The sequence below is a fragment of the Archocentrus centrarchus genome, chromosome 3 (assembly GCF_007364275.1).
Source record: "Archocentrus centrarchus isolate MPI-CPG fArcCen1 chromosome 3, fArcCen1, whole genome shotgun sequence".
NCBI classification, from domain to species: Eukaryota; Metazoa; Chordata; class Actinopteri; order Cichliformes; family Cichlidae; genus Archocentrus; species Archocentrus centrarchus.
Genome location: NC_044348.1, coordinates 23,254,030 through 23,394,615, shown reverse-complemented (window position 1 = coordinate 23,394,615; position 140,586 = coordinate 23,254,030). Strand labels below are relative to the sequence as shown.

Sequence of the window (140,586 nt, the reverse complement as noted above, 5' to 3'; positions counted from 1 at the left end):
CAAAGAGCAGAGATGAGATTCTGAGGCGACCAAGGCAGAAGCCTTCAGCCACATGGCTATGCCTAGAAATTCTGTCCATAAAAATTATGAACAGAATCGGTGACAAAGGGAAGCCCTGGCAAAGTCCAACACCCACAGGAAATGACTCATTGCCAGCTATATGGACCAAGCTCTTGCTGTTGTACATGGCCTGAATGGCCCGCAACAACAGACCAGACAGCCCATGTTCCCGTAGGACCTCTCACAGGATACCCCGAGGGACACGGTCGAATGCCTTCTCCATGTCTACAAAGCACATGTAGACTGGATGGGCAAACTCCCACGCACACTCAAATATCCTCGAGAGGGTAAAGAACTGGTCCAGCGTTCCACGACCAGGATGAAAACCGCATTGTTCCTTGTTATGGCAGCAGATCCAGTATCTGTGTCATTCCTTAAGCACTATTGGAAAAGTAAAGGACGCGTGCAACCGTGAATTTAACCGAAAAATCTTTATCAAGAAAAAAGGCAAATACAATATCACTTGCTACAATTTCCTTTTCTGTCTTTCATCAAACCACGGCATACACGGTCAAAAACTGTGTTGCTCCGTGCTTATGCGATCCTTCTATCGTCTCTGTGTTTCTCTAGCGTAACATGGTGCTCTACCGGAAGTAAGCCTTTTCAAAATAAAAAACCAAATTTCACAATAAAGCTAACCTAACCTGATATTAACTTTACTTACTGAAAGTGACCAAAATTAAAGACAAAAAAATTGGACAAAATATATAATCTGTTCCTTACTTATGGCTCTAACATACCGGCCCCTAATTGATTAGGCAGGATGCGTAACAATTACAACTCAAAAAGAGCCATATAACTATCACGTAACATAAATTATTCAACTTAAATCAAATCTATCATGGTCTTTGACCTTGAGTCCATCAGCAGTCTCTTCTTGACTCATTCTGCTTCCTGTAACAAACAAAGTTTATTAGTAGGTCTATCTAACAGACTAGACTTGGTTTGAACTTGAACTCGTCGCACAACTCCTCTAGAGTCTGGGAAAGTCCTTTGGATTCTTCCAGTCACCCAAGATCTCCAGGCAACAGAAGGTATTCCTGTGTCCACCTTGACCAAAACAAGTCAGCCATGTATTGTGTCTGTCTCCATCTTCGACGTGAGTACACATCATTGCTGTCAAACACGCCTGGGGGAAGGATCGACTGCTTCTTTAATAACAGAAGATGATTTGGGGTCAAAACCTCCAGGTCATTTGGATCATCTGATGCAGCAGTCAAAGGACGATCACTTATGATTGCTTCAACTTCGCATAACAGTGTGTGAAGGCCATCATCGTCTAATATCTGCTGCCTCAAAACTGAGTTCAACACCTTCCTGACAGTACGAATCTGCCTTTCCCATATTCCACCTTGATGGGAGGCAGTTGGCGTGTTAAAGATCCATGTGATACTCCTTTGCATCAGATCTTCTCTTATTTTGGTGTGGTCAAGCTCTGACAGGGCTTCTCTGAGCTCCTTTTCAGCACCAATGAAATTAGTGCCATTGTCTGAGCGCAAAGTAGAAACTTGACCTCTTCTACATATAAACCTTCTGATGGTATTTATGCATGACGAGGTATCCAAAGAGTGTGCCACCTCTATGTGGACTGCTCTCAATGCAAGGCATGTAAACAGCACACCATAGCGCTTCGCTAAGCCACGCCCCCTTTCACACTGAATGGTCCGAAATAGTCTACTCCCACATGGGTGAATGGAGGCTTGTCTGGGAGTACACGTTCTTCCAATAGGTCTGCCATTTTTTGGACTGCAGGCTTTGCATGTAATTTCCTGCAGGTGATGCATTTCGATATCACTGTGCAGGCAGCTCTGTTCAATCCTGGTATCCAGTATCGTTGCCTGACTTTTGCAATCAACTGGTTTCTTCCACAGTGACCATTCTGACGATGAGCCTGTTGCAGAATCAGTCTGGCAATGTGATGTTCTTTGTGCAGCAAAGTTGGACACCTGGCTTCCTCCGGCATGGCTGATTTGTTCAATCGCCCTCCTACCTTGATGATTCCATCTTGCAAAAAAGGATCTAATCTGCAAAGTGGATTGGATCTTTTTAATTGGGAATCTTTCCCTTGGAGTGAAGCCAGCTCCACTGGATACATCACTTCTTGACTGTGGCGTAGTAACACAACTTCTGCATCTTCCAAATCCTGCACAGACAAAGGTTTCCCCTTTACTGACTCTTTCAGCCTCCTCATTTCTTCTTGCACTTTCAGGCTCTGTTTTAATGGTCCTGTCTCTGTCAGTGTAACAACCTTCTCACATTCCTTTCTCCTCTCCACAAGGTAGTGAAGCAGGTCTTTCACACGTAGTATCCATGCCACAGCTTTCTTCAATCTATGCCAGTCAGAATAGTATTCCACCAGCTTTCTCATGGGTGTAACTTCAGTCAGGTTCATGAGCCTGACTATAGCTATTTTTCTGATCTCACTATCCCCCTCCATGATGCTTGGTATGTCAGGTCTTTTGGGCCACTCAGACTCCTCTTCACAAAGGAACTGTGGACCACAAATCCAGTTGTGGTTCTGGATGAGAGTTGTGAATGTTGTGCCACGTGAAGCTATATCTGCTGGATTAAGCAAACTGTTCACGTGTCTCCACTGAGATGGTGAAGTAGCTTCCCTGATGAATGCAACCTGGTTGGCCACAAAGGTCTTGAATTGGGAGGCGTCATTCTCTATGTACTTAAGTACAGTCAGGCTGTCTGTCCAAAAAACAGACTCTCCAAGGGGGGTCTCCAACTCCCGTTTTAACAGTCTATCCACCTTCACTGCTATGACTGCAGCAGTCAGCTCCATTCTGGGAACTGTTATTTTCTTCAGAGGGCAACTCTGGATTTAGCCATGAGCAATGCGCAGCTCCTCCATCCATCTTCATTGATCAGCAAAATGTATGAAGCGGTGCCATAGCCAACATCACTTGCATCTGAGAAATGATGTATCTCCGCTTTGGCTGTGGGACAAAAATCATCTGGTTTGATACATCTCTTTATTTGGAAGCTGGACAGTTCTTGAAGTTCTGAAACCCACTGCATCCATCTTTGCAAATCCCTTTCTTCAACATCCTCATCCCAGCTCAATCTTCTTTGACACAGCTCTCTCAAAATTAGCTTGGCTGGAAGAATACATGGTGCAACTAAGCCCAGAGGATCGTAGATGGAGTTAACAACTGAGAGTATTCCTCTCCTTGTGGCAGGTTTTCTTGGCACGTTCACTTCAAACTGGAAAGTATCAGACTCTGTGCGCCAGTGTACTCCTAGCGCTCTTTCCATAGGCAGAGTGTCTTTGTTCAAGTCTAAGTCCTTCATCTCTGCAGCTCTTTCGTTCTCAGGATTACAGGATAGGACTTTTCTGCTGTTACTGACCCATTTTGTCAGTAACAGCCACCTTGCAAGCACAAGGCCTTCAGAGTCTGAGAAAGTGCTATGGCCTGCTCTTCCGACACCACAGCTGTCAAACAGTCATCCATGTAAAACTTTCTCATGATCGTTTTCACTGCCTCAGCTGTTGTCTCATCCACTTTATCTTCTGCTGTCTTTCTCAAGGCAAAACAAGCGCAGCTTGGAGATGAAGTGGCTCCAAAAATGTGTACAGTCATTCTGTACTCCTCCAGTTATCCATTTAAGTCTCCATAGAAAACGCAGGAAATCAGAATCTCTTGAGGGTACCCTGACCTGGTAAAACATTGCCTCTATATCGGCCATCAATGCAACCTTCTCTTCTCTAAACCTTGTCAACACTCCAACCAAGGTATATGTGAGGTCTTGGCCCTGGAGTAACTGGTTGTTCAGTGAAACTCCCTGATATGATGCAGCACAATCAAAAACAACTCGAATTTTCTTCTTTTTTGGATGATACACCCCGTGATGCGGGATGTACCACATTTCTCCTTCGCTGCACTGAGCATCCGCAGGCACCTTTTCAGCATAGCCCCTTGCTATGATGTTGTGCATGAAAGACTTGTAGTCCGCATGAAACTCAGGGTTCTTCATGAGCTTCTTCTTGAGATTGAGGGCTCTCTGCTCTGCTAGACTGCGATTATTGGGCATCTTCAGATTCTTGCTCTTAAATGGGACACCTATACAGTAATGTCCATCAATAAACCGACAAGACTGTTCCACCTCTTTCATGAACTGCAGATCTTCTTGTGACATCTCTGACTTGTCTTCACAGCTACGCTCCGTAAAGTCAGAATTATATTGCTGTGTCAGCAATTCCTCAATACTTGCCACTGATATCCTATTGGCTGTCAGACTCAGTAACTCTTTTGCACTGTGCTGCATGCCATCTTCCCCCTTTACGGGACCATTGACAATCCATCCAATTGCTGTTTTTACTGCGTATGGACCATCTCCTTGACTGTTGATGACTTTCCATGGTTCTATCACCTTGTGAGCATTAGCACCGATCAACAGGCCAATCTCTGCATTGATACTTGGAATGTGCACCTCGTCCAGATACGTCCACCTCTGAAGGTCCGCCTGATCAGGAATATTCTCCCTTTTTACAGGAATTTCAGGCTGTGTGAACACTGAAGGTAAGCCAATGTATCTTTCCTCCTCAAAGCCACTGACTTCCATGTCTGACAAGATGTGACTATGGACAAGCTTCTCCTGTCCCATAGTACGGAGTAATATCTCTGTCCTTCTGCCTCTTAAGTTCAATGTTCTCATGACCTTCTTGGTACAAAAGGTTGCCGAACTGCCAGGGTCAATGAAGGCATATGTCTCCATAATCTGCGTACCTTTCTTGGACTTGATCTTTACAGGAACAATGGCCAATACTCCCCCTTTGCTTCCGGCCCCAGTGAACCCACATGTCTCCTCTCCTACAGCACCAGTGGTCTGAGTTTCAGATGTTCTCCCTTGGTCATCTTTGGGTGATGCCTTTTCATCCCTTTGCACATGTAGGATGCTTGGATGTTTTCTTGAGCACAGCTGACATGTCAGTCTTCTTGAGCAGTCTTTACTCAAATGACCTTGAACAAGGCATCCAAAACACAAACCTTTGGATTTCAAATATTCAATCTTATCCTTGTGTGCTTGCTTCTGGAACCTTTCACAGTTGTCAAAAGTGTGATTCTTGTCACAGTACAGACAGTTATTCTGTGACACCTTGCCATTGTCACTCTTGGTGATTTGGTTTGACTGCAAAGATCTCTGTTTGTCTGTGTCAACACTTGTAGCAAAACTATTGCTTCTTGTGGTGACTTCCCTTGACTTCCTTACAAAACTGCACTTTTCTCTTTGTCTCATAGATGGACTGACTTCCTGGACGTCACCAAACAAAGGATCTAAGATGATCTTTGCTTGTCTTTCAATGTAATCTACCAAGTCTGCAAACCTTGCTCTTCTTCCTTTGCTCTCTTGCATTTCAAAAGCCACACTACGCCATCTCTCCCTCATCTTATACAGCAATTTGGACAGAATGGCTCTCATATTCGTTGGATTATCCATCTCCTCCATATAGTCAAGGTCTTGCATCGTGTTTCTGCAGCCAATCAGGAAAAGAGCATAAGCGTTTAAGCCCTTAACATCATCATCTGTCCTTATCTGTGGCCATTTTAAAGCCTTTTCAATGTAAGCCATGGCTATTTTCAAATTATTGCCATATTGCTTATGAAGCAGTTGCCTGGCTTCCCTGTAACCTTTCTCTGCAGGCATGTGTTCGCAGCTTCTCACCAGATCTTGTGGCTCTCCGCGCATGTACTGCTCCAGAAAAAAGAGTTTCTTTCTCATTTTGTGTCTTACTGTCAATAGCATTGTCAAAGGCTCTGAGAAAAGATCGATATGTGAGGGGATCACCTGAGAACACAGGAATGTCTCTCTTGGGCAGCTGAGACAGGCTTTGCTGCTTAACCAACATTTCAGTGATCAGATTTTGCTGATGCATCACTTCGAAAATCCTGTCACCTGTTGATGTGGGCCCCTGAGGATTTGCAGGTGAGGCTCCATCTTCATGATCCTGGTAACACGAATATGCATGAGGCGAACGCTTCACGTTACTGGCAGACACGTCAGGAATCCGAGGATCTTCCTTCTCTTCATCAGCGGTCACTGGATTGTAGACTGTATGTACAGGTTGGGCTCCTGTGACACTTGACAAGGTTTCAGCATCACAAGGTTCAAGGTTACTTTATTGTCATATATATGTAAACATGAAAACATATAATGAAATTTTGCGTTCCAGAACACCCATCCAAGAAATACAAAAAACAGAAGCAAACAGGGGGGGCAGGTGTCCTGAGGTCATGCAGCTGACTCGCAGTGCTACCTTTAGCAGAACAGAAAGAGATACACTGGAATAGGTAGGTTCAAAAAAATCATCTTGTACTGTATTCATTATAAACACCATACGAGGTTCCAAAAAACACCTCAGCAGAAGCATATTTGCACATTTAAAGCCAGGATAGCAATATGGTGGGTAAGGTCAGGTCAGGAGGGGATGCAGACGGAGACGAGAGGGTGGGGGCATTGTGGAGCCCAGATGCCAGCTCCTAGCCAAAACAGTTCGCTGATAGTGATGGAAATTCATCAGCGGCCGTGGTACACCAGATCCAGCTTCACAAATCACAGAGAGGGCTGAGGGGGGAGGGTGACCGTCACACATAGCCCTGGAGAGATATGATTGCCAGCCCAAGGCCAGCTAGGGAGCCGAATTCCTGATAATGCAGATGTTGTTTTGGAACAGGCTGCTTGTTTTTTACCAACAGCCTTCAGTCTCACTGGGGAACCCATTCAGTAATCCAATATTCCAAATTCATTAGTTACCATCCTCACCATGCAGAACCGAACCTTATCTCCAGGTCGAACCCCTCTCGCCTGCAAGCAAGTTCTCAGCTGGACTACCCATCCGCTTTACGGCTCAGGTCCACCAGGCTTTGAGTCTGAGTTTGTATGGCCCTGCACAGCCCATCCACCTGGGTCGGCAGCCTCTGCAGATGTCGAACTGCTGCCCAGATTTTCTTAATTTCCCGGTAAATCAGGTATCCTCCGAGCCAAAACAGAAAAGATACCGCTACCAAATAGCCGAATATGTAGACGTCTTCCACGTCTTTGGCCTCGAGGGCTGAGGAGCACACAGGTCTCCACAAGCTCCAAGAATCGATGACGTATCCAACCGGGTCTGTTCCACTCGGACATGCAGGCTCCCCTTTCCCCGATCTCATAGTGGAAAAAAAATTTGATCAATGGTGTTTAGGGTCCAGCTTGCCAGATCCATATTGCTCTCAATCTTATTCTTATTCGGACAGTGTGTAAGAGACGCTCTCACAGCAAGCAGCAAGCGGAGAGATAGGGAGGGCAGGGAGAGAGATAGATGCGACCATCTCTGTCAAGAGCAGGAAGAGATCACAGGGTGTATTTGCGGTCGCCAGCCTGGGTTTCACATGTTCATTCATTGTATCACAGGAATTTCCATAGCTCTGAAACACCTTGAGTTTGGCTGTAGAGGCTGCTACTGCAGCTTCTATCTCTAGCTCCTCCAACTCAGCTCTTAATTTTGCTTCCTGGAGCTTTCTTCTTTTTCAGCGATTCTGCTTGTGCCAGAAGAGCTGCTATTTTTGCCTCCTCTTTCATGCGTGCCACTGAACTAGTGCTTGACACAACTGAAGGACTCCCAGTGCTGGAACCAGACTTGCTCTTATTTCTTTGGCGACCAGGACCGGCTACCACAGAAACATTGTCATGAGGAGTAACCTCATCTTCATTCTGGCCACTTCTTTTATGTTCTTGAATCCACCTTTTAGTCCCAAGCAAAAATTGTTCAATCACTGCTACCTTTGGCTCATACCAGTTACACTGATCTGCATTAGCTTCATCTTCTGGTAACATCTGCAGTACATCGCTATTTAGCAGTATGAACTCTTCGTGCAGCTTATTAAAAACTTTGCAGTGTTTCCGATTCCAATTTATCGACATGCTCATCATTATTTTTCATGATGTCTATTTCCTTCATCTTAGCTGTAATCTGCGCCATTTTCGCTCTTCTTTGGCCGATAAGCCTGTGGAGTTTCTCTTCAAGTGCCTTTTGTGTGTACTTTGGCTCCCTCTTTTGGTCATCCACCTGTGGTGCGTCTGCTGCTGCATCAGGCAATCGCTCATCTTCCATGCTTAAACTTAACAATGCCCCACAATTATTCCAAACAAACTTTCCAAAATCCACACAAAGCTTCTGTGCTCCATAAACTTGAAAAATTTTCTTCAGCAACTTTGCTTAATAGCTTCTGAACTTGTCGACCACTTTTATGCAATCTGAATGGGAGCTTCCTCCATTAGCATAGCTAGCTTCGTGATAAACATGTTACCAGGACAGCTACTTACAGCACACTGACAGTCTTGAGAATGGCTCAGAACCTTTCCTCTTGTCCGTTTCCTTCTTTCAGCTGAATGTCCTTTCTTTCCGTTCGGAGCAGGGTTATAATAGTTTTGGATTTTACATTATAGTTTAGTTTTAGTTAGTTTTTACTTTTTTTCTCTAATTCAGTTAGTTTTAATTAGTTTTCAGAGTGGTTTTGCTCGTTTTTATTAGTTTTTATTTTGGTTTTATGCTTAGTTTTAGTTAGTTTCAGTATTAGTTTTAGTATTTTCATACTTAATCAGGTACCCTTTAAAGATACCCTTTAAAGAAATATATTCAGCAACCAACTGTTCACAGACAGCAGAACTACATGCTAAATGTGTGTAATATTAAGGACACACATGAACATCAACGGGGAGAAACTGCTAACAATATGAACTCCAAAACTCGATAAATTCTACAATAAACTCCCAATAAAGTTCAGCCTCAGGGCAGCAGATTAATAACAGCTACATGTGGTGTTTGACAAAAACAAACTCCTTGAAGGAGTCAAAGCTCAAATCCAGCTGCATCCTGATGTTCTCTCCACCTGATGCTGCTTCTGTTTTGGAGCTACTTGGTTAGATGCTCGCTGATTAGACTTGCAGGGTCTTTGCGGCCTCTGTAGCCTACGGAAGTGTCCGACCTCATGTCCGCATTTATGCATGTATAGCTGGATTGCGTGTGTTAATTACCTTGTGGTTGTGTGCTGGGGGTTTTTTGGTCCTTGCTCTTTGTGCTCAGTTTTTAGGGTGCAAACATATTTGTCCCTGTTTTTTCACTTTCTTCATTTCTTCACGTCCATTCCCATAGTTTCAGCAGCTCCCTCCAGGAATTTGCTGACATTTGTGAGTCCTTATATTGATGCTTTGATTATTAGTCCTGGTTGTTATTATCTGACTGATAAAGTAGCCGGAAACGCACAAGGACTAAACACAACGTTGTGGCTGCGTTGACCCGACGAGTAGTCACGTTTCTCTGGTGGTGCAGGCCGGGTTGCCTTGTAGGATGAGAGCGGTTTCCGTAGCTGCCTTGTGTGCGCTTCTCAGGTCTACTTTGATGTTGGTGTTTTTTTTCCTGACTAAGAAGTGTTCCGTACATCATCCACAACATCATCCACAACAAGACACTCGCTGCTATCTGTGCTATCATAGTAAAAAAAAAAAAAAAAAACACCACATGGGACTCTCTGAGGAGCAGCGCGGTGTGCGCACGCACGCACATGCGCACACATTTGCCCGACGGCGTTCCGAGCTTAAACTCGGAGAGAGGAAAAAAATGATTTCATATCAATCCACAAGACTTTTGAAAAAATAACAATATCTATAATTTCAGTTAGTTTTAGTTAGTTTTGTAAACTCACAATTCAGTTTTAGTTAGTTGTCGTTTCTTCCTTTTAATTTTAGTTTTTATTTATTTCAGTTAACGACAATGTTTTTTCAATTTCAGTTTTCGTTATTTCGTTCGTTTTCGTTAACTATAATAACCCTGGTTCGGAGAAGTTTTCGACTAATGTTATGGCAGCAGATCCAGTATCTGTGTCATTCCTTAAGCACTCTTGGAAAACTAAAAGACGCGTGCAACCGTGAATTTAACCGAAAAATCTTTATCAAGAAAAAAGGCAAATACAAAAGGTTTTGATCCAATATTACTTGCTACAATTTCCTTTTCTTTCTTTCAACAAACCACGGCATACACGGTCAAAAACTGTGTTGCTCCGTGCTTATGCGATCCTTCTATCGTCTCTGTGTTTCTCTAGCGTAACATGGTGCTCTACCGGAAGTAAGCCTTTTCAAAATAAAAAACCGAATTTCACAATAAAGCTAACCTAACCTGATATTAACTTTACTTAATGAAAGTGACCAAAATTAAAGACAAAAAAATTGGACAAAATATATAATCTAAATGTTCCTTACTTATGGCTCTAACACCTCTTGAATCCGAGGTTCGACTAACGGATGGACCCTTCTTTCCAGCACCCTGGCATAGACCTTACCGGGGAGGCTGAGGGGTGTGATCCCCCCAAAATTACCCTCTGGTCTCCCTTCTTAAAGATGGAGACCACCACCCCAGTCTGCCAATCCAGTGGCACTGTCCCAGATCTCCACATACACTACATTGCCAAAAGTATTTGCTTGTCTGCCTTCACAGGCATATAAATTTGAGTGACATAGGGTTTAATGTTGGCCCACCGTTTGCAGCTATAACAGCTTCAACTCTTCTGGGAAGGCTTTCCACAAGGTTTAGGAGTGTGTTATGGAATTTTTTTTTTTTTTTTTACCATTCAGAAGTGAATTTGTGAAGTCAGACTGAGAGCGACCCATTCGTTCACAAATGTTTGTAGAAGCAGTCTGCATGCCTAGGTGCTTGGTTTTATACACCTGTGGCTGTGGAAGTGATTGGAAGACCTGAATTTAATTATTTGAATTGGTGAATGAATCTATAAAGCTGTTTCCAAGATTCTTAAATAGTCAGTGACAGATCAGCTTTGCAGGATTGAGCCTTTTCATGGACCTTCATTTTTTTTTCCTGTTTCCACCATTTCAATTGGATTGAGATCCAGACTGTTGAGCTGATATGCTTTTCCTGAAGGTCTTTAGCACTCTTTGCTCTGTGGTAAGATGTATTGTCCTAAAAAATGACTTTGCCATCACCTAACCTAATTTCTATTGATGAAATGAGAAAATGTCCAAAGTTTGAGTGTACCCCTGTGCAGTTACTGTTGAGGAAATTACTGCAGTCTCCCCTGGAGACTTTCATTTCACATGCAATCCTATATCATAAATGAGTTGGGAAATGTACTTGTTTGCATCAGGCATTCATCATTATGTTGTACTGGTACTGCACAAGACAAAATTTGCACAAGGCAATTGCACAAGACAAAATTTCTAGCATCATCTGAATCATCTCCTTGGCAAATGCAGATTTGTGTTTCATGATTGAACATCACTTTGATCCAATCATCCACAGTCCATGACTGCATCTCTTTAGGCCATTATAAGCTTTCTTTTCTTTTGTTTAGGTGTTAGTGCTGGTTTTAATTTGGCTTTTCTGTGTGTAAATCTCTTTACATTTAGGCCATGTCTTACAGTTCTGTCTCAAGAATTGACTCCTCTTTCTGCCCATTTAAATTTTTAAATAATCTGTTGTGCACTTTCTAATTTCAACGCATATTGCTTGGGCTTTCTGTTCTGTTCTGCTTTGATGTCTCGTATTCACCTGTGTATTTTTCCTTTTATACCGTTTTGGTATAACATTTTTACCAAGTTTTCCACCATTTTCACATTTCTTCTTCTCTGGAAAAGATGTACGTATAAGAGGAGGCTCTGGGTGGAGCTGTTTTAGGCCAACCAAATGGACTGGTTGTTGTGACAATATGCAAGAGAATGGTGCTTATATAGTTTAGTATATATTCTAGTATATACTAAATTTTTGTACATTTTTTGTAAATTTTTGTAAATTAAGCTGTTTCTGTTCCTTTTGAACTTTTGTCCACAGGTAAACTGAGATTTTGTCTCACAACATCTAAAGTTGAAATTAAATATATATATATATATATATATATATATATATATATATATATATATATATATATATATATATATATATATATATATATATATATATATATACAAACAACACCCTTACAACACCCTTGGTCACAAATTTGCCCAAACAACCTGGAGAGGACAAAGAAGAAAAAAAACTGATGAGTGCTACACACATGAATCAACTTTGCACGAAATTAGCACTCCTACACAAAATAAATTACACAAATACATTTACACACACTTTTTTAACCACATGATGTACAATTAGATTCCTGTGGCTATAATATCTCTTTATCTAACAAAATCTGTGCATCATACAGTGCTGTGAAAAAAGTATTTGCTCCCTTCCTGGTTCCTTGTGTTTTTGCATATTTGTCACACTTACATGTTTCAGATCATCAAACAAATTTTATTGTTAGACAAAGATAACCCATGTAAATACAATACAGTTATTAAATGGAAATTTCTTTATCAAAGGGGGAAAGAAAACTATCCAGACCTTCCTCGCCCTGCAATTGGTTTTTAATAACGCGTCGTGCCACCCTTGGCAGCAAGAACTCATGCATTTTGTCAATGAGTGACAATGATACTGTAACTGACAATGAGTCTTTCACATTGCTGTGGAGGAATTTTGGCCCACTCTTCTTTGCAGAATTGTTTGAATTCAGCTGCATTGCAGGGTTTTCAAGCATGAATGGACTGTTTAAGGTCGTGCCAGGGCACCTAAATCAGATTTAAGTCTGGACTTTGACTAGGTCACTCCAAACCTTTATTTATTTTTTTAATCATTCAGAGTTGGACTTACCAGTTATACACTTGGGTTATGTACCAGTTTCATGGTACATAACCCAAGTGTGCTTGAATTTCAGGGCACAAACAGATGGCTGCAGATTCTCCTTCTGGATTTTCAGGTTGACGGCGGAATTCACGATTCCATCAATTATGGCAAGTCGTCCAGGTCCTGAAGCAGCCAAGCAGCCCCAGACTATCATACTACCCCCATAATGTTTAATTGTTGGTATGATGTTCTTTTTATGAAATGCTGTTTTATGCCAGATGTAACAAGATGCAAACCTTCCAAAAAGTTCAACTTTTGTCTCTTTGGTCCACAAAATAGTTTCCCAAAAGGCTTAATTTACAGCAAATAAATCTATTATTTTTTTGCCACAAAGTTAAAAGAAAAAAATAATAATGAACTTCTAAATATGGTGAGTCTATGATTTTTTGTGAAAGGTTGTGCACATCTTTATACCTGAGTCTGGGGTGACCTTGTGGTCTTTTGCCATCAACTCGACCATATGTCACATCTTTTGGAATTTGCCAACCTTCCACATGACAGACATGTCAATGTTAGTGACCTTGTCCTTCACACAGCCAGAAAAAGGAATTAAGTCTGAATTCCTGGGGGGGGCATTTATGGTCCATACTTCACTAATGTATTGCAAAATTGTGTTTGTGAAGAAGTCCACAATATCCAGGGGAGTTCTAATAATCGGTAGCGGAGGTGGTCCCTAGACTTCCTGACCTACGTTTTTTTTAATAGTTTTTATAGTTGTAGTTAAATTGCATGTGCAAAAAAAAAAAAAAGCTGACAAATAAGGACCTGGATTTCTCTCATGCCTCCTATAAGCCTCCTATAAGGGTCTTACTACACAGGAGGTCCAGATATTATCTGGACCTCCTGTGTAGTAAGACCCTTATAGGAGGCATGAGAGGAGCAGCTCATCATTACTGAGGAGATCTGGAATATTTCAAAACAGCATTGTTGACAGTACACAAGTTTGTTTTATACCACCTCTGGTTTTGAAAGGCTCTGATGAGTTACTGGCTGAGATAATTACACAGTACGTGTTTCTCAGGAAAGACTGTTTCAAGCTGAGGAGGATAGGAGATCAGCCAACTTTCTCAAGCATCTCGAATAGTACAGGCCTTTCTAAGGTGATGACTGATTTGAAGTTACACTGAGACCCAGGATTAGTGAGGACAGCAACAGTCTCTGGTTGTTCTAGTTCAACATGTGCCAGTTCTTTTTCATCAATCAACAAGTACATTCCTTTGTACTTGTTGCAGTCAAATTTGTCCCCTTTGTTGTTTTTTTGATACATTGATGGTATTGGAGTTACAAATCTCTTGGGGGGACTGAATGTTAAGACCAGTGGTGTTTTACTATGTCATGGATTAGCTGCTACATAGGCAACAAGGAAGCAGATACTGGGCGACCCATTTCCCAGCAGTCAACCTTCCTGGACTTTGAACTGGTACAGCTGGTGCTGGGTTACCTTCTGAAGTTGCTGAGTCACATAATCTGTATAAATGGACACATTTTATAACACTGTAAAACCAAATATAACTTGAAACAGATCAGAAATTAGTTTGATTTTTCACTTTGCATTGTCAGGTTTTGTTATTTCAGACAAAAATGGAGATGCAAGAACAAAACTGGCTGTTTTTTAACTTCAAACACTGGATTCCTCTGGTTCTTGCAGCACTTGGAGTGCCCAATGAAACACAAAGGAAATATCACACTTCTAGGAGAATTTGAACCTTTGCCGCAGACACAGTTATAATCTGCTAGCACAAAAATACACTGGTATATGAACTCAGTAACCCTGAGAACAAGAACTTATGACCAAGTTTCAGACACATACAAGGGGGAGGGGGCTGACTGAGTGAATTTTCAGCAAAAAAAAATCAGTCTTGCTGAGATGAAGAAAATATTCAGCAAAACAAAACAAAACAAAAAACAATATGTGAGAAAGTAAGCATATTTATTGTAGTGCAACATTTGACAGATTTGCAGAAACTTGAGACAACATAATTGATTGAAAGTCCAGAAAAGTCCTCTATCTCATAACTCTTTATAGGATACTGAAATACTTGGAAAAGTATTCGACCCTAGAGTGTTAATGGAGCATATTACATGAATTTTTTTACTTGTGTGACTTTTTTCAAAATTTGTCATTTTTATGCTGCAGTGAAGTTACCATATATATTTCCTGGCCATCTTAGGGTAAACATTTTTTCCCAAAACTCTGTGCATAAAAAATATAGGAAAACCATACATAAACTTAAGGCAACATGTATTTATGAACATTTTTCTTGATTGACACTGAGGACTCAAAAGAAAAGAGTTCATTTTTGAGTTGATATTGAGCCCGCTTTGCAGGAAAACAGTAACAGTGACATGTAGAGCTAGTGAAATCAAAAAATATTGAGGTAGAATTTGTAAATACAAGAAGTAAAAAGAAAAAAATAGCATTAAAACTATTGGTGGCACTTTTTTTTCTTATGTGTAATTCAGTCAAAGCTAAATAAATCACAAATGTTGAATTACTAAATCAATTTAAGCAGTAATAAGACTCCCAGTAACATAAACACCAATATATGCAGTTTAATTATAATACCAATTACCATAAGGTCATAATAAATCATTATGTAACTCTGTACATTGGTGCTAGTCTTGGCCAGGACTCTCTTGTAAAAGAGATTTTAAATCTCAGTGGCATTTTCCTGGTAAAATAAAGGTTAAATAAAAAAATATGGCGCCACCATTTCTATGTTACAAATTGGTCAGATGCAAAAATGTCACCATCTGTCAAGTTCAAACACAAATGTCCTTTTTGTGCTAATTTTAGATAGATAGTATTTAAGGAACAGGTCTTCTTTTTGTTGATCTTCCAGCCTCTAGATGGCGATAATAATAAATAATCCGCCTGTTCCCGGATCACGTGACTTCCATCAAAACAAACCTCGCGAGCCAGATTACAATGGTAAGAGGTCAGTGAGTGAAACTTTTAAAGGCATTGGAAAATTTAGAAATCACGCAGCTGGTTTTATGATGAACACTGCATTGAAGCACTGGAAAGAGGCGGCCACGCTCATTTTAGCTGCAGGACACGTGCGTGGCGCGGACCGTTTATCGTTAACGGCATCGCCGGCAGGGGAAAGCAGCTGTGGACGGTCACATCTGCCCCACAAGACCCTCTTTGATTACGACGTTTTGCTTCTTAAAAGAAGCGGTAAAAGTGGATTCATGCCCAATGCCTATGTGTTTCCTGGGGGTATGATGGACGTGTCGGACTTCTCCAGTGAGTGGCTGGACATTTTCAAATCTTTCACCAGCTCCCCCAATTTTGGGTTGAGAAGTGTCAAACAGCCTCTGGAGACCAGACCCCCCATCTTTGCTACAGACCGACTGAAACTGGGCTCTCCCATCCCGGGAGAGGTCGCCCTCCGGATCTGCGCGGTGAGGGAAACGTTTGAGGAATCTGGTGTGCTGCTAGTTGCGTCTAAAATAAAGGAGAACAAATTGTTAAAAAGCATACAGGAGTTTGGTTGCATTGAGCATTACGAAGTGAATGATCTGTGCAGCAGTGAGCTCACCAAGTGGAGGGTTCTGGTAAACCAGAATCCCTCCAACTTCATCAGGATGTGCAGAGAGCTACAGGTGCTGCCTAACATCTGGGCTTTACACGAGTGGAGCAACTGGCTGACTCCCGCAGGCCGATATGGGACGACGAGGTTTGACACAGCTTTCTTCATCTGCTGCTTGCAGGAGATCCCGTATACACTACAAGATGAGAAGGAAATCGAGTGTTTTCAGGTGATTATATCCAGCCAGGTTAATTTGTAATATTTATGGAGAACATAGGTGTAGATTTCACATAAAACACACATATGACATATAATTTCTATTTACCAATTCATCCTAAAAGGGCACCAGCTATATAATCCAACAGTATCCCAGCTAAAACCCGAAAGAACCATAGATGGTAAAACACGGGTCATAGCACTGCCCTGCAAATGGTCTCACCGAATATTAAAAAGCACTGCAATAATCTCATATGGATACACAGCCAACAAGAGATGGGACTGCTAGGAATATATATTACTGCAGCGGGTTAAACTAAAGGAGTGAGTGAAACAAATAAAAATATAGGAAGTTAGTTTTTCCTCACAAGACACACTTGCAGGTATTATCCATGGGCCATGCAATGCCAGGGGATGAACTAAAGCAAAGAAATGGTGGATATGAAACAAGAATAGGACTGCAAGAAGCAATATTAAGGCCCTTAAGTGATCACTGTAAGACAGATGATTGGGGAAAAAAAGATAATCACAGCAAGTGATTAAATATTTATGACATGCAGCAAAACAAAACAGTTTAAATAAGCACAGATTGAAAATGTAATGGATATAAAAAAGTGTATAATCTCACAAAACTCACAGTGTGAGGCTAGCATCTTCTCTGCCCTCCTGCAAATGAGAATTAATAATACCTCACACCCCTAACTTCTTTATACAGCTCCTCTACCAATCAGTGAAAACCTCCAGGTGCCACTGGTTACATGTGTATGTGTCAGCATGAATAATTCAAAAATTTGGTTCTTGCAGTAGAAATTTTGCAGAAAATTTGGCTGCACACTAGCTGAAGCTGGTAAATAACTCTAGCTCTTGTTGGTGTCTTTATACCAACTGACCCATTTAATATCAAATTAAAGGTAAACTCACAGTGTTGCAGTTCTAACCCCCTCCTGTGTGTTTTAGTGGTCCAGACCCTCAGAGGTCCTGCAGAGCTACCAGGCACGAGAATTGTGGATTCCACCTCCACAGTTCTATGAGCTCAGCCGCATGTGCCGCTTCCCTTTACTGAATGACCTCCACAACTTCGCCAGCCAGCGTGCCACAGAGGGTTGTGAGCGGTGGTTGCCTGTTGTCGTATCAAAAGATAAACACCACATGTCGGTGCTGCCAGGTACCAATTTTATACTTGAACATTATAGAGTCATTGATTTATGCCTAATTCTAATAGATTAATTCTTGTTTTTATTTGTGTTCTCTTGGACTGTTTACTCATTCCAGGTGATAAAGTTTATCCAGTGGATACTTCAGGAGAGTCAGAGGTTGCAAAAAATACAGGCTCTCAGTCAAAGGATCCTCAGAATGCCCCCCCCCTGCACCGCATGGTGATGTCAGATCCGTACACTATAAGTCTGCAAATCACAATCACTCCAAAGTACAACCATGTGCTCCCTGTTGTGCAACCAGCAGTGTCCTGTGACTCAGAAAGTCAGCTTTGACAAGCCCTATAGCTCCTTCTGCTCCTGTGCATGTAAAATTTAAAAAAAGAGGCAAATTTACTGTGAAATCTTTTATATTAAACAGTTTTATTGGCAGCAGCAGTCTGCTGTACTGCTTATATTGCTTTAGATTGTTTTCTTTTGTTTGGTTTGTTTGTTTTTGACAAACTTTGATCTGTTATCCTTCATCTGACTGTATTCTTGATTATGTCACAGTCATTACCATAGAGATGCGTGTATGGGCTTGTAAGATGTGTCTGCCAGCACCAGATGAGCATTTTAATTATTTGTCAGTTCCATCACTGTATATTTTACTATGTTAATTTTAATAATAAGTAATAAGAAATTACTTACTGCTTTGAGTGTTAATGTTGTTCAGATGGTCTTGTTTAGGATAAATTCCTAATAGATTATGCTAGAAGACAAACACGAATAAAGGACATTCAGTCTGCAACTCAAGGCAAACTTTGCAAGACCTGATAGACAGCTCATTTAAATATTGGGAGTTAGTCTGTTTTTACAGTACAGCAGGAAAGAAAAGTAGTTTCAGAATTTTAATATGCATTTTAAATATTAGATCACAATTATGGTTATCATCAGCATAAGATAAGAAATTTTGTTGTGAAAAACCTGCAGTTAATTAACTAATTAACTAGTATGTTAAGAAAATGTGAAGCACTTACAACAACCCAAACCACTTGAAGATCAGCTGCAAATGTAGCAAGTTAGGATTTTTAATTGTGTATAGACCTTCTGCCTACACAGACATACATAGATTAAGAGCTCAGTTACCCCTGAGAAATGTGGCAGTCGGGTTGTTTTTGTTCTTGAGCAGGTCAAAGGGATTTGATCAATGGTTCTTATTATAAAATACACTATATTACCAAAAATATTCACTCATCTGCCTTCACATGCATATGAACTTGAGTGACATCCCATTCTTAATTCATATCATTTAATATGATGTTGGCCCACCCTTTGCAGTTATAACAGCTTCAACTCTTCTGGGACGCCTTTGCACCAGGTTTAGGAGTGTGTTTATGGGAATTTTTGACCATTCTGTCACAGTGCCATCCTGGCATTTACTGAGCTTCTGAGAGCGACCCATTCTTCCACAAATGTTTGTAGAACATTTACTGAACAGTTTGCATGCCTAGGTGCTTGTTTGTTTTTTCACATCTGTGGCCAGGGAAGTGGATGATTTGGGTGGATGAGTGAATACTTTTCGCTCATCGTGTAGATTGATGACAACAGTAAGTTTAACAAAAATTTTAATGAAATCTGTCAAACCTGATGAATTTAAATAACCATCTAAGTCTGATACAAACTTTCATTTAAAAAGTAGTCACTATATTGTGACCAGGTTTAGCTTATAACTACAGAAACAGGCTGACTAAACATATTCACTTAAATGACTTGTGTTGTGAGGATAATAATCTGTTAACAGTCATATTGTTGGGATTGAACAAAAAAGGTTTAGGATAAGGTTAGGGTGAGTCTGCTGGAAAATCTAATGAAAAAATGTGTGTGTGTGTGTGTGTGTGTGGGGGGCCTTCCCTGTTTTTAGGAGTGGTGAAAGCTCTGTGGGTGTTTTCCCTGCTCAGTGCAGTGTCCTTCATGGTAAATTAATGCCTTATAAGATATTTTGTGTGAAATGGGTCATACAGGATGTCAGCAATTTCTAAATAAATTTATTATTAAACAGATATATTTATTCATTATTCATTTAAACCTTTCACTAATGCTGTCTTAACTTGCCTTTATGCAGTTTGTTCTGATTTGTGTTTGTGATGTGCAAAATCAATGAGCTAAACTAAACAGTGACTATGAAATCAATTGGAGAGGCAACAACAAGACAACCAGAAAAAAAGGGAGTAATTATTCGTGTGGCCACAGATCAATGCTCTCTCCTTATCCTTACTGATTGATTGTTAGTGTCCTTGTCACTACTGTCAGTATGAAACAGTACCTGAAGCACATTCCGGTTGTACAGGTAGTCCAGCTTCTCCAGGATGACATATCCATGTGCTGTCTGAATGAGATTTGTTTTAACTGAATGAAACTCTTTATATGACAAACTTTATTCTCCATGAAACATAAGCTTCCAAAGATATTTGTTTTTAACTTTCCCGTGTAGACTTAACTGCATGTTTGGCATAACAACAAACTTTTTACAGGTAAGAGTAGCCATCAGTTAAAATTACTCCTAATGTTCCAGTATGTTTTGTGCCAGAGCCCCCATTTTAGAAAAAAAAAGTGCAACTCAGAGGTATGCTTTAGCTAATTCACGCAGATATTTCCTGGAAATCTGAAAATGGAAAAAGAGTGTGTTTATCATCACCCCAGAAAGCTGAAAATGAAACATTTTAAAAAGTGTATGTTTGCCCAAATACAGGGGGTGGCTTAACTTACCCAAAGCTTCCTCTTTTAGGATTAGGATCCCCCCCCCCCATAACTGTTCATCTTTTTGGTATCATCTCTCGGAAACACTCTATCTGTCACACGTTAGATGTGACAGATAGAGGAGTGAACTGCTGAGATAACCAGACCTAGTGGGAAGAGGCTGAACTAGCACAAAAGATAGATCTAAATATGCGGTCACAATGTCTCCTGGTTTTATCAGGAAAGTACCTTAATGTCACTTTGATGTGACTGAGACATGTCTCCCAGAAAAAATGAAGACACACTGTAACCAGTCAGCAGCCCTCGGTCTGTTTTTCATCTTTCTGACATATTTTACCTGTCAGCATGATAAAAGATGCAGAACTTCTGTCCCCTTTTGCCCTCCCCTGTCCTCGCACCTCGTCTCTTTCTGCTTCAGAGTGCTGTGTGTGTAGGATGGTGGTGGCAGAAAGCGGGTGAGTCGAAATAACAGTGCTCAACCTTCTGTGCTGTTTGCAGAGTATGTTAAGGGTTTCTATGGCAACTCATAGCCTTGGAAACCCACCATCTAAGTCCAGATGAAGTGATGATGCAGTGGTCTGTGTCTGCCAAGTGTATAGCTCACCTATTCATGAACGAGTCTGGTTCCTGTGTTTGTTTCCAAATGAGGGAATGAAGCAAATAAATGGTTTTGGTGTACACAAATTAAAATACAATACCTCCAAATGGCTGTTGACAAAATCGATTTACTCACCTGTAAAGGTGAGTAATAAATTTGATGCTGTGGCTATTTTCAGAAACATCTTGCATAACAGAATTTTTTTTTTTTTAAAGCAATTTTAAAGGATGCACGAAACAGTCTCTAAGTTGCATGTTGCACAAAAGCTCCTCTTCCTCTGGAAGAGAGTGGGACAAATGTTAAAATGCAGCATTTGAGGAGGCTTGATCTCATTCTCCACTTAAATCTCCTCCCTTTCTTCCTCATGTTTAATTAATCACTTTTATATTTTTAGATTTCTGGATGACAATGTAAGTCTGCCATGAGTTTCAAGAGATTCGAGGTGCATGACTCACTGTTAGAAGAGCTCAGTGCCTCTGTGAAATGACAGCAAAGATAAACAAGATGTCAGAAAACCTACTGTGAATGTGAATGTGAGCAGAGCGTGCCACTGATTTTCACACATCAAAGTCCTGCCAAAAAAAAAATGCTCTCAGCTCTGTTGTTAGAAGATGAGTTATCTTGCATTTCATCTCCTTTGTTGTACTGCATTCTATTTATGTTTCTCCACAGGATTCCTACATTGAGAGGTGGAAAAGAGAGAAAAAAAAAGAAATACAATGGACAAAACCGAAAAAGGGCTGTGCATGATTAACTTCTAATGTTCCAAATGATTGCTACCTTAATCTGAAACTTGAATAGCTTTACAAGCTTTTTTTTATATATATGAAATATTTCTCCTCTTCCTGTTCTAAGTAACGGAATTGAACCTCTGCTTGGAACAGGAGGGTGGATGTAATTACATTTGATTATGTGAGATGACTACATTCGGCCTACAGTGGGCTCCAAATGCCGGGAGTCTACTTACCATATACAGGACCTCCTTAACAGTGAAGGAGGTGATCATTAGGGGCCTATCAAAGCTCATGTGATGTGCAGCTGTTTAGGTGTCAGCAATTAAACAGATTTTCAGTAGAATTTGCATCAAACTGCTATTTTACTTATTTTTAAAGTCATGGTAACAAGGTAAAATTAGTGAGAGGGCTTCATAGTAGTGCTGGGCAACTGGGATATGAACTTTTTTATCCTGAGGTCACATTGTTCTATCCTTTGCACCATATTAGGATCTGGTGAAAAGAGATAGTAATAAGTCCTTATTTATAAAATTACATAAGATTATTTGGTTATGGTATTTAGCTGTAGATAAATCATGTCAGTTTGAGCTAATTGCTTATTAACCTAATTGTAGTTTCATGATTCTTACAATTCTGAGTAGGTTTGAGAGGAATCTATAATGCAAAGTTTATCACAATGTTTTTGCTTGTGAGAGTTATTGATACGACTATAAATACTTATCTTTAATTATCAGTTTTAGATAAACTGTCTCTTTTTGGCACTCTAAATGGAACCCACTGCTAATTTGACTTACCAGAGTCATTACTTTCATGACTGCTGGTTGCTGCACTTATTGAATGAATAAGAGTATAATAAATGTAAGTTAACCAACTTGCAATGAAGATGAGGAAACTCACAGGGTGAACATGGTGGCCTGCTGGGGGAAAGAAAATCAAAGATCCACATCAATGAACTGGCATATTTTTTAAAATGAATAATAATGATAATACACACACACACACACAGACACCAAAATGCAGTGAATTTATGCATAAATCCCAGCTTTCTTTTTCACTTACAAAGACATTGTGGCTTATTTTCTTGCAGTGCATCAAGTATCACAGAACTGGAGTCTCTTGGCACCATCTTTATGGAAAATGTATCCTGATAGTTTCAAAGTGCAAGTTACTGTGATTCCCAGGCCAAATGTTGACAAACTTTTCACAAACTTTATTATATTTAGATGCATTTAAAAAAACTTTTTTTATTCCTATAAATGTTTGCACATAAATTTCTGACCAAATGCACGTCTGCTATCATATTAAATGCAGAGATAGAAAAAGAATACAAAACGTGTATTTGTGTTCTGACAACTCAATTTTTTTTTTGGTCAGACTTTTTTGTAGACATAATAAAGTGGAAGATGTGCATAGTATTATTTTATGAAATTTAGGAAGGTTTTATAAGTACTAAATTCAGTCAGATGTGTTATATGACCTACCATCATCTCGTTATGTTAAGATTATTGCTTCAAACATTACTAAAACATGTGATTAACATAACTTGAAAATATTTCTGGAACAACACCCACGTCTGTTCTGCAAATTAATAATTAATTTGAATCTATATTCATTCTGGGCTAAGGAAAACTGTTCTTGCACACACCAACCCCTAACTAACAACCACATGCATGGAAACTTTAACTCTGGCTGCCTCCAGTTTATCTGGGTGCTAGTTCAGAAATACCTTTAAAGACTCTTAAACATAAACCCATTATGGAATTAAAGCATAGTCTCCTTTCCATTTAAATTAAGCACTATTTTAAACCTAAGGTGGTTAAGTCTGAGATTATTCCCTTCTTAAAATATATCTGTGTACATTTGATGTATAGATCCTTAGCTTAACAGTGATTACAAACTAGGCCTGGTTTTTATTTATCTCAAAAACAGGTACACAAAGCCTCACACAACAGAAAGTGATTTTACATGCATGTCTGGTCATTGTTTGTGAAGCATGTACTAAACTACAAGCACGTTTCAAGTGTGTTTCAGAGTTTTATTATAATAAATATACTTGATTGTATGTACATTATCTGACACAGCAGTATATACAAACTTTCTATTCATGTTGCAATGTACATTCAACACTGCAAGAAAACCCTGAACAGGAACAGGCTTGCAGTGAATGGGTGAATTATTAAAAAACTGTGAACATCTCTTAGGTCCAAAGGCTTGCATGAAGCACATTGTGATTTGATGCAGTAAAGTAAGATGCAGGCCTATTACAATCTGGCTATACAGATTATTATGACGCATTAAAACTGTGCTGACAGGAGTGTAGAAGAGTGCAGATTTGATAACACCCAACCAGTGTAGTTGCAGGCGCAGAGATTAACTGTGCTAGCTACCACTATAGTTTCAATAAGACATGACATTTTTTTCTGAGTAGATGGTCCCCTGTTCATTTGAACGCATCTAACTTTCCTGAATTAAAAGCGTCAATCCATAGAACATCATGAGGAATCGTTAACTGTAGGCTACATTTCTGCTTGAGCTTTTCCACTAATCCACTTGGATTATGTGTTGTTTATATCATCCTGATGGCCAGACTCTGTCACGTAATTTTCTGACTTTCCCCCCTCTTCCAAAAATAAATGACCCACTGTCCCTCCCCAAAAAATACTTTTTGTCCCTCACTTCCATTATTTTCACACTGGCTATATTTTTCTAGTACATTTTATCCTATCTAGTGCAACTTCTGACCTCCGCCAAATACAAATCCAAGAAAGCTTAATAACTTTTTTTGTGTCCACATTTTTTTTCAAGCCCCCCCCCAAAAAAAACCTCTCTCTCTCTCTCACTCTCGTGGGCCTGCAGAGTCTTCCCCACGGTGACGCTCCCTGGGCAGCTTCACAGGATGTCCATCAGGGTGGGCTGTTGGTTTGAAAGTTCAGGACATATTGACGACCAAATACCCTAGAACCAAAGCGACAATAACGATGCCAAAGAATCCAATCACAGCGCAGATTGACGCAAATCCAGCATCCCTGTTGCCTCCACCACCTTCTTCTTCTTTGGGCTCCTCTTCGCAGATCGAGATGACACCCACGGAGGAGTTCCCTACACTCATGTTGGACTTGAGCTCAGCCCCTGCCTCCTGCTTCGCCTCTACGGCCCACGGCGCCACCTGCACCTTCATCTCCATCTCCTCCATCATCTGGCTCACCTGGGTGATCTCGGCCTGCAAGTCTCTGAGATCTGCCGTGTCGATGTTGCTGTCTGCCTCGTACTTCATATTCTGTACGCTCATGGCCCGGGCCGCCACGGTAGTGGTGCTGCCGGTCATCCCCGTTTGAATGAGGTGTCTTGTCGGTACCTTGAGGGGGAAAGCCTGTCCTATCTCTAAGGATCTTTTCATGTCCACCTCCAGGAGCTCCATGCAGCTAGAGAACAGCACCCATAGGCGTTCGTACTCGGCCCGGTCCTCTTTGCTGATGGTCTTATCTTTGAGCAGAGAAGTCAGTTTAGTCCTGTTGGCCACCGCCAGCTCCTGGGCCTTTTTGCGGGTCTTCTTCAGCTCCTCTCGCAGGTTCTGCGAGTCCGAAGTGCTCCCAAGAGCGATGACCAAATGCCTGTAGCAGGCGGTCACTTTGTTTAGAGCGTCCAGCATTGTTTTGCACTCCTCTTTTCCCATGACTGATGTAAAATCAATCTATATCCTTCTTATAAAATATGAAGAAAAAAAAAAACTGGAAATAGCGAACTTATTGTAACGATGCTTTAGCCTGTTCAGTTTCCACGGGAGCACACCAGCCGCTCTACAAACCCACTCAACGCACTAGTGAGAGAAAATTCCTCTCTCTCCATGCTCCTTCCTGTCCAAGCAGATACAGAGTGGCTTAGAAATTAATGCGTCCGTAGACTAAAAGGCTTTAGATTACCTTTTGCGGTTTCCCACACTAGATTGAACGGCTCCGGAGCCCGTCTCCTGCAGGACGGATGCGAATGTGAAACAACCCAACCACCTTTTCACGAAATTGTGATCCAGATTCAGCCACAGGTGTCACAACATCCGCCTTGCGTAGAGAACGCTGCGCCTTTCTCTACAGCAGCTTAAAATAAATGTTCAAAGAAAATGCGCTGCCGGACAAGTTAGGTTCGCCTTTCCGCGTCCACGAGAAGGAGCAAAGCGAGCCATTGTTTTTTGGCTTGTTTTATCTGCATGAGGAGCTGTCCACTTCAGCACCCGATCGATGATTTTTAAATACCAGTAAGCGCCTTCACAAGTCACATGTGCACGCACAACAGATCTATTCAACGACAGGCAGAGGGAGGCTGGGAAGCAAAACAGCTTCAATCCTATTGGTTTTTTTCACACAGGCGTTTGGTTTGCATTCTTCAGGCCATTGGCTGCTCTGTTCCTGGTGTGGGCAGAACTGCGATGTCTATCAGCGGGGAAGTCAAATCACAAACACTTTAACTCTAACAATGCCATTTGTCATCAGGATTCATGTTTATAGTCAGCTACATTCAAAGAGACAACTGAAAACTGATGACTCAAGAGATGAATTTAAATAATCCTTTAAACAATTTAATATTATTTATATAATTTGTACCTAAGTTCAGACATTTAAAACATTTTATCATTTATATCATATTATAGGTCAACCCTAACCTTTTACTTTTCTTTTCTTGCTCTTCATTCTAGGTGGAATTATTGTATCAGTGCTGCCTGAAACTTCATCTTCATTGCTGGAGTCTAGCCTAGAGAGCTTTCAGGAATCACTGTCCCCTTGTCTCGCTTCTGTTACCATAAAATAATCTCACTTTCCTGCAGGAGAATATATGGCTTTGATGTCAAAATAGAAATTATTTTGCCATGAATATCAACATGCATTCTAGTTGGAAATACATTTTAATCAGTAGCTGCATACTGATAAACCTACCGTAATCTAGCAATGTATACTTGACAGCCACTATATTAGGTACACCTATTCAACTACTTAAGGCAAATAACTAATCAGTCAATCATGTGGCAACAACTCAGTGGATTTAGTCATGTAGACACGACTTTCTGAAGTTCAAACTGAACATCAGAATGGAGAACAAAGGTGATTTAAGTGACTTTGAATGTGATATGGTTGTTAGAGCCAGATGGGCTGGTTTGAATACTTAAGAAACTGATGATCTACTGGGATTTTTCCCCATACAGTCATCTCTAGGGTTTATAGAGATTGGTCCAAAAATGAGAACATATCCAGTGAGTGGCAGTTCTCTGAGTGAAAATGTGTTCTTGATGTCCAAGGTTAGAAAAGAATTGTCAAGGCCAGTGGACTACTGACTATGTGAAGTATGGAAGGAGTGAGGGCCCAAATGCAGGACACGTGGAAGCAGGCAAGGTAAACTGAAAGCAAGTCTTTATTAGACTGGTCACGGGTAAATCAAACCCAAACACACAGTCCAAAATGGAACTAAAAGACTACTGAAATATGACACTAGAAAATTCACTGAGAACTTAAAATTTCAGAAACAAAAACACAAAGAAACTCTCTGGGGCTGGAAATCATTGGAATGAGGGGAAACAGGAACATAAGCAGAAGATCCAACATAGAACAAGGGGAGACTGAGACAATATATATACACAGAGAGATTATTAGGAAAGTGGAGAAAGCTGGAGAAACACACAGCTAAACTACATCACAAAGAACGAGAAAAGGAGGCAAAACCAAAAGCAACATACAATGAACATAAACTGGAGAACAGGAGTGTAATTACTAAACATGGAAAAACACACATGAGGAGGGAACACTGAGGGAGGAAATAATCTAAGGCAATGGGGAGCTAGGAATAAACTAAGAACACTAAGAGAAAACATGTGAAACAATATAAACATTAAATGAATCAAGAATCCTAAAGGATAATAAAATAAACAAAACATTAAAAGACCAACAAACTCAAAACACTGGGTGAACTCATACCCATGACCATGACAAGAATGGCCAGAGTGCTTTGAGCTGTTATAACCAAGGTATGCAGAAGAGCATCTTTTAATGCACATGTTGAACCTTGAAGCAGATGGGCTACAGCAGCAGAAGACCACACCAGGAGCCACTCCTGTCAGCTGACAACAGGAACAGGAAACTGAGGCTACAGTTTGTATGGGCTCCCCAAAACAGGAAAACAGAAAAATGGAAAACCGCTGGTTGGTCTGCTACAACATTCAGAATTTAGCATAAAACAACATGAAAGCATGGATCCATCCTGCCTTGTGTCAGTAATTCAAGCTCTTGATAGTGGTGTAATAATGTGTGGGATATTTTTGGCACACTTTGGGTCCCTTACTACCAGTTGAGCATTGCTTAATCACCATGGCCTACCTGAGTATTGTTGCTGACCATGTCCATCCCTTTATGACCACAGTGTATCCATCTTCTGATGGCTGCTTCCTGCAGGATTGCAGGCCACGTCACAAAGCTCAAATCATCTCAGTTTTTTGGTCTTGTTTTGTTTTTTAAACATGACAATGAGTTCACTGTACTGACCCATGACTAGGAAGGTGTACCTAGTGAATTGGCTGGTGAGTGTATATTGGGTGGTACATTTCAAAAGTTGCTGAAAAACACCACAAACAATATTGGACTACCTTTTACTCAATGTATTAAAAAGTACAAATAATTAATTAATTTATATTATTGTAATATTGAAAATAACTGATTTAATAAATGTGGTTAACATGTCCTGCACCACCAACAGTCATAACTATCTATGATCAGGCTGACGGAACACTGACAGCTAACCCGAACAAACCCAGATACCAAAAGATTTTTCATAGGTGCTAACCTTCGGCCATTCCATCAGGCCATAAAACCACTGACAAAAGGTGTAAGAGACTTTGTATCTCCTGGTGTGTTGTTCTGCCTGTTTTTGGAGTGATGTGATGATGACATACAGGTTTGCAGAAACACTATTCACTGTTTCTCTCATGTGACTACTTGCCATTTTTTTCTGTTTCATAAGTGTGGTAAAAGTGGGTAATTTGTGGGTTGTCACCACAGCTGCCTGCACACTGGGAGGAGGCCTGCTGTTGCACACAGTATTGGATGGATAATGTGTTGTTTAGTTGGCTCCTGCTGTGTTTAGAGATGAGACGCACATAAGGCTGAGTGGTATTTGCCTGCTTTGCTCTTTTTGCATTATTCAAGTGGATGGGGCCTAATGATCCAGTGACTATAGTGTACAGCTAATGGACTGGAGTGCAGAGGATGCCTGAGGAAGTGAGTGTGAGGCTCACTGTTTGCATCACATAAGATGACATCTGCTGTGGCATGGGGAATTTATTTCTTCTGTTCAATGTATTCCCAGTTTGAACTTTATGCATGCCCCTCATATTTGATAAATTATAAAGTAACTGTGCACCAACATCTATATATCCATATTTTGAGATTGCAATGTGTGACTCTGCTGTAAACTGAGCTGGTTAATATATTTGAACTGCTGGTGGCCATACCAGCAATGTCTGACTAATAACAAATATCTTGGTTGAGTCAGATGATTTTGGCAAATGGATCTTCTTTCATTTCATGAATGTTTCCATGGCTACCTCTCACCTCTTGCCACTCTTCAGCTATTTTTCTACAGGGTATTTAATTGCTGACATTGCTCTAAGTTGTCAGCATTCACTTTAGCATTTAGAGATACAGAGCATTTATTAAGGCATTACGTTTTATATAGAACAAACAAATAACCCAATTTCCTAGAAACAAATGAATTTGTTTTTTTTGTTTTTTTTTTCAGTTCACACATTTTCATCAGCTTATATCAATCTTGAATTTAAAGTATGAACAATCAATCAAAATACAGAAATTCATTCAATTCGTGTGGAAAAACCAAGACCATATAAATTCCTTAACTTGAAAATTTATACCTGGGCAAATTTAGACCTTTGCCTTTACAAATAACTGTTAATGTTCTAAAGTAAGTCAGAACTGCAGGATTAGAAAATTGGGCAATGTCTCTGTTTGTCTACCTGTCCGTCTCCTGTAATAAGATTGCTGATAAGCTGTTGTGTTAGATTCAAGTGATGAGTCAGACATGCTGTGGTCTGATTGCTCTCAGTGTCAACACATGATGGAAAACTCAATTTTTGATTTCCTGTGCAGAGGCTCTCTGCGGTATACACAGAAGAGTAACAAGATATGGAGGCTCATCAGATGTTAGTTGTTGCTTTTACACAGAGTGTTGAGGAAACAAACAAATCCCCCCAAATCTCTGTTTTCAATTTCATTTTTATAACAAATGCAGTATCATTACATCATTAGCTCATTTACATTGATATATCTCCAAAGAGGAAAAAATGCATTCTGATAGTCTTCGTGTTTTATTACAACACGGGACTTTTATCTTTGCCTAGAAGAGCTACAGTCATGTGAAAAAGAAAGTTCTCACAGAACATTATGCAATCCAGTGAAAAATTAAGCACACGTATGATTCAATAACTTGTAGAACCAGTTTTCCCATTAATAACTTGAATTGTTTTCTGTGTGACTTTATTAACCTCTCACACCATTGTGGATGAATTTTGAAACATTCTTCTTTACAGCGTTGCTTCAGTTCATTGAAGTTCGTAGGCATTCCCTCATGCGCAGCTCTCTTAAGATCCCTCCACAGCATTTCAGTCAGGTTGAGATCTGGATTTGTACTGGGTCATTGCAGCACTTTGATTCTTTTCTTTTTCCACCACTCTGTTGTAGATTTACTGGTTTACTTTGGATCATTGTCCTGTTGGATTCCCCAATTTCAAAAAGCTTTACCTGTCAGACTGATGGCCTTTGGCTCTAGAACATTTGGGGATACAGAGGAGTTGATGGTTGACTCAAAGACTGCAAAGTGCCCAGGTCCTATGGCTTCAAAATAAGCTCAAATCATCAACTCTTCACCACCAGCTGACAGCTGGTATGAGGTGTTTGTGCTGATACGTTGTGGTTGGATTTTTCCAAATGTGGCACTGGGTATTATGACTAAACATCTCCACATTGGTCTTATCTGTCCAAAGAATACTGTTCCAAAAATATTGTGGACTTTGCAAACCTAAGCTGTGCCACTGTCTTCTTTTTAGAAAGAAAAGGCTTTCTCCTGTTTGTTTTTTTTTTCTGATTTTGTCATAAACCTAAACATTAAAATGCTAACTGAGGTCTATAGAGTCTGAGATGTAGCTCTTGGGTTTGTTGCAGTTTCTCTGAGCTTCTCTGAGCATTGTCTGACCTTGTGGCATTATATTAACACAAACCTGAATGCGCCAGCAAAATACCAAAACCTCTATAGAGCTGAACACATTTGCTGATGATTAATTAATTAAGTGCATTTGATTAGCAGCATATGGCTGCTCCTTACCCTCTTAATTCCTAAGAAGCATTAAGGGTGTACTTAGTTTGTCACATGACTACATAAAGTCCTGTGAAAACTTTCTTTTTCACATCACTGTATGTTTCAGTCTTAAGATGGTAATATTAAAAATAAAACATCTTTACCAACTAACCAACCAACCATAACATTTTTTATTTATAATCTAATATCATATAAAATGCAGTTGAAAAAAGGCACTCAGTTTGTCAGAGCACTTGGCAGGAAGGTTGTTCTGGGCTTCTGATGTTCCATCATTCTTCTGTGGATTTAAGCTGTTTCTGGTGCTTCTGTCTCTTTATGTAGTCCAAATCTTTGATGTTGAGTTCAGTGTGTTGTGGAGGACATCTCATTCATCTTGTGATTCTTGTTTCGCTACACAATTAATTTAGACACAAAAAAATTCTACAGAATTATTGCTTGACTGAACAAGAATCTAAACAGCCCATCCATCCATCCTCCATTCATTATCTTCCACTTATTTGAGGGCCGGGTTGCAGGGGCAGCAGCCTAAGCAGAGAAGCCCAGACCTCCCTCTCCCCAGCCACCTCAACCAGCTCATCCGGGTGGACTCCAAGGCGTTCCCAGGCCAGCCGAGAGATCTCTTCAGCGTGTTCTGGGTCTGCCGGGGCCTCTTCCCAGTAGGACAATCCTGGAACACCTCTCCCAAGAGTCAGATGGCAGAACCACCTCAACTGACTCCTTTCGATGTGGAGGAGCAGCGGCTCCACTTTGGGCCCCTCCCGGATGGCTGCACTCCTCACCCTGTCTCTAAGGGAGAGGCCACCCACCCTTCAAAGGAAGCTCATTTCTGCCGCTTGCATTCGTGATCTCATTCTTTCGGTCACTACCCGAAGCTCATGACCATAGGTGAGAGTAGGGACATAGATTGACCGGTAAATCAACAGCTTCACTTTCATGCTCAGCTCCCTCTTTACCATGACAGACTGGTACAGCGGACACAGCCCAAATCTGTCTGTCAATCTCTTGCTCCCTTCTCCCATCACTCGTGAACAAGACACCGAGATACCTAAACTCCTCCAGCTGGGGCAGCAACTCGTCCCTGAACCTGAGTGGGCACTCCACCCTTTTCTGGCTGAGGACCATGGTCTCCACCCTTACTGGATGCGTGCCCTGGCTGGGATTTGAACCCCCAACCTACTGTTCTAAACATGGTGGTGTTGCCACTACACACGCTTATTTATTTACATATTTATGTATTTATTTAATTACTTTTAACATATTTGTCCCTGTGAGTGCAACTATATCAAAATGCTTTTCCATTAAAGTAACCTAGATTATAATATATGATCGCACTCATATGCTAAATTACTCTATTTTTACACTTTCCTGAAATAAAATATAGTAAGATGTTAAGATAAGAGGGAATTCAAAAGGGAGGAAAATGTCTTGGTATGTAGGGGAGTGATGCTATAAAATGATAAAAAAAAAACTGTAATCCAGATTAGTAGTTTCCTACAGGTCCTGGGATTAGCAGTATAATACTCCCTAATGTGTCTTTTAATGGAGGCTGGAGTTGGTCTCTCTTGCTTTTTCGTCATATGGAATCAATGGTTTTATGAAGGAAATGGAGGCTTCTGATACTTGTTACACTTTTTCTGGGATGATGATTAAAAGAGGAGAGACATAAAGATGTTTTCCCTCTGATCTCTAGTACTCTGAGCAAACACATTAGAAGACTCTAACGTCTGTCAGCCCTTTGATAATCCCAGTAAAAAGCTCCTGCACTAACTGACATTTCCTCTAACAACCAAGTTTCCATTCTAGTTAAGGCCTACACTAAGTTTGCCAGTGCAATCATCAACATGATTGATTCTATTCATACTAATTGACAGAATTATTTTTCTGCAGCAAAAGTACTAAAAGGTTTTAAAGGGGGAGTGCATATTTCTCCCATATTAGTTCCTCTGTTAAATCTAGAATTGAATTTAAAATCCTTCTTTTTACATATGAAGTCTTAAATAATCAGGGCCCAATATATGTTAAATGGACTGGTTCACTTTTTATGCTCCTTTCTTCTTGTCTGTCCCTTTAACCTCAACTGGTCACAGTTGTGTGGGAGACCTATTCCTGTTAAAAAGGATGTTCTTCCTTCCCAACGTTGTCAAGTGCTGTTCATAGGTTGAGTGATTGGGGTTTTCTCTCTAATATTTTAAGTTCTTTACCTTACAATATAAAGTGCCATGGGACAACTGCTTTGGCAACTGAACTGACATGATACAAATAAAATTAAACTGAACTGAATTATATCAATATTGTTAGGAGATATTTATGACCAAACCCCTTTCTAAAATAATCCTCAGAAACAAGCTCTAGTAAAGTCCTTTTAGACTATGATATCTCTGGTCCTAGTCAGTCTGACTGTGATTTGAGCTCAGGACCTTCTTGCTGTAACCACTGAGCTTCATAATGTGGTCAAAATATCATCTAAAAAACACCACTTATTTCATACCTTTTGGAACGACAACAGAGTCCTATGCACCCATGCAGCTCTATTCTTACATGATCTTGAAAAGCTGACATGATGTTGTTTTTTACTTTGCAGCTCATCTTTTAATAGCTTCTGGCACTTAGAATAGAGGCAGGTGGAAATGGAAGCTGTATCTGAAGAATTAGGAAGATTCAGTCATTTAGAAAAAGAGGCAGAACGCAGAAGGGAAAGGGGTGAGCGAGGGGAATAAAAACCAGAGAAAGAGGAAGTCTGTTTTTGTTGAATTATATATGAACCTTATCCACTATGCGCCCTCTTACACGCACAGCATGCAGCAGCACAGTGAACTGTGAGTCATGCCTCAACTCCACAAAGGTCCAAACTGAGAAGGGTCTCTACTCAACCTTGACTTACACACACACACACACACACACACACACACACACACACACACACACACACACACACACACACACACACACACACACACACACACACACCATTTTTGCTAAGTGTTGCTTCACATTTGCAATGATCAATGCAAACTTGATATGAGGGCTTTTAAGGTAAGCTTGGCTATCCTTTTCATAGGGAATGAAGAAGACCGTTTAAGTTGTTGATGTGTGTGTGTGTGTGTGTGTGTGTGTGTGTGGGGCGGGGGGGGGGGTCATTGCGTGAGGGTGAAGCTGACTAAACTTTAAAAGAAAAACACTTTTTTCTATCTTACAGATCCAGTAATCATTCAGACTAGTTGCAGTCTTTACAGACACACATCAGGAAGATAATGATCTTGCTGATCATTAAACTTTCTATTATAGAAGACGTAAGTGTGTTTCCTATGAAGTGTTTAAGGCGTAGCATCTGAGAAAAATGGCTGTCTTTAAAGGGCAAGTATCTTTTTTAAGTCAAGTGCAGTAAGCCTTACTAATGTGTAACACAACATGACATGTTTCCCTGGACAACTGAGATGAGCCAGAAGATTCAATAGCATTTGTCGTGTCAAGGCTTAGCCCTAATCCCATCACATCAAGGCAAACTCCAGAAAACTCAGTGGAGGTTTGGCAAGCTTGAAAAGTGATATGTTTGGAGAATAGTGTCAGCGGAGCAGGCGAAGATGCAGGCCATTTTCTTTGCATGGGGAATTTTTGTATCTGTTTCATAAAATTTATTTTTATCAGCCCTTTTTCCATCAGCATTGCTTCTTGTCATTTTCCACAGTGTCTAATAAAAGCACATTAAAACAAACAGTCATGCTGTGGCTTGCATGTGAAGGTTTTTTTTTTTCTTCTTCCTGGAGCATCACACATTGCATGTGTCTTTTTGCAGAAAATAGAACAGTGCAATGAATGAAGGAAATGACTGGAGCATTAATGAGATGTCCTGCAACATCATACTGTAGAAGCCTTACATAGTTAATAAGAGAAATGCATTAGTGACCTTTAGTAATGCTGAACTGTTACTTTTTTATAAACCTCCTCTTAACATAATTTACTGAATGTGCACATTGCAACCAGACGAGCAGCACTGATGGCCAGAGGGGAAAAAGGTCATGACCCATTTGTGCTCTTGCAGTTTTAGAAAAGCCAACAGATTTCCAGTGTCAGAAAATCCCTTCTAAAAGGCTTCTAGGATTTGTGTGGCGAAGGTGGGTCCAACAGAGATAAGCCTTTGAAAAAGTCAGAGGCCATTCCAATGACTGTAATATATATATATATATATATATATATATATATATATATATATATATATATATATATATATATATATATATATATATATATATATATATATATATATAGTGCTCATGACTTTTTCCATTTCAGTTACTTTTAGAAAGTGATATTTGTGTACAGTCACAACCAGATTACTTACTGATGATTGTTTATGTATCTATTAATAAATATGATTTCTAAATGTGATAAACTGACATGTGTGTACCGAAAAAAAAGAAAGACAAAGGTGTAATTTTAGCTTGTTTTCTTTCCTTTGGCAAATATGATAAAATCAAACATGTCAGCGCACTCACAAAAAAAAGTCACCAAACCCATTTTAGAAATGGTCCCATATTATGCTTCATATTTATCTTTCTGCTCCAGTTTTACTCTGTTAAAAAGATTGTCATGTTTCATTCAGACATTCCTCCATGAATGAGTAGAGCATGATAACAGAGTTCATGGTTAGATTGAACTGACTGTTGTTTTACTGAATTTATTGCTACTCAATAAATTTTCACTGATTGTTGTTATTAAGTTCTGCAACCATTATATAAAGCACATGCTTTCTTTAACACAGACAGTCTCTCCTTATTCATGTTAAAGTGCATATTATGTGTGCCTAAGTCAGGGGCACAAGCAAAAGCTCTTGCCAGCTGGTGAAAACTCCATCCATCCATCCATCCATCGCGGGTGCTGCAGACTAAGCAGAGAAACCCAGACATCCCTCTCCCGGCCACCTCATCCAGCATGTCCAGGGGAACACAGAGGCGTTCCTAGGCCAGCTGGGAGATATAATCTCTCTAGTGTGTTCTGAGTCCTCTTACCTCAGTTGGACATGCCTGGAACACCTCACTCAAGAGGTGCCCAGGAGGCATCCTAGTCAGATGCTAAATCACCTCAGCTGGCTCCTTTTGATGTGGAGGAGTAGCGGTTCCATTCTGAGCCCCTATTGAATTCCTGCACACTTCACATTATCTCTTAGGGATAGGCCAGCCACCCTTTGGAGGAAGCACATGTCTGCCACTTGTATCTGTGATCCGGCTGAGGACCATGGCCTCAGACTTAGAGGTGCTAATTCTCATACCTGCCACTTCATGCTCGGCTGCGAACCGCTCCAGTGTGAGCTGGAGGCCACCACCTGATAAAGCCAACAGGACCACATCAGCCGCAAAAGCAGACATGAGATCTTGAGGCCGTTAAGGCAGAAGCCTTCTGCCTCTTGGCTACACCTAGAAATTCTGTCCATAAAAATTATGAATAGAATCAGTGACAGAGGGCAGGAGTCCAACACCCAACAAGTCTGACTTGCCAACAATGCAGACCAGGCTCTTGCTGCATTTGTACAGTGATTAAATGGCCCATAACAACGAGCCAGACACCCCATACTTCCACAGAACCCCCCACATGATACCTTGATGGACATGGTCAAATGCCTTTTCCAAGTCTACAAAACACACATCAACTGGATGGGCAAACTCGCTTGCACACTCAAATATCCTTGAGAGGATAAAGAGCTGATCCAGCAATCCGCGACCAGAATGAAAACCGCATTGTTCCTCTTGAATCTGTGGTTCAACTACTCTCTTTTCCAGCACCTTGGCATAGACCTTCCCAGGAAGGCTGAGGAGTGTGATCCCCCGGTCCCCCGTCTTGAAGATGGGAATGACCACCCTAGTCTGCCAATCCAGTGGCACCGCCTCAGATCTTCATGTGACGTTGCAGAGGCGTGTCAACCAAGACAGCCCTACAACATCTGGAGCCTTCAGGAACTCAGGGCGAATCTCATCCACTCCAGGGGCTTGGCCACCAAGGAGTTGTTTAACTACTTCAGTGACCCCACCCCCAGTGATGGGTGAGCCTTCCCCCTTGTACCCAGACTATGCTTCCTCTACAGAAGACATGTCAGTGGGATTAAGGAGGACCTCAAAGTATTTCTTCCACTGCCCAACTATATTCTCAGTTAAAATCAGCAGTGCCCCACCTGCATTACACCACATGAGTAAAGCACCGCTTTCCCCTCACAAGTCACCTGAAGGTTTGCCAGACTTCGAGGCAGTCTAACAGTCTGTTTTCCATGGCCTTCCAACTCCTGCTACGCTCGAATTTTTGCTTCAGCCACTGCCTGAGCCATGTTCCACTTGGCCTGCTAAGCCTGATACCATCGCATGCCTAGGAAGTCCCACAGGCTAACCAAGCCCGATCAGACTCCTTCTTCAGCTTGATGGCTCTCTTCACCTCCAGTGTCCACCATCTTGTTTGGGGATTATCAACATAACAGGCACCAGCCATCTTGCAGCCACAGCTCCTTGCAGCAGCTTTGACAATGGAGGTGTGGACCATGGTCCATTTGGACTCAATGTCCTCAGTCTCCCTCAGAATGCTGTTGAAGTTCTGTTGGAGGTGGGAGTTGAAGATCTCATGGACTGGGACTTCTGCTAGGCATTCCAGGTGCATCCTCACTATATGTTTACGTGCACCAGCTTGGTCCAGCATCCTCCACCACCACCACCTGATCAAACTCACCACCAGGTGGTGATTAGTTGACAGTTTAGCTCCTCTCTTCACCTGAGTGTCTAGAACATATGGCCGCAGATCTGATGATATGATTACAAAATCAATCATTGACCTGTGACCTCGGGTGTCCTGGTGCCATGTGCACTTATGTTCATCCTTGTGTTCAAACATGGCATTCATTATAGATAAACTGTGGTTTGCATAGAAGTCCAATAACAGAACATCACTCAGGTTCAGATCAGGCAGGCCGTTCCTCCCAATCACACCCCTCCAGGTCTCACTGTTGTTGCACATGTGAGGGCTGAAGTCTCCCAATAGGACAACAGAGTCACCGGCTGGAGCACCCTCAAGCACACCATCCAGCAACTTCAAGAAGGCTGGGTACTCTGAATTGTCATTTGGAACATGAGCGCAAACAGCAGTCAGGACCCTTTCCCCAGCCCGAAAGCACAGGGAAACAACCCTTTCATCTACAGGTGAAAACTCCAGCATACAGGCAGCAGGAGATACAAGGGTACCCGCCCCAACCCACCGTCTCTTACTGGGGCAACTTCAAAAAGGAACAAAGTCCAACCCCTCTCCAAGAGACTGGTTCCAGAGCCCAGGCTGTATGTTGAAGTGAGCCTGACTGTAGCCAGACTCTAGCCAGTACTTCTCAACCTCAATCACTAACTCCCCCACCAGAAAGGTGACATTCCATGTCCTAATAGCCAGCCTTGAGAGCCGGGGATCAGTCCACCAGGGCCTCTGCCCTTGGCAGCTGCCTGACACACATTTCACCCAACCCCAGCGATACCTCCTGCGGGTGGTGGGCCCACAGCAGGGTTGGCCCATGTTGGCCCATGGGTTAACGCCTGACCACCAGGCACTCTCCTTTGAGTACCTTCCCCAGGCACTAGGGTGGGTCCCTGGTAACTCTATACCAGACAGGGTAAACTGTACCCTTGATCTTTCTGTCATAAGGGTCACTGTAAAACTGAAATTAAAAATTATCTTAGCAGTAAAATTATATATCTAGCTTTAAAGCTATCCAGCAACTAAAAACTGTAACATTAAGAGCTGTAATTAACCCGGGTGTTTTTTTAGGTATTTTTAGAGTTGGCCAGTAGGTAGCACACAAGGGTTTGGGAAGACAGCAGCTGGGCAAATCTTCTTTACCTCAGCCTTTTGTAAATTAATTAGAATCTGGGTCATTTAAGTTCATCAGGCAGGCTAATCTATCATTTCAAAGGAGGGCAGAGCTGGATTCCTGTACTCCAGTGCCAAGGTAGCAATATTAGTTTTCTTAAGATTAGCTAAATCAATTTATTATTACTTTAAATACCCTAGGAACCACGAGTAAGCCAGCAGTCTGAGAGTGAAGTGCTATATTGGGGCAATACAGTCCTATGAGGTCTTCAAGAGAAGATGGGGCCTGACTATTTAAGGCCTTATATGTGAGGAGAAGGATTTGATTGGGAAATTCAATTCTGGATTTAACAGGGAGCCAATGAAGAGAAGCCAATATGGGAGAAATATGGTCACACTTTCTAGTCCCTGTCAGTAGTACTCTAGCTGCGGTATTTTGGATCAACTGAAGGTTTTTTAAGGAACTTTTAGAACAACTTGATAGTAATGAATTACAATAGTACAGCCTTATTAAGATAATAAATGCATGAACTAGTTTTTCAGTATCACTCTGAGACATGATGTTTCTAATTTTAGAGATATTACACAAATGCAAGCAAGCAGTCCTACATATTTAATAGACATTTAATGTATGAAGGACATATCATGACTCTGCTACAAAACTGATAACCTTTTCACTGTGATGAAGCTAAGCCCTTTGCAGCCTCCAAATCTCAGCCCAGTTGAAGACCTATGGGAGCTTTTCACCCATAGTGACCCAACATCTTACTCAGTACATACAGATGGCAGGAAACTTATGATCTAGTTCAGTAAAATATTTAGTGTGACCCAATCAGTCCCTTGCAGTCAGCGGAGGTCAGGTGCACCCTTCTTGCAGCAGGTTGTCCCCAGCAGAGAGAGGCAAAACCTTCCTGGCAGCAGTCTCTGCTGTCACGTGTCAGCCAAGAGTAGATTATAAAGCCAAGACAAAGCAGCTTGGCCCTTCTCTGCCCTGTGCCTGCAACTGCGCAGTGAAAGCTCAGGGCTTCTGCTCTCTCCCGTTCTGGTTCAGAGCCAATATCGGCTGTCTGTTTTAGAGGCAGGGAGAGAAAAAAATACCCAGCAATCCTCTAAAGCAGCTTAAAGGCTGAATCTGGGAACTGAAGCCCTTTCCATTTCCAGAACTGCTTCTCTCTCCATTACGGCTAGATGAGCATCCAACTGACTTCCAAAGTAGCAACCACTGTGGATATATTTAAATTGCGTGTTTCATTCGCATATGCATCTCACAAAACATGCTCTTGATGTACCCACAAAGGCTTTAGAGATTGTGAATAAGGCAAGCAGGGTTATTTGATTTTAACTCTTGATGTAATCAGGAGTCTTGTATCCAATTAAATAATGAATGTTAAGTGCTCATGTAACAAATAAACTCTCCCACTGGGGGCTTATAGGTGGCAGTGCCCATTATTATTTTGTTGCAATCCCCTCCATCGTCCTTTGTTAACATGCTGATTTTTGAGTGAAATGAAGTAATGCAAAGAGTGGAGTGCATACTGGTTTGAAGTGAATGTGTGATATGATTCTAGGTGGTCCTCTTGTCAGATTGTGTATGTCTCTACGTATACTGCTACAGGAATAAAAAGGGGGAAATTGAATGGGAGGCTTGACTTAAGAATGCAAGCAGTGAATAGAAAGAAGACTTTAGGGAAAATAACAACTTTAGACTAACATTAGTTTATTTGCGCCAACATGGAAACAGCCTTATTTAGTTTTGTCCTGGAAAGGAAGCCTCATCTGGGCAGTCTCACTTGTTGGCTTCCACCCACATGCCAAATTATATATTCATTTTTGTGGTTGCTTAACAACATACTTAGCATAATCATGAATATTAACATTTCAGCACAGTGTGACACAATGAAGGAAATTCCTCTGAAGACCAGGGGGGAAATCAGTTTAATCGTGTTCCTTAAGGGAATAATTCAACAGCTTGCAACTACATTTATTCTGTTTCTTGTAGCCATAAGATGAAAGTTTAAGACTGCTCCTATTCCTATATGAGAAATATGAAGTTACAACCAGCAGCCACCTGTCTTAAATGAACACATACCACAAAATCTGCTTTGTTTCAAGGTAAAATCTTTCCATTTTTATGCCCCAAACTCAGCAATTAGCACATTATATCTTGTCTGTTTAAGAAAACAAATACATACAAATACTGAATTTTAAAAACAAGAAGCTGGGCATTACAGTGAGCTATAAGTTGGACTATTTTTTGCCTGGTTGCACAGCAATATTTTCTGAGATAAATCTGACTTTTTAATCAACTTGTAACTGAGCTGAGTGGTGCAGATTGTGTTACTTTTAAGCAGAGCCAGGTTAGATGTTTACCACCAGTTACTGTCTTCATGCTTAACTAGGCTAACAAACTACTGGCTGTAGCTTTTTAATTACCTGCTTATAGTAGGAAAGGAAATAATCATAACGGCTTTTTTAAAAATATGCAAACAATGGACTATAGCTTTTGGATCTGAAAAGTGAACCCTGAAACTTGCATTCTTTCTAATGGCCAAGAAGCAAATCCTTTGGCTGCAAAAAGAAGTCATGTGTAGTTTATGTGAAAATGACTCTCTGGTTCCCTTGATCTATGATCTCAGTAAACATTTTCTCAGTTTAAAATCTTACTGAACACAGCATGATTTTTACAAGTCATAGTCCTCATTAGGTGCAGTGAGGTGGCGTGGTGTAGAGTTTGCATGTTCTCCCTGTTTTCTCTGGGTACTCTGGTTTCCTCATGCAGTCCAAAGATGTGCAGTTAGTGGATTAACTGGTAATGCTAAATTGTCCATAGGTGTGGATGTGAGTGTGAATGGTTGTGGTTTTTTTTGTGTTAGCCCTGCGACAGGCTGGCGACCTGTCCAGGGTGTACTCTGCCTCTTGCCCCATGACAGCTGGGATAGGCTCCATAAGATGATACGTGGTAGTATTTAAAAGTAGAATGGGAGGCAGAGCCTTCAGCTTTCAGGGCCCTCTTCTGTGGAACCAGCTCCCAGTTTGAATTCAGGAGACAGACACCCTCTCTGTTTTTAAGATTAGGTTTAAAACTTTACTTTTTGATCAAGTTTATGGTTAGGGCTGGATTAGGTGCCTCTAAATCCTCCCTTAGTTACGTTGCAATAGGCCTAGGCTGCAGGGGTCCTCCCATGATCCACTGAATGTTTCTTTTTTCACTCATTTCTTTTGCCCCTCTATGTGTTTATACATTACTTTGCAATAAGTCATTAGATACTCAGGCTCTCTTCCACATTGTGTCTTTGTCCTGTCTCCCTCCCTCACTCCCAGCTGGTGGTGGCAGATGGCTACCCCTCCCTGAGCCTGGTTCTGCTGGAGATTTCTTCCTGTTAATGGGGAGTTTTTTCTTCCTGCTATCACCAAGTGCTTGCTCATTGTCTGATTCTTGGGGTTTTTTCTCTATTATTGTAGGGTCTTTATCTTACAATATAAAGCACCTTGAGGCGACTGTTGTTGTGATTTGGCGCTGTATAAATAAAAATGAATTAAACTGAATTTACTTTAATCAGATTGAATTAAAGTGCAGCAACCTTTCCCTAAAGAGGACAAATGAATCCAAACCATGCTAGTACCACCCCCCCCCCCCCCCCCCCCCCCCCCCCCACCTTGTTGAATTACTTGTGCACGGATTTTATTGAGGTTTAAGTTTATGCAGCAACATTCAGTGAATTTTGAGAGACACTAATCCCAAGAAAGTCAGAGATTTATCACCGTATTCATCCTCTTTTCTTACTCACGCATCTTCTATATATTCTAATCCTGATCAAGGCTGAGTTACAAGAGCGGCCTCAACTGCAGACTGATTTGAAAGACATTCATGCAACCTTAACTCTGACAAAAAATTATGCAGATTTGGTGTGAAATGTTAAGGTTTAAACAGTGTTGACTTTACTCACTGAGGTGAATAAAAAAGAAGGTACTTCAAATAGCAAGTAAGATACACCCTGAAACCTTATACAGTTATAAGTACAGTTATAAGGTTTATGTAGACATGTATTTCAAAAGCACTAGTATGGTCCCTGAATGCAATTCAGTTGGGATGAATAATTCACAAAAATAGCTGTTCAGTAATTCAAGGCCACTAACCTAAGGTAACAGGGTCCTTGTTTTTTTATTTTGTTTTTTCCTGTTGAGTGGAGTCTAACCTTATGCTCATACAAATTATTTATCCAGTATACCCACATTTAAACAGTACACCATCCATGCATCCATACATCCTGTATATACATACACAAAGATATAATCGACCAAACACAAATTTCATAGATAGATAGATAGATAGATAGATAGATAGATAGATAGATAGATAGATAGATAGATAGATAGATAGATAGATAGATAGATAGATAGATAGATAGATAGATAGATAGATAGATAGATAGATAGATAGATAGATACTTTATTGATCCCACAGGGAAAATTATTGTGTTCCAGCAGCAAGAAAAAATACAATCTACATTAACTAAACATCAGAGTGAGAGTGCCAACGATGAGTGCAAAACTATACATATAGAAACAAAAATAGATAAAATATAAAAAGGAAGAGTTATTTTAAGGCTGACATTGTACAAGAGAGTAGTGCAAATTGCATTGATAAATAATATGTAATATATACACTATAAATAAAAAATCAGAATATGTACACAAAGAATCTGGAAGACAGCAGCAAGAGGATATAGTACAAAAATTTGTGTGTGGGATCTGAAGTCCTGACAGGTGTGTTCACCTGTCACAGAAAGAAGAGTTATACGTTTTTATGGAGAATGGTAGGAATGATTTCTTTATGGCAGTGAGGTTGAATCAGTCTGAGGGAGAAGGAGCTCTGCTGCCTCATTAGTGTGGAGTGGAGCAGGTAAGATGGATTGTCCATAATGGAGAGCAGTTTACTCAGTGACCTCCTGTCCCTCACTGACTCAAACGTCTCCAAATTCTACCCTATGATGGTTCCAGCCTTGTGAATCAGTTTGTTGATCCTGCTGGCATCCCTGGCATTGATGCTGCCACCCCCCAAGCAGACAACAGCAAAGCAGATGGCACTTACTATCACAGACTGGTAGAAGATCTCCAACATCTCGCTGCACACATTAAATGATCTGAGCTTCCTTAGAAAGTAGAGTCTGTTCATCCCCTTCCTATACACAGCATCACTGTTGGTCCTCCAGTCCAGTCTATCATTCAGGTGAACACCCAGGTACCTGTAGCTGTCCACTGTTTCCACGTCCTCTCCCAAGATGTTAATGGGCTTAGTCACAGTTTTATTCCTTCGGAAGTCAACGACCATCTCTTTTGTCTTGCTGACATTGAGAAGGAGGTGTTTTCTGCTGGACCACTCTATAAAGCTCCTCACCAGCTCCCTGTACTCTGACTTCTGCCCACACTTAATACACCCAACCACTGCAGTGTCATCAGAGAACTTCTGCAGGTGGCATGTTTCACTGTTGTACTGGAAATCTGAGGTGTACAAGTTAAACAGGAATGGAGATAGAATTGTCCCCTGTGGTGCCCCAGCATGGCTAACCACCACATCAGACAGGGTTCCCCCCAGCTGTACAAACTGAGGCCTGTCTGACAGTCAGCAATCCAGGAGACAGCAGAAATGGTGACACCCATCTTGAGCAGCTTCTCACTCAGTAGTGGTGGTTGGATGGTATTAAAGGCACTAGAAAAATCAAAAAACATGATTCTCACCATGCCACTAGTACCATCCAGGTGAAAGTGAGCACGCTGCATGTGTGTGTGTGTGTGTGTGTGTGTGTGATCTGAAACATGAATGTAGCTGAGATTAGCTTTATCAACCCAAGTTCACTTAGGGTTATTGTTTGCTCCGATTGGCCAATATCGCCCACTAGTGGAGAACTCATAATATCGCAGTTTTGTAGGTGCAATTCTGTCATAAACCATAGGGTGGAGATATTTAACCAAATATTATTGGGCGAAAATTCACGAGAGTTACCGGACAAACCCGAAGCGAATCCCGGAAGCTCTGTCGTTACTGGTCGCTTTCAGCTCGTCGTTAAAACGATGTATCGCTTGCTGCAGATACAGCTGCTTTGAGGGTTAGAGCTCAGCTCAAACGCTGCGCCGAAATGTATTGAGAAAGAGTTCTCAGGAAAATATATGAGGAATTTTAAGGTTTGTAATTTATCTGTCACTCCAGAGGTTTTGTTTTCTTACCCGTCATTCGCATAGTGTTAGCATGCTAGCGGTGTTAGCTTATTTTAGTGGCTCGATAGCAAGCGAGATATACCAGCCAGCCCGGTTGCATGTGAACTGTCAGGCTAGTGGTGCGTGCTGGCGTGCGCGTGTGTGTGTGTTGAAGTGATCAGTTTCAGTCACGACTTGTACAGTTATTGCAGATGTGAAGATCGACCCCAGCCGATGCTTTTAGCTGGTTGATTGTCAATGATAGCTTTACTAGTACGACCAGTTCCACTGATGGCGGATGATAAATGAGAAGGTGGTGGTTTGTGGTCTAATCAGTTATAACCTAACAAACAATCTGTTGATTTGATTCAGTGGCTGAGTCGCCTAAGACCCCTGATACACCAGAAACGCCAGAAAAAAAGTAATTTACATTTTAGTTTAGTTGGTAAAAGAGTGTAGTTTAAGAGTGGTTAATTTTTTTACAACGATCTGGAGGAGCTGATTGTGATTTTTTTCGTATATATCAATATGTTTATTTCAGTATTGTTGCTACAGTTTGAAAACATAGAGCTGATCCAAACACTTTGAGAAGGACTGAGTGACCACCTCGGAAAATTCCTATTGAAAAATATTTACAGTCTCACCTCACCGCTGTGACTAGCCTCAGTAAAAACTAGCCTGGAAGTAAAAGGGGAGTTAGTTGTAAAATCATAGATGGCACATATTGTCATTCAGCTGGATAGGAATTAAGTGTCATACAAACTGACTGATAGAAATTATCTCAGCAATCTGTAATATGTTGATCACTGTCACAAAAAAGGAATTTGGATTTAATTTTACTCATGAAAGTACAATCCATCACTGAGCTTTAGACTGTTTAAATTCAGTCATTTGAACCCAATAAAGTGGAAAGTGAACAAATATTTGTGTGTTTTTGTCTTTTTTTCAGGTGGCAGCCCACATGTATATTTCATTCTGAATGCTGGTCCAGGAGGTAAACACCACAGCATGCTGTTGTGAAGTTGGAAAATATTAGGTATGTTGGCTCCCAACATGTAGGTCTTTGGTTTTCATGGCTGAGTGTATAACAAGAGCAAACAGAAGAAGCAGTTTGTGTCACTTGTTAGTCTCTTATGCAAAACCTGGAAAAGTTGCATTCCACTTCTTGATTTTGGCTGCTGAAAAGCCCTCTAGGGAGACTCTTAGTGTCAGAGAACCAATTAGTAGAAAGTATTTCCTTGATTCGTTTGCAAACTGGTTGAAGAATACAGACAGGTAATTAGCTGTCTGTATTTTCACTGTTTAAAGACACCTGACCTGTGATAGTGAATGCTGCACAGGCCAGCTGATATACCTGTTTTAAACAGGCATTAACTACTTCACATGGGTATCATGGTACAGGAAGATGGCACTATGAAATGATATTGAGGGCATTTTCATTGTGGTCTTGGTCTCTGTTCTGGAATTGTTACACTCCTATTGCTATGCAATGATTCAGGACTAGAGTGACCTCCCGTAAAGTGATTCGGGCAGGATGACATTTGGGTGGATGCTGGTTACAGAGAGGAGAAGATGAGAGATAAGAAGAGTCGGGGAGAGGACAGGTGGTGGCTCTTGTGTTGTGCCCTCTGACTGGGAAGGGCAGACAGCTGGACAAGCAGCTGCTGTAGCTTTAATGGACCTCCTCTTTATTGACAATGGAAAAATCAATACTTCTTAAACTAGCGAGGGCATTTTTTTGCCCTCTTTAGCACAGTGCTTTTATTTTTGTTTTTTGTTTTTGTTTTTTTGGTTTAACAGGCTTCTGGCACTGCTGGCATTCTTTTCTATTCACCTGCCCTGTTGTCCGGATAGCATATGCTTTGTGTCAAACTTCAGTGTAACCAACAAATGTGAGGTTGCCTATGCTGTTGTGCATATGCAGTGAGTTATTCTTTTCACAACTCAAGTTGACTGTGAGTGATTGAGCAGCTTTACTTCATTGTATTCATCAAGCGGCATAAACAGTTTTTCCTATCATTGTGATTAATTAAAGTGAAGCAGGTATACGAGTTAGACAGTCACTATCTGTTTCTGATACATCACAAATGGATGGGAAACAGTAGCTCAACTTTGATACATGAAATAGCATTGTCAGCGAATACAATGCTTTACTTAAGTCTGCCTATACATGTGCAATAATTCACACTCATCTCATAACTGAAGCTTTGTTGACAATTTATTATTTTTATTCTGTGATATCCTTTGTTTTGTTATTTTGCACATTATAGAACAAATACACTTGGAGATTTACGTTATGTAGAGTGGTCTGTGTAGGCAACTTAAGTTAAAACACCTGTCTAGATGGAGTATGGGTGTGTAGAAACTGAGAAGAGAAATAGTCATCACATGCAAAAAAAAAAAGGATCAGACGTGCAGTTCTTTTTAAAATCTGGAACACAGTAATCAGGTATAAAATTAATTTACAGGGACAAGCAGTATAGCACATTTACAGAAATTTATGAGTTTAATTTGCATTTCCTGAATCAGAGATCTTCCTGGCTCAGATTGAGCCTTTTCTGGGTGACTGTGCATATCAGTTGGTCTGTGTACAATAAAGGCAGTAAGCCTGTGTTCACTGAAGTCTATACATTTTTCTGTTATTTCTGATGAATAAAAATATAATTCTTCAGTGGAAAAAAAAAAACCCACCAATTAATAAGCTGTTTTGATTTCTGGGCTTTAAAAAAACCTTTTATTGCCCACTGAAAAATCATGATTCCTTTCCGCAATTTGTACTTCAAAAACATCACTTCATCATAAGTAGTGTGTCTCATAAAGGGCATGATATTACCAGGCAGGTCTGTACTATCCTTTAAAAACAAAGTTATAATAGTAAGGATTGGATCAAAGGCCAGCCTTTGTTATAGTGTTTCAGGCAAGCATATCTGTGGCTAAGGCATATTAAAGCAGAGATCACTGTCAGTGATGATTTCTGGGAAAATTTGAAGCAGCGTGTCAGCCGGAGAAGCCTTTAACCAACTAAATTTGAGTGCTGCTCAGAGATGTGATGTAAAGTTTCACCACAGTTAGGTTCTGAACCAGTTTAAACAAGCTGAATCTTACAAGTTTGTATGTCTTAAGGCTTATCCACATAGAGTGTTTGGAAGAATTTATGTTATCCAGCACTTACCTTTGTATAACAGTACAGACAGTCCACACAGACTGTGAGACATGCATTAGAGGATTGTCACCCTGGGACACAGTTTTTACAGAATACCTCTATTACTTTGAATCGGTTACCATGAAATCACTTGGGGCCTGAACTGGACTCTGAAAGAGAAAGAGAGGATGTCTGTTTTCTGGCTGCCAGGAAAGCAGTTTTCAGCACTGCAGGGTAAAAACCTCTTACTGCAACTTCGGTAAAAGTCACTGTCATCCAAAGGTATTGGATGTAAGTGCACACAAATATCACTGGGGTATTCAAAAGACAGCGTGATTATAAAGTCAGCAGAAGACTGATGGCTTAGCTCTGCACCACCTCATCTCACTGGAATTGTCTCCTTTTATTTAAATGCTTACTAAAAGGAGGCAGTAAATTTCTGCTACACACTACATCAGAGTTCAATATATTCAAAAAGCACCTCTACTATACACCTTAAGTCAGCTTTTTAGCATGGTATTGAACAAACAGTGTATGATTGGTGGGGTACTTTGAGCAAAACTTTATGTAAGGTTGTTTTTCAAGCTGCATCTTTCACTTTAGGTTAGCAGGGGCAACAGTGACAGCACTTTTTTCCTACCTGCTTCTCTCCTTTTTAGCTTTATTTAGTTTTGTTCTATTTTTTTGGTCAAAACTGGACATTGTCTGGTCATTGTTCCCCTTCTCCCTTTGAAATGTGTGTCTGTCTTTTGTTTTACAAGAGTTAATGCTTGTCTTCACTTCACCTGTATCTTCTCTGCTTCTCTTCATATGTGTAAGTGAAAAAGACATCCATATGAACTACAGATGGTCCGATCCAACTTTTTCCAGCTTCCATTTGGCTTTGGGTATCTGCCAATACTCAGTACTGATCAGATATTAATTTTAAATTAATAAATGCATTCCTGGGTGTCATTCTTTTATTCAGCCAATTTATTTGCACTAGTCTCACAACACCCCAGTATAAGAGTCATTAGGCTACTGCATACTGGTGTCATTTACAGTCGTTCAACTTTCTCCTTTCCCTGCTGTCCCTGTGTCTCAGTACAACTTCATCTGCTCATTCATGCGTTATGTGTTATGCCAATAAGAAACATAATATAATTTTGTATTTATTTTTTTACATTTTTAATACTAAATATTTATATTAAAACAGCTTTGTTATATTGTTTTGCTTTGTCTGTGTTAGAATATGAAGCCTGCAAGCCAAAGGGAAAATAGGCCCACAGATTATTATTAGCCTTTATTTTTCCTGCACATGTAGCTCAGCTGCAGGATCAGTTTCGTAAAGGGACTAGAATAGCCATTGATTTATCCTGAAGCCGTGGACATAGTTTCCCCAGCTGGTCCTGAATGTTTCCCTGTGACCTTGACGAGTGCTCCAATGAATCATGCCTCTTGTTGATACCAGCCGATAGGCTCAAAAGGCCCTGAGCTTTGAGGGGGGTTGAGTCCAAGGTTGAACCACATTGATCATACATTTACTTTGCTCCAGTTATGTCAACTGGCGTCAAACATTTGTCCAAAACTTTGACTGAATGTTTAAAGATGTCTGAATTGCCACTAGCCAGATTGTCATAAAATATTAAGAGATTATCCTCATTATTATTTCAAATGATTTTGGAAAGCACTCTGGTCACTAGTTATAATCACTTCTAGTCCTAAGGTTAAGTTGTAGTCTCTCTCTCTTAATCACTTTGTCAGTTACTTTTACTCAGATCAGATTTTCATGATTTACCTGCATCTTCTGTTCTTGTTGGATGTTATGCATAGACCTCTTGACTTTGATTAAAAACTAATTATATTACAATATATTCCTACATTTTATCTATCTGTCTGTTTGATGTATTGTTTCTAGCATACACAGTATTTGTGATTAATTAGAAATAGCTACTGTTACTGCTACCTAATTCAAATGTTTCTCCGTTTACTAGGGCAAGATGCAGTCTTCAAACCACAGACTACGAGATATGGAGCAGCACCATCCCCTGCTGTCAGCAGGTGCAGATGTTGAGACAGGTAGCCTTGCAGCTGGAGTGATGGTTGGAGGTCCCCACGTGGGTCACACAGCAGGGAACCGCACACTGTGGTTTATTCAGGACAGCTGTGGTATGGTGTGTGCAACCATGACCTGGTTCCTAGTGCTGTACGCTGAATTTGTTGTGAACTTCGTCATGCTTTTGCCCGCAAAGAATTTCTGGTACTCGCTGCTGAACGGAGCTGCCTTCAACTCACTGGCTGTGCTTGCATTGGCCTCGCACCTGCGCACCATGTTGACCGACCCGGTAAGGATGCTAATTACAGTAAGGGTGGGAAAGACAAAGGTCACTGAAAGTCAAAGAGCTTAAGTTTGACGTAGTATTTATTTGTCTTTGCAAATACTACACTACAAATAATAAAGAGAACCTGATTTAATTTTGTTAGCAAAATAAGTGTTTGGTGTTTTGTCAATGAAATCATGTCCAGATTTTGTATAGAGAAGTCTTACTGTGGTAGACGTTTTGACAGTGAAAGGTACAGCATGAGCAGAAAGCACTGCCATAGTGATACTTGGAGTCACTCACTGATGTAATCTGGGACACTAAGCTTGTGGGTAGTGTGCGAGGGGATCCTGTGCGTGAAAGCTGCACAGTTTAGCTTTCAAAACTGAGTCTGAATTTCTGTCGGCATGTTACTCTAATCTGTTAAGAGTATTTGAGGTTTTTGAACAAAATGTTAAACTTTTAATTTGGTTTGCAACTGACTTTGCTACTAATACTTGGCAACTAGGTTAAATACAGCCAAGTCATGTGTCGGGGGATTGTACATCAAATACTGTTAGCGCTGGTGTTGAAATGTCGACTGATTCTGACTCAAAGAAACTAAATGTGTGATGACAGCCCCACTGCTGCTTCCAGCCCAGTGGCCCTCCCTGAACAAATGCTCAATTTAAATCTACCTAATAATACACAGAAGTGTATGCTGTAGTGTATAAACTGGAATATGGGCTACAGTAATCCCTCGCTACTTCGCGGTTCGCTTTTCGCGGACTCGCTGTTTCGCGGGTTTTCAATCAGTATTTGTGTAAAATATTTATTGCGGTATTTTCGCTGTTTCGCTGGGTTTTGCGGTACTCATTCTTCACATGCGTAGTACGTGTTGTACAGTAATGTATATATTTGGTGTATAAGGGTGTGGGGAAGGTTTATAAAAACTTAAAATAGTGTATAACTATTAAAATAAATAAAATAAAGTATTAAAATAAATATAGCGTCCCTACTTCGCGGATTTTCACTTATCGCAGGTGGTCCTGGAACGTAACACCCGCAATAAGTGAGGGATTACTGTATACTTTTTAGTTTTATCTGTGCATTTCAGTCTTAGTGGGAGTTACACTTGATTGTGGCTCAATCAGGTCACTGCCATTTTGGGTTCTTAAGATTAATTATTAGAACAGTGTATACAAGCAGATGATGTGTGCTTTTTGGTTTTCTCCCCACAGCCTAGAGATGTTAAGAACAGTGTTTGAATTGGTGTATACACAAAGACACATGCTTGACTTCTGTAAGACCCTGACATTCTCTCTGCCCTATTTCTTAGGGTGCAGTTCCCAAGGGCAATGCAACAAAGGAATATATGGAGAGCTTGCAGCTGAAGCCTGGCGAGGTCATCTACAAGTGCCCAAAGTGCTGTAGCATCAAGCCTGAGAGGGCACACCACTGCAGGTCAGTCTAACACCATGCATACACAGTAGGCAGAGCATGAGCATGTAAACAGAAAAGCAGCACCTTCAGACTCTGTGTCTTCATAGTGTGCATTCAGGCGTGCTGTAGCAGTCAAAATATATCTTAAAAACATATTTTGTACAAAGAAGAACAGGGTAGTTGATGACATTTGCATTAGCAGTCTGTCATGCATTAAACTCTCCATAACCTTTCTCCTGCTTGCAGTATTTGTAAACGATGCATCAGGAAGATGGATCATCACTGTCCCTGGGTCAATAACTGTGTGGGAGAAAAGAACCAGAGATTCTTTGTTCTTTTCACTGTAAGTACACAGTAGTAGTCATGAGCTAATCTGTTTATTAAACTTGCTAAGCAATTACAATTGCTTATTTTACATGGAAATACTGTTTTAAATACTCTTGGAAAAGTGCTTTTTTTTTACTCTTTTTAATTTTAAGCTTGTAAAAACACTGTATTGCTAAAAGTATTCACTCACCCATCCATATCATTCAATTCAGGTGTTCCAATCACTTCCGTGGTGTATAAAATCAAGCACCTAGGCACGCAGACTTCTTCTGCAAACATTTGTGAAAGAATGGGTCGCTCTCAGGAGCTCAGTAAATTCCAGCATGGTACTTGATGCTACCTCTGCAACAAGCCCAGTCATGAAATTTAATCACTACTAAATACTCAAAAGTCAACTGTTAGTGGTATTATAACAAATTAGAAATGATTAGGAACAACAGCAACTGAACCACGAAGTGGTAGGCCACGTAAAATCATAGCACGGGGTCAGCGGAGGCATATACTGCGCAGAGGTTGCCAACTTTTAGTAGAGTCAATCACTACAGACCTCCAAACTTCATGTGGCCTTCATATTAGCTCAAGAACAGTGCTTGAGAGGTTCGTGGAATGCGTTTCCATGGCCAAGCAACTTCGTCCAAGACTTGCATCACCAAGCGCAATGCAGCGCATCGGATGTAGTGGTGTAAAGCACGCCACCACTGAGCAATAGAGACGTGTTCTCTAGAGTGACAAATCACGCTTCTCCATCTGGCAATCCGATGGACGGGTCTGGGTTTGGCAGTTGCCAGGAGAACGGTATTTTTGTGACTGTATTGTGCCAAGTGTAAAGTTTGGGGGGGGGTTGTCTTTCATAAGTTGGGCTCAGCCCCTTAGTTCCAGTGAAAAGAACTCTTCATGCTTCAGCATACCAAGACATTTTGGACAATTTCATGCTCCCAACCTTTAAGGACAGTTTGGGGATGGACTCTTCCTGTTCCATAGGAATGTCTTTAAAGACATGGATGACTGAGTTTGGTGTGGAAGAACTTGACTGGCCTGCACAGAGTCCTGACCTCAACCCGATAGAACACCTTTAGGATGAGTTAGAGCGGAGACTGCGAGCCAGGCCTTCTCATCCAACATCAGTGTCTGACCTCCCAAATGTGCTTCTGGAATAATGGTCAAAACTTCCCATAAACACACTTCTATACTTTGTGGAAAGCCTTCCCAGGGCTGACATCATATTACACCCTCTGGATTAAGAATGGGATGTCACTCAATTTCATATGCATGTGAAGGCAGAAGAATGAATACTTTTGGTAATATAGTATATTTAAATTACATCATTTTATATTGTAATAAAGAGCAGATATCACAAAAGTCTTCCTATTTGCATCATTTTCGTGTTCAAATAAGCAGCTGAGGTTCACAGCTCAGCTCAGCAGAGCTGCACTGCTCAGCAGGAGCAGGACAACATTAAATGTGCTTTCATGGTCATATGTGATTCTCTTGACAACATCAGCACTTCTTTCTGGTTTCATGTGCTGACTAGAACTTTTTTGAGGACAGAAAAATAAATCTGTCATATATGGTTGAGCAGTACAATTTCATCTGTGTGAGTAAAATGTTTAGCTGACTTTCATTTCAGTTTGCCATGGAGAAGTTATCTGTAAAAATAGAGGTGCACTTAAAATAGAAAGTTTTGTTTTGTTTTTTTAAAGTCAAAATACTAAAATTTGACTGAATGTGAAATTCATAGGCAAAAGCTATAATTACTGCAGTGTATGCCAGTTAACTGCTGGGATATGAGTGGAACTGCTTATCTTAGTTTTCTGTATGTGACTTTTTTCTCCACAGATGTACATATCGTTGATTTCTGCCCATGCCCTGGGCCTCAGTGGCATGCACTTCTTCACATGTATTAAACATCAGTGGAATGGTAAGGCCTCTCTAACATAAATTTGAATCAAAAATATGAACACAGCATGTCAAAGACGTGTAGTTTAAGACAGAAATGCAGCTATTTATACAAGTGGTTGAAATTCCTTAGAGACATGAAGAAGGGAGGCAGAGTATGGAAATGAAAGAGATTTTTATCCTGTTGTTAAAACAGCTGCTCTGCACAAGTCATTGGAGTTGTGCAGCAAAGTCATCATTGAGCTGTCATCCATCATTTCCCGCTCCCTTGTGGGTCTGTCTGTAAGAGTGAACCAGAAAATGAAGATAATATTTCATTCTTCAAACCCTAGCTTCTGCTGCTCTCTACAGGATGATACTCTGACCTCACAAGAAAATACATTGTACCAAGTCAAAGCCCTGTATTTGAGCATTGAAGTAGATGGAGTATTTTAACAGTGTTCAGTGACTTATCCTAACTTTTAAACCCTCAAAGGGAAGAAATGTACCTTTTTAGAATCTGTCCTCTTTAAATGTGTTGTTCTTTGGTTGGTATTTTATATTATGTTTTAATTAGTTGTTCGGTGCATTCTAAAACCTCTAACTTTGTTCCTCTGACCAGAGTGCAGCGAATTCTCTCCAGGGGTGTCTGTGCTGCTGCTGATCTTCCTCTGTCTCGAAGCCATCCTCTTCCTCACTTTCACAGCTGTAATGTTTGGTACGCAGATCCACTCCATCTGCAACGATGAGACGGTCAGTATTTACTGCGCCACACAAGCTTTGTTCCTGTCAGCAAGGGAGGGATTAAATGTGCAGATGGTGTGAGTAAGGCCAAGAAATAAGTCTCAGCCAATAAGATTAATTTTGTGAAGTTGTCACAGTTTCATATCACTCACTGAGGAATGTGTAATGTGTGGCAAAGAAAAGCACAAGTTGTATACCCAGCTCATATGATAGCCTGTTTATAAAATAAACAATTTAGACATTGTTCAGGCATACTTTTATTTATTAAGGTTTATTATTAGGATTTTTTTTTTTCTGAAAGAGTCTGAAAGGGTATTGAAAAAATATTTATGGTGATTTGTTCAAACGTTGCAGGAGCATTGTATTAAATGCCTTTGGGTATGCAAGTATATTTAATGTGTAATATCTTTAGTACTAATTCTCTGTGTAAACATTTATGATAGCATGCTAATGGGCCAAAGGAAATAAACGGTTAAATTAATGAGAAATCATTCATGTACCGATGGGTTTGAATGTGTTGCAGGAAATTGAACGTCTTAAAAATGAGAAGCCCACTTGGGAGCGGCGCGTGAGATGGGACGGAATGAAAGCTGTATTTGGGGGTCCGCCATCTCTGCTGTGGTGCAATCCGTTCACAGGCCTCCGTCTGCGACGCCTTTTGCTGTTGACCCACGGTCGCCGTGGCGGGTCTGAGTTTTCTGTCTGAGTAGACTGCAGGTTAATGTAGCTCACCAACACCTGACCGTGTTTGGGGGGGAGAAAAAAGGATTTCTTTTATGCCCTCTTTGACTGGGGCTAAGATGAACCTCTTCTACCTGAGGCTATTCTGCTCAAGTAGGTGATGAGACATGCTGCAGCAGTGGGACCAGAGTGTATCGCAATCACTACTGAAAGTCTGTGTTGTCTTTCACATGCTGATGTGGATCCAACACTTGCTTCGCACAAGTCAGCTGAACAACTGGAATTTTTTTTTTTTTTTTGGCAACATGAGCAGCAATTTGGTTTGTGTTGTAACGCATGCAGTATGTAACTGAAGTGAGTCTTTTATTACCCACCATCCAAGATGCTGATTGAACTCAACTAATGCACCTTAGGACACAACTTGGAGTACGTTTTCTTTGCTGTGCACATGAGATTCAATAAAAGTCTTTGAATTTTTTGAAGCGTGGATCAGCAACATATCTTTCATCATCACTGAAGCCACACGAGTGGATCAAAATGGAAAGTGCTTGAAGCATTTGTGTTGGGCCCAGACATGAAAACCACTGACAAGGGAATTACAGTCAAGGACATGCACTACTTCCATGACACTTGAGGAAAAAGCCTGGTTATGGAGCACAGTGGACATCAGAGTTTGAACTGTGCTGCCTTAATTTGCATGTATAATGCTTCATTCAGTATCTTAGCCTGGAAATGAGGCTTTAATCATCTTAACAAGCTACTCATTCTTACCCAGGAGCTGGCTTTTTCTATCTCTTCATCTCCTTTGTTGTAGTTTTTCCCCAGGCTAAAGGTGTTTAGGTTTCTGGGGCTTGTAGAAATTAATCGTCCCCCCGCCCCCCTTTTTTTTTTCCTTTTAAATAACTGGTGAAGCTTGATCACCATGAGCACTCCTCAGCATCTGACCATGACTCACGGGAGATGACTACTGCTAGTCTTCATTTGGACAGAAAAACAAAAGGGAGAAAAAAAGCAAAAAAAAAACTGTTTTATAACAATTGTATATGTGTATCCGTTTCCTATTCCATCACTCCTACATGCTGCTCAACATCTCCACGTTTCTGAAATCGGTGAATCAGGATCAGTGACTGCCAGACAACTGATAGGCCGTCTTTTCATATTGGAGTCAGGCTGAAGACTGACTGTTGCTTTGTTTAATTCATTCATGCTTTTTTTTTTCCTTCATGTGGAAATCTGGAGGGTACTTCTGTGTTTAGTAGGAATTTTAATATATACAAAAGCAGTTGGATAAGTCTTCATAGCATTTAAATCCTGAAAAACAATTGTATAAGCCCTCAAGATGGTCTCAGACGTGGTCACTTTGCATGCTTCTTGGCCACCGTGTGTAACAACATGTTGAAAAGGTGGTTTTGAAACATTAGCACAACCTCCTCTGGCTCATTGTAAGTGCATTCTGATCTACTGTGCAAAGCTCTATTGTGAAGTCAGTTTGTAGACGTAAAAAGAGTGCTTTGCTGAAAAAGACTGAGGTACCAGGCTCACTATACAAGCTTTAATACCATCTCGGGGAGCTCAGCAGATGCTTGTGAGGCCTTTTTCCTATAGCTCCAGAGGTTTCAGACCTGTACCCTCTAGTGGCAGAACAGTAGCAGACACTTACCCAGTGTTATTAGAACACTTTGCCATGCCTTTGAAATATAAATTCAAGTTATTTTTTAGGTTAAAATATATTGTGATTTTTTTTTTTTTTTTTTTTTGGGAAGTGTTTGTGGCAACCTTTCTCATACTTTTACTGTGCATAATTAATGAGTTTGTTGCCACTGAATGAATGTGGCTTTTTGAATCTGCAGTTCAGAATTTAAAGTCAAGTCCACAGATGCACAGGCTGGTATTATCAACGTATTGTCAAGTCAAGGCTCTCAAAGTCTAATTTTATTGCTTGCTGAACAACATACTGCTGTTTGTTTTCATCTGTGGTTGTTAAGGCAAGGAACTCTGTGTTCACTGTTTACATTAAATAATATCCGATGCTCTATTGCTGTAATGTTTTGAAAAACATGTCAGAGTGGTATTTCACAGCACTGTCATTAGAAGGGTCACAGCACTGAAAGCTAATTAATATCAGGGGATTATTTAGTGCTGGCCTAATTTCTCATTTGTATTCTGCTGGTTTGCATATATTTCCTATTTAAATATTATCTTACTTTCACTATATACATCATGGCACATTCAACAAGTCCCTAACATGCTCAGTGAAAACTGTTAAAGTTAAGCTTAGCACAAGGTGTGTCTGGCACTTGTATGAGTGAAAGATCCTTTAAAATTTGCTAGAAAATAAAATTCACATTGTTTAGTCTTGCAAATGCATAAATATGTTGCTGATCATGCAACCACTATAAAAAAAAAAAGTGTTGCAGAAAATGATGGCAAAACTAGATCCGCTAGTCCAACAAACAGTTGTCATTAGAATAGAAGCAAATATAAAAAGCAGGACATGAAGTAACAGGACTAATTCAGTGCTAAACTTTTAGTTGTAGTTGTTATAGGTACCAAAACAGAGGTAATTGCAGATTGACATATATTACTGTGTTAAAGCATTTGATGTTGACTGGTGTCATTTGAGCAAGATTGATGTGTTCTAGTATTTGACAATAGGACATCCTGTTTCATGACCAAACTCAGAAACTGTAGTCATAATGTCTTAAGTTGTTTGTTTCCCACACAGTAACAGAATCAATGAATGCTGAAGGACCCATAATCATATTTTCTCTCTGCTATATGACTTAAAAAGCTACATTCACCATGGGAAGGTGAATGTTGAACAATGTGCAAAGATGTGTAAACCAATACAACACTATTCTGGCAAAGCCTTTTTTTTCCCCCTCCTCACAGTAGCTGGCAGTTAAAGCAGAGTTTTACAGCATATAAAGGAACAGAGAGCATTTTGTAATGTGTAGTAGGAATGATTCTTAACAGGATCAGTGTTTGATCACAGATTTACCATTAATATCACCATAAACAGTGAAAGTTTTGTTTCCTACACTCCTCAGAGAATGTTTCTTCAAGAACAAAAGTCCTTCAGCTTTATAAACAAAGTATAAAGGTTACTATTAACAATATATAAATGGAATGTTTTATTCAAGTTTTTTTTTTTTATTGTGTCATAATCTTATAATGTCTTATATTGTTAATGTCATACTTTTACATAATAAACCTGATTAATTTAAAGCTATGCGTTGGTATTTATTGCCTGTCGTACACATACACACATGCTCCTGATCTGCTTGAAGCAGTTCAGTGAGTGTGAGGTTGGGTAGAATTTGATGTGGATGTTGGTTTCATTATACTTGATGGAGTATATGTACTTGATCCATATGTGATGCAGATGCAGGAAGCAAATCGTCTTCTTTCAGTTGCTCCTTTTAGGGGTCGCCACAGCAGATCATCTGCCTCCATCTCACCCTATGCCTAGCCTCCTTCTTTGTCCCACCAACCCTCATCATGCCCTCCTTCATTACATCCATGAATCCCCTTTGTGATCTTTCTCTTCTCCCAACTGGCAGCTCTGGATTCAGCATCCTTTGTCCAGTATGTCCACTTTCCCTCCTCTGTACATGGCCAAACATCTCAGCCTTGTCTCTTTATCTTTGTCTATAATGTACTCGACCTGAGCTGTCCTGCTGATCTGCTAATTTCTAATCCTGTCCATCCTGGTTGCTCCCAATGAAAATCTTAATTAACTCCTCCACCTCTAGCTCCTCCTCTCTTTCTGTTAGTGCCACCATCTCCAAACCATACATTGTAACAGGTCTCCCTACTGTCTTGTAAAACCTTCCCTTTCACTCTTGCTGCCGTCCTTCTGTCACAAATCACCCCTGACACTGAGTCCACCTTACTACACTCTTTCACTTCTCTTGTGCATTGTCATGTTTGGATGGTTGATCCAACTCATCTACCTTCACTACCTCTACTCCTTGGAGCCCTACTAAGCAAATCAATAGCAAAAATCCACAGTGTAATTATAGAATTGCACATTCAAAGTGTTCAAAGTTCAGTTCAGCATTTAGCTGAATCCCTCCCCATAAACAGACATGCACAAAAACTGCAAATGAGAGGAACAATTTAAATAGTGGAACACTGACATTAGAACTTTTAATACCCTGTAGCAAAGTATGTGTGTGCTGAATAGGCAGTGGGGGAACAAAACGTATTCAAATCATAACGCTTGCAAGATTTAAGTAATTTAATTAAAAAAAAAAAAAAAAAACTTTGTCAAGAGATCTTTAAAATAATAACGTTATTTCTTCCAGCCCATTACGTGGCAGTCATGTTTTCTTGCTGGAACAACATCGGCTCAGAGAAGAAGTACGAATATATATTTTACCCTGAAATTAGAATTCAGGCAGCCCTCTTCACAAGGCCTTAATCGAATTTTCTATTTTTCGTATTGATCTGGCAGTTATAATTGTAATTTCACCCATTTTACACTTTCAAACGCTATTGGTGGATATTTATTGTCTCCCGTGGGTTACTTTTGTGGCTCTGTGCAACCCGAATCAATGAAGCGCTGCCTGAAAAGCCAAACTCGGAGAATTAAACGCCCTTTTCTGCCTCTCGGCCAGCCTTCAAATTTCCCCGCCTTCACCGAAACCGCTTTGCTGCTTTTCCGTTTGCTCGTTTGAATATGGCGTCAAAGGAGACTGTAAACGGTCACCAAACTGATATCGAATCGATCGTGAACCGCTGGCTAGTGGAGTATTACTTGTTTCTGGTGTTAGAGTTCTATAAGAAGGAACAATATGAGGATTTCTGTGCCATTAGAGACGTACTTGAGAGTAAGTAACAACCCGCTCCCAGTGTTGTGACTAGTCTAGCTAGCGCATGCTGTCTGACGAACTTTGACGCAACCAGAACTACCTTAGTACCAAACTTAGTTTATGTTGACAGCCTTAAATTTATTAGTGGTCCTTTTTTAAGTTGGTCAAGACAATACATGCTTTCGAACTTTGCAGGCATTAGCTCCCAGAAAAACACGAATAAGCAAGGGAAACTTCGTGTATTGTTGTGAGAGCAGGCGGTCTGCTGGTCTTGGTTGTGTCGAGCATAGGGTGCTTTTATTATCAGCTTTTTATATTCTTTGTAAACATTGAGAACAATTTCAGTTCTCTATACATGCTTATACAGTCACATACTAGTCTTTTACTGAACGTGAGTATATCCTTTTTACTTTTGTACAAATTGCATAAAACAGAATCCATATACAAGTGATTTTAATGACGTCTAGATAAACGAACACCATACAAAAGACTTTTTTCAAACGCATCTTCCGCATTCCTTATTTTGGCGTTAATTTTATTTTTTTTATTGTGTTTGTTTATTTATTTGGGTAAACGTTTGTGGTTTTAGGGCATAGACTGTTCTTCAGGTGATATGATACCGCAGATATTAACAGGACCGTCATAAAGTGTTTATGTTGTCAAAGTGGAGATTTTGACCGCGGTCAAGTGAGCCGTCAATTCTGAGCCGCGGTCAAGCCAGCCGCAGATCAGCCGCCGCTTAAATTTTCTTGCGCTTCTACCCTAAGCTTTATGGTAATGCTCGTCTTTCGTTGCCAATTTCTGTACAGCGGAACAAAAATAACCTGTAGTTGCTTTTGATTAATATATGTGTTCGCGTTCTGTAAAACACTATGACATATAACAATCACATTTATTAAATTATGGATTTTAAGACAAAGTTGTGGTGTGTGTGTGTGTTTTGGCGAAATTAAGAGAAGTACAGCCCCAGAAGTCCTTTTTTTTTTTTTTTTTTTCCCTCGGCAAAGATGTGTTCCTTTAGTCGTGTGAAACTTGATTTCATTACAGATTTATTCAAGTCTTCCTCATGGCCTGCACAGCTGATTTTGCAGAAATCTGCGACAGGCTCCAGCCTGACAACCCTCCACCCGCGACGCTTAACCCAATAAGCGCAATAGGATGGAAGGATGGATGGATGGATGGATGGATGTGGCTAATATTCATGCAGAAAATCACGAGAAACAATCCCAGGCTCAAGTTAAAGGACTGTACAATTGTAATTATAAATTGACAATTCTGAGCGTATTTAATGAACTCAGTCCAGTGTGGTTGTATTTTTTATAAGTCCATTAAAGCTTATCATTGATAGCTGACATTTTTTGTATATTCAGCTTCTGCCTTATCCACTCTACCTGGGTGTGAAATTTCATCTAAGGCTAGTTAAGGACTCCACTTAAATTACATAACAAATCTGCACAAAATTCACCAAGGTTTGTTAAATATGGAAAATATCAAAATAAATAAATTCATAAAAAATCAGTATAGGAAGCTGACGCAGAAATCTCAACAGATTATCAGTCTGCCTGACCCCCTCTGCATGTGGACCCAGTTTCATCACAAATAACTGCAGGAATCCATAGTAATCAGGCGACAAATACACTCATTTTCACCCAGGTCCATTTAATATCGAAAATATCAAAATTAAAAAATTCATAAAAAATCAGCATAGGAAGCTGACGTGGAAATCTCAACAGATTATCACTCTGCCTGACCCCCTCTGCATGTGGACCCAGTTTCATCACAAATAACTGCAGGAATCCATAGTAATCAAGCGACAAATACACTCATATTCACCCAGGTCCATGTAATATCGAAAATATTTTAAAATATTCATAAAAAATCAGCATAGGAAGCTGACGTGGAAATCTCAACAGATTATCACTCTGCCTGACCCCCTCTGCATGTGGACCCAGTTTCATCACAAATAACTGCAGGAATCCACAGTAATCAAGCGACAAATACACTCATATTCACCCAGGTCCATTTAATATCGAAAATATCAAAATTAAAAAATTCATAAAAAATCAGCATAGGAAGCTGACGTGGAAATCTCAACAGATTATTACTCTGCCTGACCCCCTCTGCATGTGGACCCAGTTTCATCACAAATAACTGCAGGAATCCACACAAATCAGGTGATAAATCCACTCATATTCATCCAGGTCCATTTAATATCGAAAATATCAAAATAAAAAAATTCATAAAAAATCAGCATAGGAAGCTGACGTGGAAATCTCAACAGATTGTCACTCTGCCTGACCCCAACACATTCTGATTCTGATTCTAACACTAACCAAAAATAATGGAGTTGAATCTTTTATGTCTTTTGTTCCTTGTTTATTAAAAGTCTATGACCTGATGACTGCTGAGAGGATTGCAGCTATATACTTTCTGAGGGGTCTGTGGATACCTTTCTAGGTGCGTCCCTGCCCCTGCGCCACCCCCCTAAAACTCATCTGCACTCGTGCTCACACACACACACACAGACACACACACACATACAGCCTCTTAAGGCTTACTGTGTTCATGTGTGAGGATTTGTATAGACTTTTCTTAAATAGAAATTGACATAGATGCTTCATTTCAATTGCTGTCCTGGCCTTCAATGTCAAGTGACTGCTTTTGTGTGTGTGTGTGTGTGTGTGTGTGTGTGTGTGTGTGTGTGTGTGTGTGTGTGTGTGTGTGTGTGTGTTGGGGGGGTGGGGGGACAGGAGGAGGGGAGGTGAAGGACCAAAGGAGCGCCTAATCAGCTTCATGCCTCTTTTATTGATCATACCATATGCACAGCTGTTAAATACCGAAAATGCCGACTGGAGACACAATTTCCCCTCATCGCTTTGGCGCACTCCCTTGTGTGTGACGTCCCTGTGATTGCATGTAATGCATACCCACTTTTTGCGCTAAGACTGCTGAGAATGTTGGTAGTTTTTAAATCCAAATTATGGTATATCTTTCCTTGAGGTGTTTTTTTTTCTTTTAATTTTTTTTTATGTCAAGTCAAGTCAAGTTTGTTCATATAACAAATTTAAAACAACAACATTAATCAAAGTGGTCTCTGGAGCTTGAAAAAGGCGACTGGACTTCTTTTTGTTTCTTGAAGACGTTTCACCTCTCATCCGAAAGGCTTCTTCAGTTCTCAACCAAATGGTGGAGAGACCCAGGTATTTAAACCCCTGTGGGTGTAGTCCCCTGGAGGTGGTTATTTAACCTTTATTGATCATGTGCGTGAACACATGTGCCCAGGTGTGATGGGGGCGTGGGTCATATTTAATCTGTGGTTTCAGTTGAAACCAATTTAGGACTCCGCTCCATTGTTTCCTGTGGCCTATTGAGGTCACTGGAACAAAGGTGTGAATGGGGGTTGAGATGTCTGGGAAGGGAGCTCAGGACAGCACTGTAAGCGGGGGAAAGTTGGTGACGTAATCCACCTCCTCTGTTCAATGATGGTTGTTCACAGTGGACAGGCAGAGTGATAATCTGTTGAGATTTCCACGTCAGCTTCCTATGCTGATTTTTTATGAATATTTTAAAATATTTTCGATATTACATGGACCTGGGTGAATATGAGTGTATTTGTCGCTTGATTACTGTGGATTCCTGCAGTTATTTGTGATGAAACTGGGTCCACATGCAGAGGGGGTCAGGCAGAGTGATAATCTGTTGAGATTTCCACGTCAGCTTCCTATGCTGATTTTTTATGAATTTTTTAATATATTTTCGATATTAAATGGACCTGGATGAATATGAGTGGATTTATCACCTGATTTGTGTGGATTCCTGCAGTTATTTGTGATGAAACTGGGTCCACATGCAGAGGGGGTCAGGCAGAGTAATAATCTGTTGAGATTTCCACGTCAGCTTCCTATGCTGATTTTTTATGAATTTTTTAATTTTGATATTTTCGATATTAAATGGACCTGGGTGAATATGAGTGTATTTGTCGCTTGATTACTGTGGATTCCTGCAGTTATTTGTGATGAAACTGGGTCCACATGCAGAGGGGGTCAGGCAGAGTGATAATCTGTTGAGATTTCCACGTCAGCTTCCTATGCTGATTTTTTATGAATATTTTAAAATATTTTCGATATTACATGGACCTGGGTGAATATGAGTGTATTTGTCGCTTGATTACTGTGGATTCCTGCAGTTATTTGTGATGAAACTGGGTCCACATGCAGAGGGGGTCAGGCAGAGTGATAATCTGTTGAGATTTCCACGTCAGCTTCCTATGCTGATTTTTTATGAATTTTTTAATATATTTTCCATATTACATGGACCTGGATGAATATGAGTGGATTTATCACCTGATTTGTGTGGATTCCTGCAGTTATTTGTGATGAAACTGGGTCCACATGCAGAGGGGGTCAGGCAGAGTGATAATCTGTTGAGATTTCCACGTCAGCTTCCTATGCTGATTTTTTATGAATTTTTTAATATATTTTCCATATTACATGGACCTGGGTGAATATGAGTGTATTTGTCGCTTGATTACTGTGGATTCCTGCAGTTATTTGTGATGAAACTGGGTCCACATGCAGAGGGGGTCAGGCAGAGTGATAATCTGTTGAGATTTCCACGTCAGCTTCCTATGCTGATTTTTTATGAATATTTTCTGATATTTTCCATATTAAATGGACCTGGATGAATATGAGTGGATTTATCACCTGATTTGTGTGGATTCCTGCAGTTATTTGTGATGAAACTGGGTCCACATGCAGAGGGGGTCAGCCAGAGTGATAATCTGTTGAGATTTCCTCGTCAGCTTCCTATGCTGATTTTTTATGAATTTTTTAATATATTTTCCATATTACATGGACCTGGGTGAATATGAGTGTATTTGTCGCTTGATTACTGTGGATTCCTGCAGTTATTTGTGATAAAACTGGGTCCACATGCAGAGGGGGTCAGGCAGAGTGATAATCTGTTGAGATTTCCACGTCAGCTTCCTATGCTGATTTTTTATGAATTTTTTAATATATTTTCGATATTACATGGACCTGGGTGAATATGAGTGTATTTGTCGCTTGATTACTATGGATTCCTGCAGTTATTTGTGATGAAACTGGGTCCACATGCAGAGGGGGTCAGGCAGAGTGATAATCTGTTGAGATTTCCACGTCAGCTTCCTATGCTGATTTTTTATGAATTTTTTAATTTTGATATTTTCGATATTAAATGGACCTGGGTGAAAATGAGTATTTGTCGCCTGATTACTATGGATTCCTGCAGTTATTTGTGATGAAACTGGGTCCACATGCAGAGGGGGTCAGGCAGAGTGATAATCTGTTGAGATTTCCACGTCAGCTTCCTATGCTGATTTTTTATGAATTTTTTAATATATTTTCCATATTACATGGACCTGGGTGAATATGAGTGTATTTGTCGCTTGATTACTGTGGATTCCTGCAGTTATTTGTGATGAAACTGGGTCCACATGCAGAGGGGGTCAGGCAGAGTGATAATCTGTTGAGATTTCCACGTCAGCTTCCTATGCTGATTTTTTATGAATTTTTTAATATATTTTCGATATTACATGGACCTGGGTGAATATGAGTGTATTTGTCGCTTGATTACTATGGATTCCTGCAGTTATTTGTGATGAAACTGGGTCCACATGCAGAGGGGGTCAGGCAGAGTGATAATCTGTTGAGATTTCCACGACAGCTTCCTATGCTGATTTTTTATGAATTTTTTAATTTTGATATTTTCGATATTAAATGGACCTGGGTGAAAATGAGTGTATTTGTCGCCTGATTACTGTGGATTCCTGCAGTTATTTGTGATGAAACTGGGTCCACATGCAGAGGGGGTCAGGCAGAGTGATAATCTGTTGAGATTTCCACGTCAGCTTTCTATGCTGATTTTTTATGAATTTTTTAATATATTTTCGATATTACATGGACCTGGGTGAATATGAGTGTATTTGTCGCTTGATTACTATGGATTCAGAATCAGAATCAGAATCTTTATTGTCATTGTACACAGAAGTTGCACAACGAAATTTAAAATGCATTCCTTTCTAGGTGCCTCAGACAATAAATAATAAAATAATAAAAATATGAGTGATAAAAATGATTACTAAAATACAGTGCACAATAGTAAATTAACAGACGAATCTAGCCCCAATACACACCAACGCACGCACACAGTCAGCACTACCACCCCACATCACTGTCCAAACCACACAGAGTTCAGTTCAATGATAGCCCTGGCATAAAAGCTGCAGTTATTTGTGATGAAACTGGGTCCACATGCAGAGGGGGTCAGGCAGAGTGATAATCTGTTGAGATTTCCACGTCAGCTTCCTATGCTGATTTTTTATGAATTTTTTAATTTTGATATTTTCGATATTAAATGGACCTGGGTGAAAATGAGTGTATTTGTCGCCTGATTACTATGGATTCCTGCAGTTATTTGTGATGAAACTGGGTCCACATGCAGAGGGGGTCAGGCAGACTGATAATCTGTTGAGATTTCTGCGTCAGCTTCCTATACTGATTTTTTATGAATTTATTTATTTTGATATTTTCCATATTTAACAAACCTTGGTGAATTTTGTGCAGATTTGTTATGTAATTTAAGTGGAGTCCTTAACTAGCCTTAGATGAAATTTCACACCCAGGTAGAGTGGATAAGGCAGAAGCTGAATATACAAAAAATGTCAGCTATCAATGATAAGCTTTAATGGACTTATAAAAAATACAACCACACTGGACTGAGTTCATTAAATACGCTCAGAATTGTCAATTTATAATTACAATTGTACAGTCCTTTAACTTGAGCCTGGGATTGTTTCTCGTGATTTTCTGCATGAATATTAGCCACATCCATCCATCCATCCATCCATCCTTCCATCCTATTGCGCTTATTGGGTTAAGCGTCGCGGGTGGAGGGTTGTCAGGCTGGAGCCTGTCGCAGATTTCTGCAAAATCAGCTGTGCAGGCCATGAGGAAGACTTGAATAAATCTGTAATGAAATCAAGTTTCACACGACTAAAGGAACACATCTTTGCCGAGGGAAAAAAAAAAAAAAAAAGGACTTCTGGGGCTGTACTTCTCTTAATTTCGCCAAAACACACACACACACCACAACTTTGTCTTAAAATCCATAATTTAATAAATGTGATTGTTATATGTCATAGTGTTTTACAGAACGCGAACACATATATTAATCAAAAGCAACTACAGGTTATTTTTGTTCCGCTGTACAGAAATTGGCAATGAAAGACGAGCATTACCATAAAGCTTAGGGTAGAAGCGCAAGAAAATTTAAGCGGCGGCTGATCTGCGGCTGGCTTGACCGCGGCTCAGGATTGACGGCTCACTTGACCGCGGTGAGATTTTGTGGCATGTATAATTGTTCTTACAGTTCCGCCAAACATGGATTCTGCGTTTAACTTAAATTTGCATTTATAATTTTCTTACCTTTCTAACCTGCATGTAAAATTTTGTGAAAATCTGTCACATATTCTCTCTGAGATGTCTCAGAAATTAAAAAGTAAGCATATCACCAGCTATGATTGCCAGTTATTGAGGCCATTTCTTATTAATTTGTGTGTGTTTGGAGGAAAATAAGCTTCTTAATTGTTTTGTTGCAGGCATCTTGGCGCGCCCTTTGGAGTCAACTGATGACATGCCAACGAAGGTTCGCGTGTTGCAGTTTATCACCCGGATAAATGAGGGTGAAAAACTTGGTGAGATCAGCATTAATGCAGTCATACTGTCCCCTCTAAGTAACTTTTTCCCAGTACTTATTACTGGGTTCATTTAAGCTGTATCAGTGTACAGTTTGGGCATTAAAATAAATCCTTTGCAGAAATGCATAAGTGCAATAACTCACCTGTCCTTAAGCTAGCCAGTTAAAAAAAGGGCATGTATCTGATGTTAGAATGGAAAGTCTGATTTATGCTACTAGGGTAATACCACAGTTAAACATGTGGCCAGTGTGAGCAATAAGGGATAGTGATTAGAACCCGACCATACATTCACTGGCCACTTAATTAGTTAAAATTTGCTAGTACTGCTTTGGAGCCCCTTTTGCCTTCAGAACTGCCTTATTTCTTTGAGGAATGTTTCAGCACCTTTTTGAAGTGGTGGCCTAGGGGAGAAGAAGAGGGTTCATCACTGAGAGGACCCTGGTTCAAATCCTCAGGCTGGCATCACTGTGGGTCCCTAAGCAAGCCCACCCCCCCAGGTTGCTCCCCGGGCGCCCCTTGGCTGCCCCCTGCTCCATGCTGTGCTGTGTGTACTACATACTCCATTTGTGTGATGGGTTAAATGCAGAGAATGAATCTCACTGCATGTATATGTATGTGACAAATAAAGCTCTTTCTTCTTTCTTGAATATTGACATGATAGAATCACATATCATCCGCAATAATACCAGTATAAATTTTTCTGTGATATAAAGGTATCATGTCACGATATCATTGCTATAGCAACACCATTCTTGATGTTCCCTAGTGCATACAGCAAGACTAAGAGCAGGAGCCACCTACCAATGGTGATTTAGTACCGCCGGGTTCTAGCCAGCTGCGCCAGGCTGAGAATTTCACCAGTTCCATCACTACAATGAGCAAGCAGGCCCGCGCACGCCACCCTGTTGCGAATACCAGACTGACCCCCCCCCCCTCTGGTTAGATCGCTACACTATAGTATTATTTCACCGCAATTTGCAGTCTACTACCAGGCACGGCCAGTTTCGTTCACAACGTGCACACGCAATCTCGCAACGATTATTAACATTAACCTGGTGTGGTCTGCTGCTGAGGCCCACCTATTTTAAGGTTTAATGTGCTGTTGTTTCTTCTGTTGTAACAAGTGGTTATTTCGGTTACTTATGCCTTCCTGTCAACTCAAAGTAGTCTTATCCTCTGACCCCAGGCATCAACATAACATTTTTGCCCAGAATTTCTGGAATCTCTGGAAATGATGGTGTGGGGGAAAATCCCAATAGATCAGCAGTTTCTGAAATACACAGACCAACCCATCTGGCACCACCAACCATGAAACATTCATAATCACTTAAATCACCATTCTTCTCCCTTCTGATACTTCAGCAGATTATCTTGACCATGCATACCTTCCATGAATGGATTGAGTTGCTGTGAGGTCAGAGGAGAATGGCCAGACTACTATGAGCTGATAGGAAGGCAAATAATGAGTTTAGCTTTTTATCGCAACCAAAAGCCTGATTTAGCAGTTTTCTTTAGCTTAACATCTCATGCTTTCTTATTGTTATTAAACACATTAGTGAATATTGGTTTCTCTCTGTTTACAGATGTGACATTTGACACAGATATGTCAATAACCCCTCTGGAATCAGCCTTAAACTTGTTAGAAAATATGAGGCAGGAATTCAGTATCCCACAACAGGATTATGAGAAAGTATCTACGTCACTTAAAGAAATGGTAAGCAGTTCTGCTAATTGAGCTGAACTGAATTCCTTTATTGTCACCACACAGTACAATGAGATTCAAAGACAACTTCTCCTGAAGTAAAGAATATTTTTTACACATTAAGTTTCTGTGCTGGTTCAGCTTTTACATTCACTTATGCAAAGGCATGCAAAATACTGCTTTTCTAATAAAATTTGATTTAACAAATAATATATTTCTGTCTTTAGATTGTGGGGCTTTTCATTAAGAACAATGAGTTTGACAAAGCAGAAGAGGTGTTGAACAAACACTTTCCCCAAAAAAATGTTGGAAAGGTGAGTTTATAATTATCTTTGTATAGTTTATAATAAACATTTTTTTTCACTACATAACGTTACAATTTAAAATTAATGTGTAACTTTCTTTTATTCCTGCTTCTGACCCATTTTGTAAAATCTTGGTTTAAAATTGATAAGCATTGTTATAAAGCAGGCAACACGAGGGAAGCTTGTTGAAATGTACATATGACAAATGAGGCAGCTGGTGCACTACTTTTTTTTTTTTTTTCTCCCTGTTAGTAAACACATTTCAGCATGGTTATGATGTTGTACTAATTGTTAATTGTTAAGAGTTAATTTCTTTTAGGTATACTAAGCTTGCGACCATGAATATAGTGGATAATGGACATAGTCTACTTTCCCATCTTGCATCTCATCAGCCACAGTGATCAGTGTGCTGATGTGGTACTGACAGTGCTGGTGCAGGAAGAGGTTATCAGTTACTCATGGAGGAGGACATGGACAAGAAAAAATTAAATAACCTGTTTAGTTTGTGTGATTCTAGGGTCCTCCAAAACGTCTTCTGTATTTGGTTTTTGACTCCAGCTCCCTCTAGTGGCCATCCTTCCCCCTGCAACCAGCTCATTCAGCTGTATGTCTTGCAAAGTAATTTAATGAGTCATTTGACAAGACTTGGGTCAGTGGTGTTAATGCCCCTTGGTCATAAATACTTTTACATTTCTAGTGAAGACTGAGTTGTTCATAAACTTGTAATAACATGTAATTTCACACAATTTCTTTCATTTAGTCTTTAATTACAAAACTGGTTTTACAGTTGCTTGTTTCGAGACAAAGCTGTTATTAGCTGGACTCATTATATTTAAAATCATCATTAAATAAAGTTATCCAGTTTTCATTTTCTGCCACATGAATGTTTTACAGTGTCTGGTATATTTTTATTACATCCTTAGAGCATTTTTAAAATTATGATGAAATTGTGCATGTTAAGTTATTGAGACTTCCTTATGTTTGTGTGAATGACATGCCTCTCACATTGCTGAACATTTGTGTTCTCTGCAGAAGGGAATATTCGTGGGTCTCATCAGAAAAAAGAATAAAAAGCATGAAGTCATCAAGCAAATCAACTTTCGGCAGTTCAAGGAGGAGATGCTGGCATTTTGCCAGAGGCTCTGCCACTTCAGCATTCCCCTTCTGCATAAGGTATATACACAAAGCAAATAGTCTTTTGGTTTACTTTAGTTGAAGAGGTATTTTTGAATTCCATCCATCCATCCATTTTCCTCCACTTATCCTTTTCTGGGTCACGGGGGGAAAACTGATCAATAGCATAAGTTTTGTCATTTGAAACACTTTAAATATTTGGGGTCAAGATCTGGCCATCTTTGTGGTTTTAGACATTTCAGTAATTGTTGGGAATTGGGAAATACACTGCAAACAGATTATTACAGCAGGTTGAAAACTCTACATTGAGCAACAGTTAGGAAATTATGCTGGGTATATGAGGATTGTAAATATTACGTTATAATTGAAATCCAAATAGATTATGTCACATTTGACCTCTGATCTCAGGTTTGCATGTCTGGCTTTCTTTCAATAACAAAATGCATTTCTTTAAAGAAAGTATTGTCAAGAGAAACAAAATGAATTCCCATAAATGAAAAAGAAATTAAAAAAAAATAATTATTATACTCAAAATTATGTCAAATATATTAAAATGGAAAAGAGACAGCTGAAAGTGGTTCAGACATTTGATATGGATGCCTTCTGGGCACCTCCTAGGTCAGTTGTTCTGGGCATGTCCCACTAGTAGAAGGCCCCAGGGTAGATCCAGGACATGCTGGAGAGATTTAATCTCTCAGCTGGCCCACTGATAAGCTGATGAGGTGGCTGGGGAGAGGGAGGTCTGGGTTTCTCTGCTTAAGCTGCTGCCCCTGCGACCCGGCCCCGGATAAACAGTAGAGGGAGGATGGATGGATGGATATTAAAATGGGTTTCAACAGGGCAAATGCCCAGAGAGTTAGCTACCTTGGTGGAGGGTTGTATTCTCAGAATGCTTCTTGTTGCTTAGTGTTTTCAGTCGAGGCATGAAAGGCTGAACTGATTATATATTAGTTTAATTGCATTGTCTTTGGGTATAATTGAGACGGAAATAAATTGAATTAATTCAGAAATCCTGATCATTCAAGTTTGCTTGTATGTTTGGCTTATGTATTGCAGTTGGCAAAACAGCTCATTGATGAAAGATTTGTGGCTCAAGACAATACAGAAACTGAAACTGATGAGCAAGCGGAACCTGGACCGTCCTCTAGTTCCAAAGGAGCCACTTTCCAGTTTCTACCATGGTAACCTTTTTCTTTTTCTCTTGATTTTACTGCTATTAAAATACAAAATTGGCTTAGTAGTATGGTCTTTGTAATGGCAGTTTTGTCTCTACTTTGCTAATCTCTGGGTGATGTCATAGCAGTGGCAAATGGAAAAAGTGTGAAGGTCAACAAATCCTTCTCTTCTCCATTAATGGGAGAGATCAGATGAAGCAGCGAGGCCTCCCAGTTATTAGCTTTACTAATATCCCCATACTCACTATTAGCAGCTACATTAACTGTATGTTGCACCCATATCACATTGTTGCTTGAGATTGTCCATTTATAGATTAGATGAATTGTATGTACCTTTTCATGGTCAAGGATTTTTCAATTTTCTGGTTAACAGTAATTAATAGTTAACATTTTATTGTCTGTATATTATCTTCCAGTAAAGATTCAGCTATCCAGAGGACCAGGCTAGAAGAGGCCTACAAATCCTTGGCTGCAGGTTTAAATAAAAGAACATTTGCTCAGTTGGAGGAAGAAGTAGAAACAGAAGAGCAGGAAAGAGAAAATCTTTGCCTACAGCTTTCCCTCACTTCAAAGAGGCGTATCAGTCTGGACCTGGAGGAGGGCTTATTTCAGAGAGACTCAGGAGACCCCAAGGAAGCTTCACCAGCAGACCAGCTACTCTTAAAGATGCCCATTGTTCGGTGTAAAAGAGAGCATTACACTGTGTCTCGGCTGGTGTTGCAATCGGACAGTCAGTCAAGTTCGTTCTGCACAGCAGCTTCAGAGGAACTGGAACCTGAGGCCAGAAGGAAAAGGGCACCACAGACACTGCCTGTATCTGATGAAAAAGACCGGCAGCGTACAGGAACAGACCAAAAAGGTGCTACGCCCACTGGAAAGCAGCCCCTTCAAGCCAACAGAGCTTCCACCAGGTATATTTTTTAAAAAAACAAAAGAGATGTTCTTCTGTTTTCCATTACCTTTATGAGGGGAATACCTCATCAGTAGGTATATCATAATGACAGTGGTTCTTAAACATTTTCTGGCATGGCCCACCTCAAAAGCCATAAAAACGTTTATGCCCCACACACCACAATTAAGTTAGATTTTAGTAAAACGTGAAGTCAACATGATGGCAGCATGATGACATTGTCAAACTCTTGTTTGTATTTTTATACCAACAACAAAATTCTTATTCCTTAAACGTACTCTATATTTCTCACCCTGGCTGTCCATGCCCCATCACAGGGGTCTGCCCCTTGGTTTGAGAACCCCTGTGTTATAAAAAGGTTACTGCTTAGTGGGTATACAGTACCAGTCAAAAGTTTGGACATACTCACACGAGTGTGTCCAAACTTTTCACTGTACAACATAAAAAACTGGTTGAGTTGTCAGCAGATGGTGAGGACCACACCTCTGATTGTGCAGCAAACAGGGAAATGCATGCTGCAGCACTCCATAACCAGTCCAGTGGGTTACTAAGCAATATGTCCAAATGTACATTAGTAACTCCTAAAGATGTACCAATGTAGACTTTCATTGCTTATGATAATTTATTATTATGATCTTTTCTGATATGACAAGTTATGACATCCATCTGTTTTCTACTACTTATTTGGGTCTGGGTCCAGAGGGCAGCAGTCTGAGCAGGGATGTCTAAATTTTCCCATCCCAACCACCTCTTTCAGGTCTTTGGGGGAATATGAGTTCTTTGCATTCCAACTGAAAGTCTCCAGCATGTCTTGAGCCTTCCACAGGGTCTCCTTCCTGTTAGGACATGGCAGAAAATGCCCCATTAAGGAGGCATCTCTGTAGGATGCCTTTATAAAAAATAAATAATTAAAAAAAAAAAGCCTAAATGGCTCCTTTTGACATGAAGGAGCAGCAAATTGTACAGGGGCAGTGTAGCCAGTAAAAACAGGTCTGGCACTGAACTTGGTAAGTCAGATCAACATCTGGGCTGTGTTGCTTCACTGTGATTCTTTTGTGCATAATTATAATATAATTAGTCCATTCTTTTGTGCAGGAGAGTTGTAAACACCTCTGAGGGCACTCAGCTGAGTGTGATTGTTTCCCACTTACTTGTTACTCTGATTGCATCAGAAGACAAAAGCTCAATTTTTCTCATCTTTTTGTGTATTTTATTACTTGGTGCTCTAATATCTGCATCATGCTTCAAGGCTTGATCTGATTCAGTAGTTTAACTCAAGTGCACTTTTGTTCACTTAATCCCACCGTGTACAAGGTTTAAACCAGACAACCTAAAGCATCAGTATTTTGTAATCAAAGTTTTTCACTGTTTTTTTTTTTTCTTTTTCTTTTTCTTTTTCTACAAGTGCACACTGTGCGGTTCCTTTTACATTTGGAAACATGGCGATTTAACTCCAGAAATAAAGAGTAAAACATCTTTTTAATCACCAATGACTCAGTCGAAACAGGCCTCGCCTTTTATAGATAATCACTGAGTTTTTGCTTGTCACACAGAAAACCTAAAAAGTCAAAACGGTTACCATCAGACAGCGAGGAAGACCCACAGGAGCCTGTGACCCTCAGTAAAACTCCGGTGCAAAAGCCTCATGAGCAACTGTCCAGTGATCCAGGGAACAACCAAGCGTAACTACAGAATCATGCATTTTTATATCATTTATTCTAAATAAGTGTTTAATGATTGATATTTGACCCATTTAATTTAATAATGCAGGAATCCAGATATTCTGGATGACATTCGTATGACAGACTCTTCGATGGAGAGCTTGCCGAGTCAGGTCCCGTCTCATCCCGTCCCACAAACGAGCTCCACTCGTCACAAGGACTCTGCTCAAAACAAACAAACAAACCTTTCAAAATGGTTAGTAACACCAGGAACTATGAGAAACTAAAAATGGACGGCACCTTGTTAAATTGTAATATTTGGAATATTTTGTCATTGTGATTGGTGCACGTTTTCAGTATCACTGTTTGACATGCATTTGTGTTACCTGTTCTACTTGCATTTGAAAAGATCTGAAAAGTCACAAAAGTTCAACTTTTTAATGACTTGACTATAAAAATACTAACGCAGTTCAGAAATGTGGAAAAAGTTTTTTTTTTTTTTTTTGTAATTTAATTCATAAGGGTAAACTTTCATATATTCAGTATTCATTACATGTAAAGTGAAGTATTTTGTGCCTTTTTTTTTTTTAATTTAATTGTGTTGATTATGGCTTACAGCTTGTGAAAATCAGAAATCCAATTTCTCAAATATTCAAAAATTCTTACTTAAATTTGAGTAAACTATTATTCAGCCAGTATAAATACCGTGCATCTCTCAGTCTAGTTCAGTGCATATGTAACCACAATCACGAGGAACACTGCTGACTTGGCAGTTGTCCACTGCCGGGTGGACAGCCACAGAGGGTCACACTGACTGTTCAGAGTGCTGTATTGAAGCATGCTAATGGAAAGTTGACTGAAAGGAAGAAATGTGTTAGGAAGGTCCATAAGCAGCAGGGGTGACTGCAGCCTTGAGAGGAATGTCCAAAAAAAGTCAGTTGAAGAACTTGGGAGAGCTTCACCCAGAGTGGACTGCAGCTGGAAGTTTGGAGGAAGAGTGGAGGCACAGAATCCAAGGCATGTGGAGTTTGTGCAGTCTGTGATGATGTGGGGTGCAGGTGATGGTTGGTCCACAGTATTTTATCAAGTCCAAAGTCAATGCAGCATCCACCTGCCCACAGTGCCAAAACTACCAACAAATTGTTTTCTGATCATATTACTGTGAATGATCAGCTTGCCAACTCACCTGATCTGAACCCCACAGAGGATCCACAGGTTATTGTCAAGGGGAAGATGAGAAACACCCTACCAGGAAAAAAATACAGACAAGCTGAAGGCTGCTGTCAAAGCGACCTGGGCTTTAATAACACCTCCATTCCACGTCAAGAAGCCCCGGTCAAACATGGAGTAAATAAATGACAGTACTTTTTAGAATACTCCATAACAGTACTTTTTACTGTAGAATATATGAAAGCTTACTATTTTTGAATTATTGATGAAAAACTTTTAATGGTGTTCCAGTTTTTTGAGATGCACCAATAATTTACTGAAAAGACAGATATTTAAATGTGTGATAATTGCAAAATTACACCAGTATTCCACCCACCATGTTTAATTAATAATTCTAAGATTATGTAAGTCCCTTTTTAAAAAAAATTGATCTTTTGTAGTTGTATTTAATCATTTTGGCATACCAACAGAAACTCTGGGTCTTGTTCACAGGAAGCAGCTGTACAATAACGCAAAAGAAACCAAGGACGTGTGGAGTGATGAAGAGTCATATTTTACCTCCAAAAAGAGCAGTATGTAATGTAATATTTCATCAAATGTGATAGTTGAGTTAATGGAATTTAGAAATTCTTGTTTTAATAAGAATTTTATATATATTATTTTTTCCTCCCTCAAAGGCCCAGATGTGAGCACCATTACGGATTCAGGCCAGAGGAAAAGGGTAAGCGTAGCAAGACTTGCTGCAAAGCTAGCTGGCCACTCTGCTTTTCTGTGGATATTATTTGTATTTTAATTTGTTTTTCAAAAGAATGTGGGAATTACTCATTAGCAAAAAAGTTAAGATGTGATTAGTTTCTATAAAACTGATCATCAGGACAACCGATGTTCAGCGCAGTAAGCAGAGTGATTCCAAAAGTCCCAGATTAAGCTGAACTCCTTTTTCAGTACATGCATTTCAGTTAAATTCAAATTACATTTGCATGCTTCTTCTGCATAAAAACTAGCTGCTTTGTAACCTGCCTACAAATTTGAGTTCCATCAATGAATACGCTACTCAGTTTAGTCACTTGCATTAGAATGAACAACTTAGACTAAAATGCTGTCATGCTGTAACTGTTATCTTACTGTTGTGTTGCAGATGTGGACGGAGAGTGAAACACAGAAGTTAAAAGATGGGGTCAGAATATTCGGAGAGGGCAACTGGACTAAAATAAAGGCATATTATGGCTTCAAAGATCGAACAAACGTCAACCTGAAGGACAGATGGAGAACGATGAAAAAGTTAAATATGGTCTGACTCACTAAATCTTAGATCATTTTATCCCTCCCTGCTTTCCTTTATTTTGGTTTCTTAAATAACCTGTTAATCCTTTTAAAAGACACTTTACAAGTTCAGTAAAAGTTCAGTGTTCATGGCTCAAAGATTAGTTGTTTCTTTGTGAAAAAGGAAATAAACTGCAGTGGTAGTGATTGATGTCACTTATCACTGTAGTCCTATAGAGCAAGCGCACTCAGACTGAAATGATACAAAGATGTGTATTTATTTGACGATCCAAGTTACAAAAGACATGCACACAAAAACAAAACCCTTTCATTAATACAATGCGGGGGGGGGGGGGGGGGGGGGGGTGCATACCAGGAAATCCTGCAAATGGCAGAAGTGAGTCAAGACAGGTGGTTTGTTTTTAGTCCCTGGTGTAAAAGCTACTCCTGTAGGCACTTTGATTGGTCATGTCAACACAAAATGTTTATTGAAAGCAAGCAGCTAAATTATGAAGCTGTGAATTTCAGTGAATGTTACTGTTGAAAATAAAATTTTTGACAGTCCACTTGTTTCTGCATCTTTGTTGATGTGTTCTCAATCCTTATGAACGCTCCTACAGCAACTGGGTGGAACACAACAATGAATGTTAAGTCCACTTGCCAACACTCCAAAACCCTGAGAAGTATGATACACAACTAAGTAGCACCTAACACAAATAAGTCCCTTTAGTAAAAAGGACAAAGCTCAAAGTCTGTTGTCATGTAACTAGTTAAACTGCTATTAATCTGCTTTTTTGTATGAGCGGATCCATTCAGGATGAAAACATCACATCTATCATGACTTAAGAGTATCCCCAACAACACACTGCACAAATATTTATCAATTCCACCATCTAACTGGTGCAAATGCAATTTAGCATATACAGAGTATCTTTAGTAATAAGAGCTTCGTTGAATTAATGTATGTTCTTGTAATTTTAACAAATACACCTCCCACACATAAACTATTTGTAGAAAAAGAATGGTGAGAATATGTGGAGATCATGAATGCTTCAGACAGTAAAACTGACTTTTTTTTTTTTAAAGCATAAGTCAAGCCTGGTGCAATGAGATGGAGATGAAAAATAAGGCAAGCGAGAGCCCTCTTTCTGTTTACAAGTACAAACCTATTTTAAAATGTACAATTTATTATTCAAACTTGCAACTGCAAATAATGGTGTACTAAATCTCAGGCTTCTTTATATTATTGGTAATTCTGGTTAAAAACAGGTGTGCCTGTGCAAAATGGTCGACTTGTGTGAACCAACATGTTTTCTTTGCCTCTCTGTTGTTTAGTGTTCTTTAGTCTTCACTTTCAGTGTTAATAACCTCCATTGCTTTTATCTTGAATAAAATTTGAGAATCCAGAAGTGACACTGCAAAATAAACACATTTCCTTTTCTCCACTTCTCCAGTGAATGTCTCAGTTTCACATTCTGTGAAACTGTGCTTCTTGGCTCTCATTTTCATTGCCATGTCAAACATCTTAAATATCAAACCGCAAATAAATCGTTTATAATCATTACTTGCTATTTATTGGACAGGGGCATGTCCTTTCGTGGTTAGATTGAGAGGACTGTGCATGTGCTTGGCTGAATAAAAAGGACAAAAAATATGTACATTTCTGTTTTTGTGCACTTACACTTTTGGGAATCTACACAATTTTATGCATTTGGTCCACAGAGTGTGTTCAGTTGAACCCAATTGAGACTGTATGTATGTAAAAATGATGACAAAAAAAAAAAGCAAGCTATACATTCTGCCAGCACAGTAAAAATGTCTTCACCGGCTGTACTATGTTTTTGAATGCATATATTCTTTTCTACTCAGTACCATTCATTTTAAAGCCTTATTGAGTATTATCTTGAGAATAAATTACATTATTATAGGTCGAGCTCCCCAGTAATGTATGTACTCAAATGTCACAAGCAAGAAAACTGAGCAAAGTTCAACATTTTCAGCAAGTCAAAACTGTGTACAGCACCACAGCATATGACGGTCTGGTGAGTTAACAGAGGTAAAGCAAACTTATTTCAGTTTAAACGCTGCAATCAGATATGTGTAATAAAACTGTTTAACCCTTTGACTGCCTGGTCTACCATTTGATTGAGGGATATTTGTTAAAAAATTATGGGGTAATAATGGACTCAAATGAGTAAGAAATCCAAAAACAAAACACACCTCTAAAAAACATTTTTTGGCATCTTTTTTCTTGGTGGAGTAGTAAAGGGTTAAGCTAAAACTGAAAGTCAAAGCTAAAGCTTCAGTTAAAATTAAACTTTTAAAGAGCAATGCTCCCTCCATGCCAGTGTGTGGCAGCACGATGTTTTGCGAGTCTACGATCTGACAGTGAGCTCAGAGAATAAGATGAAATGCGACAGTGATACGTTTCTTACTCTAAATTGACTCGTTTCAAGGAGTGCAGTCTGTAACATTTTATCATCTATTGTTTTCTTGAATTGCGTGAGCTTAGTTTTGGCCTCTATGAACATTTTGTGTGTATTTTCTTACGCCTTTGCTGAGTTTTGGCACTGAATAATCGTAATGAAGCGCTGCCTGACAAGCTAAACTCGGAGATCAATAACCCCGCTGCCTTCAATGGATATGGCGGCAAAAGAAATTGTTAACAGTCTCCAAACTGAGTCCGTCGTGAACCGCTGGCTGTTAGATTATTATTTGTTTTTGGCGCTAGATTTCTTTCGAAAGGAACAATACGAGGATTGCTGTGCCATTACAAAGGTACTCGACAGTAAGTAACAACCGGCTCACTGTGTTTTGACTCTGCGGTTATCAGAACTGCATTTATTTTTCTAACTTACTACCACGATAGACAGTATAAAACTGTCTCACAGATCCACATCAGTTGTGTGCTATATATGTCAAAGTATCAAGCTCTTGAACTTAGCAGGCCTTAGCGTTACAGTTTGGGGAAACATTTAAACCAAGCTGACAGAACAACAAGGGTCGTTTGTTAACAGCAAAAAGTTGACTGAACTAGAAAGTGAAATGCACGACTACTGAACCACCAAGTAACTTAATCCAAATGTAGTTTGCATTTGATTTTTAGTCATATGTTGGATTAATTGTAATGTGTTTGTTTATGGCAGTATTTGTCCTACACTTCCCATATGTTGACTGATTTATGGCAGCATTGGGATACTTTTATTATTGTTTTTATTGTCGATTATACTATTTTTGTTCTTTCAGTGCTAGAATTCTTTAGCTGCTAGAATTGCTGCTGTGGTAACGCTAATTTCCCTTGTGGGATCAATAAAGTATCTATCTATCCATCCATTCACCCCTCCATTCCTCCCTTCCCTTTCAGGTGACTTTAGATTAATCAGTTGATATAAATAACAGTGTTTAACCAGATATACTTCTCTTTTATTCGTGATTTTTTTCCCCCCGTAAATATTCATTTTTGAAGCCTTTTCATTGCTTTGTTACAGGTGTCTTGGCACGTCCTTATGAGCGCACTGATCTCATGTCACAAAAGATTCAAGTGTGGCAGTTTCTTTCCCGGATAAATGAGGGTGAAAAGCTTGGTAAGATCAACATTAATCCATTCATCATCACACATCTCTTGTCAGTCTGACTCATGGTGCCATGTAGTGTCACAATTAAACACATTTCAGTCCAGTGTGAATGAAGATTGCATGATAATTTATCAAAATTCAGAATGAAACTGAGTTTTGCCATATTTAGCATACAGAAATACTAAGAATAACCAGAAACAAAAATGGCAGCTTTCTCCAAAATAGTAGTTACATGTGCACTGATGTAGTCCTTTTTTTACATTGCGAATAAGCACTAAGAAGAATGATTTTTCTTTTGTTTGTTTGTTTTTCTCTGCCTGCAGACCTCTCTTCTCAGTCAGTAACTCCTCTGGAATCAGCCCTAATATTGCTGGAAAATATGATCCAGAAGTTCAGTATCCCACAACAGGATTACAAGAATGTATGCACTTCAATTAAAGAAATGGTAAGCATTTCATCATATATTCAATTTATGCATGTAATCAGCTTTTGCAGTCCCTTTTACAAAAGCATACAGATAGCCTATTTTGTTAAATCAAAATCTATGGATGACATGATGTTGCTAACCAGTCTCTGTACGTGTGCGCACGCACATGGCTCTAGCTCTTTGTGTGTGGCAGATGAATACATGTGCTCACTCCACCTTAAGTTAAACTGTTTTCACAAAGATGAATGAGGTAATTTGTTTCTGTCTTTAGATTTTAATGCTTTTTATTAAAAACGGCAAATTTGACAAAGCAGAAGAGGCTCTGAACAAGCACTTTACCAAGAGGATGGATGGCAAGGTGGGTTTACTAAATTGAAACACAATTTTCCCTAAATTACATTAAAATTTCTGTGATTTATGTTTTCATTAAACTTTCATCTCAGTAACTTTATTCACATTGTCATTTTTACCCTATTTACACTGTTAAAATGAATGTATAGTATAAAATGCTGCGTACAAAGCAACAAGAGCAGGGGTACTTGCTTAAATAATTTTTGTGGAAGATAATGCATTTCTGACATAGAAATGGACTTGTGCTTTTGACAGTTTAAAAGTTTTAACAATGAAAATCAACAGACTATTTTACTTGTATTTAGCAACTTCAAGTTGTGCAAAATGTCTTTGGTTATTCTAAATTATTTATGGTGCATGTCATATCTTACATTGCTGAACATTTTGTGTTCTGTGTAGAGGATGCTTTTTATGGGTCTCATCAGTAAGAAGAATAAAAAGCATGAAGTAATCGAGCAAATCAACTTTAGACAGTTCAAGAACGAGATGCTGGTTTTTTGCGAGAGCCTCTGCCCTGTAAGCAGCCCTTTTCTCGAGAAGGTATGATGCTATAGATTAAGACTTTTTCTAGTGTATATTGAATGAATTATGAAATTTAAAATTTTTGACAAATAATAATTGCTATTCAATTTCATGTCACTGGCACAAGAAATATATTTAATTATTTACTACTGATATGTCCTTAGTTTCAAAATCTGCTTTGGTATCAGTAGGAAATACTTGCTTGTGATTTTGTTTAGTCCACGAAATGAAATGAATACAATACCATGGATGTGACACGAAAGCCTTTTTTTAAAATCATTTTTGTGTATGTCTACCAGGCTGCAAAGCAACTTATTGAAGAGAAAACTAAGGAGCAACACAACAGTGGAGGTAGAGCTAATGAGCAAGCCCAACCACTCCCCTCCTCAAGTCCACAAGTAAACGCAGTCCAGTCTGTGCCATGGTAAGGGTCTCTCCCTCAGTTGATTTGGAAAAAAAGCTAAGTAAAAAAATTTTTTTTTAAATGGGAAAAGGGGGTGCTGGAGCCTATCTCAGCTGTCATAGGGCGAGAGGCAGGGTTACTCAGGGCAGAGCCAGTGAAACTGGAGCTGTTCTATAGTACTACCTTTAATTACTTTATCCTAGAGCTGTTTTAATGCTGGGATTTCATACTTGTCCCATTGACATGTAGCACACTCTGTATCTACCCCCTGTCATCACTGGGTAGCAGTGGTAAAAGGATGGTTGCACCTCGGAAATCTAACACAAATGTCCATTATTGGTCTTTGTTGTTAGTTTTATGATGTTTGAAGGAGTACCAGAATCATCAAATCATCTAATGACTGGAAGCAATTAGGTCCCTTAATTATTACCTTTAATGCAGTTACCAGCTACACAAAGCACTCCAATATAATCCTAAATTGTTATTATTACTTTGCTCACCCTGCTCAAACATAGTGGCTTTTGTTGTTGTTGTTGTTGTTGTTGTTGTTGTGGGTAGGTCATTTTTAATTTCTAAATGAAAGCCTGTCCTGTCTGGCCTCTTTTGCAATCAGAATCATGATCTGAATGTTGTGCTAAACATATTTGCTTTTAGAAGAAGAACTCTATAAATTCTCTATAGGCTCTTTTTTCTTTTGTTTATTTAATCATTTCTATTATTATTTACACAAGTGCAAGTGTAATATGATATTGACAGGTTGGACAGGCAGGAAGAAAAGAGCAAGAATGGAAAAAAGGAAAAGGGGAGTAAATTGGAGAAATAAGGGGACAGAGCACAGGTAGAGACATACAGTCGTTTACCAGCTGCTGTGCCTGTTAAAATCATTTTTAAGAATGATATATGCGCACACACACAAAGCACCTGAAAGAGTGGGAAAAATGAAAAACAACCTGGTTGGGTGTGTGTGTGTGTGTGTGTGTGTGTGTGTGTGTGTGTGTGTGTGTGTGTGTGTGTGTGTGTGTGTGTGTGTGTGTGTGTGTGTGTGTGTGTGTGTGTGCAAAGCACTCAGTGTCTAAGGTGTAAATAAAATTGAGGAGCAGGCAGCAGCGAAGAGGCGAGTGGTGTCACCCACTAACCACTGGGTGACACCACCTGCCCTCCAAGGCCCTATGTATATTGCGATGTGTCATGAGCCGTAATGACTATGATGTAATTAAAAATCACAGGTTTTAACCGTTCTGATGCTCAGTTTGAACTTTAGCAGGTTTTCTTGACATGTCAAAATGTCTAATTGTACTGACTTTCTGCCTTGTGATTGGCTGACTAGATATTTGCATTAACAAGCAGCTTAACAGGTGTTCCGATTAAAGTGGCCAATGAGTGTGAATATGTTGTATACGTGAACAGCTATCCCTTTTCAGCCCTTTTTTTCTTGGCTGTATCTTAATTTCCAGCAAACATTCAACTATCCAGAGAACCAGGCTAGAAGTGGCCTACAGCGCCTTAGCTGCAGTTTTAAATGAAAGAACATTTTCTCAGCTGGAGGAAGAAGTGGAGACAGAGGACCAGGAAAGGGAGGATCTTTACCTGCACCTCTCATCTGATCCTAAAATGGACACCAATCTGGACTTAGAGCAGGAAATATTATTTCAGAGAGACTCGGGCAGCCCCATGGAAGTTTCACCAGCAGACCAACCACCACAAACAGATGTTCCTCAAACTCAGGGAAGTTCACTTTCAAAGACAACCTCTGTGCCGTGGAGCAGGCAGCTTTACACTGTGTCACGGCTGGTGATGGAACCAGATAGTCAGGCAAATTCACAGTTCTCAAAAGTTTCAGAGGAACTGGATACTGAGGCCAGATTAGAAGAGGAATCACAGACACTGGCTCTATCAAATAAAAGAGATGTGCAGTGCCCAGTCACTGACCAAGAAGTTGCCATACCAATTCCACAACGCCGCAGACGAACCAACAGAACTGACAGCAGGTACTTGTTGTTATTTTGTTTTCCCAGGAAAAGATTTGTTGTTGTTGTTGTTGATAATATAAAGTTACTCAGTTCAACATACCTTTAACAATGAGCTGGTTAAGGCAGCCATTATACTCTGTTGCAGATGTTGACTCAACCGCAGACACAAAGGATGAATAGTCAATCCTGTTTTAATTCTTTGAAGTCTGGCTGAAGGCCGTGTGCGTAGTTAATGGTCTGTAATGTATTGTTTCTACTGACAAGATCACACAGTCACAAAAAATTGGCAGGCATATGGACGTCTGCACAGAGCCTCATGCTCACTGGCTGATGATGTAATTTATGTCACTCAGAACCAAGCAGACTGTAGCAAACTCCCAGACATAAAAAAACAAAAGATGTCCCTAACAGCCCCATGTAATCCACCCTCTCTTATGTCCTCCCCCTTCTTCTCCCTAATGTAGAGACTCAGTGCTGGTGAAGCGGAGGCTGTGTTAGTGGTCTCAGCTTCAAAGACTAGGAGAATTCAAATCAAGGTCTTGGATATTTGAAGACAGCAGTCAGAAATTTCTGTTTAAAATAGGCAAATTTAAGTTCTCAATTTTAAGCTGGGAACACACTAGCAATGAGAAGTCAATGGGGAAGGCAAAGACTGCCACTTTCTTTAAAACTACTGTAGATCTCAACCAGATAAGGTAAAGCATCAGTAGTGTTGCTTTGTTAGTTGTGGTTCGCTTTATTTTTTATTACAATTACATTTTGTTATATTACTTTGATGTCTAAAATCACAGATAAATAGCATTAGTTATCAGGCTAGTCATTTACATTACTCTTGTCTAACAGAAACTACAAGTCAAAACAGTTATTATCAGACAGTGAAGAAGAACCACAGAGGCTCTCCAACCCTTCAATGATCATCTTCCCCAATCTGTCCCCTCTTCACCCTGTCCCTCAAACAAGCTCCACTCCTCACAAGGATTCTACTCAACTCAACAGCCATTCCCATTCAAAATGGTGAGTAGACATGACACCAGAATCTTGGGTTATGAATAGATAGACTGAATATGTCCAGGAAAATAAAAATGTAACAAATAGAAAAAAAAAAAACACCCAGTTATCTTGGATCTAAGATAATCAACTTACTCTCTTTGTTTTTGTTTTGATTAGTGCATTTTTTCAAAGTCCCAAAGATGTCAAGAGTGAAATTACTGATGAGGAACTCCATGACCCTTCAAATACTTCATCCAGCAGGTAAGTCTGTATATGCAACAACATCAATATATCAACATGGCATGTTGTAAAAAATGCACTATATGGACTTTAAAGGATTTTAACAGTAACTTCTTTTTCTCATGTTTGCTGTGGGTTGTTCAAACACAAAAATTGAAAATATTCTTACAAATGAAAAACAGTTATATATTTTTAGATTTCAAAATGTACTTTTCTTATTCTCATTATCAAAAATGTATAGGGCCCACAAACAATTATCTTAATATATATAGCTTAACATACTGTTGGGAATAATTAATAGCAATGTATATATGCCCCTTGAGGCGACTGTTGTGATTTGGCGCTATATAAATAAAATTAAACTGAATAGACTCAAGAGTCCATCCATCCATTTTCTTCCACTTATTCGGGGCTGGGTCGTGGGGGCAGCAGCCTAAGCAGAGAAGCCCAGGCTTCCCTCTCCCCAGCCACCTCCTCCAGCTCATCCAGAGGGACCCCAAGGCGTTCACATGCCAGCCGAGATATAATCTCTCTAGCATGTGCTGGGTCTACCCCGGGCCTCCTACCGGTAGGACATGCCCAGAAAACCTCACCCAGGAGACATCCTAGTCAGATGGCCGAGTCACCTCAACTGGCTCCTCTACTCTGAGCCCCTCCTGAATGGCTGCACTCCTCACCCTATTTCTAAGGGAGAGGCCAGCCACCCTTCAGAGGAAGCTCATTTCTGCCGCTTGCATTTGCGATCTTATTCTTATGGTCACTACCCAAAGCTTGTGGCCATAAGTGAGGGTAGAGACGTAGATCGACCAGTAAATTGACAGCTTCCCTTTTACGCTCAGCTCCCTCGTCACCATGACAGATGGATCGGGGCAGCGCCTGCACCACTGAAGGTGGCTCACTTCTTACTGGGGGTAAATTGCAATGGTAACTTATGCCGTGAACCAGTTCCAGATTAGAGATCAACAGGTATGACATCGCTGAGTGCTGACTAATCAGTTCTCCAGAAAATAGCATCACTATTCCTGGAACTTCCAGGAACTCTGTGGGGAGAGTAGTTTTATTGTTCTGTAAGCATTCATGATCCTGAAACAGGACAACTACACAGTACCTGCAGACCTCATATCAGATTTGTACGTAGACTAAGCCAATGCTTAAATTTTGTTTTTATATTTAATCTTTACTCTCAAACCCTTAAAGAGCACTGAATCTGCAGTTTTATTTACAGCATGTTTTAAGCACAATGTAGCTTCTCTGCTGGGGAAATACACTTTATATGTGCAGTTTGTTTAGCCGTACCTTACTAAAGCCACTGAATGAAGTGCAACTGTGTGTTGCACTGTCACGGGAATGTACGTGTATTAATTTGGTGATTAGGAAATGTATAAAATTTTGTTATACCTGATTCTAATCTGCTGCTGAGTCTCTTTGACACTGCTGGAAACACAGAGCAAACACCAATAGTACCCGTTCAGTCAGTCATATAATTTAATTTTGACCACCAATTTCCACATCTCCTTTATTAGGCTGTGGGACAGTAACTTTAAATGTTTAAATGGATCCAGTTTAAAGTTTCAAAGCTCTAATATGCAGCAATCACCTTAGAAATAAACAGCAGCACTGAGAGTGCTCCCAGCAAAAAAAATTATTACCTGGAATTAAAATATTTATTTTACCGCTCTGTACACTAAAGCGTCAGATTAATCATTTTCTGCAGTATTCATCTGTTCTTGCATTTTGATATTGTATCTGGTGCGGGTGGCTGATCAGCATCTGGGTTGTGTTGCTTCACTGTGATTCTTTTGTAGCACAGAGTTGTAAATATCTGTGCTTCTGCCTTTAAGGGCACTCAGCTGAGTGTGATTGGCTCCCACCTGGTTGTCACTCTGATTGCATCAGAAGACAAAAATTTCAGCTTTTCTCATCTTTCCCCTAATTCTTGGTGCTTTTAGGTCTCTGTATCTGCATCATGCTTCGAGGCCTGATCAAATAGTGTACAACAAATAGTGTATTCTTCTCACACCTATTTTGCTCTGTATGTATGAAGAGGTTGTCTATTCAAAAGTTTATTTTGTGTGCTTTGTTTAAAGCTGGGAACATCATTGGTAGCCTATGGAGAAAACCAGGCACTTCTTACTTAATACCACAATGTACAAGATTTAAACCAGATAACTTAAAGCATCAGTATTGATTTAGCATTTTGCAATCAAAGTTTTTCACTCATTTTTATTTTTCTACAGTTATTGTGCAGTTCCTTTTACAGTTGGAAACATGGCTATTAATCTCCAGAAATAAAGAGTAAAACATAATTTTAATCAACAATGACTCAATCTCCTTTGATAGATAATCACTGAGTTTTTGCTCATCACACAGAAAATCTAAAACGTCAAAACAGTTACCATCAGACAGCGAGGAAGACCCACAGGAGCCTGTGACCCTCAGTAAAACTCCGGTGCAAAAGCCTCATGAGCAACTGTGCAGTGATTCTGCGAACAACCAAGTGTAACACCAGAATCATTAATTTGATATTATTATTCTAGATAAGTGTTTAATGATTGATATTTGACCAGTTTTATTTAATAATGCAGGAATCCAGATGTTGTGGATGACTTTCATATTACAGACTCTTCGATGGAGAGCTCGCCGGTCCCTTCTCATCCCGTCCCACAAACGAGCTCCACTCCTCACAAGGACTCTGCTCAAACCGTTTCCTCTTCTAAATGGTTAGTAACACCAGGAACTATGAGAAACTAGTGCAGGTGGCAGTTGGTTCCCTTCTATCAAGCCCAAAGTTAACGCAGCCCCCCACCAGAAGATTTTTAGACCCCTTCCTGCTTCCATCTGGAAATGGTGGTTTCCTTTTCCAGCAGGACTTAGCACCTGCCCTCAGTGCCAAAAACTACTAGCAAATGATTTTCTGATGTTATTGCTGGGATCAATCGACCAGCCAACTTGCCTGACCCAAAAGCAGCCTGGGCTTTGACAACACCTCAGCAGTTGCACAAACTGATCACCTCCATGCCACACCGCACTGATGTAGTAATTCATAATTTTTGAGTCCCAAACAAGTGTTGAGTATATAAATTAACATACTTTACATTTCAGTTTTGTAAATCCTTTTCTGATTGATCTTAGAAAATATTTTAATAATTTGAGATACTGGATTTCTGATATTCATCAGTTATAAGCCATAATTTTTAAAAAGCCTTGAAATGTTTCACTTCATGTGCAATAAATATGGAATATATTAAATTTTACTATTTTTGAATTATTAATGCTTAATGATGCTCCAGGTTTTTTTTAGATTAATTAGTATTTTACTTAAACGACTGATTTTTAAATGTGATTATTACAAAAACACACCCACCAGATTTGATTAATGGCTCTAATCATTTTAAAATTTGATCTTATGTAGTTATGCTTAATCATTTTGGCAAACCTAAATAAAATCTGGCACTTGTTCACAGGAAGCAGCTGTACAATAATGCAAAAGAAAGCAAGGACGTGTGGAGCAATGAAGAGTTGTATTTTACCTCTACAAAGAGCAGTATGTAGTATTTCATCAAATATGCAAGTTGAGTTCATGGTGTTAATGTTAATAACAATTTTATCTATTTTTTTTTTCCTCCCTCCAAGACTCAAACATGAGCACAGCTTCAAATTCAGGCCATCAGAAAAAGGTAAGCACAGCAAAAACAGGTCACTGTGATTTCGTGTGGATGTGATATTTGTATTTAACTGCCTTTGTCACATAAATGTGTGAATTATTCTACTGGGAAAAAAAGAGACAGATGACTAGTGTTTTGTTTGTTTGTTTGTTGTTTTAACTGAACATCCAGGACAACCAATATTAAGTGCTGTAAACCAAAGTGATTTCAAAAGTACCAGATTATGCTGAACTCCTTCTTCAATACAGGCATCTCCATTAAATGGATATATTTGCATGCTGCTTTTGCACACAAGAAAAGCTGCTTTTGAACCTGCCTACCAGTTTGAGTTCCTGCAATGAATACGCTACTCGGTTTAGTCATTTACTTGCATTAGAATGAACAACTTGGACTAAAATGCTGTCACGCTGTAACTGTCATCTTACGGTCTTGTTGCAGAAGTGGACGGAGAGTGAAACACAGAAGTTAAAAGATGGGGTCAGAATATTCGGAGAGGGCAACTGGACTAAAATAAAGGCATATTATGGCTTCAAGGATCGAACGAACATCAACCTGAAGGACAGATGGAGAACGATGAAAAAGTTAAATATGGTCTGACTCACCAAAGCTTAGATCATTTTATCCCATCTGCTTTCCTTTATTTTGGTTTCTTAAATGACCCGTTAATCCTTTTAAAAGACACTTTACAAGTTCAGTGTTCATGACTCAAAGATTATTTCCCTTTTTCATAAAGAAACAACCAAACTGCAGCAGTACTGATTAATGCATCTTCACTCTAGTCCTATAGAGCAAGCTCACTCAGACTGAAAATGATAAAGGATTTATTTGAAGATCCAAGTTACAAAAGACATGCATACAAAAACAAAACCCTTTCATTAATACAACGGGGGAGGGGGCATACCAGGAAATCCTGCAAATGGCAGAAGTGAGTCAAGACAGGTGGTTTGTTTTAGTCCCTGGATTGTAGGGAAAAGTGTTCCAGGTGTAACTGTTCAAGTAGGCACTTTGATCAGGTCTCGTCAACATAAAATGTTTTATTCAAACCAAGCAGGTAAATTATGAAGCTGTGTGAATTCAGTAAATCTTACGGTTGAAAATAAAATGTTTAACTGTCCACTTGTTTCTGCATCTTTATGTTAATGTGTCCTCATTCCTTATGAACTCTCCCACATCAGCCTGGTGGAACACAACAATGGACATGGGGTCCACTCGACGACACTCCTGCGTAGACTTTGCCGCCACACCAAAACCCTGAAGATAAAAACACAACCAGTTCATATATAACCTTAAGTTAGTCTCTTTTTAGTACACGAGTGACTAACATGGCTGCACACAATATGTGCTCTGTTTTCCAGCATGAGTGTCCCCAGCAGAAATACATGTCTTTAGTGTACTGTGAGCACAGTGCAACAGAGTGACAAAAAAAGAGCGAACTTTAAAGGACTTACCAGGGGTACATCTGCCATGGAGTAAACCACAACTCCTTGATACTGCATAGTGTTTTCAGTGATTCTACCAAGGCCAGATTTTAGCACGTGGTTCCCGTACAGGAAAGACTGCTCGGCTCCAGGTTTCACCCACACCTTAAACTGAAGATGCAAGAAATTCAAGAATAATAACAATGTTATTCATACATGAATCAATGTGTCTAATATGACAGTAACTCAGATTAATGTAAGAGCCCACACCCATTTCTCATTGAAGGAAAATTTATTCAGAATTTCTAATATATTTAATTTAAAATTTATTATAGAAATTTTCCAGAACATGTTAAACTGACACCTGTGTCACAGTGGGTTCTTGAGTTTGAACAATCAGGGGAAAGAAAGTCTTGAATTTTTAAGCACAAACATTGCTACTTCCCACTTATTCTGAACACAGTTCATTACTGAAGGTAGACCCCTAGGAGAGACTGAAAAGCGCACACAGTAATCTACAACTGAAGCAGGACTGTCATAATATCAAATGTTTACCAGTTCCACCAAATAACTGGTGCAAATGCATTGTAGCATACAGGGTAGCTTTATAAGTGGGTTAATATAATTTCTTGCAGTCTTAGGATCTCCAAATAACAAAAAAGAAAACAAAATATCCATATAAATAAGATGTGAATCAGGAGGCAGACTTGTGAACAGATACAACTCTTCCCACATATAAACTGCTATTTGTAAAAAAAAAAAAAAGAGTAGTGAGAATGTGTGGCGCTCACAAATATTTCAGAGTCAAATGCAAACATTTTTTTCCCCCTCTTGGTGCAAGTCAACCTGGTGTAATAAGATGGAGATTGGAAAAAAGAAATTAACAGCCATTTCCTGTTTACAAGTACAAACCCACAGTGAAATGCCTCAAGAAGCATGTCCAAATGAACTCACTTGAGACTGTATGTAGGTGTAAACATCAATGAGCTGTCTCATAATAAAGATTTAATTTATCTGGTTAGTAGTAAATGGACCAGACGTTAAAACAAAAGAAATCATGAATTATGTAGGTGATACACTTTGCCAGCACAGTAATAAAACCTCTACCACAAGGGTGGGTTATACTACTTTCGGGTTCTACAATATTTTTGGAAATATTGTTCTTTCTGCTTGATACCATTTGTTTTAAAACTTCAGTTTTAATTTTTTTGCGAATAAATTGCATTATTATAAGACAAGCTCCTCAGCATATTATAATTAAAATAATTAACAATTGCAGCATTCAAGTGATATATGTATCAATAACTATGAATCATGAACACTTTACACTTTGAAATATATGTTTAAACATAAAGCTATGTTTAAACGCTTGTGTAGCACCACTTTTCAACCAATAAATCTGTAATAAGACACAGGGCTGCAGATGATCCTGAAAATCATGGCCAGTGTTTGCCAATCTTCAATACTGTTTTTATTTCTGATTGAATATTCTGATTCCCCACCTGTATAGCTGTCTTTACCAGTGAAAAACAATTTCTGCATGTCATATGTCACTAATCTAAACACGTGGTTCATTCCAACCCTCAACACTGATTTTCTTGTAACCTTTCCAGAGCCCTTCTGGAAGATGATCTAGTGGTGCAGGTATTATCTCACATTATTGAGATTTGAGCAAATACTGGAGAGGACTTAGGTAATACCCGCATTTCTTCATTTCCTCCATCTTACTTCAACCCCTGTTGATATATTTGTAGGAGGGACTTGGCTGTGTATTGTAGTTACCTTTGCATATGGAGCGAGGAAATCCAGGGCTGTGATGTGCAGACGGAACTTCTTGGTCTTTGTAAACTTCCCAAAACACGTACCCACTGATATGAGTTTGTCCCGGGAAAAGTTGGTGCCCAGCTTTAGGATTTTCTCACTGTGGACAGAAAACCAAACGCCTTAATTCCTCCGTGTACTGACAGCTACCCAAAAAATGCGTGTTTATTTATCCACAATTACCTCATATAGTAGACTCTGTCATGGTGCAGCCTAAAACAGTAAACACCGTCTGGTCGGTCCACTAGAAGTTTTATGTTTTCACCAATGCTGTTACAAGAAAAAACACGTGGATAACTCATACACAGCATAAGCTAACAGGCAGGCTAAACATGTTGGTATAACTTGAACCTTTAAAGACAAAAAAAAGGCGCAGCAACCGTTCACTCACTATTTTGATAATTTCTCAAACATCGTTTTGGTCTCTTCTTCTGTCAGCGGCCTCATATTTACTATATAATCCGTATTATTAGCAGCGGATAAGCGTATCTCACATGAGTAGAAAACGTGGGGTCAACACGGAAGCCGTCACGCTTTAAAAACGGAAGTCGCATGACGTAAACAGTGACCACAGTTCCTGGTTTTTTACCTTCTTTAGCATTCAGTCGGAGGGAGGTGTTTTCTCCGGTAACCCGGCCAGTAGCTGGTAAGTTTTCTCACTTAAAATACTTACAGTTTACAAAGAAAGCTTGACAGAGTGGTTGGGAATAATTACGCAAACCTGCATTTGTTTCAGCTTTTGCTTTAATTTAACAACGAAGTCACAGTTTCCGAAAACGGGCTGAGTTAGCTCCGCCAGCTAGCTGTCAGTGGAAAAAAACACAAACCCGCGGCTATCGGCAGCCAGGGAGCCTTAGCTTAAGAGCTAACCGTATTAGCATGTGATAGCGCTTACGCCCGATTGACTAAAGCAGTTCAGTTCTGATCAATGCCGAAGCCCTGGAATAGCAGTAGTAGTCGCGCTGAACTGCACCCAGATGGGAGCTGTGCTCAGACTGGTCATGTAAAGCGTCTTTGCCGCAGCGTGGCGAAGTTACATAACGGTGATTTGTTTGTAAATACCTATTAGGTTCGAGTAATCCAAGATCACAGGCGGAGTTAGTAATCCTTAAAGGATGCCGGATGTGTTTAGAATCACCATTAAACACCTCTGCCCTCATTTTACGACTCTTGATAATAGGATTCAGTTACACTGAGTGTCAGCGGTGTGTGGCGTCAGCTGCATAGTCAGTGTTTTAGACTGGGAAGCAAAGTGAGCACTTTGCTTTTGGCAGATCATTTGATCCTCCTGTCACCTCGTATTTGACAGGCAGAAGGCCCTATACTGTTTCTTTCTGAGCTGCCGAAAAAAAAAGGCATTCACAGATGACATTTCGAAATATCTGATCGTACTGTGTAATTGCATCCACACACAAACGTCTTATGTTTTAATTAGGTTTATTCGGGTTGTTTTCTCGTTTCAGTTTACATTTTAATGTTTAAAATATGTTTGGTATTAATTAGAGTATTAGTTTAGGCTTTTAATATGGGTGATATTTGGATAGGAGTTACACTTTATAAAGGGAGTTGACACGCATTGATATAGTCATCCAAAACAGATGTACACCGACGCCTCCCCACCCTAGTTGTGTTGACACGTTTGAGAAAATTGGCAAAGACTGATGCTGACTTTAAGACTATTTTAGGTAATTTAAGTACACAATATTAAGTTGTTGTTTTTTTACTTAACTAAAATTCGATGTATATTTAACTATAACAACTGTGCGAATCATATATGTTTAACTGCATTTTCTTTGAACCTTGTAAACAAACTACTATATTATGGCTAATACCACAAGTTAATTAATCCACTTGTCCTGAAAACAGTGACATTTCTGTCTACACAGCAACATTCACCATCCTAACATGTATACATACAGCTTTAAACTGAAAGTTGTCTTTCAAGACCACCTTGTGTTTCTAAAAGCAAATGTTTACTTCATTGTAGAATAAAAAGTAGCGTTTTGAACAAGTAACAGTGGAGGTATTTTCATTATTTATTTATTTCCCAAATGATGCTCCACATTTTCTGTCTCTGTCCTATTAGCGAAATAAGCCACTAGACGATTTCAGGTCCAGGGGGACGTTAATTAAAATGGAAAGCTTATCAAGGCGGCAGTGCTAATAACAACCTGCTGAAAACTGAAACATGGGCTGTTCATTTAACCTCACAGCCCAAGGTTATATTCAGGTAGTGAGTTACAACCAGAGATTAACCACAAAAGTGACAGTGAGCCACTGTACAGCCTGTTGAAATACATGGCACGCTCAGACCCAATTTCTTTGTCATAAGACTTGTTGCAAGAAGAGTTAAAATTTGAATATGTCTAACGTATTTGCTTAGCTTTTAGTTTTTAAACTTCTGACTTTTTTTTTTTTTTTGAGGAAGCCAACATATTTCAAATACAGTACATGTCTGTAGTTCACTCTTAAAACAAAAATAACCTTAGAATACGTCATTAGCTGCAAGATGGCATCCACATACAAGGAGTGGGAGTCTTCCAAGAAAGGCCGTTTCAAATAATAGTTTTTCATCAGAATTTGCTTCCTATAGAAGTAAAGCTAGTGATCTAAACAAGCTGCTGATACATATGTTAATTGAATGGCATTTGATTAAGATTTTTTTTCCTCTCTCATTTGTTAACATGTCAGCAGGTGTGTGCTGCCCTGAGTTGGGAGAGGAGTTTTCGTGCCAACGGTTTACCCCCAAGAAGCCACTGGCCTGTGTCTGTCATCAGTTTCCGGCGTGTGTTTGTGGCTCTGGTAACACAGAACAGGAAGACAGGCGCAGAGAGACGTCTGAGCAGAGAGAGGAAACTGCTGCGGCTTCTTCGTTGGCCTCAGAATGACTGAGTTCTGGGTTTGTTTCAGTTGCTGCATTGCAGAGCAGCCACAGCCTGTGAGTATGAGATGAACAAATTTGAAAGAACTGATTTACTTAATATAAGGTGCCTTGTTTTAAAGGTTTCTAGTCGGAATATAGTTTAATAAACAGTAGTACTCATCCAGCTAAACACATAATTGCAAATGATTGGCAGGCAGACTGACTATAATAGGGAACTGTTTGTCACAATAATAACCCTTATCAATTTTGTCACTGTACGCCTAAGTTGTTGAGCCCTTTGGAATGACCACGGTGTCTGTAACGATTACTAATGACTGCTAAAGACAAAAGCATTCAGACTACAGACCTTTGTACTTTTCTTGTCTTTATTAAACTCACTAAGTAATTACTCACACGGAAGGCTTTAAACTGTAAATGAACTCCTGAGTACTCATAAATGCTACTTTATTAGTAAAAACCTCCATCAGAAATTTCTTGTTGCTGCTCATCAGATGTGCACAGTGATCAGGAGGGAATTTGGATCATTCCTCTTTACAAAACTGTCTGAGTTCATCAGTATATCTGGGAAGTCTTGATTGAACATCAAACCATAGCATGAGATTTGGTACCCACCCCCCCCCCCCCCCCCCCCCCCCCCTCTTGTTTTTCACTCTAAACATAGTGCTGTAGGGGTTTTTTGTTTTTGTTTTTTTTTTTTCAAAAAAATTCCACTTGTCTCATTTGCCCAGAGAACAGCTTGAGAATATTTGGAGGTGTATTCACACAGAGGTTTATTTTTTCCAGCTTGCGCTTAAAGTGATTACTCAGTGTGACTAATATAGAAATAACTTTTTTGTGTGTGTTGTAAGTTTAGTAACACTGGATTGATGATGCATATTCAATAAAGCTTATTACTGTGGCAGTGAATTGTCTGTAAAGAGACATTACAAATGATCCATTTTTTACTTTTGCCTCAGTGCCGATCCACTGCAACAAATGTTTAGAAAGGAAATAGATGAACATTTAGGTTCTGACTCACACGTGCACTTCTCCATCATCAGTGATTAGTAATAATTGCTTTAAAAATATCTACTGTGGTACGGCTACTTGTGATATCAAGGTTTAAATAAAGTTTTATGCTACTTTTCAGAAACGGCGGCGACGGATCGATCGCTCCATGATTGGGGAACCAACAAACTTTGTTCATACCACACATGTAGGCTCAGGGGACATGGGCCTGGGATTGGCATCAGTAAGGTTTTTTTTTTTTTTTTTTTTTCCCCAGAATGTTCAAATAAACATGTTTTGAGCCAGTTAACATTTCTGTGTTTCCATAGGTGGACTTAGTTCAGGCCCAGATGAAATCAAAAGGAGGATACGCGCATACAAGTTCTGAAGGTTCTCAGTTATAACGAGGTGAGGGATGCCTTGTTGTCTCTTAGTGAAACTGACATTAGCCACAAATTTTTCACTACCCCAAAGCTTGTTTTCATGCAAGGAGCTGTTTAAAACTGGTTTAAAAAAATTACGTTTGTCTATTATTTAAAACAATTTTTCACTTAAAGATTATAATTAGAGTTTGGGGTAGGATGTGTGAAATTCTAGACTCAGGGCTCGAGCTATAACCCACACGAGTGGTAGAATTTTAACACTATCTTGTAAACATCAAAAGTCCCCATCTTGACTCCACCCATGCAGTGTCAAAACAAATGATGGCAAATCAAGCCTGCATACAGCAGCAGGGCCTGCCTTGTGTGGTTTTTGAGAGGAAATGGGAGAAATGCTGTGAAGCGCATATTTATAGTATACCAGCATGGTATTGTTTTGTGTATAATCTCTCCAATTGTCATTGTGAACAGCTGTCAGTATAATGAGTCATTTTCATTTGACATCTTTTTTTTTTTTTTTTTTTTTAATGTGTGTGGCTGTCGTTACATTGGCAAAGACAAAGCTAACTGGCTAACTGCTGACATTGCACCGCACCGTGTTGCTTTTTGTCATAGGTGCTTAGACAGATTCACCCCAACAGTATCAAACATCTTTGGGGAAAAAAATGCAGGTGAAAGTAAATTGGACCCCCCCCCCCCCCCAAAAAAAAAAAAACCCTAAGTGTAGTATTTTGTCATTTGAGCTTGACAGACACACACATACACACAAAGGCACCTCTCCAGTGAGTAGCAGCTGAAATCCTAACATTTGTTCCACCTGTTCCTCCCACAGCTCTTCAGTCTTGTGGAAACTACTGTTGTTGCTATGAGGAAGAATTTTCAATAAGCAGTTCTGTCCATAAAGGACACAGGACCAAAAGATGAAACTACTGCTTTAAACATAATGATAAACATGTGTATATATTTTATTTTTCCATTCCTTTTTTTTTTTTTTTTTTTTTTTTTTTTAATGAAAGCACTGCTATCCATTTGCTGCCATACTGTTGCACTGTAAAGAATAACTGTTTAAGAGTAGGGAAGAGGGTTTAGAAAGCTCATAATCTCAGTTAGATGTATGCTTGTGTGTATGCATGAGAAAAATATTTTCAAAGATACTTGCTGTTATAGCCCATTTGGATGCCTGTATTTATTATCTTGATTTGAAAACGGACCTCATGGTGGCTGGGCCACGCTGGAGAGCATTTGAAACATCCAACTTCTTTATTCTCAGAGGTTTATCAAAGGACAGGTAGCGGTAGCAAGGCAAAAAAGCGATATGTTCATAGTTTTATTCTGAGAAATATAATTCTGAGTTGCTTTCAGGGTTGAAGATTGCTGTTTTTGTAATAAACTTGAAATGAGTAGAGTACACTGGACCATAAGTTGTACACTCACACTTGCTTAGGAGTTCAGCAATGATTTAAACTGTTTTGTTTTTTTTTTTGTTTGTTTTTTTTTTATATACTCATTTAGATTGAATCATATAGGATTTTAATAAACTATGAACTTCCTAATCTGCCTTCTGAAGTCATGTTATTTGTTTTGTTAGTGTGTTAAAGTTGAAGTAGGCACAAATCTGTAAAAGGCAGCATTTTAAAGGATCACTCTCCTTCTGAAGCTCTCCACTGTCTGTCATAAAAGCACCTTATGCCAGATGAACATGGGCATATGTGAGGACTGTATATGCTACCACAACACAAGCTTGATCAATAGGCTTGACAAAGTTTGCCATGTGACTTTGCTTTTTATGTAGCTACATGTTGCCTTCACTTGCCAGTGGGTTTTTCTGTCGTCAAATCTACCATCTGAAGGCACATACACCTGGATTTGTAGCTCAGCCAATAGGAACACCTTGAAAAACCTGTGATTGTCTCCCATCATGGGCTAAATTTTAAAGTTGAAAGAAGAGCTCAGAGGAGGTGCAGTAGGCTAGATTTTCTTAGAGAGCACCAACTACAACACGAGAATGAATACTATGGCGTTTTTACCCAGGTATCCAAAAATGGTGTCTGCCTCAGCTTTAAAGCTTTGGTTTGAGCTTTTATTTATTTTTGCAATTTCATATTTTAAAATTTTTTTTTTTTTTTTTAAGGCTTGTGTACCAACAGACTAAGACCTTAATGTGGAAGTAATCAGATCATTAACAAACACTGCAGCAAATGTGGGTTTTGATACAGTTGGCAGTATTCTATCTAGTTCACCTTTAATATGTCCATCATATTTCCATCTTTTTTCTTTTTTTGTTTTTTTTTTTGTTTGTTTGTAAAAGATTTTAGATTTGTCTGGCAGTTTGTATTTTTTTTCTGTAATTTTTAAGCTCTTTGTTGTCCTCTGGAGGTCTTTGTCATTCTGCCATGACTGTTAAAGCTGACAAATGCAGCTAAATGGCTTCCAGCTTCATGTGACCCACCTTTGAAGCAGTGTTTGAGCTTAAGTTGTTTCTGTTTTAAATCATTGTTACATATGACTTTATTTTGTAAAAATTACTAAAAGTATTAAGACACCTTTTAACCATCTTGGACATTACATTATTCACAGTTTGCCAGTGTTTTTAACCTTAAAGCACATATAATTTCTCCTTACTTGGGGAGAAAATTCAATAAATGCAGCTCTTATTGCCCAGTTATTCTGGTTGTCAGTTATGTCAGTGATTCGACTACAATGTTCAATTTTGTTTTCCCCTTGGAGTTTTTAATGTGTTGTCCACATTTGTGAACTAGGGTCCATTTATTTAAAAAAAAAAAATATATATATATATAATTAGATCAAAAGTGAGCAAACCAGCAGGCCTGGACCTTCTAATACATGTAATTGTCCTCCTCATACATCATGATTGACTATTACAGCGACAAAATGTGCTGAATGTATTAAGTCGAGCATGTAAATTGGTGTTAAATGAGTGCTGTTGTCAAACATTTTATGGTACAAAAAAAAGAGACTGTTGTTGGTACTTCAGATCATAAAATACTCTTAATTGATGTTGTCAATTTGGTTTTATCATTCGCAGCCTTAAGGCTTTTTGGAATTACTTTCCCCATAATCCTGGACAGATTTAAGATTCATCATGTTTAAATATTGTGACAAAGATCTGTTTCAGCGTTTCTGTCCTTATTCCTGTATGAAGATTCACACACATGTACATGTTTTTTGTTTAATGTTCTTTGTTTTTTCCAGCTCTGGGATAAATGCTGTAGACTGTGCAGTCATACGTAGATCGGTCATTATGTGACCAGCAGGCTGTGCTAGTGGACAGGTTGAATGTGACTTAAATAGTTTTGTTTTTGGATTTCTGTCACAGGGCTTATTTTCTGATGACATTGTAATTACATGATGTATAAAAGTGGTGGAGCCATGCTTTCTCAGATTCATACATGTGACTTTTCTGTATAACATTACAGGGAAGTTTATTTTTCCCCCTCAGGATCTGCCTAATATGTTGTTCCCACTAGGGAAATTCATCTTTCCTTTACTGCATTTTCAGAATCAACCAATAAATGTTATCTGTTGATGTTTGACCAGTTGTGTGTTTCATGTTTTTTACTTTAGGAGGAAAGCACTGACAGCATCAATGTAACAATGACTACACACTTTTGAATCCACTATAAGTCCTAAATTCAGAATTTTACCATAGGTAAAAAAAAAACTTGATTTAAGCAAAGTAAAAGTACTCAGCCTAGAGATAAATGCTGTCTGTGAAGCATACTTGGACGTACTTTTGGATTGTTAGAGGGCTGAGGGCTTGCAGGGATGAAGCTCATTATGATAAGTTAGGCATCTAGTGGCTGAGGCTCCACACTCCTGGGGTTCATTTTCACATGTATTTGGGCCCGTATAAGGGCCCTAGGGTTAAGCTAAAAGTCAGAGGTCATGACATTGCTGAATCTTTATATACACTGCTCAAAGAATTAAACACTCTGAAAACAAATCAGATCTCAAGGGGGGAAAAAAAATCATGCTGGGTATCTGCACTGATATTGGGCTGGGTAATGTGTTAGAAACAAGAGGATGGCACATCGTTTGATGGAAATGAAAATTATCAGTTACAGTGGGCTGATTTCAAACCCCATAAATCAAAGTAAAAAAAAAAGATGCAGCAGGCTAGTCCATTTTGCTGAAATTTAACTGCAGCAATTCAAAATGTACTACTCATTGTGTACATACTATTCATTGTGTACATTGTGTAATACTCAGTAGTTTGTATGGCCCCCACATAGTCGCATGCCTGACAGCATCAGGGCATGCACCTAACGAGATGACAGATTTTGACCAGGGCATTGCTGAGCTTCTGGACTGTCTGAGGTGTAACCTGGTGATGTCAGATGACCCAAAACATAATGTCCAAGAGATGTTCTTCTGGATTTAATATAATTCCTTCATCCTCAAGGAACTGCCTGCAAACTGTCGCCATATGAGGCCGGGCATTGTTATGCACCAGGAGGAACCTATGACCCACTGCACTAGCGTAGGGTCTGACAGTGGGTCCAAAGACTTCTTCCCGATACCTAATGACCTATAGTGGATCTGCCAATTCTGGTATTCTGTGGCAAATGCCAATTGGGCTCCACAGTGCCAGGCAGTGAGCAGAGGGCCCATGTCAAGCCCTCAGGCCATCATCAAGGAGTCTGTCTGGTTGTCATTTTGCAGGGCTCTGGCGGTGCTCATCCTGTTCTTTCTTGCACAAAGGAACAGATACGGGTCCTGCTGATGGGTTAAGGACCTTCTTGTTGCTGTCTTTTATCTATGCCCAAGTGCTTTGTCCACCAACCTTTAGACTGGTAGACGACCTGCTCTACCACTTGTGCCACAACTAATATATTTTTATAGGTAGATATTTCAAAACAATGATCAAGTTAGATATGTGTGGCACAGTGGTGCAGTGGTTAGCACATTTACCTCACAGCTAGAACATCCTGGGTCCAAACCTGCTGGCCATTTAAGGACTTTCTGTGTAGAGTTTGCATGTTGCACCTGTGTAGGTTCTCACCAGGTACTTTGACCTTCCCCTGCAGTCCAAAGACATGCTTGTTAGGGTAACTGGGTAATTTGGCCCTTGGTATGAATGTGAGAGTGAGTGATTGTCTGTCTCTATATGTTAGTCCTGTGAAAGACAGGTAGCCTGTCCAGAGCATATGCCACCTTTGGCCCCATGATTGCTAGGATAGGCTCCAGTCCTCTACAACCCTGAACTGGAGGAGGGGAAAGAAAATGGATGGATGGAATTTTGATATCTGTAATAAGATAAGGGCTCAGAGTTGACAAAACATTTTTTTTTTTTGTAAGAGGAGAAATGCCAAATAAAATAGGAGCCCATAGTTTAATCTTTAATGTGTGGCATTTTATGAGCATATAATTCTTTTTAATTATAATTAAATTGTAGAGGAAAAAGACTTGGAACATTTCCCTTTGAGATATAGTGTAATGGGGGTAACAAGTGATAAGAAATTTAAATAATTAAACATTATACCGTAATCTTGTCTTTTTACTGCACTTTTGTGAAGTATTATTTGGACTATGCTTCTCCTGCAATGGCAGATCTGAATGCCTGCTGTGAAAAAGAGCTGTAAATTACAAGCAGCAATGTATTTGTTAAAAGTATATATTTCAGGTTTACTGGTTTTTAAACAGTAAAATAAATATATTTTCAGAAATTGCTGCGCTTACTTTCAAATAACGCACAGTAGTTAATATTTTCTCACTGTCACAGTAAGCAGTGTGGTGGGGTAATTTTTAAAAAAGCATAAGAAATGTAACATTTGGCTTCTTTTTTATTCATCACAGCAGGACTGACAGTGGATGACTGTCAAACATAATGAATTGTCATACTTCACACATATTTCAGTATATTAAAAAACTGTGGAATAAATTTGCGACTGAAAATAATATCCAGAAAAGTCTGGCAGGTTTTTCATCACACACTGAAACTCAATCATTATGTATTTATTTTTTAATATATACACAAGGTCATGGTCTTTTGTAGCTTCTGCATTTTATAAATGCAAGATTATTTAAAATATAAACAAAAACAAAATAGGAAATATAGTATAACACAAAACACACTACACAATATGTTGCCTCAAAAATAAAAATATAAAATCACGTTGCTCATGTTGGAAATTTTTTTTTTTTTTCAAATGTAGCAAAGTTAAATGCACCAAGGTAGAAGAGTCACACACATATTGGATAATGGAGAAGGATGGAATATACAGTGTATTGCAGCTTAGGTCAGCGTTCTGTGAATGAAGCAAGTTTTGAACTCCACTCACACAAACACAAACCTACAAACTGTGCCTGTTTGTTCTGCACTTCATTTATTGGCTAAACATCCAGTCAAGCTCAAAGAAACAGGAGAACAGAAACTGATCATGCACTGCGGTGAAACGAGATCTGTGAGCTTGGTGTCATTTTAGTGAGTTTTAGGCACTAAATCTAAACACGAGTGATGTTGACAGAGGTAAAGCTTGGCTTGGAACTGGATCTTCATTTCAGCATGCTCAGCAGAGAGGGTGACTGATCAGCTAACTGACAGAGCAATATTCCCTGCCCTGTCTCCCGTCTCCTTTTTCTGGCAATTAGCAGTCAGCTTATCAGATAGACAATAAGAGGGAAATATCTGAAGAAAGCTTCAGAGAAAATCACTCTTTGATCAGATATTTGGTAAACACAAAGAGAAGGTGGATGGAGTTGTTAGTGGGTGCATGGCTACGGCATCAGTGGTTGCTGATGTGTGGACCAGTCAGAGAGTTCCTTGATGTAGTTTGGACCAAATAGATCGCTGCAGTTCTCTGTGTGCAGAGGATATGGATTATCATCACCAGGACCTGAGGAGCACAAAACAGCATATAAACACACAATCATGACTATTAGCTAAACATTAGTGCATTTCATTTTATCTAATTTTTACAGATTGTTATAAGCATACAAAAAAGTATTTAATTTTATCTGGCAGGCACTAACACTAATCTATCTAATAGATGCGTGTTTGTGTTTGATTTGTCTTTTTGAGTCTCTCCCGCAAATTTATTCAAAGTTTTCTGTTATACTAAAAATCAACAAACTGAGAAACAGTAAAATTCTATCCTGCAGTTTAATTCTGTGAAGCAGAGAGCAGCATAGAATAGCAATACTTTTTCATATTTGAGATATGATTTAATTTCTGAACTCTAATAATCCAACATTTGAAGGAATCATTAAACCATTTTACATAAATAAGGTGTCATACAGTGCCAGTGGTTCCATAGACTGTGCGTTCTCCACCCTCTCTGTTCCGCGGCCTGGTTCCAGAGGTCAGTGTTGCTTAAGTGGTCCATCAGCTGCAGGAGACGAAACACTGAAAGTCAATTAAACAGATACGCAAAGCACCACATACAGAACCCAAACTGCAGTGAAAAGAAAATCCCAGCACACTGATCTCAGTTAAGTCGATGATGCAGCTAAATTATGTAGCAGTTGCTTTTCCTTTGTTTTAAGGGGCCAGGCATTTAGTAAAAGAGCCTCTATGATAACAGAAACCACAGCGTTTTGAGAAAACCAAGACTCTTTGAATTTGATTAGTTAGTATATTTAAGATGTGATACCTTAAAGACAGCTTCACTCTGTTCCTGGTCCGTTGATTTGGCATCCCACATCCCTGCAGACCAGCAACAATCAGTCTTTTCAAAATCTCTTTTACATCAAAACCAAAACACCAACAGAGCACTTTAAAGCCAAAACATCTCACCCTGTCTTTGAACGTTGGTAAATGTGTCTTCTGCAACAGGCTCCACCTCCTGCTGTGTTTCTGAAATGGGTCTCATTGTTGTGACTTGCCAAATTTGTGTGTTGTGTGTACCATCAGGCATGCATTCTCCTAAACTGGCCTGTCCTTCTCTGGGTCTGTCGAATAACCGCAGCCCTGAGAGAGGATGGAGTAGAACTGTCACATGAGGCCTGTGTAAAGCAGTCTTTTCTCATAAAGTGGGGAATACATTTTAAGTCGGTTTCTTACCTCTTCTGCGTTTCTGTGTTTGGGAATTGGGCAGCATCCTGTACACTCTATAGGCATTACTGCCTCTCTTCCTGCTGTGTTCACGCAGCTCACAGATGTCAGGCAGAGAATTCAAAGCACAGCGGAAATTTGCTTTCCATGTCTTTGGATCTGGCTTGTCTTTGCCTGGACGGTACCGTCCTGAAGTTAAGAAGCACAGAAACAGTTGTAAATTCTGAATACTTATTGCCAAGGATAAGACAAAAACACAAATCATTGTCCACTTACCAGGACTGACCCTGTTTAGGTGTGGGGAGTTGGGGAGATCTGATATGTGCATAGTTTTACCCATAGACTTTATTTAAAAGCTGGACATAGAAATTGAAGAACCTTAAACCTGCATTCTTTCTAATGGCCAGCAGGGGGCAACTCCACTGATTGGAAGTAGCCAGATTGAACAGAAATCTATAAGAGACTGACTCTGCTTACTTCATGAGTGACTTCTGTAAACATCCTCCTAACTAGGTTATGGTCTCAGTTACAAGTTTCATATCTTCTTCATTACAGCATAATGTTTAGTTTAAAAATCATGGTCCCCATTAGAGTAAATTAGACAACAATGCAAGGTATGATTTAGGGCACGGCTTCCTTGTAATTTACTATGGATACTCATACTCATTAGTGAGCATAGTTATAGAGGCTAAAAAAACATACAAACAATGGGTGGCATCTACAATCAAACTTTGTATGATTTACAGGTGCTGTTGTACCTATAACTACACCTAACAGTAATATCAGTGTCCTGGAATACACCTGTGCATTGTGCAATGTGAGATGTGAAGGTACCCAAACATCCATGATTAGTCCTACATTTTTTATTCTTTTTAATTCATAATATGTATATGTAGTCATTTTTAAAATAGGTCATTTTTGCAGATGATACAAATTTATCTTCTTCTGGGAAAATTGGAAATTGTCTTTTGCATGTTACTGATTAATCTTTTAACCCTTCACTCTCCCACGACGTTCCTGAAGTCTGCTGAGCACATGCTCCTAACTGTCCTAACGTCCAGATTAACAGATAAGAGATGTGGCCTTTGCAGTAGCTGCTCCTAAACCGAGGAACAAACTGCTTAACATTGGACACCTTTAAAACCATTTTTATTCTTAGGCTTTTAGATGAAACTGAAATCTGATTGCTCTTTATTTGTGTTGTTTTACTCATGTTTTCTCAGTTTATGTTTTCTTTTAAAATGCCTTATTCCTTTATGTTACTTTATTCTTTTAGCTTTACTGCACTTATTAAATATTTCATATGAATAAATCTGACCAGACTTGACTTTTGAAAAGGTGTTGTCAGTCTTTAAAACACAGTCTAATATCAACAAACTGTCAACTGTCTTTTATTTTTAAGAAAACTAAATTTATAATTTTTGCAACTCAATCGGGAGCTGAAGAAAATACTGAACTGAAAATAAAAAAAAAAAAATTGAAGGAGTTCATGCAGCAAAATTTCTGGGTTTCTGATTTATCACAAAAGAACATGGAAATTACAAATTAACTATAATAAAGGGGGGGAAAAAATTCAAAGTCATCAGTAATTTCATATAAAACCAGGGATGTATTGAACTCTGAGGCCCAGCATATAAGTTATTCGTGCTTTATATTTGCATAAATTTCTTACTGTGTGGAACTGTGGGGATCAGCCTTTAACTGTATTATACACTGAATAGTTTTATTACAAAAAAAGAGCAATACGGATTATTAACAAGGCTGGTTGCTATGATCCCACTGATCCACTGTTTTTAAAATTTCACATTATGGGCTTTAATGATTTAGCTTTCTTTAAAAAAAAAAAAAATTGCACATGATGTTCAAAACAAAACAAAAGTCCCTTCCCAGACTGTGCAAATTTTTTTCAGTGTATGAGAGCAAATGTTTGAGAAGTGTTTGCAATTTCACTGAACGAAAAGCCAAAAAACAGATTTAAAGTTACATTTCTGTTGTTGCAGTGAAAATATAAAATAATGGTGGCGTAAATGTAAAAATGTGCGATTTGTTTTTTGTTTTCAAGCATTTACAAGGTTGAATGATGATCATGTTTTCTTTTCCTTTTTCAGCTTAACTGAAACAAATGCAAGGTGGACATAAGCACTGCTTCTGCCTGAACCTGTTTAGTTACTGTTTAGCCCATAGATTGTGGACTTTATATGTACTGTTATAATGTCTGTGTAATAAGTCATTACTGAATATAGTGCTTTTCTATTGGTAAAAAAAAAAAAGGGGGGGGGGGTTAAAGGGAATTTCTGATTCCGTTAGCGTGACGTGTTTTTGCCATTGTGCCTCTTTTTGTCTTCCTCTCACTGAAGTGAATCAGGGAACAAAAACTAATGCAAAACACATATCAGTGTACGTTCTGCAAACTTCCTACATCCTTCCAGAAAGTACTGCCTTGTCATAGTTCTCTAGTGCATCTGAGAACACACAATTAATCTTAATCACCACTTAATTTGTGGTTAACCAAGTGGTTTGAAAACTATTGCCCTTTGGTTTCAACTATTTGTAACACCACTATTAACAATTGTCAATAAAAATACAATAAGGTACACAACCAAATCAGAACTACTGCATCTGCATCTGCAACTTTTAACTTACTCCTTATTTTTGGTATGCCAAATTGTATTATTATCTATCACCAGCTGCCAGACCATTCATCATTAACCCTGCTGTCAGGTGACTTCATCCAGTCTGTGGTGTTCGTTCTCAAATTTAGCACAACAGTTTATCTTGGCTCTCAGCCAGTCCTCTGAAAAGAACTGTTAAAACTTTAGTAATGAAATCACCGGAGCTTTAAGATCCACTGTGGATCACTTACAGCCGACAAGGACTAACAAGAATTAAAGGGGCACAAGCAGCAGCCACTGAAAACTCCCGTTCATTAAGGTTTTCACAAGTCTTGTGTCAAAAACACAAGTACTGGGTTTTATTTAAGATATTTATTCTATGTACTTCATAGCTTTTTGTTCATGGTAAAATGTTACACTTTTAGAACATATTCATTTTACACAATGTCTGTTTTTACATATTAAGTTCACGAGTATGTTCTGTCTTTTTTTAGCGCTTGTTTTTTTTTAAGCATTAATGTTGTACTTTGACAGCAATTCGATCGCTCTGAACATTCACAGTAAGTGAACTGGAGCTTTCCCATAATATGATGCAGGCACAGTCATGAATCATGACTTTCCCAAGACAGAAATATGTACTGAGTTTAACACATATGTGCGCATGCACTTGTGCTTCTTTGTGTATTGACCATAGCAATAATGCTTGGACAGAAGACTATGAAGCATATATGCTTCATATTCTCTGAATTATGAGAACTGTGTGATCTACAAGAAGAAGTGAGCAAAATTACTTGGTGTTATGCATTTAATTACTATGAGAAGGTTATCAAATTACTTATGAGAAGATGTCAGTTAAATGATCTGGGAGGATTATGTGTACTAGAGTGAGCTTCGGTTAGGAACTGAAGAGTGATAGCAGGGACATACATGAACTGAAAGAGCCTTTGCAGAGGCTTGTAGTGCCAACCTTCCAGAGAGCATCTTTATGTTTGATTGGATGACAACTATTTGAAGTTGCCATGAACCTCTCATCACTTAGTTGGAAAGCATACAGGAATGTGGTAGATCTAGAAAGACTGAACTACACAACTGTGGAGCTCTTCACTGGAAATGCAGCATGGAGGAAACCGGTCTGCAGGCAAAACTTATTAGGGTCGTTTAAACAATGATCACAATGCACAGTGTCCATATTCTGTTTGGCAAAAAATAAAAATAAAAAAATTCCAACAACAACAGGGCAGGCAGATTTGAACTTAGTTTTAAGTAGCATTAAGAAACTTTGTATGTGACCCTGGGAAATTACACAGCTTGTTGAAGATTCTTCTAAATTTGTTGATTTTGTGTGAATTATCTAATCAAGCACAATCTTTTTTGTTTTAGATATATATATTTTAGGGGAGCATTTAACCTCCTCTGACAGATCCCTGGCCAAACTTGTACCAGAGATGTTACATAGACACGGTTCGCAACATAAACTTTCAACCTACCAGAACACAATGGACCACCAAGGAAATTTTTCTTAATCAAGGCAGCTACAATTAAATGAAAATATTTTTACTACCTGTTACATGTCAACAGAAATGAGACTTTTGCCCAACTCTGTGTTTGGTATATTAACAACATAAAACTTGCTGTTCTTTATATCATGTCACTTTAACGTGTGCGTCAAAAATCCCCCTTCAGCACTCATGTATTATCGTTTTTATTACTGTTTACTGTTAAAATATAGATTTTTTTATAGAAGCATTCCAATATGATTAATTATTTGTAGGATGGTACTCTGGTTATATTTGTAGTTTGTGGTGCTCTGTATCAGAACACGAGCATGCAGTGTAACAGTGGAGTACAAGAACTTTATTCTGATGAATTTCTGGTGGCTGTGGCTGAGGAGGTAGAGCAGTACATCTACTAATCGGAAGGTTGGTGGTTCAATCCCTGGCTGCTCCAGCCTGCATGCCAAAGTATCCTTGGATAAGATGCTGAACCCCAAGTTGCTCCCAATGTATTAATTGGAGTGTGAATATGTGCGAATGTTAGATAGAAAGCTTAGCTGTAAGTAAGGTGAACGTAACCGTGTTGTATGCAGCGCTTTGAATGCTCGAGTAGAAAAGAGCTATATAAGCAATGGTCCATTTAGCAACTTGAGCAGTCAGTGCAACAGATGGATATAAAATAGTCTGAGTTGATCTGGGAAACAATGAGATGAAAGAAAACATGTCTGTGTTTGGCTCTTACCAGTGTGCATAGCCCAGCTCCTGAAAAGGGTAGCATCTCGCTCAATACTCCAACCATGACGAGCAGCATGTTTCCATGGGATTTGGAAGATTCGTTCGGACTGTTGAATGAAATAAAATAAAATTTTGATGATGTTTATTATGTTTATGTAGCCCAGAGTGTGATTTTATCTACCAGAAACTTTTTAAACTCCAGTTGTATGCAGGTGTGTGTTTAGCTGTACTCCTATATGGTGGTGCGAAGGAGGAGGTCTACCTGGTCCAGCCAGCTGACTCCTGGATATCTCCCAGACTGAATCTGTTCCTCCAGCCACGGCCTCAGCCTGAGTCGGCCTTGTTGTTGTTGTTGCATGCTGCTTAAGCCAGGAGTTTCGGCAATAACAGAAAAATTCTTAGGAGCTCAGATTAAATCAGAGGTTACTGTGGAACACCCTTCCTACCTCACTGCATTCTTCCAATCAGAGAGCTCACATTTAACATGATCCCTTTCCTCCTCCAATAGTCTTCCACATATTCTCTTCCTGTTACAGAAACAAATGTATACTGCATACTGTTCTCTTTGAGTGGAGCTAAAGTGGAATGTGATGTGCACTTTTAACAGGGAGGGCAATTATACAGGCTTTTAATAACTTTCCTGCTACTCCAGTAGTTAGATATACACCGAAATGCTGCTTTACTGTAACCAGTTGTTTAAAGTTAATATAAAAAGAAACTTTAAACAACTGCTATATGTGAATATATAATATGTTTGTGTGGTGCATGTCTTTTTGCATGTGTCACCTGCTGCAAGAAACTCAGTGTCAAAATATTTTATTGTGGTTTTCTATTAAGTATAGTGCAGATGTGAAATAGCGTCTGTTCACGGTGAGACCACAAGATGGAAGCACAAGTAATGGTGTGGTAACAGTGAAGCTCCTTTACATGTTTTTACATGTTGCAACACTGCCTCGACACATTTAGTGTACATGAAAACACAAGCTCAGCTCAGGTAACGTCAGTTAAACAGGAGCATTTCTTTGAAATTTGTCCCCCCCCATTAACACTGATCAGTGTTAATCAGTTTTATTCATATGACACACACACACACACACACACACACGCTGTTTTATCCATAGACAGGAGTGACATCAAAGGTGTGTTGAAATATGTATGTGATTCACCATAATTGCTTGCTGCCTTTATTTTAAGTCATGTTTAAAGTACAGATATCTGCTGTATGGGGATCCAAATTACAAATACTATGTAATCATGCTATATATTAAATTGTATATTGAATTTTGTTCAGTTCTGCACATATAGGTTGTAATCTAACCTTTGTTATATAAATTTAATATGTACTGACATTTTAAAATTTATGTCAAAATTATTAATCATGCTCTGTTTCATTGATTAAAAGGAAATATTCACTCCGAATTATGTCACAGGATATCCACCAAATTTTCTGGAGTCAGTTCATTTAAAGTAAACAGGCAAAGTTTTTAATGGATCATTAAAACCATGTCTCTTTGAAGCAAACACAACTCAAAATGTTTCATGTTTATTTGAACTATTTTACATACAGGAAAAATGTAATAGTAACATTCATATCACTTATATACAGAATGCAGCTGTTTTATTGTGACACCCATAACATACTGAAGACAGTGACGCGTGTTTCTCGGGAAATGTATCAACCGTTCCAGAGAAGAACAATGAGGAAGTAATTTCATAACTCTGAACAGCAGCTCTGCATGTCAGCTAAGTGTTGTGGCTTGTTTCAGTCAGAATGCAATCATATAATTCCTACTTAAAATGCTCATGGGCAAATTGATTATATTTTCTGTTCTTTTGTTAGGAATTAACTGGTCAGATTAAGCTTAAGGAGATTTAAATTGCTCTTAAGTCCCTAACATAACTCAACTCTTACAGAAGATTAGTAGAAATTTTAGACAGATTTTATGCAGTTTAATCCACTCATCATTTATGTATTTAAGGAATGCATTTTCATAAAAATATGTACAATTAAGTTTAAAAACAAACAAACAACAAAAGCAAATGAAATGTATTCAATATTAGATGTGAAATGGAGATGTATAAAGTGACCGCAGCCGTTTTACCTAAACAATAAAAACATTAACACTACAGGTGCATTCTGGGTGATATCGGACATCAGTTATTTTAAGTGGAAATTTTATGGATGCGTCACATTAAAACAACCATGTTATCAAAAACTGTATGTTTTTGACATGTTCAGAAAGGCATTTATAATTGAAATGTTCTCAGCATATAAAGCTGTGTGCGCTCTACATTTACACATGGAAACACTACTTATTCACATTAAACACCAAGAACAGCTACTAACTGGTTCTTAAGATGAGATCATTTGATCATTTTGAAGCTATTTTCAAAATCAAGAATGAAATCTGAGTCACAGTCAAGAGTACTACACACTTTGATAGCCACTGTCTGTGATTACTGGCAAAGAGTGGTCAGCAAGCATCAAAGAGGAAAAAGGTATTTGGAGCTGAGAGAGATGCTGCCCATCCTGAACACTGTTAATGAAATCTGGAAAAACTTGGCTTAAGATGCTTTGAGGAGCCTTTTTAAATGATTCCTCTTTATACCTGTCCAAAATTTCTTTGTGCCCACCACTTCCCTGCTCTAAAAGCAGACCCGGGACTGCTTGGTAGTCTTCATCCATTGCAAGAAAGCTGTGTGACCCTCTGGGCACAAAGCCATAACAGGGACATTCATCACATATAGTGACCTCTTCACACAGTTTCGCTTTACCACTGACTATCTCATCGGAGCTCTCAAACTCAACCTCAGCTCTGGATGTAAGATCACAAGAATCAGATGTGTTGGTCCCACTAGAGATGGAGGACAAGCTGGAGTCTTCTGCACATGAAAATCTCCCAGAATCTCCATTGCAGGGTTGATATGACATGTCTGCTTGCATTAGCGATGAAACAGAATCTTGTTGTGCAGGAACTTGACAAGCTGGTACCTTTTGATCAGGACGTCTCTCCATGTCGCTCCTACTGGGATGATAATCAGAGTCACAAGGCATTTCAGCCTTCACCTTGAACTCTGAGTTGTTTGTCATAGCCTGATGAGCACAGCCGGGAATGAGGAGGGAATAGGTTTTATTTTCAAATATCGATGATCCTGAACTTGTGTCATTAGCTTGGACACCACATGGACTGTAGGGAGCTGAGCATAAATCATTGTTCTGCATATTCATAAATTGTGTAAGGGGACTGGTGGTGGTGGTGGTCAATGGTGATATCAGCTGAATATTCGGAAAGATTTTAGCAAGCACATCATGGACAGCTTTAGTGGTAGGAGGTTCATCATTCATATGGTCGGGGGGTTCAGCATTTGCATAACTGAGAGCGGAGGAGCCTGTGCTGATCCCACTGCTTTGCTGAAGACTCCCACTGCTGGTGTCTGTCAGTGACATCTTTGACCTGAATATGGAGAAACACTAACTTAAGCTGCCAGCTATAAATCCTTAAGGAAATGTCTAATCTTGATGCATCAGTGCAGTCAATACTAACCCAGTTTGCTGTCATCTGGAATAAGGGGCTCAACGCAGACAGAGGAGGTGATGGGTGGCTCAGGTTTCAAGACCTAAAAAAAGAGGGATGAACAATCAACATTTCAGTTAAGGGGGGAAATCATTTTGAATCAATTTTGGCGTGTTTCTGAAAGCGTATTTTGTACAGCGATAGATATCTATAGTAAAAACCTGTGAAGCTACTATTTTGTCTATATTGGTACAACAATTTGAAGTCAGAAGATTCTGATTGGTGATCAGTGTGAAAGCTATCTCACCTGCTGCTTGCTTGGATAAATATTAAGAATCGGAGGTTTGGTAACTGCATCCCACAACTTTGTTTTTAACCTAAAGTGAAATATACAAAATAAATAAATAAGACACAAGCTCCAGTATTTAGGGGAAATATGCACTGTCAGAGGAACACAAAACTTATCTACATGACTTACTTTGCGTAACATCCGTATATAGCTATGCTGAAGATAACTGCAGTAATACTGAAGCTGAAGATGATAGCCAAGAGCAGGAAGCGAGGGGGGAAAGCTGTGAAATGACATGAAATAAATTAGAACATTTTTCCTAACATGTCCAATACACTCCTGAAATTTGTTTACTTATTTTCTTACATTTCTGTGTCTAAAACACCAACTCGAGCACCCTCCTCAATTTATGTTACAAAAAACAAACATTTTTAAAACCATCTTCAAACTTTATTCTGGCATGAGTCAGGCAGTGCGTAACAAACAACTACATTAGTCAAAGTGTTGGAGAGAACAAATGTTAACACTGATGCAAATAACAGACGTGAATGCACTTTCTGGAACTTAAATACAAGACGCGGCATCATAACTTCACATTTGTTGTTTCAGAAAAACAAACTTCAAATGAACAAACTGAGACTGTACAGTACTAATAAATAGCTCTCGCTAACCATTTAATGCTTTCATTTTGAGCTTTTAAAAGGGGTCAAGTCAAGTTTATTTATAAAGCACATTTAAAACAACTACGTTGACCAAAGTGCTGTACAAGAACTATAACCCCAAGGACTATACTAAATAATTATACTAAATAATCTTTATATTCAAGGGGCCTGCTTGTTTAGCTTTAATATTAGAATCTCTGCTCTTTCTCTGGAGATTATTTCTGAAGTAGGACTTCCATGAAAGTTGGTTTGAGAGGTCATACTAACAGTGACATTATTTTGAAGCTGAATGTGTGATATAAATATATTTGGGAGTGCTTAATATGTTTAAGAAATACAGAATTAACTGTATTAAAATGGAAAAAATACAATACTTACGGGTTTTGAATTCCCACTCTGTGCTACTGTCACTGAACCTGCCACTCAGCTTTATGAAGCTTCTCACACTGACTACATATGTTGAACTTGGATCCAGGTCTTGACCATTTATTTCATAGTAATTCAGTCCATTGACTATAGCTGGTGTAAGAGATTTAGATATCTGGTATGGAGAAATGAGAGGTATAAGAATATGTTTAACAGTCTTAGTTCCATGAGAACCTGACATAGTTTCACCCATGTTTACATCTGCAGTACAAGTAGTTGCTGTGGCATTGATCCTACCTTTGTTGTCTCTCCTTTTTATAGTAAGTCACCTCAGCAGTCAGCTGATTATTTATAAATCCCATCATGTTTGAGTTCCAGCTGACTTCAAAATTCCCATTGGATTCTTTCACTAATTTGATTGTTGGAGTCTTTGGTTTTACTGTACAGAAACAAGAACAGTAAAGTGAATGTTTGTTCGTGAGTCTATTTCTGGCAGATGCAGTCATGGGCTGTAATTTAACATAAGTCAACATACAGCTCTCTGTGACCTTGATGACTTTGGACTCTATGGTTTTGCCATCTTTCAAGACTTTTGCTGTATGAGTCTCTCCGAGCACAAGTATCAGTTGGAAGGAGCAACAACACTGCTCAGTGTCACACTGCTGTAAAGTGCAATTCTTCTCACTGTGGAGGATAATAATGCAAAATGTTTGAAATAAAAAATAATATTAATGACAACCTATTTACTCTGTCAGCCACAGCATTAAAACCCCAGACAAGTAAAGTGCCTAATGATCATCACATTAAATGACCTTAGGTCCTTGCGTTCCTGTTACACCCACCTAATCATCTTTGGATGTTAGTTTACAAAAGTCATTGTTTGAATCTCACCAAAACCGGATACCCTTCCTTGAACGTATCTGGTGAAAAAAAAAAAAAAAAAACACCAAAGGAAAACATGCGGAGTTACCCGCGGCAGCGACCTCACATGAAAAAGGGAGCGGCCGAGAGGAGCTTGCAGAAGTGTACAAAAGCAAGCTCCAGAAGACATTTAATAATAATTTGGGAAATTATATTTAAATAAAGTATAATATTTTTGTCCTTCACATAAATGTTAACCGCCATACATACATATATTTTTTAACACGGGAAATTTCTGTATACTTTTCATTATTGGTAACATGTTCCATGTTGGGGGTGTAGATCACTCGCTCCGTACAACTAAGACAGAGAGCAGAAATACAAAACAAAACAAATCCCCACGTATCGATCCAATGGAGCGTCCACTCATAAGACACCCTCTAGAGATCCCGTGTCCATGCCTCGACTAGTCGGAGCCGTGTTAATGGCAAAAGGAGGACCTACTCAAAGCAAAACAGTGGGTTTTAATGGCATGGCTGATCGCTGTAATATTAAAATCACAAATAAAAACATCTCAGCCATACCGGTATCTATTCCGGAGAATCATACTGTATTCAGTGCAGTTTTTTAGCTCCAGCTGACACATCATCAGCTCGTCGAAGTCATTGGTACAATCAAGATTGAACCCATTTGTCTGATTATTCCCTGCACGAAACACAAATTATAAACAGTGACACATTACGAATTAACATGTAAACTATTTATTTGCAGCTTTTATTCACTGTAATCTACATACCAGAGGGAACTGACGCAAATGCAATGTGTCCTAAAAGAAGCACGATAAAAGAGACCCCGTCGCAGACTCGTCTGGAAAAAACAAACACAAGAGATCTTTTCTTTCAGCAAATCTGACGGATTCAGTAAGAGCGGCAACTTCAAGTAGGCGAATCCAGGTTACCTGTTTAAATCCATTAAGACGATAGACGATTTAGATCATTTTTTTCCGCTAAGAAAAGTACTCCGCTGCAGTCTATATCCCGGGAGCGCTGCTTACAGTATGACTCACTGTCTTCCTGTTATGGAAGCTGTTGCTGGATAATTGTGCCACATTAGGGGGAAGGCAGACCCACTCGCGTTTCTTTAGAAAGAGAGCGCCGTGTGCATAAACCCGACAGCAGACAATAAGGAGAATAGACTAAAAACAGCCACTGAAATCCTAGTTTGCATTAACGTTTCCTCTTGTACTGTTGACCCCTTGCTTTCCTCGGCTGTTTTACGCCACATTGTCAGGACGGATTCTGAAAGACGGAGTCTGAAAGCGGAGCTAAACTGTTATGCTGGAGTGGGTGCGGAAATAAAACGGAAACCTTGGCTCTTTTTGCATTTATACCATTTTGACACTTGCCACTCACTTAAATATGCTGCAGAATAATGCCAGGATGGATCAGACAGAAGACTTTTCTGATTATTTTAAGAGGCCATTAGGTGTGATGTTGATAAGAATTCACGTGATCACGTGCAAAGGACAATAGTTTTTGACTGCTACAGCTCAAGTACAATATCTAAAATTGTACAGTTATTTTGCACTACTGCTGTCGTGGTCCGGGTCCAAAGGACCCCGTGTGTTTTTGTTTTGCTTCATTTTGTCTGTTCTGTTTTGGGATTTCTTTTGGTTGTGAGGTTTAATTGTTATTTCTAGTCCCTGGTGTTCTCTCTGTATTCTGTGTCAGGTCTGCGTTTCTGTTCCATCGTGTTACTTCCTGTTTTATTTTGATAGTCATCCAGTTCTGGTCTCTTGTGTTTAGTTTTGCTTCCCCTGGTCTCGTCAGTGTTATCAGTGTCACCTGTGTTCCCACCTGTTTCCTCTTCCCTCATCAGGCCTCTTGTGTATTTAAGTCCAGTGTTTTCAGTGCCTGTTGTCGCGTCGTCGTCTATGTCTCCTGCTGTGTATCCTGTTCGGCCTTCATATTTTGCTCGGTGTTTTGCCACTAGCTCTGCCTAGTCCGGCCTTTTGTTGTGCACCTGATAATAAAGTTGAATTACCTTTTACCTGTGCCTGGCGTGTCCTGCATTGGGGTCCTCCTTCCTGCCTGCCACACAGACGATACATGACAGAACGACGCGACCAGAATGGACCCCCGCGGATATGGAGGTGTACAGCGGCTCTCGCCTGGCTCTGGGGGACCCGAATATTGGAAGGGTCCCCGACAACGCCGCTCACCTCTACAGCCTAAGCCGCAGGTTTATCGTGGGGACGGACTGTTTTTGGCTCCAGCCGCTCCCGCACCTGCCTCTCCGCTCACTCGCCCCTCTTCCCTCTCGCAGTCAGAGCAACAACGGAGGAAGAGGAATTCTCGGCGGCAGCGGAGGGAGTTTTCTCCGGAGCCAAGTGGGATGACGCCAGAGGAAGCGTTTTCCCGGTACCTGGGATATAAAGGTCCCTGGCCACCCAGTTCACTCTCTTCACTGCCGCCTCAGCCTGTTCCGGAGGGCAGGCAGCTAGACTCCCAGCAGCGGTGGAGAGGATCCCCTCCGGCGCCGTGCGGTATAAAGCCGCGGATTTCATCGCCACCATCGCTGCCGCAGGTTTCCCCGCCGTCTGCACCACCAGTATCTCAGCCCACCAACACAGTGAGTCAGTCTGTTTTGGGTTCAAAAGGAACTATTAAACCACAAACTGTTAGCAAGGCTCACATGGACAAACCTGAAACCATATCATACCGTGAAGCTATGGACTCAGCGGCTCTTGCCCTATTTGAGGAAAAGAAAACAATAATCATTCGGAGAGTGGACACTCTGTGTTTTGAACTGTTGTCTGACCCGTGTGAGGAAGAACAGAAAGCCATTGCAGCCAAGCTTCAAGGGCTGGTTGATAACTCTCCTTGGCTTCTGGATTCCTTACACGGGTTAGTAAAGGACTTTCTGGTCACCACCCTTCGCCTTCAGCCGTCCACACCTGCAGCAGCAGAGCATCTGCCCCAGCTTCAGTCTCCGTCGCCTGCATCAGCAGAGCCCCCGCTGCCACAGCCTGCATCAGCAGAGCCCCCGCTGCCACAGCCTGCATCAGCAGAGCCCCCGCTGCCACAGCCTGCATCAGCAGAGCCCCCGCTGCCACAGCCACGCACCAAGCCGCCTGCAGCAGCAGGCCCCAAGCCACAGCCACGCACCAAGCCGCCTGCAGCAGCAGCTGCAGCTCTTCCTCTGTCCTCAGTCAGCTGTAGCTTCAGCTCTTCCTCTGTCTCAGTCAGCTGTAGCTTCAGCTCCCCTCCAGTCTCAGTCAGCTGTAGCTTCAGCTCCCCTCCAGTCTCAGTCAGCTGTAGCTCCAGCTCCCCTCCAGTCTCAGTCAGCTGTAGCTCCAGCTCCCCTCCAGTCTCAGTCAGCTGTAGCTCCAGCCCCCCTCCAGTCTCTGTCAGCTGTAGCTCCAGCCTCCCTCCAGTCTCTGTCAGCTGTAGCTCCAGCCTCCCTCCAGTCTCTGTCAGCTGTAGCTCCAGCCTCCCTCCAGTCTCTGTCAGCTGTAGCTCCAGCCTCCCTCCAGTCTCTGTCAGCTGTAGCTCCAGCCTCCCTCCAGTCTCTGTCAGCTGTAGCTCCAGCCTCCCTCCAGTCTCTGTCAGCTGTAGCTCCAGCCTCCCTCCAGTCTCTGTCAGCTGTAGCTCCAGCCTCCCTCCAGTCTCTGTCAGCTGTCCAGCCTCCTCCAGTCTCTGTCAGCTGTAAGCTCCAGCTCCCTCCAGTCTGTCAGCTGTAGCTCCAGCCTCCCTCCAGTCTCTGTCAGCTGTAGCTCCAGCCTCCTCCAGTCTCTGTCAGCTGTAGCTCCAGCCTCCCTCCAGTCTCTGTCAGCTGTAGCTCCAGCCTCCCTCCAGTCTCTGTCAGCTGTAGCTCCAGCCTCCCTCCAGTCTCTGTCAGCTGTAGCTCCAGCCTCCCTCCAGTCTCTGTCAGCTGTAGCTCCAGCCTCCTCCAGTCTCTGTCAGCTGTAGCTCCAGCCTCCCTCCAGTCTCTGTCAGCTGTAGCTCCAGCCTCCCTCCAGGTCTCTGCAGCTGTAGCTCCAGCCTCCCTCCAGTCTCTGTCAGCTGTAGCTCCAGCCTCCCTCCAGTCTCTGTCAGCTGTAGCTCCAGCCTCCTCCAGTCTCTGTCAGCTGTAGCTCCAGCCTCCCTCCAGTCTCTGTCAGCTGTAGCTCCAGCCTCCCTCCAGTCTCTGTCAGCTGTAGCTCCAGCCTCCCTCCAGTCTCTGTCAGCTGTAGCTCCAGCCTCCCTCCAGTCTCTGTCAGCTGTGTCAGCTGTAGCCTCCAGCCCTCCCTCCAGTCTCTGTCAAGCTGTAGCTCAGCTCCCCGCAGTAGTCTCTGTTCAGCTGTAGCTCCAGCCTCCCCGCGGTCTCTGTCAGCTGTAGCTCCAGCCCTCCCCGCAGTCTCTGTCAGCTGTAGCTCCAGCCTCCCCGCAACGTCTCTGTCAGCTGTAGCTCCAGCCTCCCCGCACTCTCTGTCAGATGTAGCCTCCAGCCTCCCCGCACTGCTCTGTAAGCTGTAGCTCCAGCCTCCCCGCACTCTCTGTCAGCTGTAGCTCCGCCTCCCCGCACCTCTCTGTCCAGCTGTAGCTCCAGCCTTCCCCGCACTCAGTCAGCCCCTGGTCCAGGTCGCTCTGCCCCGCACTCAGTCAGGCCCTGGTCCACGTCGCTCTGCCCCGCACTCAGTCAGCCCTGGTCCAGTCGCTCTGCCCCGCCACTCAGTCAGCCCTGGTCCAGTCGCTCTGCCCCGCACTCAGTCAGCCCCTGGTCCAGTCGCTCTGCCCCGCACTCAGTCAGCCCCTGGTCCAGTCGCTCAGCCCCGCACTCAGTCAGCCCCTGGTCCAGTCGCTCTGCCCCGCACTCAGTCAGCCCCTGGTCCAGTCGCTCTGCCCCGCACTCAGTCAGCCCCTGGTCCAGTCGCTCTGCCCCGCACTCAGTCAGCCCCTGGTCCAGTCGCTCTGCCCCGCACTCAGTCAGCCCTGGTCCAGTCGCTCTGCCCCGCACTCAGTCAGCCCCTGGTCCAGTCGCTCTGCCCCGCACTCAGTCAGCCCCTGGTCCAGTCGCTCTGCCCCGCACTCAGTCAGCTCCTGCTCCAGTCGCTCTGCCTCGCACTCAGTCAGCTCCTGCTCCTTCTGTACCTCCGGTCACGTCAGCTTCCCCAGTGTCAGCACTACCAGGTACCTCACAGTCTTCAATGTTAGCTGTAGCAGTCTCCCCTCAGTCTCGGTCAGCTGCAGCTACCCCTCAGCTTCGGCCAGCACCTCTGGTGTCAGTCTCAGTAGCTTCCCTGTCTCAGCCCCAGTCTCTCCCGTCAGCTGCTGTAGAGTCTCTAGTCTCCCAGTCAGAGTCCCAGTCAGCTCCCCTAGAGTCTCTAGTCTCCCAGTCAGAGTCCCAGTCAGCTCCCCTAGAGTCTCTAGTCTCCCAGTCAGAGTCCCAGTCAGCTCCCCTAGAGTCTCTAGTCTCCCAGTCAGAGTCCCAGTCAGCTCCCCTGTCACCATCAACCTCACCATCGGACTCACCCAAACAATGCCCTAAGCAGCCCCAGCCGTCGGAGGAGACGACTGCGCGCCCTGCAAAGCAGCCCCAGCCTGCGCATCCAGAGCCCACACTGGAGGGTCCCGCTCAGTCCGAGCCTCCTGTCTCGTCTGTTTGTCGCCGCCGCCATTGGAAGCACAGCCGGCCTCCTGTCCTGTCCCGCGGCCGGCCTCTAGTCCTGTCTCTTCGCCGCCGCCGCCGCTGGGAGCGCGGTCGGCCTCCAGTCCTGTCTCTTCGCCGCCGCTGGGAGCGCGGTCGGCCTCCAGTCCTGTCTCTTCGCCGCCGCTGGGAGCGCGGTCGGCCTCCAGTCCTGTCTCTTCGCCGCCGCTGGGAGCGCGGTCGGCCTCCTGAGGACCCTTCTTTTTCCTGGCCTGTGAATTCTGCCCCTTGGGCGGGGCGGCCCCCTGAACATTATGGACTGTTTTCTGGCCTTGTGCTGTTTTTTGTTTTGGTTCCTTGACTCTCCTGAACTGCTTCATCTGTCTCCACCTTCATCGCCTGGACTTTGTTTTGGACTGCTTTATCCGGCCTTGGGCTGCCGCCTGTTGTTCTCGCTCTGTGTTTTTGTTTTGTTTTGGACTTTGTCCCTTCCCTGGCAGACCCCCTGAACTGTTTTTGATTTCTGTTTTGTCTCCCGGGTTTGGTTTGTTTCGGTCCCTCCGTCCGGTTCCCCCTCCTCCCGCCCTGGTCTGGTTTTGTTTTGTTTTGTGTTTTGTTTCGGTTGGGACGTCTGGGGCCGTCCCTTGAGGGGGGGGTACTGTCGTGGTCCGGGGTCCAAAGGACCCCGTGTGTTTTTGTTTTGCTTCATTTTGTCTGTTCTGTTTTGGGATTTCTTTTGGTTGTGAGGTTTAATTGTTATTTCTAGTCCCTGGTGTTCTCTCTGTATTCTGTGTCAGGTCTGCGTTTCTGTTCCATCGTGTTACTTCCTGTTTTATTTTGATAGTCATCCAGTTCTGGTCTCTTGTGTTTAGTTTTGCTTCCCCTGGTCTCGTCAGTGTTATCAGTGTCACCTGTGTTCCCACCTGTTTCCTCTTCCCTCATCAGGCCTCTTGTGTATTTAAGTCCAGTGTTTTCAGTGCCTGTTGTCGCGTCGTCGTCTATGTCTCCTGCTGTGTATCCTGTTCGGCCTTCATATTTTGCTCGGTGTTTTGCCACTAGCTCTGCCTAGTCCGGCCTTTTGTTGTGCACCTGATAATAAAGTTGAATTACCTTTTACCTGTGCCTGGCGTGTCCTGCATTGGGGTCCTCCTTCCTGCCTGCCACACAGACGATACATGACAACTGCATTATTTTGTACTCTTAATTGGGCCATGCAAAACTATCATAAAATGGGACAGAATGTAACATTTAGTTTTAATGGAATCTATTTTTGGAAAAAAACAAAAACAAACAATAAGCATATAATGCTACCTGCAGTGGCGGTCCTAGCCTGTTTGGGGCCCTGGGCGAGCATCCCCGCCGGTGCCCCCCCCCACGATAAAATAGCACTTGGGGGGTAATGAGCGCCCTCTGCCTGCTGTGTGGTGAATTCTGCCATGTTTTTAACAGAAGGCCCCCCCCCCCCATTACAGGCACACTCAGAATTTCTTTAAAATTTTTATTTGAAAAAACATGGAAGAAACTGAAAAATTACACAGCTTCTGCTTACCTTTATCTTTTGCTTCTTTTTCTTCTTCTTTTCTCTTTTTCATATTTCCAGTATTATAATTAAATGTGCTTTGTGTCCTATCAGTTTATTATTATCAGTTTATTAGTGCATCTAATTTTATTATATGCACAGATTCATTCTATACAGAATCCAAGGGACATGGGGAAAAAAACATGGGACGAAAAAAAAAAGAGGCAGTTTTGCGAGATCTCGCAAAACTTTTCAATATTAGTACATACGTTTCGTGTTAATCTTGATATGGCAGTGTCAGTGAGGATGAAAGGTTTGGCGAGAGACTGCCAGCAGAAGTCGCCTTTATTTATAATTCAGTTTTGTTACTGTTGGCCGTAACCACGCCAAACCAAACGTGCTTTGGTTTTGAAGGTTGCTCATGACCAAGCAGGCCATCTTGGGGTGCGGAAGATGTATGATTGTATTTTGGGGGATTTCTTCTGGCCCAAGCTAAAACGTGATGTTGCTGCCTATTAAAATGTGCCATATTTTTCAACTCAGGGTTGCAGCTATACACTTTCTGAGGTGTATGCGGACACATGGCGCCCCTATGCATTGCATATAGTGCATACCAACTTTTTGCACCACTGTGTCAACTTACAGGTAAGCCAAATCAGAACATTAAACTGTCCCCCCTCAAACCAATAGCAGTAATTGGCAAGCCATTCGCTCATCTGATGGTAGACTGTGTGGGCACTCTTCCTCGAGGAAAGACTGGTGTTCAGTGTTACCACCAAGCTGTACAGAGGACATTGTATTAAAATATCCCCAGTAGCTCATCAGGCCAAATTCGATTGCCAGCCAAATCAGTGCTAAGGATTACAGATGCACCTTTAACAGGCAGTGCAGGTCATATCCCCATGCATGCTACGCACAGACTGCAATATAAAAGAATGCTTTGAACCTGTGTCCTGCAAGATCTTAACTTGCACCTTTACATAGCTGTTAGACATGGACACCCAGCCCTCAGAGATGACAAGTCTAAAATGATCAAACCTGCCCATTTCCCCTGAGTCATAGTTAGCCCCCCAGACTGGGAAACACTAGAGCAGAACAAAACCGGAGCAGCAGTACTTTTACCTTGTCAGCCCGGCATGCCACTGTTTGAATGCCTAGATTATGATCTAAAAGTCCTCCCTATGGCCTAACCCATGGCAATAACAGCAAGACCGTGCTGGATCAGACACAGCCCACAGACCTCTAACTATTGTGGAAACTGGTGTCTTAGACTTCCACCCCATAAGTTCCTTCTGTCAGATGGGGGGTACACACCACCAGCATTACTCCTGTGTGTCAATACATAATCAGCCAAAATGGCTGCTTCCAAAACATTAGTAACTTTGCATTCACTCAGGTTGCAATGTGGTATTGAGCTCTTAAATTGCTCTAAGACAATCAGATCACAAAGGCCCTCAAAAGTAGCCACACCTGCTGGAGAGCACCAGTGGTTAAAATGAGTCAAATTTCGAGCAAATTCCACATTAGCTTGCTTCTTGGCACATTTCCATGATCAAAATCTCTGGTGATAGGCCTCTGGAACTAACAGTGATGTACAGTTACCTTGAAAAAGTAGTCCAACTACTGATTACTCCTTTAAAAAGTAACTTAGTTACTTCACTGATTACTTAATTTTAGAAATAACTAAGTTACTTTATTAGTTACTTTCAACAGCTGCCGGTCTTGTGTCAAAACGTGATCGTCTACCATAAAGTGATCCTGATGTGTCTGCGTGCTTTTATGTGTAATGTGACTCATAAGCTTTTAGAGCAGCATTTTTTACCTTTTCATAACTCAAACTCTCTGCTGCAATCAGCACACAGTAGGATACCTGGGCTTTCCAAGTTAACACACATTGAAGTAACAAGGTCCACTCTGCATCCATCCAACCTCTTAATCAGCCACTTGTTCAAACAAGGAAAAAAAGGTATCTACATCCTTCTCATTAAACACAGGAATGAGACAAACTACTGAGATGAATCTCCTGGCCACATTGTCTTTGTGAAGAGGACCTCATCCCCAGGTGAAACATTTTCCACAAATACCCCTTCTTTTGCAAGAGTTCAACTTTGGCTGCTAAAACTCCAATTTTATTTTTTCTAATCCTTGTCTCAGTTTCTCCCTCTCCTTTTTTATGTTCTTGTTTTAGCATTTCCAAAGCAATTTGTTTAGCTCTCTCACTTTCTAACTACAACAACAGCAACTCCTTCTGCTGCTCAAAAGTAAACCCAGTGGCCCCATAAAGGGGAAACACTGATACTGGTTCAGAGCCTGAGCTAGGTTCCTCCACCAACACTTCCTTAATAACCAATTCTGTTGCCAAGACAGCTTTAATGTCAGCCTTACAGCCATGGCCACCACATCAATACTGTAGTGTTCAGCTATTTTCAACAGCTGCTCTTTAGTACACTTCTCTAATAGGCTCCAGAAAGGACAGTCAACAAAAGCAGCAACTGAAGCCATAGCACAGGATCCTATATGCACAGAGTATAAGAACTAGACCAATAGAGCCAATATAAAGCCAGCACATGAAGCCAAACCAGACCAGCAGTTTTCCCACTGCCTGACCACAAATTCACTAATAAGCCTAGTCTCAAATACACCAACTAAATCAATCCAGGACAAGCTCCCAATTTGTCACAACCTCGCTCGTGAGGCCATGACAAAAAAGGGTGGACGCACCATTTGCCAATTTAAAATGATTCATTAAAAAACTTAAACAACTGAAAAATATAGACAGATGAGGTGTAGAAATCAGTAGGCTCAGTGGTGTGGTGGGTGCATCTGTATGGAGATCTTTATAAACATATGTTTATAAGTCCGCACACCGGAGCGCTCCGGTGTGCGTTCTTTCTTCTTCCACAACTGTTTTTGTTCCTCTTAACATTGGCTGTGCGCGTTCGGCTTACAGGGGTCGTCACACAGTCTACAAGTTCATTGTGTCTGTTTGCAAAGACATATCAGTCAGTTTACAGCCACCCGGGGTGCCACATACATATGCCGCGTTTCGGTGCGGGTGGCGCGGGTACGAGTCCCGGCCTATCGCCAATTTGCCCGCGTGTCTTCCCCCGTATCTTTCCCCCATTTCCTGTCTCCCTCTACTGAGGATAAAAGCCGCTGTGGTCAAAAATGCAAAAAAAAAAAAAAAAAATTGAAATGTTATATAAGATGTAAAAAAAAAAAAAGATACACATTTGTAACTGTCTATAAGCAATGCACTTCATTAAACAACTCTGGAAACAGTGTGAGTTTGCCTTTATCTCAGGATACAAAGTAGAAGCAGATATACAAACTCCATCACAGTGTGGTATGGGAACTGCACCACTCAGGACAGGAAGGCTCTCCAGCGTGTCATCAAAACAGCACAATTCATCTGTGGAGCTGCCTTCCCATCACTACAGGACACTTACAATACCCGGGTAATAGAGCACACAACATCATCAAGGATCGTACCCATCCACAGAACACACTGTTCACACTCCTGCCGTCTGGCAGACGTTACAGGAGTGTAAAAGCAAGAACAACCAGACTAAAAAACAGTTTCTATCCACAGGCCATCAGGCTACTGAACCACTGACTGATTATCAAACTGTGATTACCTGCCTTTTTTTTTTTTCATCTTTATATACTATATATATATATCTGTAAATCTGTATATATTGCACTTGCTTTATTATTTATATATTTTTACTTTTTCTATATACTTGTTCTTAAATTTTATTTTAACTTAGTTACTTATTTCAATTGTGTGTAAAGCAGTCGCAAGTAAGTATTTCATTGCTCAGCATAACCACAGTGTTTTGCAGTGTACATGACAATAAACTTCTTGAATCTTGAGTCTTGAATATACAGCATTGTGACAGAAGAACATCCCTTACATATTGCATTACTTTGGTAATTACACAAGAATGTCTTGTTAAATGCAGAAGCGGTCATTTCCACAAAAAGATAATACTAAGAACATTTTTGCATAAGGTGAGTTATGTAGAAATACACTTTACACTTCAATCTCTTTTACTAGAGAATTTAAGGATTCAGAGTATGTGATACTGAATTAAACTGTATGTTTATGAAAAAGAAAATAGGTATTAGTGTAATCTTACTGTATTTGCCATAAACATTGATATCTTTGGAAGTGGCTGTTGTTTATTTCAAATAAAATCAGATGCTTGCTGCTTAATTTTCCAACACTCTTTTGTCAGACTGGGTCATACTGTAGCAGCTCCACATTAACAAGATTGAACGTTGACTTTACTCCACACCGTGAATCATTTGATCCTTTCATAGTCATATCAGTCATATCTGAATCACTTCAAATATTTTTTCTAATGTCTCAGACAGAACAGCTTAGTGCTAAATGTTTGATATGCCCAAGGAATAAAAAAAAAAAAGTCAAATTCACTGATCATAATGTACAAATCTGTTTTTGATATGCTCCTCTGTGTAAATTTTTTTTTAAATGATCATATTGCATTCAGCGTAAAGCCGGGATTAATCAAGAATGAGTAAGCACCAGATACATTGATTCCCATTGTGTGATTAGTAGCATTGACCTGTGTCACACCCTGGCTTGTGAGGCCAGGGTCTACTCTGGGCGTGGTTAATTAAACCTGGAAAACCTGACTGGGCTTAAGAAGTTTTGAGGAATAATGGCAAATTATTACTCCTGATTTAATTGTTTCACATAAATATGTCAGTGATTGTTAATCTGTTAGAGCTACTCACAGCAGATCATCTGCCTCCATTTCACCCTGTCCTCAGCATCTTCCTCTTTCACACCAACCCCCAGCGCGTCCTCCACCACCCTGCCTGCACTCTCTTCTTCTCCTCTCTTGGGCACTGTCTATTGCTTTGTTTACTGTCAATGTGGGAAGATATTCACTAAGCAGTTTACACCACTGGGTTCCTTGTCCAGCTTAAAGGTTTTGGACATTGGTTGCAGAAGTAGAAAGATTACAGTGTGCAATCGTAATGCAAATGTACTTAGTGCATGCACTATATAAGGGGAATTCATTAAAAAAAACAACTTTCAAAGTAATTATAGTGAGACCTGTGTTTTTAAGGAAAAATGGGTGACCTAAGTCAAGTGTTTATATTGTAGTAATTTTTAAAAAATTCTTCCATCTTGGCTGTCAGTATGTACTCAGTAGGTGTTTTTTTTGTTGGTACTCTTTATGTATAAAATAACAAGGTAACTTTAATAGATAACTTCAATACAAAAGGAATGAGTTGTACAAATCAATCATATCAGTGTTGTAGGGTGTGCATGACCACAAACGTGTATGGATCTGTATGTGCACCAACAAGCTCAAGAAACTAAACTGATGCATGAAGCCTTGCCCTGCAGGGCTTGTCACACTCTTAGGTTACAGTTTCATACAATTCTTTCTTTCAAAATCATCTTTTTAATGTAAAACAGAATATGTGAGTCAGCATGTTTGAATAAATTAAAGAGCGGCCCTTTGATGCTTGGACAAACTTTGTTTTTATCTCATTCATCCTTTAAAATGATTAATTTCAGTTGTATTATTAGTAGTAATAGTAACAGCATTACATTTTCTTTTAATAATTCAGCCTTGTGTGAAACACTGAAAATTGTAACATTGAAAAATGTAGTACTTAAAAACATGATGAACTAAAGAGCTAAAAAAGACTAACCAGCTGTGTAGCTACTGACATACTTTCACAGCATGGCAACATAAAAGGCTGTTCTGGCTTGTTCTTACATGTGATTTATGAGTTGGCCTGATTAACCACCATAAAACTCAGATGTTTTGAAGAAAAAATTGATATTGTCATAGCTTTGGCATTGGCGTCTGTTCCACACAAACTTTAACATTGGCCATAATTTGAGAAAAAAATGGGATCTACGATGTTCAAGTTCACACCACAGATGCTTACTGTTGAAGCTAGGCCCATCAAACTTCACACATTTCTTCACTGACTTTATTATAACAGCACTTTGACCCACCCCTCCATCTCTGTTACGACCTCAAAGCAGTCAAGCGTTGGCAGCCGCTCAGCGGTTTTACATATGTACACTGTGCAAATAGGCATACAGTAGCACACTGAGAATTTACATTCTGTGCCTGCAACCCCAGACTTGCAGACTTAACTATATAATGCATGTTGTTTGTCATCTGGTATGCTTACACACTGCAGGCAAGTCATTGCCAGAATATTTTAGTCATGTGATTTCATTTAAATTCACAGTGCTGAAGCAAGGCAGTGTCTGTTCATGGTAAGACCACAAGATGGAGACAAAAGCTCATTGGTAATAGTCCAAGCTCCAGTCCAAAACCAGCATCAAACATTTGGATTAAACTGTTTCCACAAACGTCATTAATGGGTCAGTATTCTTCTTTTGCCACTGGTATTGTGTTCTGATTTATTCATGAATTTGATTTGAAGTTCAGCCCTCTAAACGGGATCATGAGGATTCAGATTACAAATAATATGTAATGATGCTTAAAGAATGTGTTCAGTTTATACAATTTTAAATGTTAACACTAACATTTGACAATGTACATGTGACTATCTGTATACAGTAATTTATACATTTATATGTGACAGCAGGACCTTATTCTATAAGGATCACGTGAACATCAGGAAGTTACAAACATGAAATCATTTTCCTGCTTCCATTGGGTGATTACAACCCAAGTTGTAATCACAGTACTACACACTTTGATAGCCATCGTCTGTGATTATTGGATTAGATGATACCAGAGAGAAAAAGGGTATTTGGAGTTCAGAGACATGCTGCCCATCCTGGACTGGAACGACTGGGCTTAAGGTACTTTGAGGGCTCTTTGTGAATGACTTCTCCTCCCACTTGTCCAAATGTTCCTTGTGCTCTCTATTCCTCTGCTCTAAAAGGAAAACATCAGGCTGCCTCACCTGACTTGGGAATGCCTGGTAGTCATCATCCACTGCAAGGAAGCTGTGTGACCCTTTAGGTACACTTATAGGGACCTCTTGATAGGATATGTCTGTTGACACCATAGGTGAAACCACTTGTGGTAAAATAGCACCCTGTTGTGCAGGAACTTGACAAGCTGGTTCCTGTTGAAAAGGACAGTTCACCATGTTGCTCTTAGTGGGTTGGTATTCAGAGTCACAAGGCATTTCAGCCTTCACCTGGACCTCCAAGTTGTTTGTCAGAGTCTGATGTGGAAAGCCAGGAATGAGGAAGGAATAGGTTTTATTTTCAAACACGGATGATCCAAAATTCGGGTCCTTTGTTTGGATACCACATGGATGGCAAGGAGCAGAGAATAAACCACTTTCTTGTGTATTGTTTGATTGTGTGGCGGTGGGTGGTGATATTGGGCAAATATTCGGGAAGATTTTCGAAAGCGCATCGTGAGCAGCTTTAGCAATAGGAGGGTCTCCATTCACAGCAGCAGGACATCCAGTATTTGTATAACTGAGAGCGGAGGAGCCTGTGCTGACCCCACTGCTTTGCTGAAGAGTCCCACTGCTGGTGTCTGTCAGTGACGTCTTTGACCTGAATACAGAAAAACGTGAACTTAAGCTCCCAGATACTAATCCTTATGGAAATGTCTAATGTTGATGCATCAGTGCAGTCAATACTAACCCCAGTTTGCTGTCATCTGGAATAAGGGGCTCAATGCAGACAGAGTAGGTGATGGGTGGCTCAAGTTTCAAGACCTAAACAAGAGGGATAAACAATCGCAAACATTTCATTTAAAAGGGGGAAGTCTTTTCAAACCAACAAAAGTGTCTTGTACATTTTAAGATATCAATACTGATTGATTTGGTGTCACCTGTTATTAGAGCAATAATATTAAGTGAAGGGTTTTACGATCTCGAAAACCTGTTAAGCTGCTGCTTTGTCTACATAGGTACAACTGGTTTTTCTGTTTACAGAGCTGTCAAAAACTGTCCAGCTATTTTTTTAAGAACAGAGTTGGAGTCTGATTTCATGCTGCACACAGTACATGTAGTTTTCCAATTACATTGTGCCTTATTTTCTGTCAATCCCTCATGTTTGGGTAGGCCATTTGAATCCAGGGCTGAATCTGTCACAGACAATAAAAATGTAAACATACAGTGGTATGCAAAAAGTAATTTTTATGATTTTCCTTTATAAATCATTGGTTGTTCAGATCAGCAATTTTAATTACATATATCCTATAGCAGGCAAACACAGTGATATTTGACAAGTGAAAAAAGGTTTATAGGATTTACAGAAAGTGTGCATTAATTATTTAAACAAAATTAGGCAGGTGCATAAGTTTGGGCACCCCAACAGAAAAATTACATCAATATTTAGTAGATCCTCCTTTTGCAGAAATAACAGCCTCTAAACCAGGGATCCTCAACTCCAGGCCTCGATGTTCGTTGTCCTGTAGGTTTTAGATGTGTCCCTGATCCAACACACCTAAATCAAATGAATTGCCTCCTCAGTATGCAGTCAAGTTCTCCAGAGTCCTGCTAATGACTTTTATATTTGACTCAGGTGTGTTGAAGCAGAGACACATCTAAAACCTGCAGGACACCGGACCTCGAGACCTGGAGTTGAGGATCCCTGCTCTAAACACTTCCTATAGCTTCCGATGAGAGTCTGGATTCTGGTTGAAGGTATTTTGGACCGTTCTTCTTTACAAAACATCTCCAGTTCACTCAGGTTTGATGGTTTCCGAGCATGGACAGCTCGCTTTAAATCAAATAACAGATTTTCAATAATATTCAGGTCTGGGGACTGAGATGGCCATTCCAGAACATTGTACTTGTTCCTCTGCAGTAGTAGATTTTGAAGAGTGTTTAGGGTCGTTGTCTTGTTGAAGTATCCAGCCCCAGAGCAACTTCAATTTTGTCAGCAGATTCTTGATTGTTCTCAAGAATCTGCTGATATTGACTGGAATCCATGCGACCCTCAACTTTAACAAGATTCCCAGTACCTGCACTGGCCACAGAGCCCCACAAACATGAGGGAACCGCCACCAAATTTTACTGTGGGTAGGAAGTGTTTGTCTTGGAATGCTGTGTTCTTTTTCCACCATGCATAGCGCCCCTCGTTATGTCCAAATAACCCAAGTTTAGTTTCATCAGTCCACAGCACCTTATTCCAAAATGAAACTGGCTTGTCCAAATGTGCTTTAGCATACCTCAAGCGACTCTGTTTGTGGCATGTGCACAGAAAAGGCTTCTTCTGCATTACTCTCCCATACATCCTCTCCTTGCACAAAGTGCGCTGAATAGTTAAACGATGCACAGTGACACCATCTGCAGCAAGATGATGTTGTAGGTCTTTGGAGCTGGTCTGTGGATTGACTGTGACTATTCTCATCATCCTTTGCCTCTGCCTATCTGAGATTTTTCTTGGCCTGCCACTTCAGGCTTAAACTAGAACTGTGCCTGTGGTCTTCCATTTCCTTACTATGTTCCTCACAGTGAAAACCTTTAATCTCTGAGAAAGCTTTTTGGATCCTTCCCCTAAACCATGATGTTGAACAATCTTTGTTTTCACGTCATTTGAGAGTTGTTTTGAGGCGCCCATGTTGCCACTCTTCAGAGAAGATGCAAAGAGGAGAAACACTTGCAATTGGCTGACAAGTGTTACTTCAGAGAGGGCACTGTCAATAGCTTGAAAAACAGCCAATTGGACTTGTGTACATTTTTTGAAGACATTATACCTCCCATCCAAGAGGCTTCTTCAGTTCTAAAAACCAGGGTACTTAAACCCTAGTGGGGGTCCCCTTTTGAAGTGCTCGTTGACCTACTATTAATCATGTGCACCATCACATGAGCCAAAGTGTGAAAAAAAGGCGTGAGTTATTACCATCACTGGTTTTGGGTGAAACCACCCTGAGACCTTGCCCCACCCTATGATGTGGCCTTTTGAGGTCACTTGAAGTAAGGTGTGAGTAGGGGCTGAGGTGCCTGGGAAGGGATCTGAAGACTGCAGCAGAGGCGGTTGGCAGCTGGTGTTGTAAGTCACCGCCTCTGTTTAATGATGGCCTTTTTTATTTCTCTTTCAAACCATCTGTCTTCCCAGTCCAAAATGTGAACACTGGCATCCTCAAAAGAGTGTCCTTTATCATTTAGGTGCAGGTTTACAGCTGAGTCTTGTCCTGTCGAGGTGGCTTTTCTATGTTGTGCCATGGGTTTGCAGAGTGGCTGTTTGGTTTCTCCACAGTAGAGGTCCAAGCACTCCTCACTCCACTGTACCACATACTTATGACACCAGCGGTCAGCCTCCTACATTGCAATCATTAGATCCCTTCCCAGGCACCTCAACCCCCACTCACACCTTACTTCAGGTGACCTCAATAGGTCACATGATAGGGTGGGGCAAGGTCTCATAGTGGTTTCAACCAAAACACCTGGTGGTAATGATCACACCGTTTATCACATCATGGCTCATGTGATAAGCTAAAGGGGAGCCCCGATAGGGTTTAAATACCTGGGACTCTCCAGCTTTTGGTTGTTAGAACTGAAGAAGGCTCTTGGATAAGAGAAGAAACGTCTTCAAAAACAAACAAACAAACAAACAAAAAGAGACAGACACCCTCTCTATTTTTAAGATTAGGCTTAAAACTTTCCTTTTTGATAAAGCTTATAGTTAGGGCTGGATCAGGTGACCCTGAACCATCCCTTAGTTATCCTGCTATAAGCCTAGGCTGCTGGGAGGTTCCCATAATGCACTTTTTCTTTTTACTCACCTTTTTTTTTACTGTGGTAATACTTCACTGTGTTTAATCATTAGTTATTACTAATCTCTGTCTCTCTTCCACACCATGTTTTTTGTCCTGTCTCTCTCCCCTCAGCCCAGCCAGTCACAGCAGATGACTGCCCCTCCCTGAGCCTGGTTCTGCCGGAGGTTTCTTTCTGTTAAAAGGGAGTTTTTCCTTCCCACTGTTGCCAAGTGCTTGCTCATAGTGGGTCGTTTTGACTGTTGGGTTTTTTAGGGCCCGAGCACGAACTGTGCGAAGGCCCTATTGTAATTGCTTCGTTTATTATTATTATTATTATTAGGGCCCGAGCACGAACTGTGCGAAGGCCCTATTGTAATTGCTTCGTTTATTAGGGCCCGAGCACGAACTGTGCGAAGGCCCTATTGTAATTGCTTCGTTTATTATTATTATTATTATTTTTATTATTCAGGCAAATGAATTGGCTTTTTGGGGGCTTTATCATATTCAAAAACTCATGAAACTCTGCACATGCGTCACACCTGGTGAAAATTTAAGTATTTTAATGGGCTCGGGCAAGGGCGCGCCCAAATGGCTCGCTAGCGCCCCCTAAACTGGAGCCCCACCGCTGTGTTTCACGTACATGAATGAAACTTCATACACATGTATATCATGTCCAGGCGCACAAAAAATCCTCTTGGAGCCATGCCCTAAACCCAACAGAAAGTCCGCCATTTTGAATTAATTATGCAAATTTGGCGATTTGCAGCCCTCACACTTTTTCTAATAACTCAGAGGTTTTAGACGTTATCATCTTCATATTTGGTTTGTCTAACCTACACCCCCAGGGGAATCTAAATCTTGAAAATGGTGAGTTTTTGCCAAGGGGGAGGGGTCCTTATGCCCCTTTGAACTTTGATCATTCGCCATGAAATTTTGATTGCCTCTCATTCATACCTACATGATCCAATGTGCATCAAACTTCTCCAGTAGGATGAGGGTGCCCCCCTGAACACATACATATGACAATATTTAATATCTGTCGCAGCGCCACCTAGTGGGAACAGGAAATGTCATATTTTACACTTGGAGGTCCAGCTCCAAGGTGGTTTAGCAGAACCATCTCAAATTTCACCTGGAAAGCCTTAAGAAGTTGGACTTACTGTGTTTTCAAAACTGTGAGTTTTTGACAAAAGGGCGTGACCCTTATGGGACGGCAAAGTTCGATGATTCGCCATGAACACAAAAATGGCTGTAACTCAAAGCCAACTTGCCCAATCTGGCTCAAACTTCAGTGGTGTGATAAGCACCCTGTCCTGAACACACTCATATGCATAAAGTCCATAAACGGTAGAGCGCCGCCTAGTGGCAGCTCCGAATATCTTAAAATAGCAAGTTTTTTGAGTAGCCCCGGAGCTACGTTTTCTCTACATGTATGAAAATGTACAGGCTCATGTAACATCCTAAGACGTACAAAAAAGTCTCTTGGACCCATACCCCAAACCCTACAGGAAGTCGGCCATCTTCAATTGAAGGTGTCAATTTTTGCCATTTCCACGCCTGCTATTTGAACGAACTTGTCCTAGGGCATTTGACCCAGTGAGACCAAATTTGCTCCACATCATCTAGACAAGGAGCCCATCAAATATTGTGGAAATCTTTACAAAATATTAAATGGCCTTATCACACCAGGCCATTGAAGTTGGCCTTCGTTTTTCTCCCTCACCACCAAAATTGTTTGTGCACTTGTTCGCACATGCTTTGTCTGATCAGGCTGAAAATTTAATCACTCATGTACACACCCAGGCTGAATCCATAACTACAGATTCAAGACTGTAGGCGCAATAGCGCCCCCTACAGAAGCAAATGAAAATTTGTATGACGTCCACATAATTAGTTTTGCTCTGAAATGCATGAAACTATCTTTCACCATTCCTTACGAAATCCTCATCAATTTGATAAGCCTCCTGCCCTGAACACATTGATATGCATAAAGTCCATAAATGTTACAGCGCCACCTACTGGCAGCTTGAAATATCATAAAATAGCATGTTTTTTAGCTAGCCCCAGAGCTACATTATATCTACAGCTCTGAAATTCTGCACACTCATGTAACATCCTAAGACGTACAAAAAAGTCTCTTGGAGCCATACTGGAAACCCTACAGGAAGTCCAGCATCTTCAATTGAAAGTGTCAATTTTTGTCAATTTTTGCCATTTTCAGGCCTGCTATTTGAATGAACTCCTCCTAGGGCATTTCAGCCAGTGAGACCAAATTGGCTCCAGATCATCTAGACAAACAGCCCATCAAATATTGTGGAAATCTTGACAAAATATTAAATGGTGTTGTCACACCAGGCCATTGAAGTTGGCTTTCATTTTTCTCAATGGCGACCAAAATTGTTTGGGCACGTGTTCGTACATGCTTTGCCCGATCTGCCTGAAAATGTAATCACTCATGTACACAGCCACTCTGAACCCATAACTATGGATTCAAGGCTATACGTAGCTGCAATAGCGCCCCCTACAGAAGCAAATGAAAATTTGTATGACGTCCACATAATTAGTTTTGCTCTGAAATGCATGAAACTATCTTTCACCATTCCTTACGAAATCCTCATCAATTTGATAAGCCTCCTGCCCTGAACACATTGATATGCATAAAGTCCATAAATGTTACAGCGCCACCTACTGGCAGCTTGAAATATCATAAAATAGCATGTTTTTTAGCTAGCCCCAGAGCTACATTATATCTACAGCTCTGAAATTCTGCACACTCATGTAACATCCTAAGACGTACAAAAAAGTCTCTTGGAGCCATACTGGAAACCCTACAGGAAGTCCAGCATCTTCAATTGAAAGTGTCAATTTTTGTCAATTTTTGCCATTTTCAGGCCTGCTATTTGAATGAACTCCTCCTAGGGCATTTCAGCCAGTGAGACCAAATTGGCTCCAGATCATCTAGACAAACAGCCCATCAAATATTGTGGAAATCTTGACAAAATATTAAATGGTGTTGTCACACCAGGCCATTGAAGTTGGCTTTCATTTTTCTCAATGGCGACCAAAATTGTTTGGGCACGTGTTCGTACATGCTTTGCCCGATCTGCCTGAAAATGTAATCACTCATGTACACAGCCACTCTGAACCCATAACTATGGATTCAAGGCTATACGTAGCTGCAAGAGCGCCCCCTACAGAAGCAAATGAAATTTTGTATAGCATCCACAAACTTAGTTTCTCGGAAATGTATGAAAATGTGTTTCAACATTCTTGACATCATCCTGATCAAAACAGTCTATCAGACCCATGCCCTATTTTGCATGCTGGAGCCGTGACCCCACCCCCAAATATTCCATTGGGTCTATTCCGAGAGCAAAAGATATCTTTTCCTAAAAAGAATTCAACTTTCTACAGACCTTCTGTACACCATCACGATCACAAGACCTCCGAGTGCGGCACGGGTCGACGAGCGCCACGGGTCGACGCGCAGGGAGTGCGAGGGCCCGATATCACCGCTTGCGGTTTTAATTAGGGCCCGAGCACGAACTGTGCGAAGGCCCTATTGTAATTGCTTCGTTTATTATTATTATTTTTTTTTTTTTTTTTTTTATTATTTTTATTATTATTCAGGCAAATGAATTGGCTTTTTGGGGGCTTTATCATATTCAAAAACTCATGAACCTTTGCACATGCGTCACACCTGGTGAAAATTTAAGTATTTTAATGGGCTCGGGCAAGGGCGCGCCCAAATGGCTCGCTAGCGCCCCCTAAACTGGAGCCCCACCGCTGTGTTTCACGTACATGAATGAAACTTCATACACATGTATATCATGTCCAGGCGCACAAAAAATCCTCTTGGAGCCATGCCCTAAACCCAACAGGAAGTCCGCCATTTTGAATTAATTATGCAAATTTGGCGATTTGCAGCCCTCACACTTTTTCTAATAACTCAGAGGTTTTAGACCTTATCATCTTCATATTTGGTTTGTCTAACCTACACCCCCAGGGGAATCTAAATCTCGAAAATGGTGAGTTTTTGCCAAGGGGGAGGGGTCCTTATGCCCCTTTGAACTTTGATCATTCGCCATGAAATTTTGATTGCCTCTCATTCATACCTACATGATCCAATGTGCATCAAACTTCTCCAGTAGGATGAGGGTGCCCCCCTGAACACATACATATGACAATATTTAATATCAGTCGCAGCGCCACCTAGTGGGAACAGGAAATGTCATATTTTACACTTGGAGGTCCAGCTCCAAGGTGGTTTAGCAGAACCATCTCAAATTTCACCTGGAAAGCCTTAAGAAGTTGGACTTACTGTGTTTTCAAAACTGTGAGTTTTTGACAAAAGGGCGTGACCCTTATGGGACGGCAAAGTTCGATTATTCGCCATGAACACAAACACGGCTGTAACTCAAAGCCAACTTGCCCAATCTGGCTCAAACTTCAGTGGTGTGATAAGCATGCTGCCCTGAACACACTCATATGCATAAAGTCCATAAACGGTAGAGCGCCGCCTAGTGGCAGCTCGGAATATCTTAAAATAGCAAGTTTTTTGAGTAGCCCCGGAGCTACGTTTTATCTACATGTATGAAAATGTACAGGCTCATGTAACATACTAAGATGTACAAAAAAGTCTCTTGGACCCATACCCCAAACCCTACAGGAAGTCGGCCATCTTCAATTGAAGGTGTCAATTTTTGCGATTTCCACGCCTGCTATTTGAACAAACTCGTCCTAGGGCATTTCACCCACTGACACCAAATTGGCTCCAGATCATCTACACAAGTAGCCCATCAAATATTGTGGAAATCTTTACAAAATATTAAACGGCCTTGTCACACCAGGCCATTAAATTTGGCCTTTGTTTTTCTCCCTCACCACCAAAATTGTTTGTGCACTTGTTCGCACATGCTTTGTCTGATCAGGCTGAAAATTTAATCACTCATGTACACACCCAGGCTGAATCCATAACTACAGATTCAAGACTGTAGGCGCAATAGCGCCCCCTACAGAAGCAAATGAAAATTTGTATGACCGTCCACAGAATTAGTTTTGCTCTGAAATACATGAAATATCTTTCACCATTCCTTACAAAATCCTCATCTATTTGATAAGCCTCCTGCCCTGAACACATTGATATGCATAAAGTCCATAAACGTTACAGCGCCCCCTACTGGCAGCTTTAAATATCATAATATACCATGTTTTTTAGCTAGCCCCTGAGTTACATTTTATCTACAGCTCTGAAATTTTGCACACTCATGTAACATCCTAAGACATACAAAAAAGTCTCTTGGAGCCATACTCCAAACCCTACAGGAAGTCCAGCATCTTCAATTGAAAGTGTCAATTTTTGCCATTTTCAGGCCTGCTATTTGAATGAACTCCTCCTAGGGCATTTCACCCAGTGAGACCAAATTGGCTCCACATCATCTAGACAAACAGCCCATCAAAAAAGTCAATCAGACCCATGCCCTATTTTGCATGCTGGAGCCGTGACCACACCCCCAAATATTCCATTGCGTCTATGCCGAGAGCAAAAGATACCTTTTCCTATAAAAGAATTCAACTTTCTAGAGACCCATCACGATCACAAAACCTCCGAGTGCGGCACGGGTCGACGAGCGCCACAGGTCGACGCGCGTGGAGTGCGAGGGCCCGATATCACCGCTTGCGGTTTTAATTTATTATTTAGGGCCCGAGCACGAACTGTGCGAAGGCCCTATTGTAATTGCTTCGTTTATTATTATTATTTTTTTTTTTTTTTTTTAGGGCCCGAGCACGAACTGTGCGAAGGCCCTATTGTAATTGCTTCGTTTATTAGGGCCCGAGCACGAACTGTGCGAAGGCCCTATTGTAATTGCTTCGTTTATTATTATTATTATTATTATTATTTTTTTATTATTATTCAGGCAAATGAATTGGCTTTTTGGGGGCTTTATCATATTCAAAAACTCATGAAACTTTGCACATGCGTCACACCTGGTGAAAATTTAAGTATTTTAATGGGCTCGGGCAAGGGCGCGCCCAAATGGCTCGCTAGCGCCCCCTAAACTGGAGCCCCACCGCTGTGTTTCACGTACATGAATGAAACTTCATACACATGTATATCATGTCCAGGCGCACAAAAAATCCTCTTGGAGCCATGCCCTAAACCCAACAGGAAGTCCGCCATTTTGAATTAATTATGCAAATTTGGCGATTTGCAGCCCTCACACTTTTTCTAATAACTCAGAGGTTTTAGACGTTATCATCTTCATATTTGGTTTGTCTACCCTACACCCCCAGGGGAATCTAAATCTCGAAAATGGTGAGTTTTTGCCAAGGGGGAGGGGTCCTTATGCCCCTTTGAACTTTGATCATTCGCCATGAAATTTTGATTGCCTCTCATTCATACCTACATGATCCAATGTGCATCAAACTTCTCCAGTAGGATGAGGGTGCCCCCCTGAACACATACATATGACAATATTTAATATCAGTCGCAGCGCCACCTAGTGGGAACAGGAAATGTCATATTTTACACTTGGAGGTCCAGCTCCAAGGTGGTTTAGCAGAACCATCTCAAATTTCACCTGGAAAGCCTTAAGAAGTTGGACTTACTGTGTTTTCAAAACTGTGAGTTTTTGACAAAAGGGCGTGACCCTTATGGGACGGCAAAGTTCGATGATTCGCCATGAACACAAAAATGGCTGTAACTCAAAGCCAACTTGCCCAATCTGGCTCAAACTTCAGTGGTGTGATAAGCATGCTGCCCTGAACACACTCATATGCATAAAGTCCATAAACGTTAGAGCGCCGCCTAGTGGCAGCTCGGAATATCTTAAAATAGCAAGTTTTTTGAGTAGCCCCGGAGCTACGTTTTATCTACATGTATGAAAATGTACATGCTCATGTAACATACTAAGACGTACAAAAAAGTCTCTTGGACCCATACCCTAAACCCTACAGGAAGTCGGCCATCTTCAATTGAAGGTGTCAATTTTTGCGATTTCCACGCCTGCTATTTGAACGAACTTGTCCTAGGGCATTTCACCCAGTGACACCAAA

General features: G+C 40.4%; 8 protein-coding genes across 9 annotated transcripts; 4 read left to right on the top strand and 4 right to left on the bottom strand.

Annotated features, from left to right (window-relative positions):
• Positions 1-15,651: 15,651 nt before the first annotated feature.
• On the top strand, positions 15,652-19,710 carry nudt19 (nudix (nucleoside diphosphate linked moiety X)-type motif 19). Its single transcript, XM_030757936.1, has 3 exons — positions 15,652-16,543; positions 17,488-17,695; positions 17,803-19,710. The coding sequence occupies exons 1-3, from the start codon at positions 15,776-15,778 to the stop codon at positions 18,018-18,020; spliced, it is 1,194 nt and encodes a 397-aa protein (XP_030613796.1). The 5' UTR covers positions 15,652-15,775; the 3' UTR covers positions 18,021-19,710.
• Positions 19,711-22,704: 2,994 nt separating this feature from the next.
• On the bottom strand, positions 22,705-26,036 carry LOC115778155 (regulator of G-protein signaling 9-binding protein). The gene has a single exon (XM_030726207.1). The coding sequence runs from the start codon at positions 25,426-25,428 to the stop codon at positions 24,685-24,687; it is 744 nt and encodes a 247-aa protein (XP_030582067.1). The 5' UTR covers positions 25,429-26,036; the 3' UTR covers positions 22,705-24,684.
• An 18,950-nt stretch (positions 26,037-44,986) lies between these two features.
• zdhhc7 (zDHHC palmitoyltransferase 7) lies at positions 44,987-58,856 on the top strand. Its single transcript, XM_030726474.1, has 8 exons — positions 44,987-45,125; positions 46,087-46,173; positions 50,253-50,603; positions 51,898-52,022; positions 52,248-52,344; positions 54,165-54,246; positions 54,826-54,956; positions 55,471-58,856. The coding sequence occupies exons 3-8, from the start codon at positions 50,259-50,261 to the stop codon at positions 55,651-55,653; spliced, it is 963 nt and encodes a 320-aa protein (XP_030582334.1). The 5' UTR covers positions 44,987-45,125; positions 46,087-46,173; positions 50,253-50,258; the 3' UTR covers positions 55,654-58,856.
• A 1,401-nt stretch (positions 58,857-60,257) lies between these two features.
• LOC115777140 (telomeric repeat-binding factor 2-like) lies at positions 60,258-77,837 on the top strand. Its single transcript, XM_030724975.1, has 12 exons — positions 60,258-60,463; positions 68,082-68,177; positions 69,764-69,894; positions 70,110-70,196; positions 71,220-71,360; positions 72,378-72,502; positions 72,913-73,407; positions 74,960-75,088; positions 75,177-75,323; positions 76,730-76,809; positions 76,915-76,958; positions 77,376-77,837. The coding sequence occupies exons 1-12, from the start codon at positions 60,313-60,315 to the stop codon at positions 77,532-77,534; spliced, it is 1,785 nt and encodes a 594-aa protein (XP_030580835.1). The 5' UTR covers positions 60,258-60,312; the 3' UTR covers positions 77,535-77,837.
• Positions 77,838-79,920: 2,083 nt separating this feature from the next.
• Positions 79,921-90,310, top strand: LOC115775657 (telomeric repeat-binding factor 2-like). Of its 2 annotated transcripts, none has more exons than XM_030723132.1 (14): positions 79,921-80,288; positions 80,989-81,084; positions 81,399-81,520; positions 81,774-81,860; positions 82,253-82,393; positions 82,675-82,799; positions 84,233-84,766; positions 85,592-85,762; positions 85,916-85,999; positions 88,349-88,477; positions 88,564-88,698; positions 89,443-89,522; positions 89,612-89,655; positions 90,082-90,310. In XM_030723132.1, exons 1-14 carry the CDS (start codon positions 80,138-80,140, stop codon positions 90,238-90,240), a joined length of 2,058 nt encoding a protein of 685 aa, XP_030578992.1. In that variant the 5' UTR covers positions 79,921-80,137; the 3' UTR covers positions 90,241-90,310. The 2 variants fall into 2 exon arrangements, with proteins under 2 accessions (XP_030578992.1, XP_030578998.1); XM_030723138.1 differs by having other exon boundaries at positions 80,154-80,278.
• A 137-nt stretch (positions 90,311-90,447) lies between these two features.
• On the bottom strand, positions 90,448-93,434 carry LOC115775673 (60S ribosome subunit biogenesis protein NIP7 homolog). Its single transcript, XM_030723150.1, has 5 exons — positions 93,274-93,434; positions 93,066-93,152; positions 92,844-92,982; positions 91,092-91,232; positions 90,448-90,894 (listed from the first exon to the last, which is right to left on the bottom strand). Exons 1-5 carry the CDS (start codon positions 93,327-93,329, stop codon positions 90,775-90,777), a joined length of 543 nt encoding a protein of 180 aa, XP_030579010.1. The 5' UTR covers positions 93,330-93,434; the 3' UTR covers positions 90,448-90,774.
• A 10,437-nt stretch (positions 93,435-103,871) lies between these two features.
• LOC115778225 (uncharacterized) lies at positions 103,872-110,473 on the bottom strand. The gene is made up of 8 exons (XM_030726289.1): positions 110,465-110,473; positions 110,250-110,384; positions 109,995-110,094; positions 105,157-105,336; positions 104,890-105,063; positions 104,747-104,799; positions 104,392-104,482; positions 103,872-103,990 (listed from the first exon to the last, which is right to left on the bottom strand). The coding sequence occupies exons 1-8, from the start codon at positions 110,471-110,473 to the stop codon at positions 103,872-103,874; spliced, it is 861 nt and encodes a 286-aa protein (XP_030582149.1).
• Positions 110,474-111,531: 1,058 nt separating this feature from the next.
• On the bottom strand, positions 111,532-130,481 carry LOC115776119 (uncharacterized). Its single transcript, XM_030723736.1, has 2 exons — positions 130,467-130,481; positions 111,532-113,442 (listed from the first exon to the last, which is right to left on the bottom strand). The coding sequence occupies exon 2, from the start codon at positions 113,433-113,435 to the stop codon at positions 112,416-112,418; it is 1,020 nt and encodes a 339-aa protein (XP_030579596.1). The 5' UTR covers positions 113,436-113,442; positions 130,467-130,481; the 3' UTR covers positions 111,532-112,415.
• Positions 130,482-140,586: the final 10,105 nt, after the last annotated feature.

Excerpts from the sequence above, each read along its gene's own strand:
- nudt19 (XM_030757936.1), top strand. The coding sequence starts at position 15,776 with ATGATGAACACTGCATTGAAGCACTGGAAAGAGGCGGCCACGCTCATT. Across the intron at positions 16,544-17,487 it reads AGGAAATCGAGTGTTTTCAG|TGGTCCAGACCCTCAGAGGT; the intron begins GTGATTATATCC and ends TGTGTGTTTTAG. Across the intron at positions 17,696-17,802 it reads CCACATGTCGGTGCTGCCAG|GTGATAAAGTTTATCCAGTG; the intron begins GTACCAATTTTA and ends TACTCATTCCAG.
- LOC115778155 (XM_030726207.1), bottom strand. The coding sequence starts at position 25,428 with ATGGGAAAAGAGGAGTGCAAAACAATGCTGGACGCTCTAAACAAAGTG.
- zdhhc7 (XM_030726474.1), top strand. The coding sequence starts at position 50,259 with ATGCAGTCTTCAAACCACAGACTACGAGATATGGAGCAGCACCATCCC. Across the intron at positions 50,604-51,897 it reads GCACCATGTTGACCGACCCG|GGTGCAGTTCCCAAGGGCAA; the intron begins GTAAGGATGCTA and ends CCTATTTCTTAG. Across the intron at positions 54,957-55,470 it reads CCATCTGCAACGATGAGACG|GAAATTGAACGTCTTAAAAA; the intron begins GTCAGTATTTAC and ends AATGTGTTGCAG.
- LOC115777140 (XM_030724975.1), top strand. The coding sequence starts at position 60,313 with ATGGCGTCAAAGGAGACTGTAAACGGTCACCAAACTGATATCGAATCG. Across the intron at positions 75,089-75,176 it reads GATCCAGGGAACAACCAAGC|GAATCCAGATATTCTGGATG; the intron begins GTAACTACAGAA and ends TTAATAATGCAG. Across the intron at positions 76,959-77,375 it reads ATTCAGGCCAGAGGAAAAGG|ATGTGGACGGAGAGTGAAAC; the intron begins GTAAGCGTAGCA and ends GTTGTGTTGCAG.
- LOC115775657 (XM_030723132.1), top strand. The coding sequence starts at position 80,138 with ATGGATATGGCGGCAAAAGAAATTGTTAACAGTCTCCAAACTGAGTCC. Across the intron at positions 81,861-82,252 it reads CCAAGAGGATGGATGGCAAG|AGGATGCTTTTTATGGGTCT; the intron begins GTGGGTTTACTA and ends TGTTCTGTGTAG. Across the intron at positions 88,699-89,442 it reads ACCGTTTCCTCTTCTAAATG|GAAGCAGCTGTACAATAATG; the intron begins GTTAGTAACACC and ends ACTTGTTCACAG.
- LOC115775673 (XM_030723150.1), bottom strand. The coding sequence starts at position 93,329 with ATGAGGCCGCTGACAGAAGAAGAGACCAAAACGATGTTTGAGAAATTA. Across the intron at positions 91,233-92,843 it reads TCCTCGCTCCATATGCAAAG|TTTAAGGTGTGGGTGAAACC; the intron begins GTAACTACAATA and ends TTGCATCTTCAG. Across the intron at positions 90,895-91,091 it reads CCATGGCAGATGTACCCCTG|GGTTTTGGTGTGGCGGCAAA; the intron begins GTAAGTCCTTTA and ends TTTTATCTTCAG.
- LOC115778225 (XM_030726289.1), bottom strand. Across the intron at positions 104,800-104,889 it reads TACCAACGTTCAAAGACAGG|GGATGTGGGATGCCAAATCA; the intron begins GTGAGATGTTTT and ends GCTGGTCTGCAG. Across the intron at positions 103,991-104,391 it reads TCTATGGAACCACTGGCACT|GTCCTGGTGATGATAATCCA; the intron begins GTATGACACCTT and ends TGTGCTCCTCAG.
- LOC115776119 (XM_030723736.1), bottom strand. The coding sequence starts at position 113,435 with ATGTCACTGACAGACACCAGCAGTGGGAGTCTTCAGCAAAGCAGTGGG.